At 43.6% G+C, this 144,179-nt stretch overlaps 1 protein-coding gene across 1 annotated transcript; it reads right to left on the bottom strand.

Moving 5' to 3' along the window:
* Window positions 1–33,271: 33,271 nt before the first annotated feature.
* GPR157 (G protein-coupled receptor 157) lies at window positions 33,272–112,378 on the bottom strand. The gene is made up of 5 exons (XM_077458054.1): window positions 112,202–112,378; window positions 86,305–86,705; window positions 45,086–45,299; window positions 42,633–42,824; window positions 33,272–35,048 (listed from the first exon to the last, which is right to left on the bottom strand). Exons 2-5 carry the CDS (start codon window positions 86,685–86,687, stop codon window positions 34,821–34,823), a joined length of 1,017 nt encoding a protein of 338 aa, XP_077314180.1. The 5' UTR covers window positions 86,688–86,705; window positions 112,202–112,378; the 3' UTR covers window positions 33,272–34,820.
* Between the last annotated feature and the right edge of the window lie 31,801 nt (window positions 112,379–144,179).

Here is a 144,179-nt window from a genome sequence, read left to right as displayed (position 1 = left end):
TCCCTAAATCATTTTTCTCCCGACTGCATAGCCTTTTTACCTCCTTTATCTGGGGGGGCCAGTCCCCCAGGTATGGATGGTCAACGCTTACACGTCCGTCCTCCCAGGGAGGACTGGCGTGCCCTGACCTGTACAAATATTTTTTAGCCACCCAGCTGGTTACTGCGGCTTGGTGGCTCACTCCTGATAGGACGAACCCTGCCACCTTGGTTGAGGCGGCGGTGGTGAAGTCACTGGAAGCGCTGAAATTTTTGCTGTATCGTGGCCCAAAAGCCCCATACCCGTTGACCCCCTCCATGCGCACCACGTTGCGTGCATGGGGGGCAGGACTTAAACTTGAAAAATACCCTGCCAATGCCCTTTCTCCAGCTGCCCCCTTGTGGTTGAACCCCACCCTGGAGCAGTTTTACAAACTACCTGAACCCCATGCTTGGACTAAGTTTAACGTTAAAACAGCAGACCAAATAATTTCCGACCAATCGCTGGCCCCATTCCCCAAGTTGATTTCTGACTTCAACATCCCGCAGAGCTATTTTTTTAGATATATTCAACTCTCCCATGCCTTCAGATGCCAGTTCTCCGGGTCTCCCCCCCAGGTTGTCCAGTCCGCACTAGAGGACCTCCTCACGTCCAGATGTGAAAATAAGCCCACCTCGAAACTTTACTCCCATTTGATAACGACCTCCCTCCCTACCTTGGGAAAGCTCAGAGACAAATGGGTGCGCGACATTCCCACCTTTGATAATGATGATTGGGATGACATGTGGGACTTCCCTTTCAGATCCCTGGTCTCCCTGAGAGACCGGCTAATACAGTTTAAGATGGTCCACCGAGCATATTTCACCCCATATAGATTGCACAAAATGAACCCCGTCTCCCCCCCGGGGTGTTGGCGTTGTGGGACAATACCGGGGGACTTCACTCATATTTTTTGGACCTGCCCGGCCATTGTCGACTATTGGAAGGAGATACTGAGGGTCATTACACAGGTCACCTCCATATCGCTCCAGCCCTCCATAGAAATTTGCATACTGGGCCTGATAGATCATATTATTCCCACTGTGGCGCGACGCACCCTGGTTGGGCTTCTCCTTTTCTACGCCCGCAAGGCCATAGCCCTCAGCTGGCGTAAGCCAACTCCCCCTCCTCTCTCCCTGTGGAAGAAATTGGTCAACGACAGCCTGCCTCTTTACAAAGACTGCTATGCTAATAGGGGCTGCCCGCAAAAATATGACAAGGTCTGGTCCAGCTGGCTGGCTGACACCTCCACAGCCTCTGACCCGTAGCCTACTTAACAAGTTACCCTTTGCTAGTAACCGGGAAACTGCACCAGTGGAAATGTCATATGTCTGAGTAGAGTGTTGTAACCCCAAGTTGTCCTGCTGCTCATGGAGTCAGCTATCTGTGGCCAATGAGGTGCCTTAGACTCTCCGTCATATTCTGTATGTACCAAACTATCTTGTATTACAAATCTGTATACATCACGCCTGTAACTGTAGTCGTGACCAATGTATGTGTTCTTTTTTGTTTGTTAGTTTGCTTGCTGTTGTTTACTGCATAAACTTTAATAAAAAGATTTGCAAAAAAAAAAAAAAAAAAAAGATATTTGTAAACTATCAGGAAAAAAACACTCCCTCTATTCTGTCCTTGGAAGAAAATCGTTATGTAATAATGACTCCATTACAATTAAACCATCAGATAAGGGGGCAATGTTGTCCTAATGGACAACGAAGAATATATCCTAATGTGCAAGAAAATTCTGGATAACGCCAGTTGGTATCGTACCATTTCTATTACACTTATAAATTAGTACAATCAAGACTTTTATGGGATGGTGGATCAAGCCTATGACAGTGGGACTATATGCAAAGATCTTTTTGAATTTCTAAGGACTAAGCACCCCTGGGTGCCTACCTTCTACAGTTTACCCAAAATTCATAAAAAATTCAACCTCACTTACAGGTAGACCGATTATCTCTGGCAACAGAGGTATCACAGAGAACTTGAGTAGAGTCATTGATTTCTATTTACAGCCCTATGTCTTTTCCCTGCCTTCCTTTGTTAAGGATACTATACACTTTTTACAATTAATTAACAAAATCATCATTCCAAAGGATTCTCTTCTCGTCACAATTCACGTTTAAGCTCTGTACAGCTCCATTCCCCATTCAGGTGGCCTGGCAGCTCTACAGAAAGTCCTATGACAGGGATCAAGACATGATGGGGCTCGAAATGAGTTCATTCTAACAGGACTGGACTATATTCTCAATCATAACTATTTTTTATTTGATTGCTCCCACTACCTCCAGGTGCAAGGAGTAGCAATTGGGATATGTTGTGCCCCATCCTACGCCAGTTTGTATTTGTACCTGGGGGAGTAGGAGCAATACCTCTCTCTCTACATGAGGATCTTGTTGATTACCTGGGCCACATATTTATGTGGCTCAGGTACATTGATGACGTCTTCATCATATAAGAGGGATCGGAGGATACCCTTAAAGAGTTCTTCCAGAAAATCGATACTAACAAGTTCAATTTAACATTCACAATGACATATGACAAACAGACCATCACCTTCTTGGATGTCCAAATAATCTGTGACTCAGAAGGAAGATGAAAGATTAGTCAGTACTTTGTATCGAAAAGGCACTGCTGGTAATATAGTATTGCATTTCATCCTATCCCTCTAAAAGACTTGATATCCTATGGACAGTATGTTTGGTTGCAAAGGAACTGTTCCAATAATGATTTGTTTAGACTAGAGGCGGGTAAACTTCAGGACAGATTATTAGCCCGGGAATATAGTCGTTCATGTCTACGGAGGGCTTATAATAAAACAATTGGTCAGTCACGTCAAAAACTCTTATTTCAATCGAACTTTAAAAAAGAACTCAAATTTTGACCCCATGAGGATCATTATGTGCTATTCAAGTCAACCTATAGAAATTAGAGGAATTATTAAAAAAAATTGGTCTATTCTGACAGATGACCAGAGAATTTATACCAATTAATCCTTTGGTCACTTATAAACGTGCTTCTTCAATTAAAGATAATTTGGTTCATAGCGAAGATAAGGTTAAATCCATTTAAAAATAAAAAACACTGTCCTTCCACATATGGTTCCTTCCCCTGTGGACATTGTTCACATTGTTACTAGGGATGAGCTTTATGTTCGGGTCGAACGTGAGTTCGACTCGAACATTGAGTGTTCGCCCGTTTGTCGAAAAACTAACATTATGGGGTGCTCACGCCAAATTCGAGCGTCGCGTAATGCCCCATAATTTACTTCGAGAGCACAGTGCATTAGTGTATGATGATTGGCTAAAGCATGCACCATGACCTGTGTGCTTTGGCCAATTCCAGCACCTTCAGCTAAGAGAGACATAATCGGCCAAAGGCAGGATGCCTTTGGCCAATTATGGCTCAGGGGGACTAAGTCCACACCCCACACTATATAAGGCTGCCTGCACGGCGGCCCTGTGTAGTGTGTTGTTGGCGAGAATTGGAGAGAGAGTGTGATTTAGATTGAGCAGGCAGGCAGGTTATTCAGTTAGCTGCAGTGTATTTAATATATATATATATATATATATATATATATATATATATATATATATATACAGTCAGTCTCGTGTGTGTATGTGTATACAGTGGTGTGAAAAAGTGTTTGCCCCCTTCCTCATTTCCTGTTCCTTTGCATGTTTGTCACACTTAAGTGTTTCGGAACATCAAACCAATTTAAACAATAGTCAAGGACAACACAAGTAAACACAAAATGCAATTTGTAAATGAAGGTGTTTATTATTAAAGGTGAAAAAAAATCCAAACCATCATGGCCCTGTGTGAAAAAGTGATTGCCCCCTAAACCTAATAACTGGTTGGGCCACCCTTAGCAGCAACAACTGCAACCAAGCATTTGCGATAACGTGCAATGAGGCTTTTACAGCGTCCCGGAGGAATTTTGGCCCACTCATCTTTGCAGAATTGTCCTAATTCAGTTACATTAGAGGGTTTTCGAGCATGAACGGCCTTTTTAAGGTCATACCACAACATCTCAATAGGATTCAGGTCAGAACTTTGGCTAGGCCACTCCAAAGTCTTCATTTTGTTTTTCTTCAGCCATTCGGTGGTGGACTTGCTGGTGTGTTTAGGATCATTGTCCTGCTGCAGAACCCAAGTTGGTTTCAGCTTGAGTACACGAACAGATGGTCGGACATTCTCCTTCAGGATCTCTTGGTAGACAGCAGAATTCATAGTTCCTTTTATCACGGCAAGTCTTCCAGGTCCTGAAGCAGCAAAACAGCCCCAGACCATCACACTACCACCACCATATTTTACTGTTGGTATAATGTTCTTTTTATGAAATGCAGTGTTCCTTCTACGCCAGATATACTTGGACACACACCTTCCAAAGAGTTCCACTTTTGTCTCATCGGTCCACAGAATGTTGTCCTAAAAGTCTTGGGGATCATCAAGATGTGTTGTGGAGAAATTGAGACGAGCTTTGATGTTCTTTTTGCTCAGCAGTGGTTTTCTCCTTGGAACTCTGCCATGCAGGCCATTTTTGCCCAGTCTTTTCCTGATGGTGGAGGCATGAACGCTGACCTTAACTGAGGCAAGTGAGGCCTGCAGTTCCTTGGACGTTGTTGTGGGGTCTTTTGTGACCTCTTGGATGAGTCGTCGCTGCGCTCTTGGGGTAATTTTGGGCGGCCGGACACTCCTGGGAAGGTTCACCACTGTTCCATGTCTTCGCCATTTGTGGATAATGGCTCTCACTGTGGTTCGCTGGATTCCCAAAGCTTTGGAAATGGCTTTATAACCCTTTCCAGACTGATAGATCTCAATTACTTTCTTTCTCAATTGTTCCTGAATTTCTCTGGGTCTCAGGATGATGTGTAGCTTTTAAGGATCTTCTGGTGGACCTTACTGTGTCAAGCAGCTCCTATTTAAGTGATGCCTTGATTGTGAACAGGTGTGGCAATAATCAGGCCTGGGTGTGGCTAGAGAAATTGAACTCAGGTGTGGACAACCACAGTTATAGTATGTTTTAACAAGGGGGGCAATCACTTTTTCACACAGGGCCATGATGGTTTGGATTTTTTTTCACCTTTAATAATAAACACCTTCATTTACAAATTGCATTTTGTGTTTACTTGTGTTGTCCTTGACTATTGTTTAAATTGGTTTGATGTTCCGAAAAAACTAAAGTGTGACAAACATGCAAAGGAACAGGAAATGAGGAAGGGGGCAAACACTTTTTCACACCACTGTATATATATATATATATATATATATATATATATATATATATATATATACACACACTGCATCCAGTGTAGCTATATCTGACTGCAGGCTATTCCTGGTGTACTTTTTCTAATATACTTCAGGCAGGCAGGTTATTCAGTTGCAGTATATTTAATATATATACAGTCAGTCTTGTGTATGTGTGTGTGTGTGTGTATGTGTATGTATATATATATATATATATATATATATATATATAATACACACACTGCTTCCAGTGTGGCCAAGCCTATATCTGACTGCAGGCCTTTCCTGGTGTACTTTGTCTAATATACTTCAGGCGGTGTACACAGTACCGTGCACCCATAGTGCAATTGCTACTACAGTACACCCATAGTTATTATTACATTTCTGTTGGTGTACACAGTACCGTGCACCCATAGTTGCATTCCCTGTTCTACATACCCTCTGCTGCTGTAACTCGTATGATGTGAAGGTTTTTTTTTTTGGTGGAAATAATAAAGGCACAACTTATTTTACCTGATCCGGAGTGCGGCTATCCAGAGTTTTTTAGGTTCCTCCACCCATAGTTGCTATTAGACTTCTGGTGGTTTACACAATACTGTGCACCCCTAGTGCAGTTGCTACTACTTTTCTGGTGGTGTACACAATACATACAGTGCACCCATAGTTTATATTAGACTTCTGGTGGTGTACACAATACTGTGCACCCCTAGTGCAGTTGCTACTACCTTTCTGGTGGTGTAAACAATACATACAATGCACCCATAGTTGTTGTTACACTTCTGTTGGTGTACACAATACCGTGCACCCCTAGTGCAGTTGCTACTACTTTTCTGGGGGTGTACATAGTAAACAATACAGTGCACCCATAGTTATTACACTTCTGGTGGTGTACACAGTACCGTGCACCCATAGGGCAGTTGCTACTACTTTTCTGGTGGTGTACACAATACATACAGTGCAGTCATAATTGCTATTACACTTCTGTTGGTGTACACAGTACCGTGCACCCATAGTGCAGTTTGCTTCTACTTTTCTAGTGGTGTACACCGTACACAATACATACAGTGCACCCATAGTTGCTATTAGACTTCTGGTGGTGTACACAATACCGTGCACCCCTATTGCAGTTGCAACTACTTTTCTGATGGTGTACACAGTACACAATACAGTGTAGTGTGGTTTTGCTATACAAAATTTTCAGCATGTCTGGAAGGCCACCAAGGAGAGGCAGACGCTCACAGGCCACTAAAAGAGGGCAAGCAGGCTCTGTGTCTTCAGTCAACAGTGCTGGTCATGGACATGGTGCATCCTCAGCATGTGGCCATGGGGCACGCTTGTCCTTTTTTTTCTGCAGCTGGCCGAGTTATTGAGCCACAACATGCAGAAGAGTTGGTGGAATGGATAACAAAGCCGTCCTCATCCTCCTAATCCTCTGTTACTCAGGCTCAGAGTAGTTTGCCTGCCAATGCAGCTGCCAAAGCGGCCTATTCCATCAGCTCCATGTCAACAGTCACTCCTTTCCTAGCCCCACCATCATGCACTGAGGAGTCTCCCGAACTATTTGACCACAGTGTCGGGTACATTCTTCAGGAGAATATGCAGTGATTTGAAGGCTCCGATGAAGGTACCCAGGTTGAGGAAGGGAGTAACGTTAGCCTAGAGAGGATGGTGCCCAAGAAGGACAAGAAACTGGCAGTCATGTTCCCCCAGCTGCACCATACTGCCACGTTTGCTCCAGTGACGAGGAGGGAGGGGACGATGAGGTCACTGACTCTACTTGGGTGCCTGATAGAAGAGAGGAGGAGGCGGCACATCTCCAATGAGGCAGGATGCCCTCCAGGGGGCAGCTTAAGGGCAGTCACCCTATTGCATCACACCGTAGAGCTACGCAGGGCGCTGCTGACTCCCCGCATATTTCGAAAAGTTCTTTGGTGTGGGCCTTTTTTGACACATGTGCAGCAGATCACACCGTTGCTGTTTGCAACATATGTCTGAAGTGTATCAAGCTTGGCCAAAACAGCAGCCACTTGGGCATCAGATGCTTGACCAGACATATGACGACCTCCCACGCAGTCCGTTGGTAACAGCACTTAAAAGACCCACATCAAAGAACAAAGTTGCTCCTCATCAGCTGGGATCTCCAACCCCACTATACCTCCAGTCCTCTCAGAAACCTGCACTAAGAGGAATGAAGGTATTGAAATTGATGTCCCAAGTACTTGCATTCAATCTACTAGCTGATTTTAGCAGGCAAATTTCCATACCCCGGTTGCTAAACCGTCGAAAGAAATTCCGTCCCAGCCATCCACATGCTCAGCGTCTGAATGCTAGCTTGGCCAAATTGCTAGCACTGCAGCTGCTGCCTTTTCAGCTGGTAGACTCTGCCCCCTTTCATGAATTTGTGTAATGTACACCTCAGTGGCAGGTTCCCAAATGCCATTTCTTTTCACGGAAGGCCATTCCAACTCTCTACCAGCATGTGGAAGGCAATGTCTTGGCCTCGATGGACAGCAGTAAGGTGCATATTACCGCTGACTCATGGTCCAGCAGGCATGGACAGGGACGTTACCTTTCTTTCATGGTGCACTGGGTAACTCTGCTGGCAGATGGGAAGGATGCAGGACAGGGTTCAGCATTGTTGGAGCTTGTTCCGCCACCACGCCTCCAAAATGCTAGTGGTGATTCTGCCACAGCTCTCTTCTCCACCCTTCCACTTCTTCTTCCTCTATGGCCTCTTCCTCTGCAGATTTCTCCTCTGAACCAGCAGTGCTCCGTAGGCGTTCAAGGGGTTATGCAAGCACTCAGGCTCCAGTTTAACAGGGGCAGGTAATTACAATTGTTGATCTAATATTTCACAGCAGGACCCGTTCCTGCGCTCAAGAGTATCTGTGAGGCTTTACAGTGTTGTGCCACCACCACCACCGCCTAAGGCCCAATTTTTCTGCCCCTGTTTAACAGGGGCATGTAATTTATGATTCTTGATATCATTTTTCACAGCAGGGCCCGTTCCAGCGCCCACCAAGAGTAACTGTGAGGGCTTATAGTGTTCTGGTACCACCAACAGCTAAGGACCAATTTTCCGCAGGGTTCCCCTTAATATCCATACCAGACCCAAAGGGCCTGGTAATGGGCTGGGGGGGGGGGCCCATGTCTTTTTTCTCAATGATTTTCATAGATATTGCCAGGACCCGACACTACATTACAGCCGCAAGCAGTTTTAAATGACCTTTATTCCTTTAGAAATGTCATTTTGTGCAAGGACTGTTCTAAACATGGGAAAAATGCGCCACTTTACAGGCATACTATAGTCACCTCCCCACCCCCCCAGGCACGATATTTAAAGAAATATTTCACTTTCATTGTTTTACTTTAAGCATTATTAAAATCAATGCTCCCGAAAAACGTCAGTTTTTAAAACTTTTTTTTGCATTGATACATGTCCCCTGGGGCAGGACCCAGGTCCCCAAACACTTTTAATAACAATAACTTGCATGTTAGCCTTTAAAATGAGCACTTTTGATATTTCATGTTTGGGTCCCATAGACGTTAACGTTGTTCGTGTTTTCACACAAGTTTTTTGCCTGCTCGCATGTTCTGCCGCAAACTGAACCGGGGGGAGGGGTTGGTGTTTGGCTCACCCCTAGAAGTTACCTTAATAGGATAAAGAAGTCTTTCCTACTTCCCAATGGCAACATTTTTGACCCCAAGCACTTTGGCAATTGTCTATCGTCTATTTGATGTCCTGCGAATGTGGGGCATATTATATAGGCAAGACAAAACAACAATTTTGCTGTTCAATCTCTCAACACATATACGGTATGGAAACTGTAAATAGACATCTACCAGCAGGTAGACATGTAGTCTTACACCATCATTATCAAATGCCAAAATTTACCTTTGCTGCCCTTGACAGAATACATATTTTTGATCGAGGTGGAGACTGGAACAAAGTGTTGCTTCAACATGAGCAATGCTGGATTTTTAAATGTACAGACCTCCACCTTTCCTTGCCTAAATGAATCCATAACTTTTGCCTGTTTCCTAAAAAGACTGGCAAAACCAATTAAATAGGATAATGTATTTCTTTTTTGAAGTATTTAATTATTATTTCATGGGAAAATGGAAAGAAACAGAAAATTAAGCCTGGTTTTGGGTATGCTTTAAAATAAATTAAATGAATGTAAAAATATGTTACACATTCCTCCATTTACATTGATGTAGATGACAAAATCTCTGCCAGAAAAAAGTATATGCCAAGCATAGGGATTACCGCCACCTGACCACTCCACTCTCCTAATGCTGGGAATACACTTTTTTTTAACTGCGGATGGAGAAATCTCCACTTGCAGCGCTGTAGGCACAGATGTATGTATTCTGAGAGCAGCACCCTGATGATTGGCGTTTCTGCAAAGCAAACAACAACAATTACCAATAGCACACAGTAACAATATGACATTAAAGTGGAGTTCCACCCAAAAGTGGAACTTCCGCTCATTTGTCTCCCCCCCCCCTCCGGTGCCACATTTGGCACCTTTTCAGAGGGAGGGGATAACTGTCTTTGACTTCGGCTCCCTCCTCTTTACTCCTCCCACCTCCTTCTCCTGCCTCCGGGCCAGTAGGAGAGCGCAGTAGTGCCTTGCACATGCGCAGTAGGGACCCAGCGTAAAAGTCATAATGCTTCACTATCAGGTTCCCCTACCGGAAATGGCGGCGGCAGCACCTGACAGCCGATGGAAACATCAGCTGCAGTGACGACATCGCTGGATTCCAGGCAGGTACCGTATATACTCGAATATAAGCCGAGATTTTCAGCCTCTTTTTTGAGGCTGAAAGTGCCCCCCTCGGCTTATACTCGAGTCATCGCTGTCTGCCTGCTCGATCAGCGTGTCGAGCAGACAGACAGCGGCCATTCTATAATTCAAAAGCCGCGCCTCCGGCTCCGCCTTCGCCTGTGATAGGCGGAACACTGAATTTCCCAGCAGCCTGTGTTCCGCCTATCACCGACATCGTCTCATCCTCGTACTACGGACGAGGATGAGACGATGTCCGTGATAGGCGGAACACAGGCTGCTGGGAAATTGTGTTCCGCCTATCACAGACAGGGAGGCGCGGCATTTGAACAGGGGAATGGGCGCCGACGAAGAGCGGTGATCCTGGGACGGGACCGGACGGAGGCTCGGCTCGGGACGGGACGGGACCGGACGGAGTCTCGGGACGGGACGGGACGGGACCGGACGGAGGCTCGGGACGGGACCGGACGGAGGCTCGGGACGGGACGGGACCGGACGGAGGCTCGGGACCGGACGGAGGCTCAGGACACAGGTAGGCTGGACACACAAGGCCACACACACACACACACACGGATGGACACACACACACACAGGGATGGATGGATGGATGGACACACACACAGGGATGGATGGATGGATGGACACACACACAGGGATGGATGGATGGATGGACACACACACACACACAGGGATGGATGGATGGATGGACACACACACACAGGGATGGATGGATGGATGGATGGACACACACACACAGGGATGGATGGACACACACACACACACAGGGATGGATGGATGGATGGACACACACACAGGGATGGACAGGCATATCTCACCCTCGGCTTATACACGAGTCAATAGGTTTCCCAGTTTTTTGGGGGTAAATTGGGGGCCTCGGCTTATACTCGGGTCGGCCTATACTCGAGTATATACGGTAAGTGTCCTATTATTAAAAGTCAGTAGCTGCAGTATGTGTAGTAATTTTTGTAGGGTGGGCGGACCTCCTATTTAACTTAATAAAACAATTTTTAACTTTTTTGTAACTTAACGTTTCAAAACAATAAAGTTTTCAGCCTTTGATTTTAGGGTCTCTCAAAATGTTATAGACATTTTCCTGACTACCTAACATCTTTAGAGACCCTTCTTGTGCAGAATTGTGTGGACCCCCATGCTGTACCCTAGACTAATAGTTCACTAGATTGAGGTAGCGATCAAAACAGTCCTTAATGTGGAGGCCAGGTTGGTCAAGACAGGAAGGACAAAAAGAACAGGAAAATGCCTCTCATCCAGCAGGCTAATTGCATCCAGATTTGGGCTTTGGGCCACAGTGCCTTCTGGATAAAAAAAAGGCTGAGACGATCACTTTCTGAAATTTTAGGAATGATCCAGTTCTTCCAGTAGCTTTGTAAATAACAAACAAATAGTATAGAGCCAAGTGAAATAACAGTGAGAGCAGTGTGAGCATCATGGGTAGGCAGTTTCATAACACATTACTGCACGTTGATTGGTTATGCGCAGAAAGTGCCATTTAATAACACAAGACTTTTAAAGGACTGTCACTATTATGCAACTTTTTATTATATGAACTGTATAAGCACCTTGAGGAGAATGTTATTAATACCCTTGGACTATTCATTATTTTACATAGGAAGATTGTATAAGTGCAAGTATTGGTTATCTATTTTTTTTTTTTTATGTATTGATTTATTTATTGCACCTGTTTGGTAGAAAATGTGTGATTGGTTCACTGTAATGCACAGATGAGTGCAGCACTAAAGATTAGCTTTTTGTTTCTCCACATAAATATATAGATACTTTTTGTACCAGTGTCCACCTCTGCAGGAGGCTAAATATGGCTTCATCATTTGGCCATTGAAGTCTACACCTCCCATATTTTCACAAAGAAAGATAAACGGAACACAATTAAGCGATTCAGCCCTATATGTTTATATGGGTCGATACTGACTGTGAGGGAGTATTTCACAAGGTGGAGCACTGAGTATTGTTGGGTGGCTCAGAGGAACATCAATTGAAAGGTATAACTCATGGACACTGGTTTTATATAACCATTTTTTTGCACAATATTGTCGCCATCTGGTTGGTAATAGCATTGATGAACTATCATTTGGACTATTGTATAATTACACATTATTATTGTTGGATGGCTATATAACTTATGTACTAATAGATTTTTTTGTTCACACATTTCACAATGATATTAGTTTTGGATGCTTAATATTTACACATGTTTAATAACGCACAGCAATATTTTTGATTTACTCAAATTTTGATTTGAGAAAGTCTGATGGAGAAACAGTCTGATGGAGCCCACATCCTCTTTTATATTTTAAACACATTAGATTATTTGTATCAAGGAGAAGGAGCAGTGCTCGAATATAGTTTATTGCATAACAAGTGTGGGAACACATTATCAGTGGTAGCAGCAGCTTCCAAAATAATTTTCATTAGGCGTGTGGCAGCACAGGAGTATATAATTATTTCTATTTCAGATAAATCAACCTCATTCTCTTACCCTGAAGAAGATTTTTTTTTTTTGATAATTGAAATGCGTCGGGGCTTGTTCGCAAAATATTGAGGCATCTATTGCTGCCTATTTTTCAATAAATACGGTGGCATGGATGTACTATTATGCCATCAACATATTGTTTTTATTGTAATTTGTACTGTGCTTTTAATCTGATACAATAAATATCTCAAATTATTATGATACATTTGAGTAAATATTTTAATGTAAAAAACTGGAAAAAAAACACGCTAAGCCCTTGCACACACGGTCGGACATTCCGACAACAAAATCCGTTGAATTTTGTCCGACGGATTTTGTCTGAAACTTGTGTTGCATACACACGGTCGGACAAAGTTGTCAGAAAATCCGAACGTACGTAACGTGATAACGTTATTTCGTTACGACGGGACTACGTTCAGGTTAGCAGCCAATAGCTTTGGTTTAGGAATTTGATCTGAGCATGCGTGGCACTTTGTCCAATCGGAATTCTCTACACACAATCGGACAAAGTCCGATCGGATCATGTTGTCGGAAAGTTTTATAGCCCAGCTCTAAAACTTTGTCCATCGGATATTCCGACGGAAACAGTCTGATGGAGCCCACACACAGTCGGATTGTCCGACAACACGATCCGATCGGACATTTTCCGTCGGAATGTCCGACCGTGTGTACAAGGGCTAAGAAATATTCTGAATGAAAAGTGTAAGCAGTAAACCTTCTGTGAGACATACACAGTGAGTAAATTCAATCATGTATATACAAATGTAAAAATTTGGTGATTAGAACAGACCACAAGTGATGTGAAAATAAATCCTGATGTTAATCTCCACCATCCACCACCATAGTGATCTTAAATATCAGTGCTTCCACCAACAGCTGAAAAGCATAACCAGCTCCTATTGGTCCCTCCATTACAAGGGATCGTTAGCGTGTGTGGCTTTAGCCCAGCCAAGGCTCCAGGTCCAGATGACCTCCCAACAAGATCACCCATTCGCACTGTATAAAATTTGAAGATTTCTCCAAAAAAACAAAGAGCTCACTCAGGTTCTAGTCATTGTGTTTCCTCCGGATGGAGATGCATCACCTGGAACCTGTGTTCAACCAAGGGGTGATCTTGTTGGTAGACCATCTGGACCTGGAGAAAGCGCTTGTGGCTTTAGCCCAGCCAAGGCCTAACGATCCCTTGTAATGAGGGATCAATAGGTGGATGGTGGAGATTGACATCAGGATTTATTTTCACATCACTTGTGGACTGTTCTAATCATCTCATATTTACATATGTATATACATGATTGAATAGCGTGACCTTTATCTATTTTAAATATTTGAATGTGCCTTAAAAATTCCAACCATCAAAAGAAAATCCTTTTAGAATGTTCTGAGGGATGTGGCATTTTCTTACCAAGCAGATTGGATTAGATTTTATATAGTAGGCATTCTGTAGTAGGCTATAGTTAAGATCTAGCAGTTGTATTAACCCTCACAGCACCAGAAGGTTACAGTTGCATGGGTAATGGGGAGGGGGCACGGGACTTTGGATTTTAAGGGACCATCCAGCAGCACAAGAAACACTTTGCATTGAATGTGGGTATCAATCATCCCTTTTCCTGATTTAAATTGAAAAAATAAAAATAAACTTGGGCTTTAAGAATCTGAAGTACAAATTATGGTTGTACCTTAATACACGCATGGAGCTACAGGATCCTGAATGAATGTTTCAGAATTAATTTTAACTGTAACTGTATGTTTGTAGAAATAGCCGTTAGACTGGAATGTCCAGGAAGTGGAAGCAGCTATAGATATACACAAGTATTATTTTGATTATGCAAGAGTTGCTAAAATTATTATTCAAATTATTTCTATTGCTTTCACAGTTTCTCCTTACTTCATGCAATCACAGCTTTTAATCTGTTTCAAATACTGGACTTTAAATAGCATAGAACGGATTGCCCTGCTGTACATTAATTCTAAACTCTGCGCTGTTAGTACAGTGCCAACAGGTTGCGTCATCCTGGTAAACAGATGGCAAGTGTATGGATGCATAAGAATCTACATAGAAAATTGACTTTACTGAATGCCCAGTACAATCTTACACAACTCTGCCAATTGTGTTCTGCATAAAAATACAGAATTACACATTAAGATCTTTATACTGAAAAATGCAAACATAAATTCCTCCCATTTGCTTGTATTCCTTGTCATTTGTGAGTCCTGTGGAGACTATAAGCAGCCCTGCCGATTAACTATTGCCCACTGACGTTCCACCATTATCACCAGGCATCAGGAAACCAGCCCTGAGAAATGACATGCAACCAACACTGGAGTACATACATGCATGTAGACAGGAAGTGCCTGCAGAGATTTTGGATAACAGCAGAACTGATAAACAATAAAAAATAGTTTAAAACAATATTTTGTAAAAAAAAAAAAACAAGCAAAAAAAAAAAGGTAATTGTTGTAAATGAAATACTGCACATAGCAATTTGATTCTGGAATTAAAGAGCTATAATTATAAAGTTTACTTTATAGTTCTGTCCCTTATGGGACAAAGTACATGTAGTACCTTGTTGCATGTTTATAAGTGCTTTCTAATCCTAGTTATGAGATCTGATATGCCCCTTAGTTATAGAGATTATTTTATAAAATTTAATTACTTGTCATCCATAATCTGTAGCCCTATTACACAATTTAAAAAAATGTGGAGATCTATAATGTCCTTCACAACTTAACTACACCCCTAGATTAAAACTACTAGCATCGTTTATCTTGAAAAATGTGATATCTGTGTCAGCCTCATACTAAATCCAAACAAAATATGTAAATAATGCACACATAGCCATCACCTCACGGACATTAAGATAAGGACAATCAAAGAGGTGTGCTAGACCTCTGCAGAGAGACCACGGCGTCCAAATTTTTGATGAGCCGTTGCCTATTTTAATAACCTTGAAATCTGATTATATTATTAGGTTTCAAAAATAAATTTTTACTGATATTAATGTCTAAAGCATTGTGAATTGCATACTTTGATATTTTTCCAACAAATATAATTTACATTTTTTAGCTTGAAAATTACAGATTGCATAAATTTGTTTACAAACAATGCAAAAAAAAAAAAAAGAAAAAAAAGCTAAACTTCTACTTTGTAGTGCACTGTTTATGATACAAAAATGTGTCTATAGGGAATTACAAACAAGACTAATTTGTATTATCTGCAGTAACTAGGCTGCTGACCTATTGTATATGAAAACAATCTAATGATTAGTGATGTGTTTTTTTCGTGCTAAACTCTAGGTAAAAAATGGGTCTCAAGCCTCAGCTGTCGATCGGACATTCCCAGACCTCATGCTCAGGTCCAAGACAGACCCTAATGGGATCCATATTCAAACAGCAGCCCTAAGGAAGGGGGAGTCCTTTGTCCCCCGAAACGCATTGACTACATTCTACCGTCTATACTCTAAATAAAGAGGTTTATTTCACAACTACTGTATTTTGGGTGCTCCTTTACATTCACCTGCTTTGTTTGTTTTACAGACGGTACACAGGTATCATATCCTGACTTCCCAATGTCTTAAACTCCTTAAAGTGATATTAGAAGACAGGATTTGTTTACCATGCTCATAACTGAAATCACTGATAGATTAAATACGGCTCTCTTATTGTCAACTATACGTATGGCCAAAACTTTGGGAAAAAAAATATGCAACAGACAGAAGCTCTAGTCTTCTAATACTTTACAAATGATATCTGTGTTACTGTTTGAGATTTTTTTCTTAATTCATGTCTAGCAAAACTGTTGTCACCAGGACAGGAAGTGAGGGGAAATCTCTATAGCGTTGCCTTGGAAAGCAGTAAAAATCTATCAGAGGCCCTAACCTTTCCTTAATTAACTAAAAATAATATATACATATATATATATATATATATATATATATATATATGACATACCCTTTGAGCTGTTGTGAATACTGGAAGAATAAGTTGTTTGTTGATCATACCATTGTATCTGCATGTACTCACCTATAGGATGATCATGAGCCACGTTATCTGCTGTGTTCTCATAACACACTCTAAATAGAGTAAATGTATCCTCATCATTATGCCAGCTCACGCACACACCCTGTTGGCTTAACTGCTGGAAATGGGTTGCATGCCAACATTACCATTTAAATTGGTATTTTTCCAAGCTCACATTTAGTAGTAAACTACATGTATGAATGACTGTACTGCAGTAAATATATGAATACTAGCCACGGCCAATTTTGAACCTCAAGAGCCTTATTTAGGCACAGAACCTTGAGTGCCGTAAAACTCAAATGAACCTTCAGTTTATATCAGCTAAACGCATTCCAGTTGCACATAAATAGTTGTACAAATCTTAAAATTCATCTGCTTAACCTCTTGTCACCCACGTATCATATCTATGCGGTGGCAAAGAGGGTGGTCTTTAATGTCCACATGCTGCACACATGCATTCATGGGCAGCAGAGGTTTCTGTGCTGAGAGCATGCTCACAGCTCAGTGACTGAGCTGTTGACTGAGCTTTTTATTGTACAAAAATAAAAGTATATAATACAAACATACAAGCATAGACACCATGTGTAGGTAATGGTTAGTCAAAGGTATGTTTTCTCCTGGTCTCTAGTAATGATCATGTGACCAGTGTGGCAGACAATCACAGTGGTCATGTGATCAGGCAGACCTTCCTGCCCCCTGGATATAAAAGCCCACTTTAAGGGAAGCCAGTGCTCAGTGGGAATGGGTTAAGAAAGCGGCCACATTCAAAATAGAAAAGTCTTTCTGCTTCCAGCATGCTTCAGAATAAGACCCTTCAGCCGACCATAGATAGCTCAAACCATACATAGGCAGGTTGATTGTACCCAAGTTGATCGATCAACTTGGGTACAACCAGCCTTTGTCATATTCTTCTTGCAATTATTGCCAGCAGCTATAGCAGATAGCCATACTCACTGTGTGTCCTCTCGGCTGGGACGTCTCCCCATGTCTCCCTGCTGGGAGAACACAATTACTCTGCAGAAGGGTTTGCCCCATAAACACTGACTGTGTTGATGATGGAATAAAGCGATTTTTTTTTCTGCAACCCGTGGTTGCAGGAAAGAAAATTGCACCATCTATGGCCGCCTTTTATTTCCATATAGAAGTATTATTCTCTCGGCAGAGGTCTGAGAAACCCTGTGCTAATAATTAGAGCTATATCTCGCCCATTAGTAGGGAGCATGAGCTTTACTGGACAGCTATAGGTCTGGTTTAGGAAGGGTTATGCCGCACCTCGGCAGGAAAACCAGTACTTGTACACAAAGTAGGGTTCCCAGAACAACTTGTATTTTGTAAATGGGTTCACAGAATACAAGGCACTCTGTAAATGAACTAGAAGAGAGGAGGGGAGGACAGTGCAGTTCGTGTGTAGGGGAAGAGCATGTTTCCTGTTGGATCACTTGGGAGTACAGAGAAAGTTATATTTACTGGCTAATAAAAATGTAGATTGCAAAGCACAGCCAGTGATCACGGAGGTGGCAAATACTTTAATTACACATAACTAATTATTTATCTTTAAATTTTTCTCGGTATTGTTCTAAAACCATATTATGCCCTTGTACACACGGTCGGACTTTCCGACAAAATTCGTCAGATTTTTTCCAACGGATTTTGGCCCAAACTTGTCTTGCATACACACGGTCGCACAAAGTTGTCGGAAAATCCGATCGTTCTGAACGCAGTGACGTAGAACACGTACGATGGGACTATAAACGGGCCAGTAGCCAATAGCTTTCGTCTCATAATTTATTCTGAGCATGCATGGCACTTTGTCCGTCGGAACTGTCTACACACGATCGGAATTTAAACTATCAGATTTTGCTGTCAGAAAATTTTAGATCCAGCTCTCAAACTTTGTGTTTCGGAAATTCCGACGGAAAAAGTCAGATGGAGCCCAAACACGATCAGATTTTCCAACAACCCGATCCGATCGCACACTTTCCGCCGGAAAGTCCGACCGTGTGTACGAGGCATAAGGGCTCATATAGACCGGCCTGAAGACAGCTCTAAATCAGTATTTACAATGCACTTTTTTCTAAAAGACAGGTACAGTGTGCTATGCCAGGCTCTAATAGAGGGGCTGGCGTTCTGTGTGTTATATAAGTTAACAAACCCTTTAAGCTTTCTTATAGCAAAAGGCTAAGGTAGGTTTTGTTCACTTTTAGAATTTTTTGTAGAAAAGCTTTATTGTAGAAGCGGCTATTGACTATGGTTCCATGTTTATTCGCTTTTTTGTACACTGACTCTTATATCAAAAGAAATCTGTACAAAGCTCTTCTTTTTTTTTTAAACCTGTTGAGGAGTGGCAATTGGTGACATCTTTTTACAGCAACCAGAAACTCACCATAGCGAGAGCCTGGAACTCCCAAACCCTTATGCCGCATACACATGACTGGACTTTTCGACGGACTAGGTCAGACGGTCTTCCCGACGGACTTTCGGCGGAGTTCCGTCAGACTTTCCGAATGAACGGACTTGGACACGCCCAATCACACCAGTCTGATGGATTCGAACGTGATGACGTACAACCGGACTAGAATAAGGAAGTTCATAGCCAGTAGTCAATAGATGCCCTAGCATAGGGTTTTGTCCGTCAGACTAGCATACACACGAACGGATTTCTCTATAGGAACTGGGTCTGGCGGAGTTCTGGCCGAAAAATTTGACACGTGTTCTATTTCTAAAGTCTGTCAGATTTTTGGACAGCAAAGACCAGATGGAGCCCACACACGATTGAATTGTCCGATGGATTCGTTCCGTCGGATCTTTGCTGTCTAAAAGTCCAGTCGTGTGTATGCGACATTCGTTTCGAGGTAGTAAAACACTGAATGAACATTATGATTAATGGGAAATTAACGGCCATTTTCCATGATAGTCACAAAAAATTTCTCAGAGTTTGACAGCCTAGGACAGTGATGGCGAACCTTGGCACCCCAGATGTTTTGGAACTACATTTCCCATGATGCTCAGCTACACTGCAGAGTGCAGGAGCATCATGGGAAATGTAGTTCCAAAACATCTGGGGTGCCAAGGTTCGCCATCACTGGCCTAGGATTTCCCAAGCCTAGCCCTTGCAATTTGACAATCTCCTTTTGTCGATTTGATGACCCCTAATCCACTGATCCCTGAGGCGCTTTTATCTTCTTTTTTTTTTCTCCTTTCCTCAATTTTCTCTTCTAGCTTTTTTTTTTTTTTGCTTTCAGCTTTCCACTTTTTTTCCCCCTATCTTTTTCTCTGTTTCTCCTTTTAATTAGTGTGCAAGCTTATTAGGCCATTAGAATAATGCCTGGTTATGACAGGGTTTGGATTCCTTGTTGTATTTTCACTGCGGAATTGCCACTTCTCTCACTTGACACTTGAGACAATAATAATATGATGGGCTGTAGTTTTGCTTTTCTTGTGATTATTGTGAAGTTCTGGACTCACTTATTGTTCTTATTGTATGAAACTAGGACTATGTTATATGTGCAATTCCCATACATACTTACATTTTGTATGTTGTGCAATTGTCTACTTGCCAGCTCTGTTTCTTGCATTTTAATGACAAAGCTTTTGTAAAAAAACAAAACAAAGTGATTTACATATATAAATGACATGTCAGTTTCCTGCTTACTACACTGTGCCGAAGTCAAGGTGCATAGCCATTTAGATATAACATTTTACAGTGGTGCCCTCTAGTGAAGGAAAAATGTAATGCAACTAAATGCCAGGACAAAGCTGGTATGCATACAGGAGGCAGATAAATGCAGTCTGGTGTCACGGAATGTACATTACAAAGGTTGTTACGTGTAAAGCCTGCAGTATAGATGTAAACCATACCTGAATAGCATTTGTTTGCAATTTGTATTATATATAATTGGTATTTTTGGGCAATAATACTTATGTAGCCATTCCCAGCCAGGCAACCATCCCTGCAGTCACACAGAGACATAGAACAGTCCATAAGCTTTATTTTTTTTTTATTGAAGGGATTGAACTTGGGTGGGAAATTATGGGATGTCTGGGAAAATTCATTGCAACTTGCTTGGGACTTCTATATGCACTCCAGTCTTCTCTCCAGCACAAACTCCATCCATTTAAAAGTCAGCAGCTACAAAAAGTGCATCTGCTGACTTTTAATAAACACTCACCTGTTCCATGGTCCATCGATGTGGGTGCACAAAGCCTCATTACTCTCCCCCTCCTCTCCGCGGTGCTGGCATTGTAACTGTGGGCGCCCAGCTGGGGCTTCACAACAGGGCGTGCACTGCGCATGTGTGAGCCACGCTGCACGTTGTGAATGGCCGGGCAATCTTCTGGGTCCTGTGATGTGTCCCAAAAGATTTCAAGGAGGGAGGGGGGCAAGAGGTGAACTTTCTTGCACTGCCAGGGGAGGAAATGGGAGCTGGATGACTGTCAAAACTGGGTACCTTCTCCCCCCCGAAAAAAGCTGACATGCCAAAGCGGAAGTTTCATTTTTGGGTAGAACTCTGCTTTAAGACCTCTTATTCTTCACTCCTCCAGCACTTCGCTGCATTACATTACTCCTCCAGCACATCCCTTGCTGCAGACTGTTACTCCTCCAGACTAGAAAGCACTGCATGGTTAGGCCTAACACTAACTCAGCCAGGCCTCAGGCCCCTGTGGTGTAGAAATAGTTCAGGCGCCAACTGTCTTCTATTAAGCTACCAATCACAGACAGCTCTCTTCAGGCCCTGCCAGCCAGCCTGGGTACAATGACCTCTTTCCACTGCCCTTCCCACAGTCCTTTCATCTGGTTCTGCACCCATTTTAAACTGCAATCTCCCAGTTCTCTCAGGCATGCCTCCCCAGTCCTCCCGACTGTGCTTCACTCACCAGCCCTCCAGGCTGCGACCAGTTGCCCTCCCTGGAGTCTCATAGCAGTGTTCTGTCACGCTGTCCTCTCTCTCTCTCTCATGTGCCTCTTCACTCCTTCTGGATGCACCTGAACCCCCGGCCCAGGATCACCCCCCACACTAGGGAGCTCCCCATGGGCCCCAACAGCCTCCACACTCTCTCACTCCAGCTCTTTCACCCAACGACTCCTTACCAGCTGGGCTGACCCTGGATATTTAAGAAGGCCTACCCCCTTCCAATCCAAGGTGGGGATTAGTCAAGGCTCCTTGGAATACCCCAGGTAGCTCCACCTCTCCTCCTCTCTAGCGCCTTCTAGAAAGAGGGAGGTGACAGTGATGCTACCAATGAGGCACCCAGCCCTTCCCTGAGCCACTCCCAGACCAAAGCAAAAAACAAGAAATCCTACCCACCAGCTAGGCCTGCCTAAATTTTCCTGCTCTCCATAAAAATCCTTGCTATAGCATCTACTTAACTAGAGGGTGCTACACTAAAGCCTCGTACAATTGGATTTTCCGCAGACAAAGCACCACACTTTTGTCCAAAGGGTGTGAGCCGTGAACTAGTCTTGCATACAAACAGTACACAATTGTTGGCCAACAAACATGAACGTAGTGCCGTACTAGATGTACTACAAGCCGATAAAGAAGAAGTTCAATTGTCAGGCACCAGCCTTTGGGCTTCTTCTGCTAATTTCGTGTTAGTAGAAGTTTGGTGAGTGTTGATTCGTGCTTTTCAGTTTGTTTCTGAATGGCCGTTCGTCAACCAGCCATGTTGTGGAATTGGAGGAGATAACATGTTATTTATTATTGGCCTTAGAGTTATTGCTTTGACCCAAGTCCAGTCCAGGAACTAGACATGTGCAATTCGTTTCGTACAAATCAAAAATTTGCTTCCAAATTTTGTACAAAATACGAAATTTAATTTACGAATTTCGGATCCAAATTCCGTTACAACGGAAACGTGACTGGTGTTTTGTTGACCAGAGGTTTTCTTCTGCTGCTGAGTGAGGGTTGGGAAAATGATCTTTCCTGACAGACTCCATGGCAGCCTACGTATGGGTTAATCCCGCCCCCTCATACCTCATAGGACCCCACTCCCATAAATCTTTGCTCTGGCCCAGAGGCCGTGTTCCTTTTTTGTCCTCCTCCTAGGACCAAGATGAAGTCTTACCTTTTCATGACGTTTTCTGTAATCCAGGCCTGGCGGTGTGCACGGCGATACGTTGGTGGTTAGCGGTGATCCTCTTTGGAGTCCAGCAATCCTAGCTATTAGCAGGTGGACATGGGCGATATGATGCAATACCATGAAGAGCTTACTAACCTGGCCATTGGCAGGCAAGCAGTAATATGGTCAAACGTCCCAGCTACTAGCGGGAGGCCTTGTAAATGCCCGATCGTGCGGTGGGTCGAGCGAACAGCTCCCCAGTCCCAGGTTCTGGTCCAGATCATGCCGTGGTGGTGGTAATGTACAAAGATATTCGTTTTATGGCAGCCGTATCTCTGTGTTTTGTGTGTCTCCTTATTTTTCTATCAAGCTCCAGTGAGTGGCCATGGCAACTGGAGCGCAGCTGCGTTCCAGTTCGCCGTTTCAGGAAGTCGCAGGACCTGTCTGCGCATCCGCAAGCCGCAAACAAAGATTCTGTGCTTGGTTTATGCAGGCATGGTTTCACCAAAATGGCAGCGGCGGTCGTGTAAGCGATTGGTCGGCAGCAGGTGGCGACGTTTTTCCGGCGCAGGCGCGCTGTGGGGCGGTGACATCATTGATGGCGGCAGATTTAAATAGTTGTCAAAGCAGCTATTCCTTGGGATGACTTGCAGGCTTATATGGCGGTTTCCCCAGACACTGGTCTCTGGTTTACAAGGTAAATTGTTTGCTGCATGCTCCCTAGGTACTGGCTACATTTGTTATGTGCTCTCATGTCTGTTGTTACTCCTGTTTCTCATAAGGCTTTAATGGTTCATTTTAGTTTCAAACTGCCTTGCCATGGCTCTGTCACTGCCCTCCTGTGGCCAACCCAGCACTGCAGGTAGAAGTTAGTTATTTTCTGCCTGTGAGGCTTGGGTTCACTCATTCAGGAGCTCTTAACCCTTTCTTTTTCACTCAGCCCTTCTAGGTCTGAACACCAAACCATGGCAAAGACCATTCTAGGTCTCAGTCGTCACTCCTCTTCAAGCTCCAGATGTCATAGATCTCCCTTTAGATCTAGGTACCACAGAGAGGAATCTAAAACCACCTCTGCCCTTCCAAAGCGACACGGAGGGGTGGCGTTACCAGACGTTCGACAGTATTATAGTGCCTCCCATCTGAGTAGAGTGCTTGACTGGACCCGCAACCTTCCCACTAAATTGTGGGCCCAGATAGAACAACAACAGTGTCCGGTCCCGCTGAGGTCTGCCCTATGGTGCAGGGCGGCGCTGCCGAGGGAAGTGAAGACCCATCCGCTGATAGGCAACACCCTGTATCAGAGTGAGAGGGCGGCGCTTCAACGCTCCCTAACGACCACGTCGTCCCCCCAGACACCGATTCTAGGTAATCCTAGATTCCCGCCGGGCCTACCATCGACGCAGTTTCGTCGTTTACGTGACTCCGACCTTACTAAGGCATCTCAGTTTGTAACACGAGACGGCTGGGTTTCTATTGGTGCCCTTATGGACCGCAGGGGTCCCTACGGTTTAGATTTTTGGGATGCCGTGCGTCTGCATCACTTCCTCCAATCTATCCCGAACCCCTTGGCTCACTCTAGATCGCTGACGGTATTTGAGGAGTACTTCTCTGGCACAGAACCTATCCCCCGACTTCTTTCTCAAATGTATGGGCTCTTAAACACGCCGCCGCCAACGCACCAGATCTCCAGTCTTGCGAAATGGGAGAGGGACTTGGGCTACACCTTTACGCCCGCACAGATTACGCGGGTTTTACGGTTTACCCTAAAGTCCTCCATATGCACCAAAACACAGGAGTTGAATTATAAAATCCTCACAAGATGGTACCTGACCCCTAGCCGCCTCCACCTTGTTTTCCCGGACACGCCCGCACATTGCTGGCGCTGCGGGGAAGACCGGGGTACGCTCCTACATGTTTTTTGGTCCTGTCCCAAGCTCTTGGACTTTTGGACTGCAGTCCGCAATATTGTCCAGAAGTTCACGGAATGGCAGGTCCCAAATGATCCAGCCTTTTTCCTTTTACACTTATCGGACTTGCCCCCTAAGAGATACGCGCGGTCAATCTTGCGCCATCTTACCAACGCGGCCAAATCTTGTATTCCTCTGCTATGGAAACAGCAAACTCCCCCTTCCGTAGCCATGTGGTTGAGGAAGGTGGAAGAAATTAACAAAATGGAAGATTTGATACTGACTGCTCAAGATAGGCAGGAAGTATACCGGAAAACGTGGTCACTCTGGAATGTGTTTGTGTACTCGACAGAAGGTAGAGCCCTTTTGGGACACTAAGGGGAGTCGGAGGGACTGACAAACATTCAGGCGGGGGACTCCGAGTTTCCTCCGTTTCCCTTTCCCAATCCTTTCCTTCCCCCTCCTTCCCCCATCCTCCCTTTCCTAAATTCTTCACCCCATCCGCTTATTAGCTCTTTCTTCTACACCATTCCCCCCCCATCCTCTTCTGCTTTTCTCATCTCCCCCCCCTCTTTTCTTTTTCTTATGTTTTTACAACGTTGCAAACTGTTCCCTTATGCATGCGACCTACTGATTACCTACAGTGGCTGCGAGTTCGGCCGCTAGATCTAGACCTTGAGTTACTCACTGTACTTGGTATATTTGTGGACCCCCTTGCCGGTTTTGGCAGAGGGGGGACTTCTACTGAGGTCGATCACATATGAAGGTGTATTAAGTAGTTGATAGTCGCATTTCCTGTTAATGTGCTGCACACTATGGAGGCTGCGACCTTCACTGTCTTTATTGTCACTTTTTGTCCCTCTTTTTTTTTCCCCTGGGGGATCTACCCCATGTATGTGAAAACCTTGAATAAACTTATATTTGCAAAAAAAAAAAAACCACCTCTGGGTGACACTCTCACCATCACTCCAGCCGCTCCTGTGAGGAAAGCCTGCTAGGTATGCGGGGCCCAGGTTCCTGAATGCAAATCCCTCTGCGAGCGATGCTTTTCTAAAGCCGCAAGAGAAAGAGAGAGGGTGGAGACCATCAAGTGGAAACACTGGTCAGAAAGGTGGTCCGTGAGACACTGAGTAAAGCAGATTCTGGTCATACCCATAACCCTGCTGGTGACACTATGTCAATCCCTATTAGGGATGATTTAGAGGCTCCAGGCCCCTCATAGCCGAGCCATCCCTCAATTGAAGCCTCAGACCGTGAGGTGGAGGTAGGTGACCCTGGTGCAGGTTTTGAATTTGCCCTAGTACCACAGCTGGTCAAAGCTGCCAAAGAAACTTTGAGATGGGAAGAGCCAGTGGAGGCACCCTCCAAACAGAGGAAATATTTTAAACACCGCAAAAAAAGACGCCCCAATTTCCCCTTTTTGGGTGTACTTGGCACAATAATTACTGATGAATGGGGTGGTGTTGAAAGGAAGAATTGCCTATTAACGAAGGTATCAAAAATATATCCATTTAAAAGCAAGGATTTAAAACACCTGAAGTCGGCTCCTCTCATTGATGCAGCCCTATTGAGCTTGGTGAGGCACGTCACACTTCCATTGGAGGATACTATTTCCTTTAGGGTTGGCCTGGAGAGAAAAATTGATAAGGATCTACATTACAGCAGGTATGACCTACAAACAAGCTCTAGCTCGTGCAGCTCTTTCTAAAGCGTTGGAAGTCTGGACGGACAACGTAGATGCTTCTCTGAAGAGCATGTCGGAAGAAGTGGCCAGGAGTTCACCTATTCATGAGCTAAGGTTGGCAGCGGCTTTTCTGGGTGAGGCTTCCCTAGACATAATTTGCCTGGTGGCTTGGATCATGCTGCCATCTGTCATGGCTATACGTGCCTTGTGGCCAGAAGAGAACACAGCTCAGGCAAGGTTCAGATAGAGCAAGGGATGCTCACCGCTATAGGCCTGGCCAGGAGTTCAGGAAGACCTGAAAAAAAAAAAAACAGCCTTCAGGCCAAACGTTTTTAAAGGTGCATCTTCCGGTGGACAAGTAGCCCCTAAGTCTTTACGATATTGTGCCTGCCCAGACAGAGCGAGTCGGCATGCTTGCCTCTAAAGCTCATTCTCCTGTCCTATGCAGACTCCCTTGTGGCTCAAGGCACTGCAATTCCAGTTCCAGCCGAGTAAAGGTTTTAAGGGGTCTACTCGCCCCTCTTCATGCTGTAAAATTAAAAAAAAAAAAAAACAGCTCCTGGAGGCCAGTTATAGACGGAATCCACTTGAAATCTTTTATCAAGAAGGAGAAGTTCAAGATGGAGACACTACTCACGATCAGTCAAGCAATCCAGCCAAGCAATTGGCTTGTGTCTATAGACCTGAAGGATGCCTACTTCTATGTTCTGATAGCATCAGCATTCCAGAAATACCTTCGCTTTACTATCAATAAAATCCATCTGCAGTTCACCTGTGTCCCCTTCGGGCCTATGACATCGCCTTGTGTGTTTTCAAAACTATTGTTGGCTGTCGTGGCTCTGATCAGCTCCAGAGGTATCTGTCAGTATCACTATCTAGACGACCTGTTGTTATCTCGGAACAGGGAGCAGTTGCTGATCCCAGGTCATCTCCACTCTACTCGAGTTCAGTTGGCTTCTGAATTTAAAAAAGAGCCATCTGGATCCTACGCAGTCCCTGGTGTTCCTCGGGGCACACTTAAACACTATCAAGAGCACCATCTCGTTACCCCTGGAAAAATTCCAGGAACCTAGGACGGAGTTTGGCTTGCAATGTCATCCTCTCATCTCTGAGCCTCTCAATGCCTATAGATCGTCGGCACCATGGTGGCAACAACACCCATGGTAAAGTGGGCTCGGTGGAAAATGTGGCCCTTTTAAGAAGGGCTTCCTCCAGCAGTGGGATCCAGGGCTTCGGGATCACGCTATCCGAATAACCTCATCCATGCGGGAGAGCCTTCCTTGGTGGCTACAACAGAGGAACCTTCCTCAATTGTCACTCCATCGCACCTTTGTCTTGGGTCACCATCACTATAGATGCCAGCAACAGGGGCTGGGGCACTCTCTGCCTGACAGAAGTAGCCCAAGACATATGGAACTTTCCCTCTTACAGCATAGTCTCCAATGTTCTGGAACTCCGGGCAGCGTTCTGCCTGACAGAAGTAGCCCAAGACATATGGAATTTTCCCTCTCACAGCATAGTCTCCAATGTTCTGGAACTCCGGGCAGCGTTCTGCACTCTGAAGTCCTTTTACCACATAACAGCCAGAGCCTCAGTCCTCCTAAGACTAGACAACACGACGGCAGTCGCATACATCAAGAGACAGGGGTAGTCGAAGTCTTTCCCTGTCAAAGGGAGCAGAGCCCATCATGATTTGGGCCCAGAAAAACCTGGCCGACCTGACAGCTATCCATCTCCCTGGAGTCCAGAACGTTTAGGCAGATTTTCTGTCAAGAGTTTTTTTCTCTGGACAACGAATGGACTATCCCCTCCGAAGTCTTCAGATGGGTCCGGGACTTCTCTCGTTGGGAGTCATTCTGGAAGTAGACTTGTTTGTCTCCCCGTGCAACTTCAGACTAAAGAGATACTACATGAGGTCTCGGTGTCCCCAGGCTTTCAGATAGATGCTCTGACAGACCATTGGCGGTTCCACAGGGCCTATGCCTTTCCCCCGGTTCCTGTCATTCTCTGGTTTCTGTCAAGGCTCAGGATGGAAGAAGTGGAGATAGTCCTGTACTTTGCAGACAGGCCATGGTTTCCACTGCTGATGCAACTCCAACCAAGGTCCTCTACCCTCCAAAACATATCTCCTATCACAAGAGGCAATTCTACATCTATGCCCGGACCATCTACATCTGATCTAGTTCTTGAGAGGGGAAGGTTGGAGGCCCTAGGCTGTCCAAGTAGGGCCATCTCCACATTATTAAATGCCAGAAGAGCAGGCACCAACAGGGTCTACCAGAGGATTTGGAAAAAGTATGTACACTACACCTCTTCTACTGCAGGTTCTTGCAATAACCCAAAGATACATGATATCCTGGGCTTTCTACAATCGGGCTTGGATCTCTCATTGTCAGTCAGCTCGCTGCAAGTCCAAGTGTCTGCAATTTTTGCCTTTTTTATAGGTGTTTCCTGGGTTAGACACCCTCTTACTCAGTAGTTTTTAAGGGGAGCAATAAGGCTCAGACCTCAGAAAAAGCCAAGATTCTCTAATTGGGATCTTGTCCTGGTTTTCTTTTCTCAGGTAGAGAGTTGGAACATGAAGATCAATCCTCTATCAAATGAATCTCTCTAACAGTTGCTTTCTTGGTGGCTATAACATCGGCCAAGAGGATCTCTGATATCAGCTCTCTGGGATTTCTTTTCTTTCTTTTTCCTGATTGGGTAGTTTTAATTCCTATGTTGGGTTCAAACCCTAAAGTGGCATCTGTGTTTCATGACAATTAAGAGATTGCTCTTCCATCATTCAGATCTACCAAGGATTCCAGTGTTTATCGCTTAGTTGTTGGAAGAGCTCTGAGTCAGTATCTTGAGCCTACAGCTTCTTTCTGTCAGACTGACCACCTGTTTGTTCTTTTTATGGGAAGAATAAGGGAATGCGTGCCTCTTCCAGATCTATCGCAGCATGGATTGTTCAGGCCATTCAGTGGGCTTACAAAGCCAAGGGCTTGGCGCCTCCAGAAGCGGTGACTGCTCACTCAACTAGAAGTGTGTCTTCTTCAGGGGCGGCATCACATCACGTGGCTCCAGAAGTTATTTGCAAGGCGGCCTTGTGGTCTTCAATTAACACGTTCATAGCACACTATTGCATAGAGCCAGCCTTGTTATCGTTTCTTGAGTTTGGTTTATGTATCTTGTCTGATGGTGCCTATTAAACCTTTTTCTTTTGTCCAGCACTCTGCCCACCCGGGTGTGTATGGTTAGTTATTTTGCATACGTAGGCTGCCATGGAGTCTGTCAGGAAAACGGAAAATTTATATCAAATACTTACCGTAATTTTCCTTTCCTGATGGACTCCATGGCAGCAGGAGTTCCCTCCCAGTGGCTGGAGTAGGCTAAATTATGGAACACGGCCTCTGGGCCAGAGCAAAGATTTATGGGAGTGGGGTCCTATGAGGTATGAGGGGGCGGGATTAACCCATACGTAGGCTGCCATGGAGTCCATCAGGAAAGGAAAATTACGGTAAGTATTTGATATAAATTTTCAGTTTTTTTAATATGGGAGAGGGAGACTGGTACTGGTAGTCGATGGGAGATTCAGAATGGGACAAAATAAGAATTTTCGTTAATTACGATTATTCGTTATGTTGAAGTTAAAAACCCAGGAAGGAAGACAGAACAGGGATGGTGGGAGCCTCTCATAATGATAAATTCATCATAACGAATGTTCGTAATTGTTACAAAAAGTTAACGAACCCAACGAAAAATTTGTATTTCGGACACAAAATCTGAATTAACGGCCAATACGAAACGGAACGAAACAAAATGAAACACATTTATTGATGGCACACATGTCTACCAGGAACAGGAGGATTTCTTGGACCAAAAATTGGTTGCTTTATTAATTGTGACCAATTATGTCATATGCCTTTGCTGCAGGAGCTCCAGGAGAATAATGCGGATGATGGACCCCTGCTTTCACCAACTCTTGTTGACCCCCTATATTAAGAATCAGGATTTTTTTGGTTGAATAATGATTTGAGTATAGTTTTGGATGCATAGAATGCACTTTTTGGTTAAGTTCTATTGGCAGATGTGTCTAATTTTATTTGTTTTTTGTTTTTGAATGCGCAATAAAAAAAATTGTGGAGAATACTTGGCTATGTGTTTTACTTCAAATGACAGTTTGTATTTTTTTAAATGTAGCTGCCTACTCCCAATGTAAAATTAACAAGGGGCACCAATATAGTTGTATCTTTGATCTTAAAAACTAAGAGATAAATGGTGTTGTAGTAACCTGCACCAAAAATAAATAACAAGCATAATAATATTACTTTTGATATCACTAGAAAAAAAAAAAAGCCTTTGAAAATGTGTTTGCAATAACTCCATCAGTATCACCAGCAAAGCAGCTTCATTATCATCCCATTAAAGAAGAGAATGTGCACTGCATTCCGAGATTTCAGAATTTGCCACGTCACGAATGTTAATTCTCCATTATGAACGCTAGTTTACAAGACCGACCGCTTCTGGCTTGTCCTTGCTTCGAAGCATGCGTGTTTGTACTTTGGACTTGTGTGACAGACTTGTGTACAGACGATAGGAAAATCTGACAACAGAGCATTGTCCACTGAAAATTTACTAGCCTGCCATCCAACATTTGTTGGCGGAAAGTTGGCCAACAATTGTCTGATGGAGCGTACCAACGGTCAGATTTTATACAGTCTGTCATGATACAATTCCCGGATGAAAATCCAATCGTGTGTACGAGGCTTTACTTTCTGCTTGTTTGCATAATTTAAGCATTTAAGTGCAGATCTCTTAAAGCTATTTTCTGCATCCATACATTCAGTCCAGCGATGGCTATATGGCATTTCTTAGGGCAGGTTTTCTGATAATGACAATATTGGAACATACCCATGTAAGGTGTGTTAAAGCATCCACTTGTAATCATTGAAAGCCCGTCACATGACAACCAAGCATCAACAGAATTTATAGATGGGGATAGAACTTTGTAACCCTATAAACAGGAAGAAGTGACTGAACAATAACCTTTATTTATTATTATACAGCATTTATATAGCGCCGACAGTTTACGCAGCGCTTTACAACATTATGACAGGATCACCAAGTGTAATTTTAATGAGATTTGCAGATTTAAAAAGATTGATTGTATTACACCCCCACCTCTTGTTGAAACAGCGAGTAAAATGTAAAAAAAAAAAAAAAAAAAAAAAAAATCTGTAGAGGAAAAAGTTAGCTAAAATACTTAACCTTCCCCCAGATTCTGCCCATGGTGCGTAGGCAACTGTGATGCCATCCTTCTTCCAGAGAGATTTGGTAAATGCAAAGTAGCCTAAATCTAGTGAAAAGATGCTCTCAACACGGCCCCAGCATCTTCTTATGCGACGGAGTGCTCACCATTCCCAGTCACCTCCTGCACTACAGAAGCCAAGGGAAAGGTAAGTAAAATTTGTAGGTTGTTTTTTTTCTCCCTGTTACAAAAATAGAGTGGAGACATTTAAAAAGTGGACCATGAAGTGCAAGGTCCACTTTAACAGATTAAAGCTTGTATGAACTTTGAATGATGGAGTTTATCTCTATGTTACTTAGATCAGACAACATCCTCTGAAGCTGACCATATATGATTAGTCCCCCCATTTAGAAAAAAAAAAAAAAACGGATTCCTCCATCCACATGAATGAGATGGATGGAGGAATTTCCCACATGAGGACATTGTATTCCGACAGGAGGACCCACTGATTACCTGCAGCCACTGATAGGAAAAAAGATTTCCAACATCTCATTTTGACAGAGGTTGATTATTTGATTGATAGCCACATATTGATTAAAATTTGATGAGTCCCTGCTAAAAACGGGCAAATTTAAAGTGTACTGTATTGTCAGCTTTTGGCCTCTTTCACAGGAACAATCCATTCAGGGCCGCCTGTCAGTTTTTTAGGCAGACCTGAACGCATTCTCTATGGAGCGTCGGATGTCAGCGGTGACATGTCCGCTGACATACAACCTGCTCCAATCTGAAAAAGTGTGACGGAGGAAAAATCTACTTTTTCCTCCGTCTGTGGATCGGATGACGACGGACTCTGCGGTCCGTCATCATCCAATCTCCCATAGGGGAGAGCGGTGTTCTGACAGGTCTGTCCCTGCACAGTGTGCAGAGACAGACCTGTCATCTTCCTGCATAGCGGGGATTGACGGAGCGATCCCCACTGAGCAAGCAGATGTTCACTGGGTGGATCATCACAGATCCATCCTTTGTGAAAGAGGCCTTAGTCTTATGCCTATGGGAAGTGTATCATGTAAACGCTAAATACAAAAAAAAAAAAAAAAGAAAGGTGCAGCGCCATGCAACAGAAATACTGTAAATGAAAACAGAAATGTCCATAAGGCATAATAAGCCCCATAAAACTCAAATGTGTGTGCAGGGATCTGCGAGCCACCAAGAGGAAAGCTGACCTAGTAAAAACAAAAAAGGCAAGATTCAGCTTGCGGGTCTCGTGTTTGACAGGTGCTCTAGAGGATAGTTTTCATCAGTCATGGGCGGTTTTGCTGTTGTAATGACAGTCTATGCTTCTGGAGAGTGTTAAATTCACAAGGAGTCGGTGGTCAGTCTTCTGAACACATTGGATCTGCGATCAGTTGTGGTGGATGGATGTTTTTTCATCATCTTTTTTCACCATTTATTGAGTTTTATGGGATTTTAATCCGCCTTATAGACTTTTCTGTTTTCACTTCATGTTGAATAGCACTGCTCATTTAGTATTGTTTGGGATTTGATATACGGTCCTCTTGATAGCGGCCTTTACACACTTATGTTTCAGAGCACAAATGTTCACATATTTATTATGTAAATGCTGTTCAGGTGGCAGGTACTTCAGGTGGCAGGTATTTACCTGACTGACATGGGGCATCTAAGTATCATTAGAAATAGATGGAAGCCATGATCCATTTACTAATTGCAGAACATACAACAGATCACAAAGATCCCAGTCTGTACTCAGCAGGAAAACACAAGTTCAATATGTAGAAATACGTTTATTATAGCTCACATCAGTTTGTAGAAAAATCACATGGTCTCTAGGTTCTATAAAGAAGGCACTTTCTCCATCTAAAAACACCAGCATGAATCGAGCAAAAACAAGTGAATATATGCATTTGGAATAATTATACAGATAGTGGCAGAACATGGGAGGTGCATCAATCTATTATAACAGGGAACAGAGCTGCTATGTACCCTCCTAGTGAAAACTCAATCATGAAAGGGGTCACTCTGTGTGTGGTATAATGGATCACTGAATAGATCTACAGAGCATTATTTTTTAAGGCTACACATCTCTATCTCACGGGAGTACAGCTCTTCTTCACTGGCCTCTATGATTAAGGAGACTACACACCATATTTGAATGCAAAAGTGAACGGAAGATGTTATTTAGGTAGTCAGGTTTCTATTGCTGTCTGTGTCCCTATTAGGATATTGTCCCCTCAGTTCCTGTAACTGCAGTTTTGGGATGTTACAAGTTTGCTAAATCAACCAGTTTTCTGAATCTTCTTTTTGGTTACAAAGGCAAGATCTTTGCATAGGAGTTCTCTGCCCTGTCCACCTGCCTAAAATTACTTGGAGGCAACATTCTGACTGCCATCCATTTCACATCGTAGAAAACAAGGATCAGGAATAAGAAAGATTAATTTCTGCTATTCCTACAGGAGGCCACAGCTAACACCAACCTCTAGGTCTTACCAACTAAAGATGTAAAAGATGTACAAAGGCACACAATGATTCATCCTAACAAAACAGGAGGCTTAAACCTTAATACTACTAATATCTCAACTTCAAAACATCTACAATACCATTGTTGTAGGCAAAACCCCAAGACCTTTTACCACCAGTTTGAGAAAAATTGCACAGATAAGTATTTGTAGTCTAGGAATAAATCCTAGCATGATCACATGTAAATTAAAATTTTATAAATTTGGTGATCAGCTGTTATGCAACTGGACCAGTAAAATAATACATAACAGAGTTATGGCCAAGTCCGTCCAAGGGTTACAAAGTTTCTGATGATCAAAAATTTTATTAGAAACATGTAAAAAACAGTTTTAGCCTCAATGGCAGATTAATAAAGTTTGCATGATCAAGAAGACGCCTGCACAGGTTCTGAAAAAGTTATAACCCATAGAAGCCACTCAGACTTAGACTTCAAAAGACTGAATAGATGCTTTGGGTTACACATGACATTAATACGCTTCTTGGAATTGCTTTCATAAATAAGCACCAAGCAAACATTGAAAATGTATACATTTCATACAGCCAGCTCAAGGTTCTAATGAATTGTAAACAGTGGTTTTCAAAAGTGCACAATGTTCAATAATTCTGTACAATAAATATTGCATAGAAAATAACATCATGGAAAGTGCGTAGAACAGACTCTCTCAATCCTGTACAACAACTTTGTTACACAGGGCACACTAAAGCTCCATTTAGGTAGCTTATCATTGTAACTACACTTGTCAAAGCCAGTGAAAGCGATATGGTCTGCCTGTCTATCAGGAAGATAAAGACACAATCAAGTACTAGGCTGATGTGGTGTCCACGTCTGGCTGTCAAGCAATCCCGATGTGGAACCATAGCCTGACGGATATCCCTCAGACACAGCACTCTCCCTGACATCACCAGAGCCAGGCGATCCATAACAACACCAACAGAGTGATTTCAGCAGACGGTTTCTGATGACACGAGTACATAAAACGAACATAATGCAGTTTGCGCCACCCTGGAAGCTATTTCCAATACCCTGCAAATGAGGAAAAATAAAATTGATCAGGACATAGAAAACTCATAACATTTTACATTGATACATTCACACATTGGGTGGTTTCTTCTCAACTAAAACGCAGCTAAAATTGCAACACTTTACTTGAACACTGAAATACCAAGTGTAGGGATATTGAGTATTGCATCATAATACATTTGAACATTTTATTTTGATTTTATTTTTATGTTGAAATTATTTTATATTGAAACCGTACTCAAATAAAGTGTTTCTCAACCTTTTTTCCAGTCAAGGCACCCTTTAAAATTCTGCATAATCTTGAGGCACCTCATTCTAAAATGTAAAAAACTAAACTAATAGTTAACACAACAACATCCACACACAATAGACACTCAACATTAGGGCCAATTTATTCTTACACAGCAAACAGACCTTTGCACATTGGTATTAATATTACTAATTACTATTACTAATAATCCAATTTTTCTCTTCTCCCTCACTCCGCTAATGTGACTCCAGTGCTGATGGAGTGGAGAGGATGCTGTACAGGCGCTCAATATCCTCCCCGTCAACCAATGCCGTCATTGGTTGTTAGAACACCAGTGGCTAGGCTGTAATGGTGCAGAATGGAAACTTGTTTGTTTGTGTAACTAAAAGGAAAGCTTGATCCACAAACTGACTTGTATACAATTTTTGGGCAATTGTTAGGCATTTTGCCAAGGCACCCCTGAAGAAACCTGAAAGCACCCTGGTTGAAAAAGATTTCTCTAGTGTACTTGTCAACCTGAACATTGCTACATGACTTTCCACTCACGGTGACTCGAGCAATGGTGCTGAACGCCTTGCTCTACATCTAGTGCCTATGTAGTCTATATTTGATGACATTATGCTGGAGTTGAAATAGAAGTACTAATGCGCTCAACCAAACTTATACTTCCTAAGAAAATTAATACAGGGAGTTGTCAGGAAGCTGCCAACACAGACAAGTGAATAATGATAAATAATATGTGGCGCTACCTCACCTCTATTAATTCCATAAATACAATATTAAATAAAAAGAAATTATAATGCATGGCATATATAATAAAGTGCAAGTAGTGATAAAAAGTGCAAACGTGCAAAACAGCTTAAGAAAATGTGCATATGTACCAAAAAATATTGTGCAAAATTATATACCAATAAAGTGTAATATGCTAATGAGGTAGCAAATCAAAAAGCGTCACACAGATTAAACGATTAAAAGATCAATAATGTGAACATCAAATAAATATTTGATAATACAATATAAGCAGTCCCAAAAATCAAAATAAAATGTGAGTTCAATCAGCTTATAGTGCAGTCCACTTCAAAACCACAGATGCTTGTGCTCACAAGTGATCCGGGGTGCGCCCCTTATTTCCCCCAGCCTCTCACCTCAAAAAGCGGCCACTGAGGGCCATATACCGCTGTATACAATAAGCTGGCTGTTAACTCCCTGGTCCACTCCTCCAAAGGTGGCTACTGAAGACCATATATCGCTAAATGTATTGCTGGCTATTGCTCTCTTATCCACTGCTCCTGAGTCAGCTCGTCACACATCAGCACAGATCATAGATATCCATCTCAGCCCCCAAAAAACCTGCACATACTAACCAATTGGCTTCTTCCTCATGAGGTAAAAGTTTATCCTGCCCCTTTTTATCTGCTCATTAACAGGCAGCTTTAGTGGCCAATAGGTTGAACAGCCTTTGACGCTATCTGGAATTGTTGAAGCAAACCGATTGGGAACTGCACCAAATCCGGGCAAACAATTATCCCTTGCAGTGGAGCTGTGCCCACACCACAAGGGTTAATTCCTCGTTCATATTTAGGGGAACAATAAAAAGGAATTATTATACAATTGTGCAAAAAAGACACTAAAGATCATGTCGGCATTAGCAGCGCTCGTGTGCTAGAAAAGTTCAGTAATATCACTCATTAAATGTTCATAGAGCTGGATAATGTAGCATGCATCCAATCTAAAGTGCCGCGCTATACTCTGCAATCAAACTAAATCCTGTGAATTAGTGCATAATTACATATCCAGTGTTCAGGATCCTAATCCATATATACACATAAGTGCTCATTAAATCAACATGTGCAATACAAATATTTCTATCATATACAAACAAAATTGTTAAATTGTGCTTTCCATTCAGTGCACTAAAGTGCTCAAATGTGTCCATTAATAGATATCCTCAAAGTATCTTAATTGAAGTAAATCCTTGTGAAAGTGCTCCAAACTTATCCGAAGTGTCAACACTCTCGTGCCGCCCTCCCCCCATGTATTTTTCCTCACCTCAGGGCAAGTGACAGCACAGTTAAGTTTGGTCAGACAGTGCTGTTAAACCACCCCTGGGCTCTATGATGTCTGGACTCTGCAGGTTCCTGAGCCATTCTATGGGTATATCCTTGGTGCCTCCATAATGTTCAGTGAGAACTCTCTTGTGCACTCTTATGGGTCAGGATCCATTTTGGTTGTGTCAAAATTATGTAATTATGCACCAATTCAGAGGATTTCGTTTGATTGCAGAGTACAATGTGGCACATTGATTTTATTAGTATTTATTTAGCACGATTACATGGGAATGTGAACAGTGTCAGCAACTGAAAATACTGTATATATTCATTTATCACATGATATGGTATGCTAACTGTATTTGAATGATCCATGGTTGGAAGATGCTTACTTTATGAACATACCTGTATGTACGCTCAATTTCGTACGTTTATATCTACATGGCTTTGTATTATCGAAAGTTGAAATGTTTTTTCTTTACACTGTATTGTACCTTTTTCTTTTTTTTGGAAAAAAAAACTTTAGAAATAAAAAAAAAAAAAAAAAAAAAAAGAAAATACTGTATATATAATTTAAGTGAAAAAAAATCTTGGGAGCTACCAGAATTTATCTATATTTATCCACTATAAAGTGTTTAAAGTACAGACGGGATCTTTAACCACTACAGATCCGCGCTATTGCCAAATGACGGCATCAGCGCGGACCTACATTTCCGGGACTACGTCTATTGACGTCGTCCCGGATACGAGCGGCGCGCTCTGTGATCGGCGAGTCCGTGAGACTCGCCTGATCACCGATCCGTGCAAGGGGTCGATCCCGACCCCTTATCACGTGATCAGCTGTCAGCCAATGACAGCTGATCATGTGATAGAACGGAGCCGGTAATCGGCTATTATTCCTCCTCGCTCTGACAGCGCGAGGAGAGAAAAAAAAAGCCGATCACCGGCGGCCGTGATCGGGACATCAGTCCCGATCACGGCCAGCAATACAGCTGACCACCTGCCCCCTGCCAGTGCCCACCTGCCCACCGCCGTGCCATCCTGAATAAAAGTAAGTGCCCCCCATCAGTGCCCCCCATCAGTGCCCATAGTGCCCACAGTGCCACCTACAGTGCCACCCACAATGCCACCCACAGTGCCATCCAGCAGTGCCACCAACAGTGCCACCCACAGTGCCCACAATCTGCCTCAAAGGTGCTGCGACCCAGTGCCGCCCATCAGTGCCCAGCAGTGCCGCCCATCAGTGCCCAGCAGTGCCGCCCATCAGTGCCCAGCAGTGCCACCTATCAGAGCCACCTATCAGTGCCCATCAGTCCCATCTATCAGTGGTACCTATCAGTGCCCATCCGTGCCACCCATCCGTGCCACTTATCCGTGCCACCCATCCATGCCATCTTATCTGTGCCCATCTTTGCCCATCAGTGCCGCCTTATCTGTGCCCATCGGTGCCGCCTTATCTGTGCCTATTAGTGCCGCCTTAACTATGCCTATCAGTGCCCACCAGTGCAGCCCATCAGTGCCCACCAGTGCAGCCCATCAGTGCCCACCAATGCAGCCCATCAGTGCCCACCAATGCAGCCCATCAGTGCCCACCAATGCAGCCCATCAGTGCCCACCAATGCAGCCATCAGTGCCGCCTAATCAGCGCACTTCAATGAAGGAGAAAAATGACCCGTTTGCAAAATTTTATAACAAACTATTAAAACATGATTTATTTTTTTTTATTTTTTTGCATCTTTTTTTGTTTGTTTAGCAAAAAATAAAACTCCGAGCTGTAACTAAATACCACCAAAAGAAAGCTCTATTTGTGGGAAAAAAATGATAAAAATTTCATTTGGGTACAGTGTTGTATGCCCGCGCAATTGTCATTCAAAGTGCATCAGCGCTGAAAGCTGAAAATTGGTCTGGGACTGAGGGGGGTTTAAGTGCCCAGTAAGCAAGTGGTTAAATTCCATCCCCACTACACCACATGAGCTCCTCTCCCCTATGGAAATGAACTCGCCAAAAATGCGAAGTAAGCCTTGTATCTCCAAATCTTTGATTGGAAAGTGATCACTCAGAATTGAAGAATCCTCCTCAAATCACAATAATCCATAGGACATGAAAAAAAATTGGAACAAACTAAATAGCGTAATCCTGTTTATAACTTTATTTAAATTACTTTAATTTTAAATGGAGAAAGGCGACATGGTCATGTCCTAACGTGTTTCGTCATATACCGACAACTGACCTTCACACGTGCGATGAAAAGCACAAATGTCGTCAGCGTCGATCACCATGTATTTGGTTCCAGTGGAACTCCAATTTAATACTGTTAGTATTGGTGTTCAACTCTTGTGAAAACTCAATCAGGGAAGTTCCCATATCAGACCAAAAAAGAATAGGTCGTCTATAAAGCATTTGTAAAATAAAAGCTCACATCTCCTTTTTCCGAAAATAAATTTATCCTCATGAAGAGGTTAGCGAGACCAGGCGCAAACTTCACACCCATCGCAAAACACCTCTCGAGTGTAGAATTTTCCATAATAGCAAAAATATTTGTGCTATAGGCAAAATTCTAATGCCATCCTCAAAAACTTTGCATCATGATGCTGTATTACAGTGTACAGTGATGAGACATCAGCTGTTACCAAAAAGGTGTCATTATGTTGGCATGTTGTCGGCATTTGTAAAAAGTTTTAAGTGTCTTTCAGATAAGCTTTTGTATGTACGACACTCATCTACAAGACATTATCCAAATATTGGCCAAATGGATATACCTTAGTAATAAATTAGAATTAAATCCTAATGGAATGAATGTAGAACTGGATTTGAACTGCTTCATAAGCGATTTTAAATTTACTCATGTGTATTAATTTTATTGTATTATACATCTGGATTGGAATTTATTTTTTAATTTAGGAATTACATGCTGATGGTCCGTTTAACAATTATTTATTGTCTATGATGTTACATTTAAAAGGATCAAGCTTTTGATATATATTATTTTAATTTAATCTGTATGTGATGTCAGTATTAATTATTTTAGAATTAATTGTTCTAAGTATGTTGTCCATTGGGTATGAATGGGCTGGAACACATGCAGTGAGATTTAATGTAACCTTGTTTTATTTAGGTTATTTTCCCTAGTACGAGTAGTAATATTAATGCTACCACTGTGCAGATAAAACGCTGAATGTTAAGACATGTATTTTGGGAAGGGGGAGCATAGAAATCTGTTTTCAGGGTGTTTAAACCTAACACAGCATGATTGACGCAGATGAGATCGGTGCTTTTCACTGCATATGTGAGGGCCAGATCACTGGTGATGTCGGATTTGAGTGGTTTTGTTACGACCATCCAGGGTTAATGGGCTTGGAGGTTCTCTTATAAATGGAATGAACTGTGCTGCGTGGCCACGTCCTCTGATGAAGACGTGATGATGAAATACGTTAGGGCATGACCAGGCTGCCTTTCTTCGCGGTTGACAGCTTGTGACTTGTCCCAGGCATCACCGCAAGCAGGTTATACAGGAAGCGGTGAGAGTACTCAGGCAGGCTGGCTGTACAGCCACACTTAAACGCAAGTTTGGAATTTTATTCTTGTAAGCATATTTTATGGGGGAAATTTGAATAAAGTTTTAAACAGGATTACGCTATGTAGTTTGTTCCCATTCTTTACATGTCATATGTATTATTGCGATTTGAGGAGGATTCTTCAATTTTGAGCGATAACTTGCCAACCAAAGATTGGAGATACAAGGCTTACTTTATTTGCATTTATGGGGAGTTCATTACCATAGGGGAGAGGAGCTCACGTGATGTAGTGGTGATGGAACTTAAAGATTCCATCTGTCCTCTAAACACTTTATAATGGATACATGCTACATTATCCAGCTCTGTGAACTCTTAATGAGTGATATTACTGAACTTTTCTAGCACACAGTGCACGCAGCACTAGGAGAGGGCTGTTAATTCCGAAATGATCTTTAGTGTCTTTTTTGCATAAGTGTATATGATTTTTTTGGATTTATAGCAGCAGCCTATTGTGCAAAATCAATTATAGTGCTTTTATACATGAGCATTGGGATCAGTAACATTTTGTGACTGATATTTTGTTTTGAATAAAAGGAAATATACTTACCTGATCCTCCACTCTTCCCTGCAGCAAGCCCTGTTCTGGATGGGAGGATACGGAGGGACAGCCCACCTACGGAGGGCTGGAGAGCCCTGTCTGTCAGGAAGCAGAGGATCAGATAAGTAAAACTGTTTCTCCTCTCCCCCAGACAAAACAAGCCTTTGTTTGCCATTATTTTTACTTTGCCTGGAGTTGGGCTTTTAGTAATTATTTTATTTTTTAGCTTTTTTTTTTATGTTGTGCTTTACAGCTACATTGCAGAGAATAATTAAAAGGGGTTGTAAGGTAGAAGGTTTTTATTTTATTTTAATGCATTCTATGCATTAAAATAAAAAGCCTTCTGTGTGCAGCAGCCTCCCAAGCACCCCCTAATACTTACCTAAGGTCCATCTCTGTTGTGCATAGAGATGAAGCTGATGAGACTGACAAATGCAAACATTAGACAGTCGGCACAAGTAAATACTATGAAATAAAAAAAGTCAGTTATGAACAGTGAAGCAGTGTTGCCATAGAAACGTTGGATTGAGAAGGAGGCTTGGTTAACAGTACAGGAAGTGCTCAATGTAAGGGCAGAAATACACTCCAATGTGGACTCAAAAAAACAATACTTAAGATGGTGCTGCCTAACCCCTGGAAACACGTTTAACGTTTCTTTAAACAGTAAGTAATATGTGATTTGGGCTGGATTACAGTGGCTATAGTTTGATAATTACTTATTATATTAGACTAAATGAAAATAAGCATCAGAGTGGGAGATTTGACTTCCTCTTTAACCTTCTTCAGACAGGCAGCCTACCTGTTAAGGTGATGTCGTTTTTTCTCTTGCATTCATTTGTTCTTTACTATTTAAATGCAAATAGTTGACAGTAGGCTTAACCAATCAATGGTCCTATATAGAAATCTTCACCTATTTGGCTTTCTGGTAGTTTGGAACACCTTGACTGTAGCTTTAGAAGGAGGAGAAGATTGCACAGCACAGCATCATATCAGAGGCTGCCTAGAAGCATTGTGAGAAACTTGATGGGAATTTATAAAACTCGGATTACAAGTAAACGGATTGGACTTTCTCACATTAAACAGCTGCAATGTTCTCTGGATGTTATTAGTCCAATGATTAATTATCCTCGTCACTTAGAGTTGCAGTTTACGCTGGAATAATAAAACAATACTTACGTGTAATACGACAAGGATGGGGTTGTGCACTGCTGGAGACTCACAAAGAGTCAGGATGAATCGAATGGTGCTCCAGATACGGAGAAAGATGAATATAACAGGGATGAAGATCAGCTTCTTGTCAGCTATCGTTCTGGGCTGGTAAACAGGCGCAGCGGACAGGATTGGACGATATTCTGATAAGGCCCTATGCTGGAGAGAGAAGGTCGCATCATAAATTATACACACACATGAACATTAAGAACAATGATCTGTATATGGACATTAGGAAGACTTCAGTCTGTAAATGAGGTAAGTGTAACTACTTAAAAAGACTAAATTTTTTTCTGACATTTGTTGCTTACAAGTTAAAATCAGTATTTTTTGCTAGAAAATTACTTAGAACCGCCAAACACACACACACATTATATTATATTAATATATATGTATTTTTTAGCAGAGACCCTAGAGAATAAAATTGCAGTTGTTACAATATTTTATGTCACACTGTATTTGTGGAGCGGTCTTTTAAAAATGCAATTTTTGGGGAAAAAATACACTTCAATGAATAATAAAAAAATAAAAAAACGAAACAGGAAAGTTAGCCCAATTTTTTTTGTATAATGTGAAATATGACGTTACGCTGTGGGATTACTGAACTTTATTCTAAGCAAAATAATTGTGATTCTCATTTTGGCCAGAATCGTGCAGCTCTACCAGTAACATAGGTTATCACATACTGTGGTTCCTATTGATGACCCCTCTGTCACTACTGTGTCCTGTAGTAATGTAGCAGCAAGGAGGAGAAACCATAGCACCTGCCGGGAGTCCTTGCTATCCAACACATCTGGACACCTGGAGGGTGGATATCAGTAGTGCTCATGATTCTTTCAGAGAACTAAGATTTAAAGGGGTTGTAAAGGTAAATGTTTTTTCACCTTAATGCATTCTATGCATTAAGGTGAAAAAACATCTGACACTGCCTGCGCCCCCAGCCCCCCCATTTCACTTCACCCCTTGAAAATCCCGCGCTCGCCCCCGCCGTCCTTTTCACCGTTCAGCCTGGCCGCTGATTGGCTGGAGTGGATGGATGGAAAGCAGCGCAGCCATTGGCTCGTGCTGCTGTCAATCACATCCACTGACGCGGAGCGCCGGGGGGAGGAGCCGTGTTATACAGTCAGCGGCTATAGCCGCTGGCTGTATCATGGGAGCGCGCCCACAGGTGCTTCTCGCCATGCAAGGGAGCTCGCATGAATGTGAGAAGTACCTGCGGGAGGAAGCCGAGACAGCAGCCGAGGGACCCCAGAAGAGCAGGTTCGGGGCCACTCTGTGGAAAACGAGCTGCACAGAGGAGGTAAGCATAACATGTTTTTTTTTTTTTTTTTTTTCAAAATAACAGTGTCACTTTACAATCCCTTTAACACAACAGTTAAAAAAAAGAAATACATTTATTAATTCAAATTTTAAAGGATGCATGTGGTTTAATATTTTTAGAATAGAAACAGGGTCCCTTTATATTGAAAAGAAAAACTATGGCCCAAACAGAACTAATGGCAGAGCAGAATGCCGTAGTTCCATCCTCTGACCCTTACATCACTATAGGATTCAACAGTGACGCAGACATCAGAAAAGCTACAGACACAGATTATAGGATCTCTCCTCTTGCAGTGGCCTGACAGTTTGAATTCTTCAGAAACATGACAGGGTCCCTTTAAACATGTAGGCTTAGTGAGTAAAAAGAAGTGTTGCCAACCATCAGTATTTTTACTGGCAGCCAGTAAAAAACAGGCAACTTTCTCCTGCCAGTAAAGGCCAGTACAAAGAAAAGGTTGCCAGTAAAAACTATGGCTGTGATGCTCGGCCTGGAGCCAGCCAAGACCATACAAGTCCCCGCTACAGTGTGTTTTGGCGGCTCTGGTGGAGGCGGTGCCTGAGCATGTCCTGTGATGTCATGGTGCAAGGGAGCCAAGCACTGCAGCCAGAGCCTTGTGTGCGAGTCTGCGGGGTGGGAGCAAGGCAGGCCGGGAGCGGGACCATCAGTGCTGTTTGAACTGGAGGGACCACCTGGCTTGAAGAGAGACTGTCTCCAACCAAGACAGGCTGGGTGTTCACACCATGCGATCCGATTCCTGTCCGAGTTTGCAGATCGCACTGCGATATGCAAACAGATCTGGGGGGTATCATTAACATTTCACTGACACTCCCAGCAGTCCGCATAGGGCAGTGTGAACTGCTGGCGGGGAGGCATGCGATGCGGGAAAACGCTGCGGATTTGCGGCGTTCCCGCATCGCTCCGGTGTGAACCCAGCCTAAAACTGTAATTTTATAATTTTTGGAAATAAATGCCAGTAAAAACTTGCCTGTGCCAGTAAATTTTGGGTGTTGCGTCAGTAAATTTCAATGTGTTAGGTTGGCAACACTGCTAAAAATGTACACAAAGAGACATTAAGAGCGATGAACGAAGAGTACTATACCGCTCTGCCAATGTGCTTCTTTATATGGATGTAGAGAAAAGGCAAGACAAGGTAAGCCAGGATCTCCCACACTTTTCCAGCCAACAGCATCCATGTGAGCCTGTCCTCCGCATCTATATTGATCCAGCACCACCCCACTGAAACATAGGATGCGTCATAGCCAATCTTCTGTAAGCATACCGCAGCGATGGTTATTACCAGCGGAACACCCCAGCTGTGGGAGAGAAATAAAAGTGCCTGTGAAGTACAATCAGCACATCACTATGCTACTATATGCATGCACATGCTACATCACTGAGGAAAAAAAAAAGTCTTCTAAATACCCCAAATTTCTATTTTATTTGGATGTGGTGCAAGATGGCCACAGCCAGAAATGCTGGGTAGGGGGGTTTACAGTGATTTCTCAGCTCAATAAAACATGGAGACATTGATGGATGGGAGAGTTTGCTTTGAATAATAAAAATTAAAGGATGAGTTCACCTTTTGTAACATATTCAGGGTGCAATGCGTACTGGTTCCCCCAGCCCCTGGTTTTGACATTTTGCAGGGGATCTTCCCTTCCTCACTAGCTGTCACCACCTAAAAACAAATGGGTTTTGCTATTCACAAACACTCATTCACAGTGTTTTGTGAATAGGAAAACTACAAGTCCAGAAATCCTTTTGCGGCAGTTGGCTTGCAGTTCTCAATGCACTAGCAGGGCGTTGTTGATTGCTCCTGGTAGTTCACTAAGCTTCCTGTTAGAGTAACTGCCTGCCCATATCAGACGTATGGGCAGACAGATACAAAGACAGCCTGCAGGACCATGGTATTACACCCATAAACTGCTGATTGTTGTACAATGCTTTTCAGGTACTTCTCAAAAAAAGAAAAGAAAAATGATATATAGCGCGTGCGTGTTATACGCCAACACTTCAATTTTAGCTGCCTCTGAGGGGACAGGGAGGGGACGGGATGAGCGCCGTCAGATTACATTCAGTGAGAATCTCCTGTTTACTTGGTGCCTCTGTAATAGGAAGTCCCGTCTCCTGGGCCGCCATTGGACCACTGTTCTGTCTACGATAGGAGATTCTCACTGTATGTTATCTGCCAGCGCTCATCCCACCCCCCTCCCTGTCCCCTCTAGGCTGCAGATGGGCATCGATCAGGCTGCACTGAGGTCAATGGCGAGGCTGCTGCACTGATGGCAATGATGAGGCTGCAGATGGGCATCGATCAGGCTGCATTGATGGCAATGGTGAGGCTGCAGATGGGCACTGACCCTTATTTTGGTTCAAAGTTCCTTATTTAATTTTTTTTTTTTCCTGAAACTTCTCTTAAAATGAATGTGCGTGTTATATGCCAATAAATATGGTGTGTGTGTGTATAATATATATTATATATATATATATATATATAATTATTTATTTTACCTGCAAAAAAAAAAAAAAAGTGCGTTTGTAAGAGTGAACTTATCTTTTAAATAGTGTTTTTGGTTTGTAGTAGTGTAGTGTAGTGTAGTTCCCTTTAATCACACTAGGGGGTGTGTCAACCTGTTATTTCACCGGCTGACTATGGAACTGTCCTGTTGTTCCCAGTACTGGCAAGGAGTGTACATGTCTTGATTAGCATTGAAAGAAAAACAGGAAAAAACTGCAAGATCACAAGATATTTTGGATGTTTTAAACAGTATAAAAGAAAAAAAAAAAAAACACAATCAGTGACCATTAACGTTATGAGGACCTGCCCAGCGATTCGGTGCTGTCCTCACTTGGGCCAGTACTTCACTGGTCTTCGGTCCATGGCACGGGCCCTATTTACTGAGGGAAGCTGGCTCTGACTCCTTGCAACTACACACCTACGCATGCGCATGTGTCATGCTTTGTGAATGGATCAGCAGCCTCCTGGAACAGATGATGTGGTCCAAGATATTGCATGCAGGGGTGGGGGGTGAACTTCTGCTGGGAACGTTTAGGTGATTCCAGTAGAAGTGGGAGCGGGTATCTGTCAAAACTAGGTATATTCATTAAGGAAAGGAAACATAAGTTGGAACTTCCCTTTTTAGATGAAGTTCTGCTTTAAAAGAAGAAGTGCAATTGTTATTTTACGCTAACATGAATCTGAGTTTACATGTACTTATATTTTCATTTGCAAACATTTCAAATGGAATTCCAGAATTTTTTTTTTATTGGTTTTGAATGTGTTGCATAGGAAGTAGAGCCTCTGCTTTTTTTTATCCCTATTTGGGGGATTTCTCCTCACTTCCTGTCCTGGTAAAAAGTGGTGACTAGAACAGGAAATGAGAAATCTCTCTGACTTTATTATGAGTATTCTCTCAGAAATAGACACAGATAGCATTAATAACATTATGTGGAGTAAAGGTCAGTTAAGCTGGCCATACACTAAGTTTTTATTTTTTGATCAGCCTGCAGGCTAACAACAAATTCTCATATTTTTGACAGCCAGTTCCTCCAGCTATCAGAATACCCAAACAGCGACTGCATCCAACCAGGGCCGTCTTTAATATTGATTGGGCCCTGGGCAAAAATTTTCTTAGGGCCCCCCTCCCCCCATGCAATTTCACTCTCCACCTTCTCTGAGACATAAAATAAATAGCAGCTAGACTTAAAATCAGTTTACTGCATCAGAACAGGCAGCGATTGCGATTGGTTGCCAGATGTTACAGCATATCATTACCGCTCACTGGCTGGTGGCTAGAGGTTACAGCACTCCTTAAGGCTCACCGATTAGTTGCTAGAGGTTACAGCACATGATTTCTGCTTTTTGATTGGCTGCTAGAGATTACTGTACAGTAATACTGCTCACTGGTTGCTATAGGTTACAACACATCTCCTCACTGCAGCGGGGCAGGATATGCATATGAATACTGCCTTTATTTACATATCAATTCCGTTGGCCTCAGCTATTTACATATGCATGGCAATGCAATTTACATATGAATGTCGCTTATTTACACGTAAACACAGGGTCTGCAGGTGAGTCATCTGTACACAATAGGGCAGAGCATTAGTACCAGCACTTCACACAGATATTGGGACACAGCACAGGACTAAAACTTCAAAGGACAAAGGAATGTAAACTGGGATAGTTGGCAAGTATGAGACAGCTGCTTTGGGCCCCACAACAATGACAGGGCCCAGGGCAGCTGCCCCTTTTGTCCTGCCTTAAAGACGGCCCTGCATCCAACTAGAAGCAGTCTCTTTTCAGACGACAATTTTCTGCAGGGTTCCCTCAATTTTTCAATCAAAAAATGTGGGAGAGGAGGCAGCCAACATTGCCACCCACTGAGCAAAGTTTATATATAGTGTATGGCCAGTTTTAGAACCTTTGCCGAGTTACAGCATTGATAAAAGAAGGCTGAAACAGTCGCTCTTGAATTCTAGCCTGAACTTAAAACGTGACCATTCAGAATTTGCTTTCTAATTATTATTATACAGGATTTATGTAGCGCCAACAGTTTACGCAGCTCTTTACAATATTAAAAGGGAGACAATACAGTTATAATACAATAAAATACAAGAGGATTAAGAGGGCCCTGCTGAGAAGAGCTTACAATCTAATAGGTTGGGGCAGGTGGTACAAAAGGTTGCAACTGTGGGGAATGAGCAGATGGAAGTGGTAAAAGATTAGTTAGAGACGTGATGGGCTTTCCTGAAGAGATGAGTTTTCAGGGATCGCCTGAAGGTAGCGAGTTCCAGAGGATGGGAGAGGCTCTGGAGAATTTATTATTATTTTTTTTTTCTAAATAGAGATGTGAAGGATGAAATAGAAACACACAGAAGAGAACAAGCAGCAGGATTTAGGATCCTCAATGTTTTCCAATCAGATATAAATAGCCTCATCTCATCAGCCGGAGCATCTCAGATTGCATCTGGTGACACTATTAACCTTGTGTCTGCTCCTAAAGCACCTGATGTCAGGACCCAGTGCCAGAGCTTCTGAACAGAATGGACAGGGGTCTCCTAACTCTGCAACTCTGCAACTCTGACCCCAATCTCAAAGACAAAAGACAAGTGTGGAATAAAATCTTAAAGCGAATTTGACGTTAAGCTTTTTTGCTGTTCTAGCTGGCAAAATATTTGCAATTCTGTTCAGTCGCTTTTGTGATTCATACAGCTCTGTCCCAACCAGAGGTTGCAACCACTTTTTCCGTTAGCGTTAAAGTGCATCTAAAACACAAAAGAAAACATGTAATGTATTGCAGTTTATCAGTCCTTCGTTGTGATGGCTGTGTTTGTTTTCATTTGTGAACATATTTAGCAGAAACAGAAATAAATACTTGTTGCTCTTGCTAGAAATAGTGTAATTTTCAACTCTTGTGGTCTGTCAAAGCGATCTCTCTTTTGTAAACTTCTAGTCCCATCAATCCACCATGTAATGGAGATAAAGATAAACATTTGAAGTCTAGCCTTTGTAAAAGCCATGGCTCCTTACATAGATACGAAGGAGATGCAAGCGTGGACGTAAAAGGGATATAAAGTGTGCCGTTTGCATACCAGGTAAAAATAAGGAGGAAAGGCCTAAAAAAGAAAAAAACAAATGCTGCCACTACATATGAGGTCTGATAAGCTGCAATCTATTACATTTTGTTTTTAGGATATAGATACACCAAGTCTGCATTCACACTTTGTAAACACACATGAAATTGCGGCACACAAATGAGTGTTTTTGGCACCACACCCATAGGGCAGCCTATTCATTTGAATGGGCTGTTCTATGCGTGGTGGCCAAGTAGCACATATACACACACCCCTCTGACAATACTAAGCTAAGCAGGGCAATAACTTCTCCGCAGGATGTGGAAACCTTGCAAAAAGATCTGAACAAATTAATGGGGTGGGCAACTACATGGCAAATGAGGTTTAATGTAGAAAAATGTAAAAAAAATGCATTTGGGTGTCAAAGATATGAATGCAAGCTATACACGGGGGGGGGGGGGGGGGGGAGAGACCTCTGGGGGGGGGGGGGGTCTAGGATGGAAAAAGGACCTGGGGGTCCTAGTAGATGATAGCAGCAGCAGCTTGGCATGCCATTGCTGAGCCTAACAAAGCAAACAGAATATTGGCATGCATTAAAAAGGGAATCAACTCCAGAGATACGATAATTTTCCTGCTCTATAAGACTCTGGTCCAGCCGCACCTGGAGTACGCCGTCTAGTTCTGGGCACCAGTCCTCAGGAAGGATGTAATGGAAATGGAGCGAGTACAAAGAAGGGCAACTAAGCTAATAAAAGGGTCTGGAGGATATTCAAAAAAGAAAGAACTGCGCTAACCACGAATACCCAAATGTGAGTAGGGTATGTATATGTGCCAGACCCACGATATGGGTCTTAGTATCTTAATGTCTCCAAGACCACCTCCAAAGTATAATGCAAACCATATACAAATAAGTGCAATTTAAATGCAAAAACAAACCATAAATACGTGTCAAGAGTGTGAGTTCCCCAAACACAATATGAGTAAATCAAACTCAGTGCATATACCTCTAAAAATAAAGAGTTAAAAAATGGAATAGAATATGAAAAAAATATTTGCAATTTTTTTACATAAATGAAATATCAAGAAAAAAGATTATATTTAGAGACACCCTATATAATGTCCATATAGTCATATGTCAAAAAATAGTAAAATGTCCATATAGTAAACAAACACCAGTGAAGTAAAGCTTCACTGGTGTTTGTTTACTATATGGACATTTTACTATTTTTTGACATATGACTATATGGACATTATATAGGGTGTCTCTAAATATAATCTTTTTTCTTGATATTTCATTTATGTAAAAAAATTGCAAATATTTTTTTCATATTCTATTCCATTTTTTAACTCTTTATTTTTAGAGGTATATGCACTGAGTTTGATTTACTCATATTGTGTTTGGGGAACTCACACTCTTGACACGTATTTATGGTTTGTTTTTGCATTTAAATTGCACTTATTTGTATATGGTTTGCATTATACTTTGGAGGTGGTCTTGGAGACATTAAGATACTAAGACCCATATCGTGGGTCTGGCACATATACATACCCTACTCACATTTGGGTATTCGTGGTTAGCGCAGTCCTTTCTTTTTTCTATTTCTGTTTGGTGTATTCTTGGTGTACATTTTGAATTGCAGCTTCCGTTCAATACCATTTGTATTCCGTAGCGCAGTTTTTTCCCATTTTTTCGCTTCTGGAGGATATTCGTTATGAGGAAAGGTTGCGAGCACTGAACTTATTCTCTCTGCAGAAGAGACGCTTAAGAGGGGATATGATTTCAATTTATAACTACCGTACTGGTGACCCCACAATAGGGATAAAACTTTCTCGCGGAAGGGAGTTTAACAAGACACATGGCCACTCATTAAAATTAGAAGAAAAGAGGTTTAACCTTAAACTACGTAGAGGGTTTTTTACTGTAAGGGTGGCAAGGATGTGGAATTCCCTTCCACAGGCAGTGGTCTCAGCGGGGGGCATTGATCGTTTCAAAAAACGATTAGATAAGCACCTGAATGACCGTAACATACAGGGATATACAATGTAATACTGACATAACACACATAGGTTGGACTTGTGTCTTTTTTTAACCTCACCTACTATGTAACAAAGACTAGGTTGACCACCAGCCACGGGAAAACACAATGTGGCAAAATCGATTTTGCAGTGTTTTGCAGCCATCGGTCAAAACTTTCCTATCCTTGATCCATCCCTAACCAAAGCAGCTCCTAAACTCTGGTAAAAGCCTGTGTGTGCATGGACAAATAAGCTTTTATGGAATTGAGATTAAAGGAGCTTTGGAAAATCAAAACGCCAAAAGCCCCTAAACTCAAGTGTAACATGAGCCCTATCCTGAGGACAGATTTGTGACACATACGCTAACTGTATTTAGAAAAATTGTTACATTATTTCACAAATATATAAGCAGATTGTTTTAGTTTTGAATTTAAATGTAATTTATGAGGCACCCAACAATCATGCTATGCTGTAGGCTCAATTCACACTGGCAGTCAGGGGCGGTAAAAATAGGTGGCTGATCGCCGTTTTTACGGCAGCCCTCCACCCTTATACAAGTGGACTTTGTGCTGCTCAAGAAGCGGCACATTTCCGCAGTCACAATGCTTTGTATTACTGTGTTGCGATTTTAACTTGACAGCTGACCTGCCAAATTCTCCCAGCAAGTCAAGTGTTCGACTCTCCGTTCAGTGAAAGAAAATGAAAATAAAAATGGCATCGGGAGGCAGCAGTTTCACCTTCTGAATGCCCACAAACCTCCCTTCATCATCCTCAGAAAAGCAATCTACTGTGGATTGCTTGTATTTAGTGTTCCCATCCTGCCCCAAAAGATGCTGCTTGCAGCACTTTTCAGAACATCCCGCAAGTGCACCGGCCCAGCTTGAAAAGCCACACTGGAATAATGTGAAGCGGTTTTCAGGCACTTAGCAAAGGCCATTTCCAGTGCTAAAGTGTCTGAAAACTGCCCCAGTGTGAAAGGGGTCTTGGGCTCCTTTCACACTGGGGCATTGCGGGTGGCAGTGGTAAAATGGCGCTATTTTTAGCGCTGCTTTACCTTCCTTTTAGCAGCGGTATTCGGCCGATAACAGGGCAGGTTTACCCCTCTGCTAGTGTCCAAGGGTTAAATCTACCGCAAAGAGCTGCTGCAGCGACAGTTTGCCGGCGGTATAGCTGCGCTGCCCTATTCATTTCAATAGGCACGCCGCTCCTTCACTGCTCCAAAGATGCTGCTAGCGGGACTTTTTTTTACCTTCCTGCCAGCGCACCGCTCCAGTGGGAAAGCCCTTGGGGCTTTCACACTGGAGACACAGCTGCGGCTCTTTCAGGGTGCTTTGCATGTGCTATTTTTAGCTCTATAGCGCCTGCAAAGTGCTTGTGTGAAAGGGGTCTTGGAGTACAAAGACAATTCAGATAACTCTGTTCCTGAAGGAGCTTGGGGTATATTGTCCCCATCATAGCCCTGGAAGCTATACATGCATGGGCTGTGGATTAACTGGCATGCCAAGAGAGAAGTCACAAAAGCACAGGGGAAACAAATTCCACACAGTGCATCATTGGGTATTTAACCTTGGTCCTCAATATTAGAAGGCAAGAATGCAATTCATGCCATCACGCAGGTCATCCAGAAATAAACAATTTACATTTTTTTTCCAATAGAAAACTAAATGCATTGCTCCAAAGAACCAGAGCTCTCCGATCAGCAGATGAGCATTGCTGATTGCACAGTTAGGCTGCTTTCACACTAGGGCAGCAAGCCATTAGCGATAAAGCACCACTAGTGGGGCGATTTTAACCCCTGCTAGCAGGCGAAGTGCTGCCCATTCATTCCAATGAGCTTGGGTGGTGTAGATGCACTGTATACAGCGCACCGCCCCCGGTGTGAAAGCACTGGGGTTTTCACAGTGGGGAGGCATGAGAGGCAATTTTTAGATGCTTTACAGGCGCTATTTTTAGTGTGAAATTCTTATAGGATATATGACTTCACAAGGGGTGTGTGTCTCAAACATCTGCAAAGAGACTACTGACTACACACAGAAAGCAAATGTCCTGCTTTGCAGCATGCTGGCAGGGCATAGGCTTTTCTACTCAGATTGTGGCTGCTTTATTAAGAAAAAGAACTGTAAGCCTTTGCACACTTTTTGTTGTGATGCATTTAGTGGATTTTAGACATGTGCATTCGTTTTCGTCCGAATGCATTTTCGTCCGAATTTCAGCTATTTTCGTTTTCGTTTTGACAAACGATAACGAAAGCACAGAATCCGAAAAACGAAAAAAGATCCTACATAAATAAATGCTTTATTTTCGTTTTCATTGTTACAACAGTTCGATATAGAATAGGAGATTCGACATGACTCTGACAATAACAATCTGTCTATAGAACCTGTGGTCGAATGTGCCTAACCTTACCTCTATTAGTCCAAGATTATATAGAGAAAATATTCGACAGAGAAAAAAGATTTGACAGAGAGAAAAGATTCTGCAAGTTACTGTCCTAAAAAGTGTTTGGGGACCCGGGTGCTGCCCCAGGGGACATGGATCAATGCAAAAAAAGTTTTAAAAACGGAAGTTTTTTCGGGAGCAGTGATTTTAATAATGATTAAAGCGAAACAATAAAAGAGTAAAATTCCTTTAAATTTCGTAGGGGGGGGGGGGGGGGGGTTGCCTATAGTATGCCTGTGAAGGGGCGGATGTTTCTGGTGCTTAGAACTGTCCCTGCACAAAGTGTCATTTATGCAGGAAAAAAGTCCTTTAAAATCACTCGCAGCTATTATGAATTGTCGGCTCCGTAATACAGAGAACACTCATTGAAAGTCATTGATAAAAAATTAAAAAAAAAAAAAAAAAAAAAAAAAAAGGCCCTTCAGGTCTGGTATGGATATTAAGGGGAACCCTGCCTCAAATTTTAAAAAAAATTGACGTGGGGGTCTCCCTAAAAATCCATACCAGACCCTTTATCCGAGCACGCAACCTGGCAGGCCGCAGGAAAAGAGGGGGGGGACGAGAGAGCGGCCCCCCTCCCTCCTGAACCAGGCCACATGCCCTCAACATTGGGAGGATGCTTTGGGGGTCTGTGACCCCTCAAAGCACCTTGTCCCTATGTTGATGAGGACAAGGGCCTCATCCCCACAACCATGGCCGGTGGTTGTGGGGGTCTGCGGGCAGGGGGCTTATCAGAATCTGGAAGCACCAGAAACATGCGCCCCTTCACAGGCATACTATAGACAACCCCCCCCCCCCCCTTACGAAATTTAAAGGAATATTACACTTTTATTGTTTCACTTTAATCATTATTAAAATCACTGCTCCCAAAACAACGGCCGTTTTTAAAACTTTTTTTTGCATTGATCCATGTCCCCTGGGGCAGGACCCGGGTCCCCAAACACTTTTTAGGACAGTAACTTGCAAATTAGTCTTTAAAATTAGCACTTTAGATTTTGAACGTTGGAGTCCCATAGACTTTAATAGGGTTTCTAAAGTATGCTATATACTAGCTCCGTCGAATCTTCTTTATACATTCGACAGACACCATAAGCCTTCAAAGACCGATTCGACCGTAATTCATGTGGATTTTCGGACGAATGGAATTTTTGAACGAAAAACGTAATAAATAAAAACGAATTTTGGGAGTAACTAAATAAATTAAGTTTTCGGACGAAAACGAAATTCCGAAATGAAATATTTTACTCTGCACATGTCTAGTGGATTTACACTTAAAGTTCACTTGGGCTTTAAAATGGTTACTCAAAAACAACTCAGCTTTCAACAATTCAGGGTAGCAGTTCAGGGTAGCCCAGTAGAACAATAAGACATTATTTCTCATTTAGCACTAAAGAATGAATTACCATTAATAGGCCTGTAATCAGCTCCTTTCATGGGATAAATGGGCACAGAGTTTTATTCAATCCTGAGCTGGCTAATCTGGTCAAACTATAAACCTGGCAAACAAATTATTGAAACTATAAGATCCAATAACAAAGACATCCAAATTCCCTCAGAATAATCCCCCACAGTCTTCCACTTAATGCCATTCTAAGCTATAAAGCAACAGCTACACTTTAAAGATCAGTCATCTGAAAATATAAGAACATTATTTCATGTGAAATATAATAAAATTTACAATAAGTAATAGACCTGCCAAAAAGCCAGTGCGTAAACACAGCTCTTCATAGATGTATGGTTATGTACACCCCATGTGAACAAGATAGAAAAAAAAACAAATTAGTTCCTGCTGTATAATCCGGTGTCAGGGCCAGATTAATTCTCTTTGCTCTCTAAAATCACTTATTTTGTACCATCTTTTTCTACCCCAGTATACTGGCTTGCCTTATTATTTATCACATACATGATCACAGCTACTTTTTATCCCCCCCATTCCCCATATCACATCCTCAGGGCCCATTTACACAGTCGGCAGGTTCTACTGCCCCTCTGAAAAGCAAAAACACAGTGGGAAACTTTCAGAGCCAGTTAAAAGTTGGTTTATAGCAGTGATGGCGAACCTTGGCACCCCAGATGTTTTGGAACTACATTTTCCATGATGCTCATGCACTCTGCAGTGTAGTGGAGCATCATGGGAAATGTAGTTCCAACACATCTGGAGTGCCAAGGTTCACCATCACTGGTTTATAGGCATATAGAAAGCAATACTACCGTCTCCTAAATTAGTTTTTTGTACATTGAAATACTATGCAGCAATTGCATGGCAATCATTTGGCACTACTTGCCAAAATCAACTAGTTTGTTGCACCACAAAATGAAGCATTGTGGTCAGGGCAATGGAGACCAACCTGAGCGGAGGCCATGTCCCACCGTAAGTGGGGGGCTGGAGGGCACCAAAGAGTTGATCAACCCTATGCTCGATCACCTGTGTGAACTTAACCTTAAAAATCTTTTCAAAAGCTCCCCTCCACTAACAGCTTTTATCTAATGATATTTCAGGCTATCCTGTATGAAATCCAGGGCTCCGTATTCATTCCTGCTTGCAGAGCATGCTGTATACAAGGGAACAGCTAGAAGATAGCGTTAGGGACAATAAAAGATGTGGAGAAGAGGAGTGGTGATGTCAAACTCTACTAAGTCCAATCAGAAAATGCCTTGTATTCATTGAAAAAAAGAAGGTGTTCTATGAATAGCATCTGTGCCAACTGAGTGACCCCCCGCTAAAGGTCAGTGTGCGGAGAGGAAACCGTTCTCTGTGAATCCAAGCAGGACATCACAGGACATCACAGCCAACTCTATAGTAGTGCTGACTACTTCAATGATTTCTAGTTTCCCCAGCAGTCCATCAGTTATGAGATATGAATACTTAAAGGGATTGTAAAGTGATTTTTTTTTTTTTTTAAATAACAAACATGTTATACTTACCTCCACTGTGCAGCTCGTTTTGCACAGAGTGGCCCCGAACCTGCTCTTCTGGGGTCCCTCGGCAGCTGTCTCTGCTTCCTCCCACAAGTACTTCTCACGTTCATGCGAGCTCCCTCGCATGGTGAGAAGCATCTGCGGGCGCGCTCCCGTGATACAGCCAGCGGCTATAGCCCCGCCCCCCCGGCGCTCCACGTCAGTGGATGTGATTGACAGCAGCACGAGCCAATGGCTGCGCTGCTTTCCATCCATCCACTCCAGCCAATCAGCGGCCAGGCTGAACGGTGGAAAGGAAGTCGGGGGACTTTCGAGGGGTGAGGCAAGTACAACGGGGGGGGGCTGGGGGCGCAGGCACTGTCAGATGTTTTTTCACCTTAATGCATAGAATGCATTAAGGTGAAAAAACATTTACCTTTACAACCCCTTTAAGCCTCGTACACACGATCGTTTTTTCAGCAAGGAATTGTGTGATGACAGACTGTTTGCCTAAAATCCGACCATTAGTACACTCCATCAGACAATTGTTGTCCAACTTTCGGGCAACAAACGTTGGATGGCAGGCTAGTAAATTTTCGGTGGACAATGGTCTGTTGTCAGATTTTCATATAGTGTGTACATAAGTCCGTCACACAAAAGTCCAAAGTACAAGCACGCATGCTCGGAATCAATGCTCAACAAACACGACATTAGAAGGTGCCCAAAAGGTGGTGCTCAAGGGATGAAATTCCACGTAGTATGTCACTATGTTTGCGTTTGTTGGCTGACAATTGTGTACTGTTTGTATGCAAGACACGTTCCTGGCACACACCCTTCGGACAAAAGTCTGATGCTCGGTTGGCCAAAAATCCAATCGTGTGTACGAGGCTTTACATTGTGCAAAGCTGGAAAGTATATAGGCTTAGGACACACCCCCTGCCATGCCCCAATTAAAGGAGAATTATACAAAAAATAATAAAAATAATAATATGATTGGTTAAACCCACAAGCGCCTTTTTACCAATACTATTCCTTTTATGTTGGCTTTTGGAATTTACAAATGCAGCAATTTAGAAACTTCATGAAAGATTCATCACCGGAAACACTTTTTGATAGATAATTAGTGCATTTTATAGAGAGTTATATAGATCAGGCCAGAATGAGGGACAAATTAGGAGGAAAGTACCAGCTCTCCTAACTAGGACGGCACGGTACGTCCCTGTGGATCAGCGCTTATGTACATTATACTTGTGTTATAAATTCTCAGCATACGGTTGCATATCTCTACTGTTTGTACATGGAAATGAAGTGTACGACCGAAAATTTCATAAGATTGTATTGCTTACTGTGTATGTCTTGCACTGAAAACTTAATAAAAGAATAAAAAAAAAAAAAAATATGAGGAGGAAAGAGGGGCTTTGTTCCGAATTAGGGACACTCCGTTAAAATCGGGTATTATAAAAAGGTTCCCCTTATTTTATGCTTTAAAAACCACTTCGTGTACAAAAAAAAAATGCTGAGCTGCCATAAATCCAGTGTGCGCCTAACTTCCTGTTTGGGATGACAACACAGTACCTTTTTCTGCATGAAAATCTAAACCAGTGTTGCCAGCCCTGCTAGCTAGACTACAGGACTCCACAGAGTCTACACACTACATGCAGGGAAGGGCTCATGGGAAATCTAGCTCTGGGGGCATTGCCTACGTCAAGAGAAATGGACCGCTGCCTCTGCTAGAAATTTACAAGTATGTGGATAACAGCAGGTAATAAAAGCAATTTTGTATACAAAGACTGGTGTTACTCAAACTGTAGCGTATATAAGTGCATCTAGAGTTTGCGCAACACCAGTCTTTTGTATACAAAATTGTTTATACTTGTAGGAACAGAGTGGTTGGCTGCAGAAACTCATTTTCAATACTTGTACTATCCTTGGTTTAGTTTCAACACACAAAAAAAAAGCTCCCCCCGACCTGTCGTCCTGATTCCTGGCTACCGCACAAATACAGTCCCGGTGGCCGGCTTGCTGTGCGGAACTCACATTATGGGCAGTATGGGGCTGGGGGTTGGGAGCGACTGGTGCCCCCATAAAAAGGCCGGTGAGTGACTGGCCAGACCGGGTGCACGGGGGAACTGATGATGGTGGAGCATTAAGCTCCACCTACCCTCAGTGTGGCTTTTTTCGATTGCATCCTCTCCTCAGCCGCAGGGCCTCTCTGTAACAATAGGAGGAGAGAGAAGATGATGACGGGAACGCCCAGGCAGCAGCGGCCAGGACAGCAGGTAAATTGCTATTGCTTTTGTGCATGTGTCAAGCAGAATACAGTGCTTAACGTGGATTTAATATATACAGATCACATTGCAATATAGTGCTCCATGCGTGCTACAATCCCATTAAACAGTGCACATTCAGTGAAAGTTTAGCATGCATGGAGCCCTTTGCAGTACATGAAATCAAGGCAAACTTTGCAGTATATGAACTTTCACTGAATATGCAGTTTAAGGAGTTTTCATTGATTTCAGCATGTGCACCTCATGTACAAAAAAAAAAATGCTGAGCTGCCATAAATCCAGTGTGCGCCTAACTGTGCGCCTCCCTGCTGAAATCAAAACATAACTCATATACACTAATAAGCTGCAATATTATGAAACCGATAGGATGCACTGGTGGCCACCGATGAGGCTGCACTATCGTTGCAATCCTTGTAATGTATTGAGCTCTCTGTAAGGGAACTGATTTTCCTTCTTCGCATAACAAAGCTGTAAATTAACTAGACACTGTCACAATGCCCAATCATGGCAGTAGCAGTCTAGTGTCAGACGTTAGTAGGAGAAGTGACACTATTCTTGGCCACATGCTTGGGCTTAGTGGTTGATGACCAGAACTGAGCACTGTTACATGCTTCTCTTTACCTACAAGTACTGTGTTTTTGCAGGCTGACCAGTGGAAGAAGGTGCTGGGGACCACTGGGTTGGACAAGTCCCTTTGCATGCACAATCTGTCACTTTACCCTGAATGGGCAAAGTGACAGTGTCTCTTAAACCCCCTTCTGCCAGTGGGATCTGGCCCTTAAGGCCAGGGCTTCCAAGTCATGTCTCTGTTATTTGGCTATCACAGTAGTCACATGTTCCATTCTACCATTACACGATCATAAACCGTGACCGGCAGCTGTTGCAATAAACCGTATGTCCAGAAGAAAGCAGTAGCTTTTTTTTTTTTTTTTCTTTATTATACAATTATGACAGAGGGAGGGGGTGGGAGCCAGATGGTCCACTTTATTATTACTGTATGACAGAAATAAAACAAAAGCGTGTAAATTGTTTCTGAAAACTTTATATTACAACAGTCTAGACCATTAAATTAAAATAAAATTAAAATTTTACTAAACCCACAATAGTAAAACCAGTTTGTATATGCAGCAGGGCCGCTGATAAGGCAGTACAACTGGACCCAGGCCCAATCAGCTCAACAGGGGGGACCGGGGCAGCTTGGTTTATTTCTGCCTAAATGAATAAACGTATTTCACTAGAAAACACTCCCATTCCTACAAAGCAGGGTTTTTTTTTTTTTTACGACAGCTGCTAACATTCCAATATAATATTGCTAATATCCTGGAGTTGGACTTTAAATGCAAAATGTTCATATTTGACCAGAGTGTAACTTTAATAACTAACTCAATAGTGGACTGTACTATTCTCCACATTTTCCTTATGTATGAAACATCTTGGCAATTAGAATATTGCCAATATATAATGTAACGCAGGTTTACGTTACATCAGAGGGGGGCGGGGTCACCCATACGTCATTGGGGAACCCCGGCTTCCCTCACTAGCATCAGAGGGGGGTGGGGTCAGGTGACAGGTGGCCCTGCCCTCCTCATAAGAAATGTCAGGCGACGGCATCCAGCAGTGTCTCCGACAGTGGAGAAAGAAGATGGATGCATGGATGGACTGCGCTGGAGGGAGAAATCACCCGTCGCTTGATCAGATCAGTCATCGCTGGACCCCGGAGAGATGATCATCCGTCGCTGGATAGCAAGAGTGGATTACCACCGCTGGAATCTTTTTTTTTTTTTTTTTTTTAATAAAGGAATTTTTCAAAAGTGTGTTTGTCTTATTTAACTATTTTTTACACTTTATGAAATGGGTTACCATTTTAAACAGGGGGGGCGGGATCTGGGGGTCCCCTTGTTAAAGGGAGCTTCCAGATTCTGATAAGCCCCCTGCCCGCAGACCCCCACAACCACTGGCCAGGGTTGTGGGGATGAGGCCCTTGTCCCCATCAACATGGGGACGTGGTGCTTTGAGGGGTCACAGACCCCCAAAGCATCCTCCCAATGTTGAGGGCATGTGGCCTGGTACGGTTCAGGAGGGGGGGGGGCTCTCTCGTCCCCCCCTCTTTTCCTGCGGCCTGCCCGGTTGCGTGCTCAGATAAAGGGTCTGGTATGGATTTTTGGGGGACCCAACGTCAATTTTTTTTTAATTTGACGCGGGGTCAATATCCATAGCAGCCCTGAAGGGCCTGGAAATTGAATTTGGGGGAACCCCATGCTTTTTTTTTATCAATGACTTTCAATGAGTGTTCTCTGTATTATAGGAGCCGACAATTCATTATAGCCACGAGTGATTTTAAAGGACTTTTTTTTTCTGCAGAAATTACACTTTGTGCAGGGACAGTTCTAATCACAGGAAACATGCGCCCCTTCACAGGCATTTTAAAGACACCCAAACATGCGCCCCTTCACAGGCATTTTAAAGACACCCCCCATTACCAAATTTAAAGGAATATTACACTTATTGTTTCACTTTAATCATTATTAAAATCAGTGCTCCCGAATTTAAAAAAAAAATTTGCATTGATCCATGTCCCCTGGGGCAGGACCCAGGTCCCCAAACACTTTTTAGGACAATAACTATAAAATTAGCACTTTAGATTTTGAATGTTCGAGTCCCACTGACTTTAATAGGGTTCTAAAGTTCACAAGAAATTTAGGTCTGTTCGTAGGTTCTGGTGCGAACCGAACAGGGGGGTGTTTGGCTCATCCTTAATGAGCAGCGCTCAACTTGACTCGATTTTGTGCCGGGAGTGGGACACAAAATCCCTGTCCCGCTGCTGGAACACAGCATTGTATATTGTATGTACCTGATGCTACATACAGTTGGAAAATCTGTTAGTGAAGCAAATAGTTTGTTTGGACCAGTTTGGTCCAAGCAAACTATTTAAACTCACAAGAAACATGGAGTTAGGCTTTAAAGTGGATGTAAACCAGATTTATGTAATTTAAGTTAGGCACATATCTGTAGTGTTTTCTTCTCTCTCTTGAAAGCACTAAGTCAAGTGGCTTTCTGAGGTTCCCTTCAGCATGACAACTCAAGTTCTCTGTCACAGGAGATAAAACCAGCCTGAAATTTGTGTATGGGAGGTTACTATAAATAGATTAGCAGAAAGCTAAACTATTCACAGAAGAGCTCTGAGAGTCTCTGCCTATGGGGGGGGGGGGGGGGGGGGTGCCTTTCCTCCAATCAGCTGTCTTGGCTGTGTGCCCAGACTTCAAACTGAGAGTTGAACAGGAAGAGAAAATCTCTAACACCTGAACTTTCTAAACAGTATATAAAACAGAAGACAGCAGATATACATGTAAAAAACTTATGTAGGGAGATGTGTTTCATCTCTGTGTATCATCTGAGGCTGTTCACCACACTGGGTGTATGTGAGAGCTTACATCCACTTTAAGAGAAGAATCTTGGACAGTCTCAAAAGGTTGTTTCATCAGTCCATTAAGGACTTTAGACACATCAGAAAGAAAGGCTGTACCTGCATCGAAAGAAAGGTCAGCCGTTTTAGAAATCTAGGATAGGGCAGCATCCAGTTTAACCGCTTCCCGACCAGCGCACGCCGATATACGTCGGCAGAATGGCACGGGCAGGCAAATGGGTGTACCTGTACGTCCCTTTAAATTTGCCGCCCTGCCCGTGCTGGTCAGGATCCCCATGAGTCCGGTCGCGGGTCCTGCGGACTCGATTGCCGCGGGCATGCCCGCGATCGTCTCACGGGGTGGCTGAACGAGGAAATGCCGTTGTAAACAGCATCTCCCCATTCTGCCTAGCAACAAGTGACGCTGATCTCTGCTCCATGTGATTGGAGAAGAGATCAGTGTTCACTAAAGTAAAGCCCAGCCCCCAACAGTTAGTAACACACCCCTAGGAACACTTAACCCCTACACTGCCACCCACTGGTTAACCCCTTCACTCCAGTGTCATTTACACAGGAATCACTGCATTTATATAGCAGTGATTGCTGTATAAATGACAATGGTCCCAAAAATGTGTCAAAAATGTCCGATGTGTCCCCTATAATGTCACAGTCACAATAAAAATAATTGATCGCCACCATTACTAGTAAAAAAAAAAATAATATTAATAAAAATGCCATAAAACTATCTCCTATTTTGTAAACGCTATAACTTTTGCGCAAACTAATCGTTTATTGCGGTTTTTTTTTAGCAAAAATATGTAGAAGAATATGTATCGGCCTAAACTGAGCGAAAAAAATGTTTTTTATAACTTTTTGGGAGATATTTATTATAACAAGAAGTAAAAAATAAATAATGCGTTTTTTCAAAATTGTCGCTCTATTTTTGTTTATAGCACAAAAAATAAAAACCGCAGGGGTGATCAAATGCCACCAAAAGAAATCTCTATTTGTGGGAAAAAAATGACGGCAATTTTGTTTGGGAGCCACGTCGCATGACCGCGCAATTGTCAGTTAAAGCATCGCAGTGCCGAATCGCAAAAAGTGGTCTGGTCTTTGACCAGCAAAATGGTCCGGGGCTTAAGTGGTTAAGAAAAATTTTAAATTTTCTCTTCTCATTACCAATACATCAATATTGAAGGCTAACCTCTTCCAGGACCTGAGAATTATCTTCCTTTCTGGATCCATGTATTCCTTAAGGATTAAATAATTAGAACACTGGTAAAAAAGATATACCCTGCAATCCTCTGTACGGCTTTTCCTGCATCAAGAGGATTTTCAAGAGATCAGAAATTTGTTCTTTGCAACAAATCTATTTTCTTTAAGGAAAGCGAATGTCTGGAAGGGTCTACCATGGCCTCATCCAAAGCTTCCCTCCCGTTTCTCTGAGCTACCAGAAGAATTAAGCTGTTAAACATGATTTTTTATTTTTATTTTTTTTGCATCTTTTTTTGTTTGTTTAGCAAAAAATAAAACTCCCAGCTGTGATTAAATACCACCAAAAGAAAGCTATTTGTGGGAAAAAAATTATAAAAATTTAATTTGGGTACAGTGTTGTATGCCCGTGCAATTTTCATTCAAAGTGCATCAGCGCTGAAAGCTGAAAATTGGTCTGGGACTGAGGGGGGTTTAAGTGCCCAGTAAGCAAGTGGTTAAAGTTAAATATTTTTGTGCTGAATGCTTGATACACTTTTTACAGAAAGGCCTAATATACAATCTACAATAATAGTAGCCGGCCCATACTGCGTAGAATGGTTAGAGGCTGTCACTAAGGTTGAGGTAGCAGGTGCATTCGATGGACTCCATGTGGCCAGTCTTTCAGGTGTAGAGGCTTCTGGAAAAAAGGACAGAAGGTCACAGCGGCACTTAGCACCTTAACACAAACAGGGAGGGTGCAGGGATAAACCACCACCTCCCCTAGTAGACAGCAACACTGGTGTATCAAAGCCTCTCCCTGAATCCCCCCAGATGTCCCCACCACAGGTACTTCACACAGGACTCACCCTTCAGAGGTCTCAGCTTCAACTCTGTATTTATATATGCCTGGAGTTTAGTTTGAAGATTACATTTTCTACATAGTTTATATAGTACTTGCGTTAAAAATGGATCAATGGAATAGAAGTTGTGACATGTTCCGAGTGGTTGTTTATCATCTACTTGCGTGTTTACCCATGGCATTCAAAGTCTATATTTGTTGCTCTATAGTTTTACTGTCAAAGAGCTCTTTTATGAATCTCCAGTTTCAAAACACTGTAGAGTGGCTGTGTGTGCAGAGTACACTGTGTAATCACTGTCATGCGTGGGGTACACGCACTTCACACAACACGGCAGTCAAGAGTCATCTTCAGATGGGACGATACAGAGCTACATTTCATTGCAGCACAGCGACTTAGTGCATACCTCACACCTCATATCTTTGTAACTTAAAGGATAAGTTCACCTTTTGGGAAAAAAAAAAAAAAGTGCATTATTTATTGGAGCCTGTAAAGCAGGGGTCGGCAGCCTACAGCCTGCGGGCCGCACCCGGCCTGCCGCCTCTAAATGTCCAGCCCGTTAGTGGACATGATGAATTCACGTACACCCGGCCTACGGACATTTAAACCCCTTTACAACGACCGTATGCAAATATGTGGCCTCGGCTTGAAGAGGTTGCACCGGGGTGATGCCTGTACCGTTTTTTACACAGTTGGCTTTCTTGGGATGACAACCGATGAGGCTAAAAAGCTGTTATCCTGTCCCCCCGGGAGGCCCGAGCGACCAGCCTGCACACCCGCTGGCTGGCTAGGGACCTGAACGAAGCTGGAATTGGCTTCGATCAGGTCTCGGATATAGTAACCCAGATAGTGAAGTCTGGATGGCCACACTCCCATAAAATCATCTTTATTGATCCATGATAAAAAAACAACAATTCATACAGCAATGGGGGTAAAAATATAGCACAGCTAACACGTTTCACACCTTCCCTGGTGCTGTGCTGTATTTGTACCCCCATTACTGTATGGATTGTCGTTTTTCTATCATGGCTCAATAAAAAGGTGATTTTATGGGAGTGCGGACATCCAGACTTTTCACTATATGCTTCCTGATGCATGCAGTGCCAGCACCCTTTCCATGTAAAGAGGCAGTGGAGTAGAGGGATTTTGTTACATGGATCGGTGTATTTCTTCTTCAAAAGTAACCCAGAAGTGATGTCATGACATCACTTCCGGTTTACAGAAGAGTAAAGGAGGGATTTGGGGCCTTATAGACCCTAGATGCCTCCATAAAGAGTACCTGTCACTGACTATTACTGTCACAAGGGATGTTTACATTCCTTGTGAAATCAATAAAAGTGATAAAGAATAAAATTAAAAAAGGGACAGTGTAAAAATAAACAAAATTTATAAAAAAGGGAAACTTTTTTAAATTTTAAAGCGCCCCATCCCTCCGTGCTTACACAGCTGGGGGGCTGTGTAATATGCAAGGGGGGGCTGTGTGAGGTAAAGGGGTCAAGAGGTATGGGGGCTGTGTAATGTAAAGTGGTGCAGAGGTGCAGGAGCTGTGTAGAGTAAAGGGGGCCAGAGGTACGGGGGCTGTGTAATGTAAAGGAGCCCAGAGGTGCAGGGGGCTGTGTAATGTAAAGGGAGCTGGAGGTGCGGGGGCTGTGTAAAGTTATCTTCATTTATTAGCAGGTGAATCTGGCCCTCCATGCATTCACATACATTGAATCCGGCCCTTAAGTGAAAAAAGGTTGCTGACCCCTGCTGTAAAACAATGCACCAGCGATCAGCAGTTTGCCAGCAGATCTGCAAGTGTATCTGCTTTCCCTACATCCCATACGGGCAAGCAGATACAATCTGACAGGAAGCATGAAGGAACTATCACGGTGCTCCACAGTGGTAATTAATTGAAAACTACAAGCCAACAGCCGCAAAAGCTGCCTGGCCTTGTAGTTTTCCATGCACAAAGCCCTGTCAATCAATGACGTCATTCCATAAGCTGGGTTGTAGCTCAGATATGCTGGCCGTTTTTTTTAAATACACGCTAAGAATTTGCACTAAGTGCATTTTTATATTTTTAATAGATTTGTTTTGGTAAAATCAACACACTATGTGGTACATTTAGCTGTTAGGCAGCAAGGCGATGTTGTATCTCATTGCAAGATCATATCATCTGGTAAGAAGCCCTATTAACGGTTTTTTGGTGACGAGGCACTGGGAGCATTTTCCTATGGTGGTGTATTCCGATTTATTCCACACTAAAGAGAATACCAAGGACTAAGTCTTTAGTACTATTGTTTGCACTTTATTTGAACTTTTTGTGGCACTCTATATGGACTTTTTTTTGCACTTTATGGCACCTTTTTGCTTATTTATGAATTTCATCAAGTTTATTATATATCTGTTTATATGTATAATCTTATTATAAAAAATGCTTTGAGGACAGCGCACTTATGTTTTTTGTAAAGAAAACACATGCTGTCATGCAGTTTTCAGATGCTTCTGTTGAGGTCTATTGGGGCCAAAACACATCACTCTGCCCCAAAATAAACTCATTCACTACTTTGATGCAATGAGCTCCAAGATTCAAGCAACTCCACGCTCAGGCACCATTGAATATACTAGAAATCTTTAGGTTTAGCATTGGAGAACTTATGGTGCAGCTTCAAAATCGCTGTGTGAACTCTCCACCACAAATTTGGTCTTTCAATGCAAAATATATTATAGCAGTCTTTCTGAACTTTACCCAATAGGAATCTATGAAATTTCAAGCCTCAAGGGACCCCTGCTTAAACCAGTTCATCTGGGTTCCTAGTATCGTGCAGCTGGCTCTACTAAGTGGCATCATAGCCACTGCTCAAGGAAGTCTTAGCAATCTCTGGAGGAACCCTAAGGTTCCATACAACCCTTGCTGAGAATGGCTGGTATAGTGCTTGGATCCGGTACTTCCAAACAATAATGCTTCTGTGTTCCCATTAGTCCTCTTGCACGCAGGAGCAACAAAACAACTATTTTTTACCAATTTTAAATGAGATGCAGAGAGTTCTCTATGCAAAGCACACAGCTATAATACAGTAATAAAGCGTGCAGTACAGATCCATAAAACAAAAATAGAAAAAGTATAAATGAGTATATTACAACACTGTCAACGAAGAAGAATTTTTCTCATCTATACACTTACACACCTTTACACGTATTTACTCAACATTACTCTCTACTCAGGTCTTTATACACTGTTTTTTTACTCAAGGATTTTCTGTCAACAAGTTTCTGAGTACACCTCAGTAAATGATGATACATGTGCAAAGTGCAAGGGGAGAGCCACCATTCCCTCTTTGGTCACAAGCAGGAAATGTCCAAGGATCCTGTCAAACATCTGCAACCAATCCTATGTTTTTAGTGGATGTTTTGTGTCCCCTATACAATGTAATAACCAGTGATGATTAAAGGGGTTGTAAAGCTAAAAATGTTTTAATCCATTACCACTCTGTTACATATTGATTTCTAATAAATTGATGATTTCCTCCCAAAAGCCCATTCCCATTCCGCCTAGCAACAAGTGACACTGATCTCTGCTCCCTGTGATTGGAGCAGAGATCAGTGATGTGCACAACACAGCCACACCCCCCATAGTTAGCAACACTTAACACCTACACTGCCAACTCCTGGTTAACCTCTTCACTGCCAGTGTCATTTACACAGGAATCAGTGCATTTGTATAGCACTGATTGCTGTATAAATGACAATGGTGTCAAAAATGTTCGATGTGTTGCAGTCACGATTAAAATTGCTGATCGCCGCCATTTAAAAAATAAAAATGCCATAAAACTAACCCCTATTTTGTAAACGCTATAACTTTTGCGCAAACCAATCAATCGCTTATTGCATTTTTTTTTTACCAAAAATATGAAGAATAAATATCGGCCTAAACTGAGGGGGGGAAATTGTTTTGTTTTATATATTTTTGGGGGATATTTATTATAGCAAAAAGTAAAAAATAATGCGTTTTCTTGTTTTTTTTTGTTTATAGCGCAAAAAATAAAAACCGCAGAGGTGATCAAATACTACCAAAAGAAAGCTCTATTTGTGGGAAAAAAGGACATCAATTTTGTTTGGGAGCCACGTCGCACGACCACGCAATTGTCAGTTAAAGCGACACAGTGCCAAATCACAAAAAGTGCTCTGGTCAGGAACGGGGTAAATTCTTCCAGGGCTGAAGTGGTTAAAAAAAAAAAAAAGTACGGAAGGGGGCGCTGCAGCATCGTAGACACACCCACTAACCCCCAGCCCGTGTCTCTGTGATACGTAGAGATAGTCTCCACGCAGGGCTGTAGTCTTAGGGAGGGGCGAGCACGATCATTCACCGCCAGGCAAAACAGCTCGACTGACGGTGACAAGCTCCATGAAGACTAAAAGGAAGTGAGGAATTCAAATAAGGATTAGTGACATTTAGAAAAGAAATCGAAAGAACAGGTAAGTGAACTAGCACTGCATTAGCTTAAAGGAAGCTAGTTAGCAAATAAAAAAAAAAAATTTACCTTTACAACCCCTTAAGTCAGTTGGATTTCTAATGAAATTTGTCTCAAACATAAGTTTTAGCGTCTTACTTTGTCCAAAAATATTTCAAATGGAAATGTAAGCTATATGCAGTAAATGTTAATTCAATGTTGACTATCCATTCCATCCACCTCCATATTTGTGTTCAATATTAGCAGCCCTTATGAGACTATATATACACTACATTACCAAAAGTATTGGGACACCTGCCTTTACGCGCACATGAACTTTTATGCGTTCCTAGTCTTAGTCCGTAAGGTTAAATATTGAGTTGACCCACCCTTTGCAGCTATGATCGCTTCAAGTCTTCTGCTCGGAAGGCTGTCCACAAGGTTTAGCAGTGTGTCTATGGGAATGTTTGACCAGTCTTCCAGGAGCGCATTTGTGAGGTCAAGCACTGATGTGGACGAGAAGGCCTGGCTCACAATCTTCGCACTAGTTGACCCCAAAGGTGTTCTATTGGATTGAGGTCAGGACAGGCCAGTCAGGTTCCTCCACTGCAAACTCGCTGATCCATGTCTTTAGGGACTTTGCTTTGTGCACTGGTCCAAATCATCTGGTGGAGGGAGGATTATGGTCTCAGGTTGTTTTTAAGGGAGTTGGACTTGGCTCCTTAGTTCCATTGAAAGGAACTCTTAAAGTGTCAGCATACGAGGCATTTTTGGACAATTTCATGCTCCCAACATTGTGGGAACAGTTTGGGGATGGCCCCTTCCTGTGCCAACATGACTGCTCACCAGTGCAAAAACAAGGTCCATAAAGACATGGATGAGCGAGTTTGGGGTGGAGGAACTTGGCTGACATCCACAGTCCAATCCATAGAGTCCTGATCTCACAAATGCTCTTCTGGAAGAATGGTCAAACACTCCCATAGACACACTCCTAAACCTTGTGGACAGCCTTCCTAGAAGAGTTGAAGCTGTTATAGCTGCAAAGGATGGGCCAACTCAATATTGAACCCTACAGACTAAGACACAATTAAAGTTCAGGTGCGTGGCGTCCCAATACTTGGTTATATTGTATGTGTGTATATAAAATTTTAATATTATATACACACACACACATATATACATACACACATATATATATATATATATCAATCACACACACGTGTGTGTGTGTGTGTGTGTGTGTGTGTGTATGTACACACACACACATATATATACATGCATACTTTTTTTTTTTTTAAAGCGGTGTCATGTTTAGTGCCCATTTAAAACTACCGGTCACATACTGCAACATATTTTTAAACAGTACTCCCAACCTTAATGTGTTTACTTTTTTTAAGTGAACTTTTAAACTATTCGCTTCAATTAAATAATTGTTTCTCATGAGTAGATGACTGCATTCTTCCCTGCGGCTACAGCACCAACAATCAACCAGTCACATGAAGCGCTTCAGATTTACTGTAAGCGATAATCTGACTGCTCAAAAAATAAAAGTAAATCTAATAAAACTGTAGCTAATGCGTGAAATTACAAACACCAACAAATTTAAAATGTACACAAATTACACAACAAAGGTCTGTTTACAGAATGTATACAAAAGTGACATTGTTCCACTTGTTTTTGGAACACACAATGCACAGCTCAAACACTTCAGTCCCGAGTGGAGCTCAATCACCTACTGACATTCATATTTTCTGGAAAAAAACAGATAATATCAAGTACTCGCCAATACCAATTACGGATACTTTGTTTTAAAATATCATTCGACAGTGGCACTAATATGTAGCACTGATGGGGTGGCACCAATATGCATCACTGATGGGCACTGAACTGATAGGTGGCACTGATGGGAACTGAAATGCAATTGCTAGCATAATAATGAATGATGAGGTCAATGAGACAATACCGAGTCAAAAGGAAGGATTTTGCAATGCTAGCAAATACAAATGCTGTGATGCCCATCTTGGTACACCCTGCAGTCAGAAGGCAGCAGTGGACAAATCTTGCTACACCCTGCCATATAGTTAGTGAACTATATGGGCTGGGTGTAACAAGATGTCTGCAGCAGCCTTGTGACTGCAGCCAAGTGCAGAGTGTACCAAGATGGGTGTTGCAGTGTTCAACTGCTGACGGAGTCACAGAACGTTACTTTCTTTAACAGGATGTGATGGCCCGGGTCGCCGATTGACAAAACATGCGACTGCCCCCCTGCCAGCTTACCTGCCGCCGCTGGTGTAAGCCTGTTGAGGACTTGCTCTCCACCCCCTGACTTCCAGGAGTGAGCGAGACCGCTTCTTCTTTGTTCCCAGGTATTGGATTAGGCATGGGAGCATTTGCACAAGTACTTGTGCAAATGTTCAGTATCGGTGCATTCCTACAAAATACAATTCTATTTGTCTGTACAAACAAGGCTCACTCACATTTTGAGGGGATCGGGTACGTGTTTTGATAGGTACCCACTCCCACTTCCAGTCAGATGCATTGTCAGGTCGCAGAAGACTACAGGAACATTTACAAACCGCATGACTCATGCGTGCACAGTGAAAAACAGGCTATGAAGCTCCAAGGCTTTACTGCCAGTTTCCCTTACTTATGATGCTGGTGCCTGCACCCAAAGCCGATTGAAGGATTGGTGGATACCTGGACAGGTAAGTGTCCTTGTATTAAAAGTCAGCAGCTACAGTATTTGTAGCTACTGACTTTACATTTTTTTTTCGGGGGGGGGGGGGGGGGAAGCCTGGAGTTCCTCTTTAAAGTTTGTTTTCTTTAGAAAGCGCAACATCCTGACCCATCCCCTACCATCATCCTGACATGAAGGACCTTTGATCTTGGCGTGGAAACAAGTTTTCTCCATGCTGAGCCACAGCTAGAGCCTCCAATGTCCTGGCAGAAAATGTCCTGGCATCGATAAACGCCCCATCATTGGGGTCAGTGAGAGGAATAGTGGCCTATTATTGGTGTCAGTGGGGAGGAAGAGTGCCCCATCACTGGTATCAGTGAAAGGAAGAGTGCCCCATTGTCAACGTCAGTGGGAGGAATAGTGCCCCAAGGGCCAGATAAAGGCAAGCAAAAGGCCTTATCTGGCCCCCAGGCCACAGTTTGGAGACCACTGCTTTAGGCTGGGTTCACACTATTGTGAATTGGATGTGGTTTTCACCACATCCAATTTGCATGTCAAGGAGATTGTTACTCTCTATGCAGCCGATTCACGCATCTCCGCAGTGGGTCTGGTGCGAATTGCACAAGAGCCCTGTGCATCTTTTGGTCTGTTTTATATCCAAATTTCGGGCTGAAATCGGACATGAAACGGTGAATGGAGACACATTGGACCCCTTCTGTGAACCACTGCGTTTTATAGTGTGAACCCAAACAAACAGCAGGATGCAAGGCTTCTTTGTTCCAGGACAGTGTCCCATAACATTGTCATAACAATAACAATGTTTCTCTCTGGTCTCTGCAGTCACATGATCATCACTGACCAATGAGTGCTCGCCATTGCTCACATTATGCAGTACATGGTACATGCAGCAGGAACCGTAGGGGCGTGGAAGATGTTGGGAATTTATTCACTTTTTATTTTTTGTGAAAAGTTTAACAATTTAAAGGGTTTCATTTGGCTTTAAATATGCCTCAATGACCCACAATGTATTGTTCCTTCTCTGACTTAAAAACCTCAGACAACAATGAACAGCTGCAAGCTGGGCAGGCACCACGGTTCACTAACCCTTCCTGCAGACTTTTGAAATAACGAACCTGCACAAAAGGTTAAATACTATTGTGCTATTATTCTTGCTGATACTTAATAGTAAAGCATGCTCAGTCAGGAACTCGTGGCAAATCTTTCAACAGATTTAGTGAGCTCACATACTGTAATTGGGTCACAAAGCCTCCAAGAGAACCTGTTCCCTTAAGAAGGCAGTTATTTGTATTCACAAACATTCAGAACTACATTTTAATCTCTTGGAGTCTGCTTCTTCTAAGCTTGTTTGAGGCCTTGAGTTAAAAAAAAAAAAAAATTTAATTAAATTTTTTTTTAAAACAAACGCCAAAATGATCGGACTCTTTAAAGATCCCATTTTCCTTGGTGGGTACATGCTGTACAACTTATGCTGCTCACATTTACCATCCAACCAACTCTAGGTAGTTAGCACTAGTTTTAGCTTTCACTGATTGAAACGCTTCCAAAGATATGCATATGCAACTGTATGACCGTGTGATGTATTTTAAGAGTGACACTGCCGGTGTGGTAGTACAGTGACCTAGGCAAAGTATCCAGGAAATAAACGGTGTCCCACATAGAACTACAGATGGTACCCTGATGTTTTTTCTTGATACTAAACTTCGAATTTCACAGAGGAAGGATTAGCACACTTGCCTATCTGCTATGTAATCCTCATATATTTTGCCTTTGAATGCGCCAATTTCCTCCCCAAATCCCCCCCCCAAAAAAAAGGGGAAAGTAAATGAACATCTTTCCTAAAATGTTTTTTCACAGGGGGCAGTAGACTGAAAGCTGTCCTGGGACCTGAAGAGTTGCTAATAGCTCAAGCTTTTATAAAGAACTATGTAATACATCAGGATTATTTTTATCAAAGTTTAATTCCAATGTATGTTTTGTGTTATTAAAATAAATTGACCACTTGTTCTAAAAATGTAAAAGCAACTCTGACTACAATATTCCTACTCTCAAACGTCCTCCTCATACCACTGCATAGTCCAGGACTGGTCCTCTTATGCCCGTACTCCAGTGGTATCCAACCTGCAGCCCTTTACTTGCCTTCATCTGGCCCTTGGGGCACTTTTCCTTCCACTGACACCAACAATGGGGCAACATTCCTGCTACGGACATCAACAATGGGAAACAATTTCTCCCATTGACACAAACTATCAAGGCACTGTTCTTCCACCTAATACCAAAGATGCACAGTTTACTCCCACTGACGCCAGGCCAATATGAACTCCCAATAGCCACAGTCAGGCCCTCCAAAAGTCTGAAGGACAGTAAACTGGCCCTTTGTTTAGAAAGTTTGGAGACCTTTGCTGTAGTCATTCATCCCACTTCCCGAGCTGCAGGCTGTCATGGACCTGCCCTCTATGGGGAAGCAATATTAGGACACCCTGTACTCAGTATAAGAGTGCAGACAATGGCGCCATCATCGCAGAGCCTCACCCAAAAAGGGGAAATTCCGCCTGTTTGCACCCTCCACTGCCACAATTGGCACTTTTTGGAGGGAAGCGGGTACCTGGTTTTGACAGGTACTTGCTCCCACTTCCAGTTAAGATCGCTGTAGAGATCTAAGAGCATGTTGGCCCTCCCTCCCCAGCCTTCTGGGACACACACAGGTCTCTGAAGACTGCAGGACCATTCACAAAGTGCAGCATGACTTGCGCAGGCGCAGTAGAAAGTTGTCAGTGAAGTCAGAATACCTCTGACTTCAGCCCCTGAAGCTGACTGACAACTCGGCTTGGCTGTCGACATTAGCTGCAGACCTGTCCAGGGAACCAGTACAGTATTTATAGCTGTTGACTTCATTTTTTTGGGGAAGACTGGAGCTCCTAAACACCAACCTTGGAAAGGATGGGTAAGGGGGAAATGATTCTGCCTGGTGTGTAATTGGTTGAAGATGTAACAAAAAAAAATAAAATAATAATAAAAAAATAAATAAAAAAAAATAAAATAAAAAACACACCACGTTTGGTATAAAAGAAAAAGAAAAAAAATACAATTACACATGGGACTGAACTGTAAAAAAATATCAGTTTGTCTTTTTTCATTTCTAATGAAGGCTGCAAATTAGGCCTCATTTGCACATAAGGAGTTTTCGTCAGCATATAGAAAAAAAAAATAATTGGACTTTAGTTTTATGCATGTTTAAAATTCAGATGATATACTTTTACATGAAATAACATGAGTTGACATCAATTTAGACAGTTTTACATCAGTTAATGTCAATTCAGCAAGTATGCAACTTGCTTCCATGCGCAGTGCAGGCAAATGTGTAGGGATGAGCCGAACACCCCCCTGTTCGGTTCGCACCAGAACCTGCGAACAGACCTAAACTTCGTGTGAACTTTAGAACCCTATTAAAGTCTATGGGACTCGAACTTTCACAATCTAAAGTGCTCATTTTAAAGGGTAATATGCAAGTTACTGTCCTAAAAAGTGTTTGGGGACCTGGGTCCTGCCCCAGGGGACATGGATCAATGCAAAAAAAAGTTTTAAAAAACGGCAGTTTTTTCAGGAGCAGTGATTTTAATAATGATTAAAGTGAAACAATAAAAGTGTAATATTCCTTTAAATTTCGTAGCTGGGGGGTATCTATAGTATGCCTGTGAAGGGGCGCATGTTTCTGGTGCTTAGAACTGTCCCTGCACAAAGTGTCATTTGTGCAGGAAAAAAAGTCTTTTAAAATCACTTGCGGCTAAATTGTCGGCTCCCGTAATACAGGGAACACTCAATGAGTGTTCTCTGTATTAGCCGACAATTCATTCATTCATTGATAAAAAAAAAAAAAAAAAAAAAAAAAGCGTGGGGGTTCCCCTAAATTCAATTACCAGGCCCTTCAGGTCTGACATGGATATTAAGGGGAACCCCGTGTCAAATTAAAAAAAAAAATTGACGTGGGGGTCCCCCTAAATATCCATACCAGACCCTTCAGGTCTGATATGGATATTAAGGGGAACCCCGCATCAAATTTAAAAAAAAATTGACGTGGGGTCCCCCTAAAAATCCATACCAGACCCTTTATCTGAGCACGCAACCTGGCAGGCCACAGGAAAAGAGGGGGGGACGAGAGCGCGGCCCCCCCTCCCTCCTGAACCGTACCAGGCCACATACCCTCAATATTGGGAGGATGCTTTGGGGGTCTGTGACCCCTCAAAGCACCTTGTCCCCATGTTGATGAGGACAAGGGCCTCATCCTCACAACCCTGGCCGGTGGTTGTGAGGGTCAGAATCTGGAAGCCCCCTTTAACAAGGGGACCCCCAGATCCCACCCCCCCCTGTTTGAAATAAGGGGGTACAAAAGTACCCCTACCATTTCACAAAGAAAGTGTCAAAATGGTTAAAACACACTTTTGAAAAATTCCTTTATTAAAAATAAAAAAATAAAAAGATTCCAGCGGTGCTAATCCACTCTTGCTATCCAGCGTTGGATGATCATATCCAGCGACGGGGGATCTCTCAGTCCAGCGCTGTTACATCAGAGGGGGCGGGGTCACCCACACGTCACTGGGGAACCCCTGGCTTCCCTCTCCAGCGTAAGAGGGGGCGGGGTGAGGTGACGGTTGGCCTCGCCCTCCTAATATAAGAAACGTCAGTGCTGGGATCTCCGCAGTCTCTGCAGTGGAGACAGAAGAAGGATGTATGGACAGCGCTGGACTGAGATCCCCCGTCGCTGGATATGATCATCCATCGCTGGACCCCGGAGATCCGTCGCTGGATAGCAAGAGTGGATTAGCACCGCTGGAATCTTTTTTTTATTTTTTTTATTTTTAATAAAGGAATTTTTCAAAAGTGTGTTTGTCTTATTTAACCATTTTGATACTTTCTTTGTGAAATGGTAGGGGTACTTTTGTACCCCCTTAGCATTTCAAACAGGGGGGGGGGCAGGATCTGGGGGTCCCCTTGTTAAAGGGGGCTTCCAGATTCTGATAAGCCCCCCACCCGCAGACCCTCACAACCACCGGCCAGGGTTGTGAGGATGAGGCCCTTGTCCTCATCAACATGGGGACAAGGTGCTTGGAGGGGTCACAGACCCCCAAAGCATCCTCCCAATGTTGAGGGTATGTGGCCTGGTATGGTTCAGGAGGGAGGGGGGCCGCTCTCTCGTCCCCCCCTCTTTTCCTGCGGCCTGCCAGGTTGCGTGCTCGGATAAAGGGTCTGGTATGGATATTTAGGGGGACCCCCACATCAATTTTTTTTTTAATTTGACACGGGGTTCCCCTTAATATCCATGTCAGACCTGAAGGGCCTGGTAATTGAATTTAGGGGAACCCCCACGCTTTTTTTTTTTTTTTTTTAATCAATGAATGAATGAATTGTCGGCTAATACAGAGAACACTCATTGAGTGTTCTCTGTATTACGGGGAGCCGACAATTTAGCCGCAAGTGATTTTAAAAGACTTTTTTTCCTGCACAAATGACACTTTGTGCAGGGACAGTTCTAAGCACCAGAAACATGCGCCCCTTCACAGGCATACTATAGATACCCCCCAGCTACGAAATTTAAAGGAATATTACACTTTTATTGTTTCACTTTAATCATTATTAAAATCACTTCTCCTGAAAAAAACGGCCGTTTTTAAAACTTTTTTTTGCATTGATCCATGTCCCCTGGGGCAGGACCCGGGTCCCCAAACACTTTTTTTTAGGACAGTAACCTGCATATTACCCTTTAAAATGAGCACTTTAGATTTCTCCCATAGACTTGTATAGGGTGTTCCGGCTTTTCGAATTTGCGGCGAATAGCCCAAATTGTTCACTGTTCGCTGAACAGGCAATGTTCGAGTCGAACTCGAAGCTCATCCCTACAAATGTGTTACAGTTGTGCCAATACGTTTGCATACCCTGGTAGAATTTTTGATTTCTTGGCCATTTTTCAGATAATATGACTGATAAACACAAAAACTTTTTTCACTCATGGTTAGTGTTTGGCTGAAAACATTATAAATCAACTGTGTTTACTCTTTAAATCATAATGACAACAAAAACTACCTAGATGACCCTGTTTAAAAGTTTACATACCCCCCGTTCTTAATTCCGCGTTTTGCCCCCTTTAGCATCAATGACAGCTTGAAGTCTTTTGTGGTATTTGTGGCTGAGGCTCTTTATCTTCTCAGATGGTAAAGCTGCCAGTTCCTCTTGGCAAAAAGCCTCTAGTTCTTGTAAATTCTTGGGCTGCGATGCATGAACTGCACATTTGAAATAACCCCAGAGTGGCTCAATGATATTGAGGTCAGGAGACTGAGATGGCCACTCCAGAACCTTCACTTTATTCTGCTGTAGCCAATGACAGGTCCACTTCGACTTGTGTTTTGGATCATTGTCATGTTGGAATGTCCAAATACATCCCATGCGCAGCTTCCTGGGTGATGAATGTAAATGTTCCTCCAGTAATTTGATAACATACTGCATTCACCTTGCCATCAATTTTGACCAAATTTCCGGTGTCTTTGTAGCTCACACATTCCCAAAACATCAGCGATCCACCTCTGTTTCACAGTAGGAATGGTGTACATATGCCTTGACGATTCCAAATGTAGTATTTATGGTTGTGGCCAAAACGCTCAATTTTGGTCTCATCACACCACATGACTTTGTGCCAGAAGGTTTGAGGCTATATGCTGTTTGGAGTATTGTAAGCAGGATATTTTGTGGCATTTGCATAGTAAGGGCCATCTTCTGGCAACTCGACCATGCTGCCCATCTTTCTTCAAGTGCTTCATTATTGTGAATCTTGAAACGGCCACACAACATGTTTTCAGAGAGTCCTGTATTTCACCTAAAGTTATTTGTGGGATTTTCTTTGCATCCCGAACAATTTGCCTGGCAGTTAACGCTGAAATTTTAGTTGGGCTACCTGACCGTGGTTTGGTTTCAACAGAACCCCTCATTTTCCACTTCTTGATTAGAGTTTGAACACTGCCGATTGGCATTCTCAATTCCTTGGATATCTTTTTATATCCCTTTACTGCTTTATACAGTTTACTACCTTTTCCTGCAGATCCTTTGACAATTCTTTTGCATTCCCCATGACTCAGAATTCAGAAATGTCAGTGCAGCACTTGATAAAAGCTACACGGGTCTGTCAGGAGTCCAGAAACTCATTGACCTTTTGTACACACACACACACACACACACACACACACACACACACTAATTACAAGCAAACAGATCACAGGTGAGGATGGTTAACTGTCAACTTGTGTGCATGTTATCAGGCCAAAATCACCAGGGTATGTAAACTTTAAAAAAAAAAAAAAAAGCGTAAACACAGTTAAATAATAAATGGTTTCAGCCAAACACTAACAATGAGTGAAAGAAAAGTTTTTGTGTCATCATTCAGATTCTCTGAAAAATGGCCAAGAAATCATAAATTCTACCAGGGTATGTAAACTTATGAGCACAACTGTATACAAGTATGGCACAGTTAACAATATAAACCAAACCCATTTGTTTACAATATAGTTATTTTATTACAGCAGATATATAAATTCTTGTTTGAATGAGACCTGTGACATACTTTGACATATCACATTGGTTTCAGAACAGCATTTGTATAAAGAAAAGGGAAGAACTAAAATTAGCTATTTATAAAATGGAATAATAAAAAAAATATATAAAGTACAATACAAAAATTGTTAACCAGAAAATCGACGAGCATAGCCAATAGCATTACTCGTATAAGGCATAACGAATATGTCAGCCGGTCATCTCATGTATATAGACAAAGAAACAACAATGTGAAACCGATCAGTATAACTGAAAAATAATAGTTTACAATAAAAACAGCACATAACTAAAGCAACAAAATTTACACAACCAAATTTCGGCTTTGGCTGATCAGCCTGTGATTTTGCAACAAAGGCAGACCCAGTATACTGAAAACCCATACTTAATCTTGCCAAGATAAGGAGGTTAATCTAGACTTGTTTTAGAGTGTGTACTTAAAAGATTTGGAAAGTATGGTAATGGCAAACTCACCATCTTCTGGTTCCAGTTCAAGAACTGGGAGGACAGTTCTTGACCAATTTGTGGATCAGAGAAATCCACAGTAAAAGTCCAGAAGAAAAAGCAGGCTACGGAAAACAGGAGTGAGGAGAGAAACAGACAAAAATAATAGAAGGAAGGGCTAAGGAGGGGGAAGCATAGGGAGTCAGGGGAAGGGAGGGGATTGCCCTCCAGTGAGCAGGCACCTCTAGCCACCCCCTAGCCAAGAACCAACTGGTAGCTTGACCATCCACCGATATAGGTTGGGCTATAGTTTGTAGTTATTCGTCGGTACAAGTGAAGTATCTCCATAACCTCCAATGCTCCCTGAAGGTCTCCTCATGCTTATTCAGGGTGGCAGTTCATTCCTCCATAGGTAGGATATCAATAACCTTAGTCAGGGCCTCCGGCCTATTGTCGCACCGACTTTTGTTTTTCATAAACTGTATGTTATTTATTTTAACTGAAACAGGTATGCAGTTCACTTTTGTGCCTGCATCTATGGACATTAATTATCTGACTTCTATGGTTAACGTTTACGTTATAATCTATGTTTATTTCTGCTTACTGATCATTTCATTGCTTGATTATTTTGTACTTGCTTTGAAATTTAATAAAAAATACAATTAAAAAAAAAAAATAAAAAAATAACCTTAGTCAGGGGCTGTGACTGCCTCCAGAGTGCAGGAATGGAAGCTCTGGCTGCATTCACCAAATGGATAGTGAGAGATTTTTTTGTATTTCCGGAAGGGTATCCCCATCAAGTGCAAGAGACACGCCTTAGTTGCCGCTTAAATCAACTGATGTCAGATGTTACACGGTACCTGTCACATTCGCCCAGAATGAACCCAGGATGGGGCACTGCCAAAATATATGAGCCATCGTACCTACCACTTGATTGCAATGCCAGAGACAGATCTTCCCGATTGCCTAAATTACGCAGGCATATATTGGTGAACCCCAATGTGAAGTCAGGGTTACAAAGGATTGGCGTCAAAAGGTGAGGGCAGTGGGGAAAGATCCATTGTACTGAAAACTGATTTCACTATCCATAGAGAGGCACCAATGAAAGGGTGATTCCGCAAATCCTCAAGAAATTGAGATATCAGCCAAGTAGAAGATCGGAGAGGAATGGAGGCATCCTTCTCCATGGAAACCCACTGCTTTGAGCCCTCACTGCAATGCCATTCCACCACCCACGAGATGTACTGCTCTGTAGTTGTCAGGAAGGCCTATACCCCCACTCCATTTAGAGAGGGAGAGTATTGAGAAACTCAATCTCGTGGTTTGTGGAACCAGATAAACTCCCTGAATAGGGAACATACTTGTTTGAAAAAGGGACCCACAAATCGGCAAGGCCTGCAACACGTACAAGATCTGCAGGAGGACCGTCATTTTCAGTGTTGCAGCACTCGAACCACGTCAGGGACAGGAAATGCTATTTGAGATCCAGCTTGAGTCTGCTGAGTAATGGGGCAAAGTTCATGGAGTAAATGTCCCCAATGTCAGAGGTAACATGTATCCCCAGATACTTGTCTGCTAATCGATTTGTCTGCTCATTGAAAAGGGGAAATGGGTACATATAGATTGCAATTTCGAGTAAGAAAGCATAATGTTAAAAGCCGCCGATTTTGATATATTAATTTTATAATTGGATAGGGCACCGTACAAGCGAAGGGCCTGAAGAACATTTGGCAGGGATATACGGGGATTAGATACGAAGAATATTAAATTGTCTGCAAAAGCTGCATTTTTATGATGACCCAAAGGCTTCTCCAGACCAGAAATATTTGGGTCAGTCCACACAGTACAGAGAAAAAGCTCCAGCGTTAATATAAAAATCAGGGGAGAAAGAGGGCAGCCAAGTCTCGTCCCGCTCGAGATGGAAAAGTACTCAGAGCGCAATTCATTTAACCACCAAGGGCATACCATCCCTCAAATCAAAGTTTGCATTAAAAGGTATGCAAGAAGTTAAGATGATCCGAATTGGGAAAGTAGACATTGACTAAAGTCACTGTGGTAGACCAAATTCTGCCTTTCAACAAAATTTAACGGCCCTGAGGATCCATACAAATATCCAAATATGTCCACTGAACCATTTTGGAGACCAGGATGCTCACAACTTTAGACTTTGAGGACTTTGAGAGGGGGGAAGGGGAGTGGTAGACCCATTATAAGTCTTGATTAGTGAGTTTGGGCACACTGTCCTGTTTAAACTGTCTCTTGTAGGAAAGCCATCTGAGTACGTTGCTTCTTGAGGACTGAGAGGAGTCTAGAACACTTCTCGGGGGTAGCAAGACCTGTGACATTGAAGGAGGTAAGTTTATAGCCCTTCACAGAGCCTTGGCTGACTGAGCGCATGTGGGGCACTATCAGCGCCATCTAATGTAGGGCAATCCCCTGAAAAAAAAAGAAGAAAAAGAAAATAAAATGGGGGGAGGGGGTGAAAATAGGGAACCGGATGGGTGAGGGGAAGAAGGGGGCAAAAGGGTGAGAAGGAAAAAGAAAGAAAAGGGGTCAAAGTGACTGGATTGAGAAGAGAGGGAAAAGGGGAAATAAATGAGGGCCCAAATAATGACAAACCTAAAAGTGACTACAACAAAGCCTAATGCTCCAGTAGAGCAGCCTATGGGGGGTAAGGGCTAGGAAGGGTCTAAAGCAGCACTGGGAGATGTGCGTCTGAGCACCATAAGAACTTTGGCATCATAAACTGGGATTACAGCAAAATGTGAAAATAAAATAACCTTTGGGGGGGGGGGGGAAGGCTAGCGCCAGAGCTCTTCAGAAATAACACCTTGCTCCACAACCACCGCAGGCAGAGCTCCAAGAATGAAACCCATAGCCCACCAATTAGTCCAGGGTCAACTGAGCCATGGCATGCACCCAACTATATGGATGCCGACCCTGAGAAAGACCTGGAAATAATTTGACTGAAGCTCCGTCAAAGTCAACGGGACCCCTGGACCATGCACAGCGCATGATCTCCTGTTTGGTTGTATAAAAGTACACTCTAGCCAAAACGTCTCTGGGGAATGGGGCGTCCCCTCCTCGGGGGCCCTACACTCCATACACCCGGCCTAACTCCAGTTCTTCCTCAGGTGGCTTATCCAATATGTCTTGAGGGTGGCCTTGACTGTGATTCTAAGGTCCCCCCCCAGGTGGCCTCTGGAATGCCTCGTAGGCAGATGTTATTCTCCTGATTTTCCCCATCATCAATGAGCAGGTGTATCACAGTAAGCATCTAATAGGTTCTCCCCTGCTCCTCTTCCAGTGCTGCCACGCGGGTCTCAAGAGCATTAGTGGCAACTTCCACTGCCGAGACCTGAGTATCAATCGCATTAATTTGTTCTTTCAAGTCATGTATTTCCCTTGACAGGGTATTCACTATTGATGCCGCCATCTCTGAGATGTCCTACATGGTGGGGAGGAGAGCGAGCAAGTCTCTCCATCCTCCCTCCGTTGGCAGGTCCTAGGAGTGAGCCGCCTGGGAGCCTGAGGGAGATTTTGCCCTCGGAATCTCTGGAAAAGGAATCAGTGAAGCTGGGTGGCCGGAAGACACTGAGCTAGCAGGAGTAGGCTGTGAATTCATCACTTTCTTCTGGATGGCCTAACCCGTAGCTGAGGTGCGCAGCAGCGTCGTGTTTGATTTCTGTTCCGGGTGTAAAGTGGCCAAGTTGCAGAGAAAATAGAATGCAATGGCCAAATCCCTGTAGACATGATGAGTGCCGGAGGGTTTCCCCATCGCAGACATTGGGTTTCGCTGCAATCTGAACTGTAGCTAGTTCCAAGCACCTGGGCTGCATGGAGCTCCCTGAACAAACAGCCTCACAGCGCCATCACTAAGCCACTCATCCGAAGAACTAAATTAGACTGTTATTCTGGTTAACAGTAAAAAGTTGATCTGTGCAGAGGATCCCGGCATAGCAAAGTATGCAAAGAGGTAAGCGAATGAAAATCCAAAACGAGAGATTTATTGCAGCTCACTAGTCCTTAGATATGGTGGCTACATTTGTTTTCTTCCATTTTTACCAGGTGATCTTGCCAGCAACACATTTTCTGTCCTAGGGTGACCACACTATTCCTTTATAAATACAGAGGGTAAGAGTTGTCACCCTAGGAAAATTGGAAGGATTAGCAGGTTAAGACATTTAAAAAAAAAAAGTGAAAACCATTGTAGCCAATCTAGGGACTAGGCTACAATATATTACAGTTTTATTTTTGGGTTTAGATATGTTTTAACCTCTTGGTGCCGAACACACACAAATACACGGCTTCTTGTGGGTGGCCTTGGTGCCAAGCGGCCGCATATTTGCATAATAGTGCACATACAGGTTACCAGTGGCTAGCGCAAAGCTCCTGATTGCCGCTTGCAAATCTGGAGCAGTCCCCTGCCTTGCACTGCTCTACAGACAATAAAACTTAATTAGATGTCACTGTGACATTTCATGTTAAAAAAGGTATTTAACCCTTGGGGTATATCACCAAAACTGAAATTCCTACTGCAGACGTCTGGGAATATGAGTAAGTTGATCACACATGCAGCCATCTACAGCCCTCTATCCTCTACAAAAAGTACATAGATCAAAGGATTTTTCTCAGCAGTAGAAATCAGGGGGAAGGGACCTGACATAACACACAATGCATAGCTAAAGCACAGAGCTCAGCAGTGGCGGCCCATCCATTAGGAGCGCTGCACCCCCCCCCCCCCCCCCCCCCCCCGATCCATGTACCCGACCCCTAATCTCAACGCAGGGCGCCAGACGCATGGATTTCAATGGGGTTTTTTTGAAGCATGATGTCTTCAAAAAGGATGTGACATCAGCAAATATTGGCTGTCTTCCTTCTCCTCCTGGCCAATCAGGAAGCAGCTCCTGAGACCCGATTGACCGGGAGTCTCAGGACCTACCACCTGTTCAGCGAGGAGACGCAATGCCCTAGCAGCAGCAGTCTCTTCTCCCTACTCCAGATAGATACAGCAGAGTATCGCCACCTCATCCTCCCCCCCCCCCCCACACCTCTACCATAGTAAGGTATAGCCATCGATCACAGGGGGGAGGGCACTAGTGAGGGAGGATTGTGGCCGATTGGGGGGGGGGGGGGGGGGGGTTGTGTAGTGCCAGTGGATCGCCCTTTTTGATCGATCAGGACGCTGTGAGTGAGAGGTCCAGGTCTGCAACCCCCCCAAAATAAAAAATAAAAAGGAGTGGAGGGAAGGGACACACCCCCACGTAGAAATACTAAAAAAAATAAAATAAAATAAAAGATACACAGCTGAAGCTACAAGTCACCGGCTGTGAGCTGGAGGAGGGTGGGACCGTCACCTAGGTTTCTGTTGTGTCAATTTAACCAATTAGGAGTGACTCATGCAGATAGCAGACTGAACAGACAGCAGAGAAAATTACACTCTGTGCTTTGAATATAGGCAAGTAAACTTTAAAGAAGGATATGCTTTGTTCATTTTCCATGTCAGAGGTTTATAACCACTTGAAACTGACAAAACCTCTGCTATGTTTTTGAAAATACAAGTGCTGGGGCTTTTTGGCTTCAAAGTTCTTTACCTGGAACAAGAATACAGTCAGTGATGCGTCAGAGACAGTGGTTTGTATCCACTTGATAGTTCAAATGATGAAGGAGCATACTCGAGTGGAGACACAGCTGCCATGGAGGCACAGGGGAATGCACTTGGAGTCACAAGGTGAGTCTAGGACTGGGAGCACACTTGGGAGTCACTGGAGTACCTAGATTATCAGGGAACTGGAGAGCACTAGATGACACTGGGCACACTGGTGACACGTGGAAATATGGCGGTGTTTACAGGGCACACTAAATAACACTGGAGTGCATGTAGAGTAACCAGAAGACACAGGGGTGCAAGTACAGCACCGGGGGGAGGGGCTTGAATAAGCCACTGCGATGCATCGCTCAAATGCCAAGCCTTAATTTGCCAATTACAAGAGTTGTCTCCTGATTGACCATGGTCCTGGGAAGTGCTAGCAGCTGCCATTTTGCCATGTTAAGATCTTGGTTTGGGAGCTTTTTCTATTGCTATCAACAAAAACCAAGGTTTGACTTTAATATGGAAAATATTCCCAAAGTGGACTTAGACTAACGTATACATACTGGTAGGTGAATTGGATCCTGTCTAAATTGGCCCTAGTATCTTGTGTATGTATGAGGGACCTTAGATTGTAAGCTCCTTGAGGGCAAGGAATGATGTGAATTTACAATATATGTGTAAAACGCTGTGTAAAATTGATGGTGCTATACAAGTACTTGAAATAAATAAACAAACAATCTGTCTACCACAAGTCCTTATATATATATATACACACACACACTAGCTCTAGGTAAGGGTAAGTATGACAGCCAGAATTAGAAGACAACAACAATGGCAGTTTCCGTGGTTCTCCCCTTTAAGGGCAGATATATTATGGCTTCTACTAACCTGAGTAGATGGAACCAGTAGATCATATGTTCAGCAAGGCTCTGTTGAGAGTACACAATAGTGATGTATAGGTAGAGGGCAACTGCCATAGTCCAGAAGAAAGAGCTGGTGTTGGAGAAAGTAGACAGGGCACCCTGGGCCACGCAGTCCCATGACGAGGTCGTAAAGTTACGCAGGACTCCATAGAAGTAGGAGGCAGCTGATAACAGGTCAGCAACTGACAGGAACAGAAGCAGTTGACGTGGGCGACTCCGGAGCTCTGGCCAGCGGATGTGGGTAAAGATGATGAGAGCAGAACCCAAGAAGGACAGGGCACAAGACAGCAGAACAATTACCTGCTCAGATAAGTAAATTTTCTCTTGTGGGATCCCCAGCCAATCCATAGAAACTTATTACAAACCCTAGAAAGAGACACAAAAAAGTATTAATCATACAGGCATCAGCCTTGATGGCAAAATACAATAGTCTTCTAGTCCTACAAATATGGTACTTGCTTGTTTCTATTGATAATTAAAGGCCTCATGCTCACAAGTATATGAATTTATGCTACAAATAATAGAATTTTTTGTACTCACCGAGAAATCCTTTTCTCTGTAGTTCACCGACTAACAGCTCCCTTCTTAGACCACCGGTTGTTCAGGAGAGGACTAGGCAGAACATGTTATAACAAAACTAGAACTTTATTAAGGGGCAGTCCCTTAGGCAACAACCCCTCAGCCTGCCTCCTGCAGCTTCAGTATGTCAACAAGCAGTATAACGTAAAAAATAGGAGGGGAGGGGGTTGTGTTAGTCGGTGAACTACAGAGAAAAGGATTTTACGGCGAGTACAAAAAAAAAAAAAAATCCCATTTGCTCTTACGTTCACCGACCGACACAGCTCCTTATTTAGACCATCGGGACGTCCCCAAGCAGTGCCAAAACGAGGGGTGGGAACCAGTATAAAACTTCAGCCACAAAAAAAAAAAAAAAAAAAAAAAAAAAAAAAGTGCTCCTCAATCTGGGAGTTACTACCTTACAAACTGCCTCAAAACTTGCAGTAATAAATGCAACAGTGTATTAATTAAAAAGGTACTGTGTTTTTCCCCAAAAACCCAGAATATTTTTTTTGTGCAATTGCAAATTACACGGCCGCCTGCAAAACTCTTTGCGGCCCAAACAGGCATCAGCCGATGCACCGACATCCACATCACCTTCAGAGCCCGGACCACATCCAGGGAATGGAGGGCCACCTCTTTAGGATGTGTCGGTTTAGGACACAGAGATGGTAAACACAACGTCTTCATTGATGTGGAACGCCAAAACCACCTTTGGCAGAAAAGAAGGTTGCGGACGCAACACCACTTTATCCTTGTGGATAACCAGATAGTGCGACTTGCAAGACAAGGCCGCCAGTTCCAAAACCCTCCTGGCTGATGTAAAGGCCACTAGAAAGACCACAGAGGGATATCTCTGATATTTTCAAATGGCGGTTTCTGAAGCACCGATAATACCAGGTTCAGATCCCGCAGGGGTAACGGTGGACACACCGGAGGAACTAAATGTCGGACCCCTTGAACAAAAGTGCTCACTAGAGAGTGAGACACCAGGGGTCACTGAAAAATAGACAGCCAAAGCTGATTTGTCCCTTAACCACTTGCTTACTGGGCACTTAAACCCCCCTCAGTCCCAGACCAATTTTCAGCTTTCAGCGCTGATGCACTTTGAATGACAATTGCGCGGGCATACAACACTGTACCCAAATTAAATTTTTATCATTTTTTTTCCCACAAAATAGAGCTTTCTTTTGGTGGTATTTAATTACAGCTCGGAGTTTTATTTTTTGCTAAACAAACAAAAAAAGATGCAAAAAAAATAATCATGTTTAATAGTTTGTTATAAAATTTTGCAAACAGGTCATTTTTCTCCTTCATTGAAGTGCGCTGATGAGGCGGCACTGATAGGCTGCACTGGTGGGCAGATACATTATCACATGATAAGGGGTTGGGATCGACCCCTTGCTTGGATCAGTGATCAGGCGAGTCTCATAGACTCGTCGATCACAGAGCGCGCAGGCCGCTCGTGCACGGGACGACGTCAATAGACGTCGTCCCGGCAAAGGAGGTCCGCGCTGTAGCCGTTATTCGGCTATAGCGCGGATCTCAAGTGGTTAATGGTGCTTAAAGCCAATTTCTGGTCTACTTCTTGCTGTAGAAACAGCAGGGTCCTGGATATAGAAAAAGAGCGCGGATGCCATCCTTTCTCCTCACATGTGGAGATGTAGGCCTTCCAGGTATGATGATATATCTTCTGAGAAGAAAATTTCCACACTCCCAGCATAGTTGGAATCACCAAGTCCGAAACACCCCGGTTCCTCAACACCTGGCTCTCAATAGCCATGCCGTTAAAACCAGCGATGGTAAAGCAGGATGGAGCGTCGGACCTTGAGACAGCAGGTCCTCTCATAACAGCAGTTGCCCGAGGAGGCGTCCGAAACCAGGCGCACTAGATCTGCGTACCAGGGATGCTGGGGCCAATATGGAGCAATCTGAATTACTGGAATCCCCTCGGCCGCCACTCTGCAGAGCAGACGTGGTAAAAGTTTCAGTGGAGGAAAGGCATAGATGACCTGGAACTGATCTCACTGAGCCACCAGCGCATCTGACGCATCTGCCCAAGGTCCTGGACACGAATCTTGGCACCGATTGAGACGTGAGGCCAGAAGATCCACATCTGGTGTGCCCCATCGCAGGCATAGTAGCCGGAACACTTCCGGATGCAACGACCATTCTCCTGGGTCCAGCATCTGGCGACTTTTTCCACTCCTGGGATGTAAATGGCCAATAGGGACGGTACATGTCGCTCTGGCCACTGAAGGATGGGGCCTCCCGTGTGGCAGCCGAGCTTCTTGTTCCTCTTTGGTGATTGACATATGCCACCGCCGTTGCGTTGTCTGACTGGATCCTGATCGGACACCCTCAAAGTCTTATCGACCACGTGGAGAGGCATAGCCTGATCACTCACAGCTCAAGCACATTAATCGGCAACTTTGATCCCTCCTCCAACCAGAGGCCCTGGGTAGACTGAACTCCCATTATTCCACCCCAGCCAGTTAGGCTGGCATCCATTGTGATCACTGTCCAAAGTAGCGGTAGAAATAACTTCCCATATCGAAGTGCCGGGGACCTCAGCCACCAGAGCAGGGAGTCCCTGACTAACTGGCTCACCTGAATCTGCCAATACAGGGATAATGGAGATTTGTCCCATTTCATCAAGGTCTCCTTTTGCAAGACTCTGGTGTAAAACTGGGCATATGGTACTGCCTTGAAGGAGGCCACCATGAGCCCCAGGACTCGCATGCAGAAGCATAGCGACAACCACCTGTGGTTTATCATCAGTTTTACCGCAGCTCAGAGTCTGCAGCTTGTCTGAAGGGAGAAAAACTCTCACTTCCATGGAGTCCAGTAGCAAACCTATGTACTCCAAGTGCTGAGTCGGTACAATCACCAACTTTTTTAGGTTCAACAGCCACCCAAATTCCTGCAGAGTCTGCATGGTGATCGCCACATCCTCCTCTAATTCTGAGGCGGAAGATGCTCTCAGGAGGAGATCATCTAGGTAACCTACGGTCGCGATCCCGCATTGTCACAGCAATGCCAAAACAGGAGCCAATACCTTGGTAAAGACTTGGGGGGCTGGTGCCAAGCCAAAGGGGAGAGCCACAAACTGATAGTGAGCTTCCCCAACTGCAAATCACAGAAATTTCTGATGCTGAAGGCATATGGGTATGTACAGGTATGCATCCTGGACGTCCAAAGACGCCAGGGAGTCCCCTTGATGGAGTACAGCGACTACTGAGCGAACTGATTCCATTCTGAACCTCTACTTTTACAAAGCAATTGAGGGCTTTTAGGTCCAAGATTGTAGTCCCCAAAAGGGAAGGGGTACGTCCAAACAGATTGGAATAGAACCCCTGAAATCTTTCTGGAACAGGTACTATCATCCCGTGACTCAGCAAGTCCCTTACTGTTCCCATCAGGGCCTCCCAGCAAGCCGGAAGCACGGGTATGCTGGAGGGGAATCTGTTTGGCGGCCAAGAGAGGAACTCGACCCTGTAGCCGGAGGAAATCAGATCGCAGACCCATTGGTAGGACAGCAGAGAGGACCACTGGGCTGCAAACTCCCAAAGGCAACCCCCCACCTGTGTTGCGGGCGGGGGCAAACCTTCATGCGGTAGCATTTTTGCTCACAGACTTGTTAGGCTTGCGGTTCCAGGGACGTTTTTTGTCCTTCAGAGGTCGGGCTGGGGACGTTTAGCCAAAGCCCCCGGCAGACGAAATAGCCGCTTGTGATTGGAAAATGAGGGCCCTTGCCTATGGCATGGCTCCTTATGCCGCGTACACACGAGCGGACTTTTCAACATCCAAAGTCAGACTATTCGATCATGTGTGGGCTGCAACGGACTTTTGATTCGCAAAAGTCTGACGGACTTTAGAAAATGGAACATGCTTCAAATTTTTCCGACGGAACTCCGCCGGACCCGGTCCCTCCGAAAAATTTGCTCGTGTGTATGCTATTCCGACGGACTAAAACAGACGCTAGGGCAGCTATTGGCTACTGGCTATGAACTTCCTTATTCGAGTCCAGTCGTACGTCATCACGTTCGAATCCATCGGAGTTTGGTGTGATTGTGTGTGGCAAAGTCCGCCCAGTCGAAAAGTCCGGCAGAACTCCGGCAGAACTCCTTCGGGAGTCTTTCGTACATAAGTCCTCTCGTGTGTACGGGGCTTTAGCCTTCCTGGCCTGTGGGAGTAGAGTACTCTTATCACCTGTGGCATTTTTAATAATGTCATTCAACGAGGCTCCAAGAGCCTCTCGCCAAGGAGGGGAAAATCCATCAGGGCTTTTTTTTTTTTATTTATTTTTTTTTTTTAGATGCCTGGTCAGCCGACCAGCATTTTTGCAAAATCAGGCACCTCAGCACCACAGCTGACACTGAAGCCATGGATGGCAGGGGAAGCGTATCCAGGGCCGCGTCACAAACGTACTTAAGGCCTTGCACTAACTGGTGTGCTAGTTCCACGCAGACAGGAGAAGCCTGTTGCTCCCCCAATTCGCAGTGCAAAAGGTGTTGCCCATTCAGTAAGTGTCTACAACACAAGTGCGGATGTCAGTACTGGTCGCATTGCTGACCCCACAACCATAAACGAGGAACGAGCCACTGCTTCAGCCTTCCTGTTCATGGGATCCTTAAAGCCAGGAGTCCCCTCTACCGGGAGCGTGGTTACTTTGTTTAACCTGGATACTGGGGGGTCCATGACTGGAGGAGCCGACCATTTTTTGAGAAGGCTCTCCTCAAAGGGGTATTGCACCACCATGTATTTGTGGACAGAGAAGGTCCGTTGCGGTCGACCCCATTCCTTGTATATGAACTTATCAAAATAAGTCACATACGGAAACACCTTAGGTGTACGGGCTGGCTTATGGGACCCAAAAGGGGCCACTACATCAGCAGAGGGATCTGCGGTATCCTGAATTTTCAGGGTATCACGCACAGCTGTGATAAGTGCTCCAACAAGCGATTTATCGCTCAGGGGAGAGACCTACAGACATCCGGGGCACAGCTACCCAGCGCAGTCCCCACCTCAGGCGAGAGCCCCCCTGGGGAGCCCGTCTATGGCACACACACCACTCAGCAGCCCATGCAGCATCCCCCACAGGTAAGGGGGGGGAGGGAAGATAGGGACAGGGAGAGAAGAGAGGGAGGCAAGGGACCCCTGAATCGACCTCCCAGGGAATGCCCAGCCCCACAGAGGCAGGGAGAGCTGTACTTACCAGTCCTGACGAGCTGGGGGACATTCCATCACAGACCCACTGTCCGATCAGTATGGGGTGGCTGCTGGGCTGGCACACTGTGACGGAGACATCAGTAGACCGGTTATATGTGTGCCCTGGGGCATTACGGCCACCCCTGCACCCCTGGAGCTGGGGGGCATGTCGTAGCCAACCCAGCGTGGAGCTCTGGTCTGCACACGCTCGCCGCCCAGGCTGAGGAGACTACAAGGATAAGGGTATCCAGCCTGTCATCCAGCCGGCTGTTGATAGCAAATCACAGGATCTTTAATCTTGTGCAAAAGGCAACTTCTGCAGAAAAAATAAAAATCCAAGGACCGTTGGGCCTGCAGGGTTCCTAGGTCCTTCTTCACTAGGCAGAAAAAAACTGAAGCTGCAGGAGGCAGGCTGAGGGGTTGTTACCTAGGGGACCGCCCCTTGGGTGGAACTGGAAAGTTCTAGTTTTGTTATATGTTCTGCTTAGTCCTCTCCTGAAGGTGGCGTAACAACCCGATGGTCTAAGAAAGGAGCAGTGTCAGTCGGTGAATGTAAGAAAAATCCAGATTATTTCGTGCTGCCCCACCCTTAATACACTAACTCCTAACCACTACAATACTTGGCCCAGGCCAGTTTTTGCACTTTGAATGTCAATTGCGCAGTCATGCAACACTGTACCCATATTACATTTTTATGCCTTTTTTCACACAAATAGAGCTTTCTTTTAGTGGTAATCACCGAAAGACTGAAAAGTTAGGGAAAAAAAAACAAACGTGTTTTTCTTCATTTCTGTTATAAAACTTAGCAAAATCTGTGTTTATTATTTAGTCTGTAGGAAAATTATAGACTCAAACTATGGTAGATATCTGAAAATTGATCAATACTGATGGCCTCTCAGAAATCTCATTTCTTGGAGGTGCAAAAAAGGCCAGGACTGTACAAATATCCCCCAAATTACCCCTTTTTGGAAAGTAGGCAGTCCAAGGTATTTAGTAAGACATGGCAGGTTTTCTTGAAGTTGTAACTTTGTCACAATTTTTTTTAACATTAAAGGAAAAATAATAATTGTATTATTATTATTATTATTATTAAGAAACAGGATTTATATAGCGCCAACAGTATGTGCAGCCTTTTACCTCATGGGGCAGACAGTACAGTTACAATACAAATCAATACAGGAGGGATCAGAGGGCTCTGCTCATTAGAAGGGAGGTTCAAGTGGAACAAAGGGTAATAACTGTGGGGGATGAGCTGATGAAGAAAATTAAAATACAGTTGTTAGGTGTGGGTAGGATAGGCTTCTCTGAAGAGAAGGGTTTCTCAGGGATCGTCTAAAAGCTAAGAGTAGGAGATAAGCAGACAGATTGGGGTAAGGAGTTCCATAGGATTGGAGAGGCTCTGGAAAAGTCCCAGGAGGTGAGCATGGGAGGAGGTAACAAAGGAAGCCAGAGAGCAGGAGGTCTTGAGAGAAACGAAGAGAACGAATATGTTGGTATTTAGAGACTAGGCTAGTGATGTAGCTGGGGGCCAAGTTGTGGATGCCTTGGTAAATAGTTGTTAGTATTTTGAATTTATTTAGTTGGGTGAGCAGAAGCCAGTGGAGGGATTGACAGAGAGGAGTAGCAGTCACAAAGCGAATGGTAAGGTGGATGAGTCTGGCAGCAGCATTCATATGATGGATTGAAGGGGGGATAGACGATGTAGAGGTAAGGCAATGAGAAGGGAGATGCAGTAATCAAAGCGAAAGATGACCAGGGAGTGAATTAAGAGCTTTGCTGTGTCATTGGTTAGAAATGGGCATATTTTGGAAATGTTTAGGCGGCAAGATTTGTACAAGGATTAAATGTGGGGCTTAAAAGGAGGAGTTCGGAGTCCAGGACTACACCTAGAACCTTGGCACGTGAGGATGGGCTAAAAGTTGTGCCATCGATTTTGACAGAAAGATCAGGGGAAGGGGCACACGGGGAGGAAGAATTAGAAGTTCAGTTTTTGATAGATTGAGTTTGAGGAAGTGGTGTGACATTCAGACCGATATATCCGTTAGTAAATTATTGATACATGAAGAGACTGTGGGAGTGAGCTAAGGGGTAGAGAAATAGATTTGGGTGTGGTCAGCGTAGAAGTGGAATTAGAATCCATTTTTTTTTTCTTTACATACTGTCACCAGTGCAGTACAGAGTCATCATAACTGGTGTGGCAGCAATCAGGGACACTGACTGCTGACAGTATATTAAAAACAAATATACATTTTTTTTTTTTCACGATTATTTTAAGCACACTGTGACCAGAGCAATACAGTTACTATTTGTACTACTCTGGGGAAGTGATCAGGATTTTTTTTTTTTTAACACGATTTCACAGTTGAAAGCAAACATTTTTACTGTAAAGAGTTTTTTTTGGAGGGGAGAGGCTATAGTGGACTAAAATAGTAAATCAAATTAAAATAAATAAACTTTTATTACAAAAAAAAAACATATGTATTCATATTTGATAATAGAGTATTAATTCAATGATGATCAACAAACATTCTTGGTTGTGAAGTCACATCGAAGTGTGACAGCTGAATCATTTATATCTCTATATTGAATGCTCAACATGTTTTGCGGATCTTATTCGCCGCTTCTTCAGGAGATTTATTGCATATATACATTGTTTAGAGGGTCACCCTTACTATTAAATAATAAAATGATTGCTCTCACCTTGAATATTAAGATAGGGTTTACATAAACACACATATATATGGGGGCACATGGGGAGGGAAAGCAAACAGATATCCACTGATGTTGATATGGTTGGTAACTTCTTCAAAACAGAGCAAGCAAACAGATCACACTGGAGTGTCTCCACAGTGTTAAACAAGGACCAGTACAGTATTAGGGGAAAGAGATGAAAACCCACCTGTGAGGCCGGAACGGCAGCACAGCCCCAGTGTAAGCAGGGGGGGAGGACTTGTCTTCCTCTCTACTTATGTGCCTGTGCACTGGTTAGCTCCTCTCCGGTGACGTCCACAAAGCCACAGGGCGTATGACGCCACCAGACCCGAAGTGCGCATGCCCGCCGAACTGGAGCATGCGCAGTATCCAAAAATGCCAATGTGCAAACACAGGAACATGAGAGCAAGGCCATAAAGACACCGGAGTCTAGACGGCGCAAAGCGCCATCACAGGCCCCCCACCAGGGCCACACACCCGCCGAGGAGAGTCAGGAACACCGGGCCACCATGCAATAGGTCACGCCCCAAAGCAGTGAGTCAGGGACAGCAATTATGGAAAAGGGCAATTTCCTGACAACAGTGATGGAGGGGCCCCCTAGTGGGTCAAAAAGAATAGACGCTTGAAAAGCATCATAAAATTATTCAAAGAGGCACATTACATAGGTAACAATCAGTTTATAACAACATTAAAAACATAAACTTTAATAAACATATATAATACATCAATGAGTACATCTACTATGGGAACCACTAAAAACTCCCAAATCACAATCGTGAAAAAAAAGAGAAAAAAAAAAAGAAAAAAAAAAAGGAGAGGAGAGATGAGGGGGAAAAAATAAAAAAATAAAGGAGTGTTTGATGAACAGCAAAGTGATGCAGAAAACAGTAACAAGTTAGGGCATCCATATTAGAAAAAAAGTTTTTATGAGTTGGCCTCGTTTAAACCAGGCGGGGGTCATAGCATTGAGGCACTCTATCGAGAGGGTCTCACATTGGAGCACGAGTTTGTCCCGAAGAACAAAAAAGGAAACCATTTCAGTATGGTATTATGCGTCTAGTCACTTGTGTTAAGATCATTCCTCCACCTGAGTAATACATATGATCGCCAATTCTTTGTCTGAATTTACATTTTTCGTCTTGCCGATGTAGAATAAACCACATCGGCAATACATTATATAAAATGACTCCTCTGGTAGAGCAATCAGCAAAAGTTTTACATCTATGCCATTGGCCATTAGGTAATCTAATGCCCTGACCCAAGGAAAACAAGGACAGCTGCCACAGCGATAAGTACCCCGTAATGAGGAGTTGTCGTCTGTGTGTGGCACATAATGGCTAGAAACGAGTTGCTCCGTTAGAGTTGGCGCTCATCTAAAGATCAACTCAGGACTATATCTTACGTATTTCAAGATTGTATAGCCCTCGTGAGGAAATGCCAGTTCTTTGCAATCAAGGTTCACAATTGAGGTTCATGAGTGGAAAACCTTATAACTCACAGTTTGGGAACTGCTTTTAGATGGAGTGTCGTATAGTAGGGGCCCTCTTGTTTTTGTCCATGCCTTGTTGTACGCAGATCTCAAAAGTGTGTGTGAGTAGCCTCTCTTGTAACATATTGGCCTGTCTTCTGAAATCTGTACGCAAAGCGCAGTTCCTCCATAAGCGGAGGTACTGAGCATAAGGCTGTGATGGCGAACCTTGGCACCCCAGATGTTTTGGAACTACATTTCCCATGATGCTCATGCACTCTGCAGAATAGTTGAGCATCATGGAAAATGTAGTTCCAAAACATCTGGGGTGCCAAGGTTCGCCATCACTGGCATAAGGTATAATCCTACTCAGCAAGCTCAAGTGCAAGCTGTTGGCGTGGAGAAGGCTATTACCAGCACTCGGCTTGCGGTAGAGAACAGATTGTATGTATCCCTCTGGGTCACTTGGGATGTTGAGATCGAAGAACGGTATTTCTTACAATCTAAAATTTACTTACACGATGAGTAACAATTGGAATTCAATTGTTCCATGAACATCTGTAGGTCCCTCTCTGTGCCAGTCCAGATGACCAGAAGGTCATCAATGTACCTAAACCAACACAGGATGCAAGGGAGCCAAGGCACATGTATATCGCTGGTGAAAACCTCTCCCCCCCATCCCCTCAGATAGAAGTTTGCATAGGATGGAGCGCAACATGTGCCCATGGCTACTCCCTACACCTGTAGGTACAATTGATCCATAAAGACTAAATTATTTTTTGTCAAAATGAAAAAGTCAATTCAAAACAAAATGATTGAGTGGCCAGGAATGTCTGTCTTCCTCCATGAGGAAGGACTCTGCCATTCAGATGCCTTGCTTGTGCGGGATAGTCAAATACAAAGATTCAATATCAACGAGCAGGGCACCCGGAGGGACATAAGTACCCTCCACATGTCTAAGTAAATCAGGAGTATCTTTGTTAAAAGATGGTAGACTAGTGACATGTGGAAGAATAAATGAATCCACATATCTACTTGCACAGTCTGCACCAGAAATGATAGGTCTCCCTGGTGGACAATTCAGGTTTTTATGGACCTTGGGTAGAGTGTAGAACGTGGGGGTCCACAGATAAGGATTAGATCGTCAAGTGCCTCTTTATCAATTAGTCCTGCCATGTGGGCCTGGGTACAAAGGTCTCGAAACTCACTCTCAAATGATAGGACCATATGTGGATCAATAGTAGAATACCATTCCCTATTTTCTAGTATGTCATAACACATACGTTGGTATTGTGGGTGGGAACACAGACTTTTTGTGGTATGATTCGTGAATAATCGCATTAATGTGTGTATATGGATACATATCATATGCATGTAGTTCTCCATCTACATGGGCTTTTTAGAGTATGTTTGGGCAAAGTTACCCACTTTTGTCCTTTACCTTATAGATCTCAACTATTCCACAGGGATTCTTTTGGGGTTTTCTGAAACCTTTCTGACCGAGCCTAGCCCAGCTGGTATGATTACTATTTACACCGCTATCAACCCTTTGTTAATCTCTTTGACTACATATGCCATATTGGCTTGTTGCCAAGTCATTATTTTAAAATACACTTAATTTTTTGATAGACTGTAGCCTGGTTTGGGGGCTCCCACGCCCTCCTCTCTTGGGCCTCCGGCAGTTACGCTTCTAGAGTGAGATGACTTTATGGGGGGGGGGGGGGGGGGTACGCACAGCAGATGCTGTTCCCTATGTTGAAGTATGTAATGTCATCACAAGTTATGTTATTTTGTTTAAATAATGTAGGTCTCCTTTATCCTGTAGTTAAATGATAATCATCTTTTAATCTTCATGTATATATGCAATAAAGCTCCTGAAGAAGCGACGAATATGATCTGCGAAACATGTCGAGCACTCAATATACACATCATATAAATGATTCATCGGTCACACTTCGATGTGACTTCATAACCAAGAGCGTTTGTTGATCATTGAATGTTTAAGACTCAATTATCAAATGTGTATACATATGTGTATACATATGTATTTTTTGTATTAAAAGTTATTATTTTATTTACAACTGTTTACTACAGTTGGTATACGGTACCATTAAAGTCCACTATAGCCTCTCCCCTCCAAAAAACTCTTTACATTTCTGGAATGAAGGTACTATAAAACACATTTTACTGATTAGGCATTCCTTGTCAACCATTTTCACTGAATGAAATTGATTAATGACAGATCGCAGCACAGCCCGTGGGATGCACACGTTGGGATGCGTTGTGGGAGAATGTTCATATGACTTCCACCTGTAACAACGAATGTCCTGCCCAGCTGTCATTTGTCTATAGACTTAGTGGAAACTGGCTAATGTGGTTCTAAAGTCAAAGGGTTGTTTACCTTAATGCATTACCTTCCACTTGCTTTTCCACCCCCCCCCCCCCCCCCAAGTACTTACCCGAGACCTCTTTCAACCCAGCATTATGCCCATCTGCAGCAGCACCACTCTCTCTCTGCTCTCACAGAGCCATTGCCTCCTGCTGCTGTCAGTCAAATGCAGTGAGGAGGGAGTGGGGGGGGGGTGCCCAAGCCACACTGTGGGAGTCTATGGATGCACATGGCCCGGCTCAAGAGTGCACCTTCACATAACTGGCTATGGGGGCACATTAAAAAGGAGGGAGGAGCAGACAGTGACAGCAAGGGATCTCAGAAGAGGAGGGAAGGGTCTGCTCTGTGTAATATCCCTGTGCACAAAACAAGCATAATTTTTTGTTTTGTTTTTTTAAACAAAAAAAAAAAAAAAACCCACACAGGAGCTTTAATATTACTTTAAGCCACCAGCTCACAATCTAATGTGTTCCCACACAACTTCAACATATTAAAATTCAAACAGTGCAGTGCTTCATTTGCTCTCTTACATCTAATACATAATTTGCTTCCTCCACCTATATATGCACATTGTTGCCCCACCCCAACTTTTTTGAGACATGTTGCTGCCATCAATTTCAAAATTACCTTTTTTCCTAAAACAGTACATTTTCTCACATTTGTCGTGTTTTCGTGCAAATAATATATACTGTTATGGGATTTGCAAATCATTGCATTGTGACCAGTGTAAGCTCCTATCCACACACAGTTTTGGTTCATTTTTTTACGCCCCTAAATACTGCTCTTAAAAAACGAATTTAAATGCCTGATGTTCATGGGCACATAGGCTAACACAGAACTGTGTATAGAGGCATAAACAAATATATGCTGAATGCCTGTAAAAGCAATGTCTTTTATGCCCGTGTGCATGAGGCTTAAAGAATACCTGTCATTGCAGAAACACGTGGGCTGCCGTGGCTGAGCTTTGCCATATGCCTGGCTGTCATATTGAGCCTCTGGCTTCAATATTTTCAGTAATTGAGTCTGAATAAATATATAGATCTGACCTTTGACATCTCATTGACTTTTAAGGTCTGCGTGCTTGTTGAGCCCCAATTCACACGAGTGCTTTTTTTGCTTGTTTCCATACACCACATGCAGTATCCCATTCATTGTAACTGTCGCTGTGCACACTTGTACACCTGTGTGTATTCAGGCAATTTTGGCCCCTATAAATTTCAATAGGATAGAGGCGCCTATAAATGCGCAATACATGCCTTTTTACAAGTGTTTTTATGTCTGAAGAGCTCTTCTCTGCCTACAGAATTACTCCTCTCTCTTTGCCCAGCTCAGGAGACAAATACATGAGGCTTGATACATGTACAAAAATGTAAAACGTCTGTAAATACGACTGGGGAAAAAAAAAAAGGCTTCATAGTAGTCTTCTTCTATATATTTGCTATAGAAATGTGCCTTCATTTGATTTACCAGAATCTAAAAAGACACAAAGCAACAGGGGGTGCCAGCTAAGTGCAGCATTAATATACTTTATTGGATAAAAGCAGTAGGCAACGCACATGGTAACAGACAGAGTGCACAGCTGATGGCCACGGGACTCTATTGCCTCTCTAGTCCCCACCAGATTGAGACTTTTGCTTCATATATACACACACACACACACACACACACACACACCTTTTCTGATGGACACATTCTGTTACCATTTCAGTTACCTATTGCTTTTATCCAGTAAAGTATATTAATGCTGCATTTAGCTGATGCCTCCCCTGCTTTGTGTCTATATTTCAGAGCTCCTTCCTGTCTTATGGTGGTGCAGCCATCTATGCAGCAAATCCATTTACATTTACGGACTCTTAACATTGACTCTTGATATATGTTTTTTTGGTTAATTTACTATTTGTATTGCCATGTATACTACTGTGGGAATATTGGAGTATAGCTTGTGTCTTTATTTGTGCCATAGTTTCAGAATCTAAAAATAAACTGCAATAAGGGTAAAAGTCCAAAATGGTTTTTGCTTAGTTGTATTTTTAAAGGGAAAATTTGGAGGAAAATTCTTTCAATGGGGGAGGCTTGTTCCAGAGAAAAAAAATAATAATGTGGGGTACACGCTATAAGAAAATAAGACAAACATTCGTCCGATTTTTTTCGATGTTTCACAGCAAATCGGAACCGATAAAAGAAAATTCGGAAAGAAAATTCTTACGAATATTCTCATACGACAAAGGCTTTTTGTTGTTTACCGTTTCTGATCATGAGCAGGCTTTCTTTTCAGATTCTTCTTGAGCGAAAACGGTACACATTAACCATTTCCCGACCGGCGCACGACAATGTACATCGGCAAAATGGCATGGGAAGGCATATTGATGTACAGGTACGTCCAGTTTTAAATACCGCCCTGCCATCGCGAGCCGGTCGGGACCCCCGGGAGTCCTGCCACGGGTCCCGCGGACTCGATCGCCGCGGGCATACCCGCGATCGTCTCACGGGGCGGCTGAACGAGGAGATGAACAGCATCTCCCCATTCTGCCTAGCAACAAGTGACACTGATCTCTGCTCCATGTGATTGGAGCAAAGATCATGTTCACTAAAACAAAGCCCAGCCCCCCCACAGTTAGTAACATGCCCCTAGGAACACTTAACCCCTACACTGCCACCCACTGGTTAACCCCTTCACTGCCAGTGTCATTTACACAGGAATCACTGCATTTGTATAGCACTGATTGCTGTATAAATGACAATGGTCCCAAAAATGTGTCAAAAATGTCTGATGTGTCCGCCATAATGTCGCAGTCACAATATTAAAAAAAAAAAAAAAAAAAATGTAAAATTTAAAATGCCATAAAACTATCCCCTATTTTGTAAACGCTATAACTTTTGTGCAAACCAGTCAATCACTTATTACGATTTTTTACCAAAAATATGTAGAAGAATACGTATCGGCCTAAACTGAAGGAAAAAATTTTTTTTTATATATTTTTGGGGTATATTATAACAAAAAGTAAAAAAAATTTGTTTTTTTCAAAATTGTCGCTCTATTTTTGTTTATAGTGCAAAAAATAAAAACTGCAGGGGTGATCAAATACCACCAAAAGAAAGCTCTATTTGTAGGGAAAAAAAAAGGACGTCAATTTTGTTCGGGAGCCACGTCGCATGACTGCGCAATTGTCAGTTAAAGCGACGCAGTGCAGAATTCGCAAAAAATGGTCTGGTCTTAAGCCAGAAAAATGTTCCGGTCTGAAAGTGGTTAAAAACTAAAATCGTTCATTCTTTTCCCGTACGAGAAAATTTTGAGTTTGTCCCTTTGGGAATTTGTCCGCAAATTAGGAATCAGCTGTCGAAAGTTGTGTTCACACTATACGAAAATTCTTCGGATGAAAATGTTCCCCCAATTTTCTTAGAGAGTGTGTACGAGGCTTAAAGAGGAAGTAAACCCTGATGAGTTTACTTCCTCTTTTTTTCCCTGCAAAGGTAAAGCATAATGGACTACTATGCATCGCATAGTAGCCCATTATGTGTCACTTACCTGACACAGGAGCCAGCGAAGTCGCCGCTGTCCCCTGTAGTCCGCCGCATCCATCTTGCTGGTGGCGTCTCGCAGCTCCGCCGCTGTCATTCGGCGAAGCCGCGATGACGTCACTCCCGCGCATGCGCACGGGAGTCAACAAAGGCGTCAGCTCCATTCTTGGAACTGCCGCGCTCAGTGCGCCTGCGCGCCGCTGTCTACGGCGCATGCGCCGTAGACAGCGGTGCCCGTTTTCGGGCAAATATCTCCTAAACCATATAGGTTTAGGAGATATTGCTTGGACCTACAGGTAAGCCTTAATCTAGGCTTACCTGTAGGTCAAAGTGGTTTGTAAGGGTTTACAACCACTTTAAGGCAGGCCATAGAAAGTGCCAATTTCTTTCCTGCAACCACAGGTTGTGCGAAAAATAAATTTGCGTGATTCCCTCATCAACAGACAGTGCTGACAGGGAAATCCCTCCTGCCAAGCAATTGTCTGCTCCCAACCGGGGAAGCTGTCCTCGATGGGTGGGAAGAGACAGTGATTATTGCTAGTGGCTATAGAAGCTGCTAGCAATAATCAAAAGTGAATCCGGTAGGCTGGTTGTACCCAAATTGATTGAGCAATCGACTTGGTACATTCAGCCTGCCCACACATGGTTTGAGAGATTGAAACCATCTATAGCTGGAGATGGAATATCCAAATTTTCTCCCATTTCTTGTCTGTCCCCAAAAGAGTAATGCCTCATACACACGATCAGACTTTCCGCTAACAAAACTGTGGAATTTTGTCTGAAGGGTGTTGGCTCAAACTTGTCTTGCATACACACGGTCACACAACTGTTGGCCAACAATTCTGATCATAGCGACGTACTACGTGGTTTTTCAGCTCTTTAGCGCCACCCTTTGGGCTCCTTCTGTTAATTTTGTGTTAGTAGAAGTTTGGCGAGTGTTGATTCATGCTTTATCTCTTCGTGGTTTTCAATTATCGCTTTTCAGTTTGTTTCTGAACGGCTGTTCATCAACCAGACATGTTGCGGAATCGGAGGAGATAACGTGTTATTATTGGCTTTGGAGTTATTGCTTTGACATTTTTTTGTTTGAATAATGATTTGGTATATTTTCTATATTTTTGGATGCATAGAATGCACTTTTTGGTTAAGTTCTATTGGCAGATAGCATGTCTTTTTTTTTTCCTTTTAATGCACAAAAAAAAAAAAAAAATTGTGGAGAATAATACTTATGTGTTATGTGTTTTACTTCAAATGACAGTTGGGGAGTAGGCAGTTTTAAAAAATACAATGTTTGTTCTTAAAAACTAGGGGATAATGGTGTTGAGGTAAATTGCACAAATAAAAAAAAAAGAAATGAAAAGAAAAAAAAATACGTAATATTATTCTTGATATCACTAGAAAAAAAAAAAAAAGCTTTTGAAAATGTGTTTGCAATAACTCCATCAGTATCACCATCAAAACGGCTTCATTATTATCCCATTAAAGAAGAAGAGAATTGTGCGCTGCATTTGGAGATTTCATAATTTGCCACGTCACAAATGTCAATTCTCCATTACAAACGCTAGTTTACAAGACCGACCGCTTTTGCTTCTGAGGATGCGCGTTTGTACTTCGGACTTTTGTACACATGATCGGAAAGTCCAACAACAGACATTTGTTGGCGGAAAATTTGAAGACATGCTAGCCAACATTTGCATATATACACACGGTCGGATTTTCCGCCAACAGCCTGACATCCAACATTTCCAGTCGGAAAATCCAATCGTGTGTACAGGCCTTAAGAGAAAAAAAAAAGACATTTCACCCCCATGGCACAGACAAAAAAAAATAAAACCCAAGCAAAAAAAAAATAATAAAATAAGCTTTGGCTTTATATATACTTAAAATGAAATTAAACATGCATTGGTGGGGTAAGCTTACCATAAGCATGCACAGAGCACTTGCAGATTATGTTCCCTCCTGCAGTGGGGGTTATTTACTAAAGACAAATCCACTGTGCACTTGCAGTCCTGTAGATCTGAGGGGAAGCTCTGCTGATTTTGATCATCCAATCACGTGCAAGCTAAAATGCTGTTTTTTTTTCATTTTCCTTGCATGTCTCTCACAGATCTACAGCTACTGCACTCAAAATGCACTTGTAGTACACAATGGATTTGCCTTTAGTAAATCAACCTGTGTTGTCCTCCAACATTGATCCTGTCAGCGCACCCTCCCTGCTATCTAAATCAATGCTTCTTCCAGGCCCTACAGCACTCCTCTTCAGCCACTGACGATGTAGCTCCTGCACATGCACACAGGAATAACATTGTCCCCAGCACCTGGCATGCCATGAATGAGCTGGGCCATGCAGTGTACAGGGAATACAAAAATAAAAAAACACCAGGATAAAGGGGTTTTTGGGCAAAGGAGACTTTTGTATGGCTCTGCTGACAGAAAACGCTACCCCAGATTTTACTTTTTTTTTTTGTTTGATGGAGTTTATCTACAGCAGCCTCTCTCAACTTTTAAAACCCAGGAGGAACCCTTAAAAAAAGTTTTCAGATCTTAGGGAACCCAGTGGTGGCCGACGGGTTCCCTGGTCGGGTTCACCTGTGGATCACCTGCACCAAGATCACCCTGGGCTGTTGGTCAGTATTCCAGCCTCCCCACTTACCCCACCCGCTTCCTGATTGCCCGGTAGTAGAATCAGTGTGGCAATAGCGAATACTCATTCAGTATGGTCACACAAGTGGGCCTGCTTGGGGGGCTGTTCTCTGCCCCCCCCCCCCCCCCCAAAGCTCACCCTTTTTTGAAGCCTATTAAAGCCTCAGGCTCTAAATCACGTGCTAAAAAACAACCAAATTGGAATCCATGCATCTGCATGTAGATTGGGGGGCTGGACGCATGGATCAAGGCTCAGTTTACACTGCCGCAGCTTGGGATGCGACTTGAGACCCCAAGTTGCATAACATGTTACAAATCCCATGTTCGTCAGTAGGTGAAGGTGACTGCTATCAAACTTGTGCCCATAGACTTTAACGGGGAGGACCTCATCTATGGTGATGTGATTTGGATCTGACATTTCAAGATTACCCGGCCATTCCCTGAAAGTTGCTACAAAGTTGTTCCAAACTTGCTTCCAAGTCGTTTCAAAGTTGCATCAAGTTGTACTCCAGTCGCCAGCAAATCGCCATGCAAAGTTGAGGCAGTGTGAACCAAGCCTAAGGGGTCGATTTACTAAAACCAGACAACAAAATCTTGTGCAGCTCTGTATGGTGGCCAAACAGCTTTTAACTTCAGTTTGTTAAATTAAGCTTTGACCAAAATAAATAAAAACCTAGAAGGACGATTGTTTTCTATGCAGAGGTGCACCTGATTTTGCACTCTCCAGTTTTAGCAAATCAGCTCCTAAGGGTCAGGAGAGAAGCCCCTCCCTACATTAGGTCAGCAGAAACGTTGATGGAGAAGGTCCTCTTATATTCATGGTCAGTGGGGCAAGGGACCACTTACATCTTGGAGAAAGTATGACATTTATGGTTAGTCAATGAACCCTTTGCAACCTCTAGAATAACTCTGGTTGAGAAAAGCTGATCTATCGTTAGCTTGGGTTCACACTAGATGGCGGTGTGTGAAACCCACGATCTTTGTGCGTTTCCTGTAGCACATTCAAATCGCACTGCCTTTGCAAACTGCAATGGGTGTCAGTGCAATCTTAACGACATCCCAAATGCAGTTCGTTTGCCTGCACCAAATCGAATGATACAAAACGACCATGTAATATGGTTGCAGTGCAGTTCCAAAATTGGTGCATTCATGACTTTGGTGAGATGCAGTGCGATTTGAGTCCATTCAAAAATGCGCAGGAATTCGGTATGCTTCCTGTGCGATTCATATAGTGTGAACTGGGGCTAATGGCGGGGAGTATTACACACAATCTGGTGGCTGCAGCCACCACGATTGTGTGTGAAACTGGCAGGCAGACTGCGGTCCCTCTCACACACCCCTGGTACTGTCTCCCTCCCCCCCCCCCCCCCCCACCGCACCCCGCCATGCTTACCAGGTCTCAAAGAGAGCCTGTCATCTAAAAGTCATCACGTGGGGGACTGTTTTTCCCCTATGTGATGAGAAAAAAAATATATAAAAAAAAAAAAAAAAAAAGTTTTTTTTCTGTAAAAAATTAAAATAAAGTTACACCCAAGCACATAAATTTTTTTGGAGGCCCCCCGCATATACATACACATGAATGTAAACGCATGCGTCTGGGGGACCTACGTGTGAAAACGGTGATTGCGATACACATCGATGTGTACGCCAAAGTGAGAGCAATAATTCTAACACCAGTCCTCCTCCATAACCTTAGACTGATACCTATAGGGGGCTTTTGAAGCATCACCTATAGAAAATATAGGGTACTGAAATGTGTCCCCATTTCACGGGTGCAAATCAATTTAAGGTTTGGCATGTTGGGTATCTATTTACTCAGTGCAACCTCATGTTAATGTGTTTTTTAACAGAAATTTTGCATTTCCTAGACCTTTGCGGTGATATCATGTGACATAAAAAAATTGCAACTACAACTATTTTATTCTCTAGGGTGTCTGCTTTGAGAAAATATATTTGTGGGTTTTGTGTAATCTTCAGGTGTAAGTTTTTTTTTTTAAACATGTGCAAAAAAATGCAAAAATGGCAGCGAAAGGGTTAACGTAAGGTATTGTAGCTCATCACGTGACATGCAGGGCCTGACCGATGAGGTACCAATCCTAAATCATTAAAACGGGGCACCTGAACTTTGTTTTTTTTTGTTTATTTTTTAAATCCTCACATTCAAAATTTATAGAAGGAGTTTGAAATTCACACTGTGCCCAGCATAGAAACCATTAAAGACAGTACAAGGGTACCAATGGCGGAGTATACTCTGGGAACAGGGTAAACGATAAGGAGATGAGAGATACATCATACAGGGCACAGGGATGACATAATGTCTGGATTCGTCAAGGATTAATATAATAGATTCATTCTTTATGCATACAGAGATCTAAATATAAATCAGTAAAAAGATTTCAACATTTAGAGCGTGCCTAAGGAGAAGTATCTACAGAAGAAGCCTTTTACAGTTCCAGTAAGCTGGTTCTTCTGCAATCCATAGTAGCGTGTGCCGTCATATGCTGAGCCAGCAGAAGGGACAAAGGAAGGAGCAGTGAGCACGCAGTAGGGGATAAGTGGTTAATATTCTGAGTAGGGTATAATACACAAGATGGGGCGTCCAGCACGCTAAACACGTCACCTTTTTTTATTAGCTCCTTCCTCCATGGTAATCCTAGGAACAATGACAGATGACACCGGATGAAAGCTTTGTGTGCGTCTGGGCCATTTCTACACATCAAATTATACCGCTGATTATTACAGGCATTTATATAGTGCTGACAACTCACTTAGCATTTACATACTGTACATTCATATCAGTTCTGCCCTTAGGAGCTTACACTCTAAGGTCCATTTCTCACAACTATACACACACACACACATACCAGGGCATGATTTGATAAGAACCAATTTACCTACTAGTAATTCTTTGAAGCGCTGCAAGCTCTATGCCAATTGTGTCCTAGACAGGATTTGAACCAAGCACTTCAGTGCTGCAAGGCAGAAGTGCTAACTACTATGCCTTATGCCGCATACACACGATCAGAATTCAACGGAAAAAGCTCTGATGGCTTTCCCGACGGAATTCGGCTCAAGCTGTCTTGCCTACACACGGTCACATCAGATTCCGATCGTTTATAAACGCGGTGATGTACAACACGTACGACGTGACTAGAAAAAGGAAGTTCAATAGCCAGTAGCCAATAGCTTCTGTCTCGTAGTTGAATCGGAGCATGTGTGATTTTTGGCATGTCGGAATTGCATACACACGATCGGCATTACCGATAGAAAGTTTTTCCGTCAGGAAAACTGAGAACATGCTATCAAATTTTGGCTGGCGGAAATTTGGACAGCTAAATTCCGATGGAGCATACACATGGTCGCATTTTCCGATGAAAAGCTCTCATCGGTCTTTTTTCTGGCCGGAATTCCGATCGTGTGTACGCGGCATTAGTCATGTACAAAGATCTGATGTTTACAAGAACTGATGTTTAATATGCTGCATGCCAGGAATCCCAGTGTCACCAGATCATAATTCAATACGCTCCACGTTCTTCCATAGCAAAAATGTAATTGTTGGATAATATTGTAGGAACCCCATAGCAAATATAGGCTAACATTAATGAGTTCCTTCAGAAAATGCTAGTGGTCTGGCTTTAGAGCTTTCTGAGTCACAGACCCAGAGCAAGCATGTAGCAAGTGAAGTCAGGCATACCCGACAGACACTCAAAATCAAATGCAAATTCATATAGAGAGGCAGCAATGGAAGCCAAAAGGCCTCATTCACACTACACCAAAATGCTAGAACATCTAGAACTTGTACTTGAATTTGGCACATGCTGCCCCACTTTTAGAATGCACTTTTTTTGCAAAAACTGTCTCCCTATGCCAAAAGTTGGTCTTAATTAGCTCCAAGAACAAAAATATAACCAGTGCACTGAAAACGAGCGATCGTTAGTAGCCAATGAAGTAGGAAAATCTTGTCCAAGAAGTGGTTAAAAAAACATGTAATGCGGTCCTATATTGAAGAAAAAAAAAGTCTCTAATAGTTACAAAAGTGTGTAACAATATATAATATACACACAGTCATTGAATAACAGCAGCCGGCGTCCCATCATATAAGGTCCCCCATCAGATAGTGTCCGCTGTGTACTGCGCATGCGCAGTACACAGCAACACAGATTCCAAAAATAGCCGAGGATGAACGGCGCCTGCACCGTGAGTCCAGGTTCTATCCCCACCATCCAAGTGGACATAGAGTAGGAATAAAAAAGAGCCAAGCGCAGCGAGGCCGAGCGACGCTCGCGAGGGGCCCCTCTAATTTTCCGAACCCTATGTCCGCTTGGATGGTGGGGCTACCACCTCCACTCAGGGCGCAGGCCCCGTTCAGCTTCGGAGATTTTCCGAAGCTTCTTCTGCCCCAGGGGCGGACTGACAACTCATGGGGCCCCCGGGCAATAGGAGATTATGGGGCCCCCGGCAATCAGAGATTATGGGGCCACACAGTAGACACAAACACACACACACAGTATACAATCACACAGTATACACAGACATGTTTCTATTGGCTGAGAAGGTACTGGAGAGGTGGGGCAGCTATAATCTCAGGATTTATAGACCAAAAGGATGTCGGTAAGGGACATTTCAGAGACAGATGTAAAAAAAAAAAAAAAAAAAAAAAAAAAAAAAACACAAATTTTTACATACTGTCCCTGGTTTACTGAGGCTGGCAACCCTGATAGGGCCCCCTAGTGGCATGGGGCCCTCGGGCAGTGCCTGAGTGGCCCAATGGTCAGTCCGCCCCTGTTCTGCCCCGTACTGCGCATGCACAGTACGGGGCGGACACTATATGATGGCAGGACACTATCTGTCAGAACACCGGCAACTCTATACCATCAAGCGTATTTATTTTCAAGCCTAGATAGTGAGTACAATCAGCAGCAGACTAGTTTCGGCGATAAGCCTTGTTCACAGTTCTCAGTGCTGTGAAGGCTTGAAAAGAAATACTCCTGATAGTAAGGAGTTTCCGGCTGCTCTTATTTGATGACCGTTTGTCTATTGGTGTAAGGGAGGACACCTCAGCTTGGACACCCTGACTGCAAACTTCCAAAGTAAGACTTTGTATGGCTCAGAGCAGTGGGAAACAATCTTTGATCAAATCATATAATATACACACTTTTGTAACTATTAGGTTGGGTTCACACTGACGTGGTGTGAAAACCACAACCATTCCCGAGTGGGTTCCCACACCGCATCAGAATTGCACTGCCCTCTGTGAACTGCTGCGGGTGGCAATAAATAGTTAATGACACCCCCAAATCAGTTTGCAGAACGCAGTGCGTACCGAGGAATCAAATTGCATGCGATTCGAATCAAGTGCAGAAAAAAAAAAAAGTGTCCTGCACCATTTTTTTTTTTGCGAATGTGATGCGACTAAAGCCATACAAATTGTATGGCTGAATTTGAATCAGGTTGGTTGGTCGGGTTCACCCACCCTACCCCAGCACCTACCCCTTTGGTTGCAGACAGCGGGCTCCTATGGGCGGCAGGCAGCAGCTGGGGGGTTGTGGCTCCCGTGTCCTCTCTGCATCATGGTGGCTTCTACCTCTTTCTCCTAGGCGATCAATAGGATTGCCTGTCCTTTCAGTCACTCGGGTGACCGGTGTCAAAACCCGCTTCCTGATTGGCCAGGAGGAGGATCAGTGTTACAACAGCGAATATTGATTCGCTGTTGTAACACACCTGGGTGGGCTCAGAGTACACTCTCTGCGACCTAGCCCACACTATATTGAAGCCCATTCGAAAAATAAATAAAAACAGCCCCTCCCCATTGGAATCCATGTGCCGGTTCCTGAAGGGGGCCGAACGCATGGATAGGGAAGGCGGAGCCCTTAATGGACGGGCTGCCCCGGGTGCAACACACATGCAATGCCTGCAGTTGCATCACTGCAAACTCAGCCTTAAAATTACTTTTTATTCTATAATATTGGACAGCATTGCATCGTTTTTTTCTTTTAACCTCTTCTTGGACAAAATTGTCCTGCATCATTGGCTACTACTATTGCTCAATTTCAGTGCGCAGTTTTCATCTGTATTACTTTGCTTCCACTCCCAGGTTGTTCATACAGCTACGTCTGATACTCGTTAGTCCACCCACCTTCTTAGCGCTTAGCCTACTCTGTTTTATTATTATTCAGGATTTCTATAGCGCCAACAATACAACGCAGCGCTTTACAATATAAAAGGAGACAATTATTGCTGAAACTACTAATTGATTAATTGACAACTAATCAATTATGAAATTAATCATTTCGTATTTTCGTAATCGATTAATCGGCAAGTAACAAAATGGGGTTAAAGTTAACGAGTCTGATGATATTTACCAGATTGACCATTTAATAGTATCTCTCTCCTCTAATAGTGTATATAGCCTCTAATAGTATATACAGTATCTCTTCTAATAGTATATACAGTATCTCTTCTAATAGTATATACAGTATATCTCTTCTGTCTGTTGTTCTCAGAGCTGATTAGATATTTTGCTCCTAAACCATATAGTTGGTTATTTATATTTACCACTGCATATAGAGATATTTAAGAATAAATTGCCTTTTTTTAAACTTTACATATTAACTAAAGTATACACCACACCTTTTTTACGGTTATTAACTAATTAATCAAAATAATCAGCCAACTAAATCGATTATGAAAATCATCGTTAGTTGCAGCACTAGAGACAATACAGTTACAATATAATAAAATGAGCTCCACTTTCATAAGATACGAAGCGTCAGAATTCGATTTTGAACTTGGCGCAGGCGTTGTGCCACAATATAAAAAAACGGTTGCATTTTAGAACTACCGGAATTAGCGCAGGAGTCGCTGTCAGAAACCTAAACAGTTGCTGAATTAGGCTCAATTCCTAACAAGAGCAAAAAAAAGTGGTGCAGTTGCTTTATTCAATCCCCCTCCCCCCCCCCCAATGTGTGTCTCCTGGATAATTTGTAGATTTGATCGGATCGCCGGATCCCAAGATCAGATTGTTAGGTGTATGATCACTTTATGTAGATTATTATCACAACACATCCAACCCCAACTTCTTCTACAGTGTTACATGTTGTTATTCTACAGGAGCATTGTTACATATTATTATTTCACAGGAGCATTGTTTATAAATATCAGAAGGGAAGATAGAAGCAGAATCTAATCCTACAACAAAATAATATTTCTAGAGATAAACAAACAACAAAGTGACAACAGCAACAACTTGAGACGTTGTAGGCACATAAAGTGAGTTGTGTACTCCATGGAGGAAGAGACAAGCAGTGATTGATACAATGTATAATAGTGAGGGAGAGGTGGGAGGGAGGGAACAGCACTGACCTGGTCGGCTCTCCCTCCAGCTCGGTGTCGGCGGTCTCTCCTCTCAGTCCTGTAGGGGGAGGGGCTCTCAGTCGGGACATCCGGAAGGGGAAGGAGAGAACTTCTATCTGGATGGGAGAAATCTTCACCCGGACCGAGAGACCGGAGAGGCGCGCACTGCCCTCCACATACCGCCCCACTGCGCCCTCTACTGAGCGCTCTGTGTACACACCCTGCCTATGGATGGCTCTAATGTCGGGGGGGTTAGATCAATAAGATTTTCTTCATTTTCATTAAAAAATAAATGAATAAAAAGTAAGTAAACTCAATGATTAGAGGAAATCAAGAGATGATGTTGCGCATGCGCTCCAAATACAATAATAACAGTGTAGTGCTAAAATAATATACATAAAACGTAGGTTATGCAATCAAAAAATTGAAACAGTGATAAATGGTGTGCAAATATGCAAATATGTGACTAAATATAGACTCCACTGCAGCCAGAAATAACCATTTCATTCAAACTCAATGATTAACTACTTAAGGACCGAGCCGCTTTTTGAGATTTGTTTTACAAGTTAAAAACAGTTGTTTTTTTTGCTAGAAAATTACTTATAACCCCCAAACATACTTTTTTTTTTCTAACACCCTAGAGAATAAAATGGCGGTCGTTGCGATACTTTCTGTCACAATGTATTTGCGCAGCGGTCTTAAAAGCGCACTTTTTATGGAAAATAAGACAGCAGCAAAGTTAGCCCAATTTTTTTAATATTGTGAATAGGGATGAGCTCAGATGTGTTCGCACGTGCAGAGCCCTCTAGGAAGCGAGCGCAGCGCTGCGCTAATCACAGGCATTGCCCGATCTTTGCAGCCGCACATCGAGGCAATGTCTCACTGCCTGTGATTAGCGCAGAGCTGCGCTCACTTCCTGGCGGGCTCTGCACGTGTTCCATGCGGACACGCCTGAGCTCATCCCTAATTGTGAAATTGATACCCAACATGTCACGCTTCAAAATTGCGCTCGTTCGTGGAATGGCAACAAACTTTTACCCTTAAAAATCTCCATAGGCGACGTTTAAAAAAGTCTACAGGTTGCATGTTTTCAGTTATAGAGGAGGTCTAGGGATAGAATTATTGCTCTTGCTCTACCAATCGCAGCGATACCTCACATGTGTGGTTTGAACACTGTTTTCCTATGTGGGCGCTACTCACATATGCGTTCGCTTCTGCAATCAAGTTCGGTGGGACGGGGCATGTTAAAAAAAATAAAAATCTTATTTATTTTACCTTTAATTTTTTTTTTTTACACTGTTCTTTTATTCCTATTACAAGGAATGTAAACATCCCTTGTAATAGGAAAAAAGCATGGCAGAACCTGGGGTCAAAAAGACTTCAGATCTCATATTTACACAAAAATGCAATAAAAAAACAAAAAAAAATGTTGTCATTAAAAAAAATATAATAAAAAAAGTGGCCCTTTAAGAGCTATGGGCGGAAATGACATTTTGACGTTGATTCTGCCCTGCAATGTTATGGGGACGGGTGGGAGCATCTTCCCCTCACTCGTGTTCATACCCAGCAAGGGGAAACATCTGTTCGCCTCAGCCGCAGCTGATGGATCCGGTAAGCGGCGGAGGGCACCGGAGTGCGGCAGGAGGTGGGGCCCTCTCCTGCCACCGATAAAAGTGATCTCGCAGCGAAAGCCTTACAGAATGCTGCTCGAAGCTTGCCAAAAGCTTGCTGAAATGTTCATAAAAGCTTGCTGTTCACACATGTTTCTGGAACATGTATTGTAAAGGGTCCACAGCACCACAGAGGAGCCAAATTTGTGTTAAGGCCCATACACACGATCTGACTTTTTGACAACAAACATGCAAATGAGCTGTTTTGGAGCAACATCCGACCGTGTGTATGCGCCATCGGACAACATTTTTTGGTTTTCATCTGACTTTTGTTGGCTGTGCGAACGGACAAACTTTCTGGCAACAAAAGTCCGATGGAGCAAAGTTTCGATCGTGTGTACAGAAAACCATAGGACTTTTGTACAAAGTACAAACACGCATGCTCAGAACCAATGCAAAAGATCAGACAATACAGAAGTTGACCAAAGGTGGCGGTAAAGAGCAGAAAAAAACATGTGATTTGGTGAAAGTTGGCTGAAAAAGTCCTGCCGTGTGTATGCAATACAAGTTCTCGGCCGACACCCAGTGTACAAAATTCCACAGGAAAGTTTGTACAAAATCCGATCGTGTGTATGAGGCTTTAGACTGCTGTTTTCCCCCTGCATTGAGACACGTTGCGTTGGATTGACATGTGTTACCATGCGCTGTGTCACATTGCATTGAAAAAAGCATTCTGTAAGACTTTCCTTAGCTCCTGTTTGGAAATGTTAGGCTGTTTAATATGGGCTTCAGCTTGTATAAGAGCGGTGCGAACAGTGAGCTTTGACAAAGCATTTGCAGAGCTTTCAGCGAGCTTTGATGAAGCTTTTAAAGTACCATTCAGCTCCAGTTTGTAAATGTTAAACACAGATCCTAATGGAAGGGCTGATTTCCACTTTAAACAAGGTGCTGGCAGGATTCAGCACTTTCTGGGGCTGGGTTCACACTTTTGTGAATTAGATGCGGCGTTTTCTGCCTCCAATTCGCATAGCAGGAGATTGTGATCAGCTCTTTATGGAGCTGGTTCACACATCTCTGGAGCAGGTCCAAATTCAGCCAAAAAGTCAGGCTGAAATGGGACCTGAACCGGTGAATGGAGACGCACCAAACTCCCTGCTGTGAGCTGCTCCGTGCTCTAGTGTGAACCCAGCCTGAAGCTTGTTGAAAGCCTGCTAGCAGCTTGCTTAAAGAAGCAATCAATACTCCCATTAGGATCTGTGTTCAACATTTACAAACTAGAGTTGAATCAGCTATTTTAAACGCTTCAATGAAGCTTGCAGAAAGCTCTGTGAACACCTTGTCAAAGCTTGCTGTTCACACTGCTCTTATACAAGCCCATGTGAAACAGGCCTTATACACAGATCTTACTGGGAGTGCTGATTTCAACAAGCTTCAAGTATTGATGAAGCCTGCTAGAAGCTTATTTAAAGTGGCTATCAGCACTTGCATTAGGATCTGTGTTCAGCAATTACAAACTGGAGGTGAAGGCCACTTTAAAAGATTCAGCAAAGCTTCCTGAAAGCTCTGCAGATGTCTTGTAAAAGCTTGCTGTTCGTATACAAGCTGAAGCCTGTGTGACAGTGGCTGGAGTGAAGAGAAAAGTGCATTTTGAAAGATGCAGTGCACTGACCCCATTCGCATTTTTACTGCTCCCAAATGAACTGCTTTCATTCACATAACTTATTTCTTTAAAGTCCTTGCTATGGCATGCATTGAAAAAAACATGCCAATGCATCTAGTGTGAATCGGGGGCGGATCCAGAGTCTAATCTCGGGAGGGGCCCTGCCAAAATTTCCACTGGCAATTTGTCAGGGAAATGGCTGATGTTGGCGCACCAATCATCACAGCACCATGGTTGATTATGATACTGGCAGTGGCGTCAGGAAGGGGGGGCTGAGGGGGGCTGAAGCCCTGAGGGAGTCCCCCAAAAAGCCCCGGGTCTCGGGCATTTACAATTCTATTATTAGCGGGGACCGATCTGACCCCGAGCGTGGCCAAGTGACATAGCAGGTCCCGCCTTCTGGAGCCGTAGCGCCTATGATGGACATCCCACTGGTCCAATGCTGGGACCACAGGATGTGTGATGTCCATCATAGGCGCTGCAGGCTCCAGAAGGCAAGAATTACAATGCAGCCTTTGTGCCGTGTCATGGTGAGAAGATCCCCGTTCAGAGCTCGGGCAAGCGGCTCTCCTCTCCTGTCATGGCTCTGGATCTTCCTGCCTGGAGTGCCTGCTGCTGTCTACTCTACTGTGATGGGTGCACCGCACACTGCGGCTGAGCTGCAGGAGGAGGTCACATCACCTGAATTCTGGTCAGGTAGGTCAGTGTGTGTAAGTGTATGTCAGATAGGTAGGTCAGTGTGTGTCAGGTAGGTCAGTGTATGTCAGATAGGTAGGTCAGTGTGTGTCAGGTAGGCCAGTGTATGTCAGCCAGGTAGGTCAGTGTGTGTCAGCCAGGTAGGTCAGTGTGTGTCAGGTAGGTCAGTGTATGTTAGCCAGGTAGGTCAGTGCGTGTCAGGTAGGTAACACCCCCCTCCACACAACTACACCACCCACTGACCGCCACGCCCCACACTCATCTCACCATCATGCAGAATCAGTGGAAGCCCTGAGCGTGTCACTTGCCACTATTGTCTGCCACCATATGCAGAATGTCACTTGCTACGCCACCTGTCTTCAGATGCAGCTTGTCACTTGCCACTGTTGCCTGCCACCAGATGCAGCTTGTCACTTGCCACGTCGCCTGCCACCAAATGCAGCTTGTCACTTGCCACCGTCGCCTGTCACCAGATGCAGATTGTCACTTGCCACAGTCAACTGTCATCAGATGCAGCGTATCACTTGCCACAGTTGCCTGCCACCAGATGTGAATTGTCACTTGCCACGTCGCCTGCCACTGGATGCAGATTGTCACTTGCCATGTTGCCTGTCATCAGATGCGGATTGTCACTTGCCATGTCGCCTGTCATTAGATGCGGATTGCCAATTGCCTTTTCGCCTGTCGTCAGATACAGCTTGTCCTTGGCCACCATCACCTGCCACCAGATGCGGATTGTCACTGCCAGTGGCCAGTGACAGTGTCCATGTTGTCCCAGAGTGAGGACGGGCAGTGAGAGATGATATAATCTCTCTGCTGCCTGCGCCTGCACAGTAATGGCAGTCTGTTTTTAGATGCACTGCGGTGATGCAGGGGGGGGGGGGGGGCCGTGAGAGATGATGTAATCTCTCTGCTCGTGTCCATCAATGCAGCCTCACCTGTGTTCATCAATGCAGCATGACCAATGCCCACCAATGCAGAATAACCTGTGCCCATCATTGTAGCGTGACATGTTGCCATCATTGCAGCGTGACCAGTTCCAACCAATGCAGCCTCACCTGTGCCCATCATTGCAGCGTGACCAGTGCCTACCAATGCAGCCTCGCTTGTGCTCATCACTGCAGTGTGACCTGTGCCCATCATTGCAACGTGAGCTGTGCCCATTATTGCAGTGTGACCTCTGTCCATCATTGCAGCGTGACCTGTGTCCATCATTGCAACGTGAGCTGTGCCCATTATTGCAGTGTGACCTCTGTCCATCATTGCAGCGTGACCTGTGTCCATCATTGCAACGTGAGCTGTGCCCATTATTGCAGTGTGACCTCTGTCCATCATTGCAGCGTGACCCGTGTCCATCATTGCAGTGTGATCTGTGCCCACCAATGCAGCCTCACCAGTGACCATCATTGCAGCGTGACCAGTGCCCATCATTGCGGCCTCACCTGTGCCCATCATTGCAGTGTGTCCTGTGCAGAGGAAGGGAGAGGGTGGCCGGATCATCCCAGAGCGGGGATTGCCTGCAGTAACAGCTTACATTAGAATTGCCTCTTGACCCGGCACCTGTGACAGACAGAACACGTTCCAGCATTGCACCAATGTTCTGTCTGTCACAGGTGCCAGGTAAGGAGGCGGGGCTGTGTGTAATCACGAGCAGATGGTAATTCTAATGTAAGCTGTTACAGTGGGAAATCCCCACTCTGTGATCCAGCCAGCTCTCCTCTTTCTCCACTCTCTCTTCCCCCGGGGGTGATCGCTGGGAGAACAGCTCCCATTCAACCCTGCCTGCCGGCAGTGCTTGTCTCCCCCGCCCCCCACCGCTCAGAGGCAGCCCACACTCAACCATTTGCCACTTGCAAAATGAGAGTAGGTGAGTGAAAATTTTTAGGGATGTATATATATATATATATATATATATATATATATTTATTTCCTTTTTATCTTTTAACCACTCAGTGGTTTTAAACATCAGTTTAGGTCAATATATATTCTTCTACATACTTTTGGTAAAAAAAATCGCAATAGGAGTAAATTGATTGGTTTTCGTAAAAGTTATCGCGTCTACAATCTACAGGATAGATTTAGGAACTTTTATTTTTTTTATTGTTTTTACTGGTAATGGTGATCTACGATTTTTAGCAGGACTACGACATTACAGTGGACAAATCTGACCCCAAATTACACTTTTGGGGGACCAGTGACATTATTACATTGATCAGTGCTATAAAGATGCATTGATCAATGTAAAAATGACACTGGCAGGGAAGGGGTTAACACTAGGAGGCGATCAAGGGGTTATGTGTGTTCCCTCAGCGTGTTCTAACTGTAGGGGGATGGGCTTACTGAAAGATGACAGAGATCACTGGGAGCAGTAGATCCCTTTCATTCTTTGTTTACATTGGCAGTTCCCCGTTCTGCCTCTCCTCGCCGCGATCACGGGCCGCCACCGGACATACGTATAAGTACGCCCGTTCACGCAGGAGAGCTGACCTGCCGCAGTATATCTGTGTGAGCGGGTTGACAAGTGGTTAAGATGATTAAGTAACAAATGAACATAAAAGCCCGAAATATAAGTGTATAATCCACAATAAGAAGGTATTTTATGGTGTGGGCCTTTCAGGAATATTACGCCATAAATGCAAACCAAGGTAATAAAATATGATCACTCAAACAGAACTGATCTGAATTATTTATTATTCTATTAGGCTTTATGTGAGATCCACACAGGATCATGAGGCTTCCTTGATTATATTAGCTCCAACCCTGCCCAGCCCTGGAATTCTTAACAATTATACAGCATTTAGTTTTATCTGATACCTGGGATACGTCACAGGATTAAGATATTAATCTCTATTATTAAATGGGGTAAACAAGTCTATACTTAACCCCCTTAATGACCAAGAGATGCAGAGCTACACCCTAATTTGTAGTGAACTCCCACACTGGGCTGTAGATCTATGTTTCCCAATGTTTATAGTATAGTTACTTATTTGCAAGTGTGCACATGTATCTGCAGGGGTGTACATGTGTAGTAGATGTTGAAGTGCCCTGTATAGGCAATGCACAGTTTCACTTTACCCTCCCTGGCGGTATGATTACCGTATTTCTGATTTTAGGCGCTGAAAGAGGTACAATTATTTTGCATGGAAATTTGGCATTTTATATTGTAGGCCTGCAATGTTTAGGAATAACTCACTTAAATCTGTTCAAACCAGAGTCTAGTAGACATCCCGGGTATGATAAAGTTTATAATATAATAAATAACTATAAATAATGATAAATAATAATAAAAATTATTCAATAATGTAATCAAATCCAAAAACACTGAAATTTGTTCATTTGCAAAATTGTCGCTGTCATTAGATTTAGTGTTTGATGGCGGATCTCCCCACAAAACGCTATCGCTCAATTCTGCAAGTGATTATAATTTATTATCGCTGTTTTCTAGCTGTCTAAAATCACTTTTGACATAAAGGGACATTTTTTGGTTGCTATGGACAATCTCCAAATTCCAGGCAGAAAAAAAACAGTATTTATAATATAAAAGTGCATGCAGGACACTGGGCAGACCACTAGGGACACAGGGAATGTGTATTTTTTTATACAGTACTATTAATACTATTACTATTAATATAAAAAATCACAAGGCACTATAGTTCATTCTAAACGAATGCACATAGGGTTAAGTACCTACTGTGTATGAAGCCTAAAGACAAATTTCGCTTTAGCTTAGTGAATGTGGTAAAATTTCACTTTGCAAAGAATACCCAATCGCAAGCAAGAGAAATACAAAAATGCATTTTGCTTGAACGTGATTGTTGGGAGTTGCCTCCAAGAGGGTTCTGCTGGGTTAAATGTTTTTTCGCTCTGTGTTCCTGTTCTCAAGTGAGTCCCCAGTCGCACCCTATTGTCTGCAATGGAAGCGGTCAAATCCGACTCTATTTGATTTTGAAAGTAGTTCTTGCGCTACTTTTTGAAAGTTCAGGTACGACTTGCATAGACATCTGTGCAAGAAGTCACAGATGTCCTTCAAGTAGTAGTTGCCACTTCATCCCTTTAAACCCAAACACATGTTAATTACACAGGTTCTGAGGCTCATTTAATGTGGATCAGTGAGTTTAATTACCACCTTAATCTGCCTCAGAACCTGTATAATTAATGTGTTTGGTATTAAAGGGATAAGGTGGCAACTCTACCTTCCAGTAGCACCTGAAGTAGTACTACTTTGAAATCGTGCTACTTCAAGTGAAGTAGCACGATTTCAGTGTCAAGATCAGTGTGTCTAATCAGGTTAGGCAGGTGCAAATAGTTGTCTTGGTGTTGCACTATGTCCTCAGGTTGACCTGCTGAGTTGGTGGTGACTGAGGAGCAGGGCTGGACTTACCATTGGGCTTGACTGGGCTCAAGCCCATGGGCCCCGCCCAATAGGGGGCCCCGCCGTGATACATAGCCAAGTATACTCAGCTTGGCTCCGCTCACTGTCACGCCCAGTCCCGCCCTGTGATGGACATAACACAGGGACTGGGCGTGACTGTGAACCGAGCCGAGTACACGCAGCTACCCTCAGCTCCGCTCGGGACTGCAAGATGGACCCAAGAGCCGCCGAGAGGACTCGAGAGCTGCCGAGGTACACATGACTCTGTATCTCGAAGGCGCCATTTTTAAAGTTCAAGACTGCAATGACAATGCTGAAAACGACACTGGGGCAAGGCTGAAAATGACAAAGCTACACTGACAAGACTGCAGTTGCACTGGACAAGGCTGCAGATGGATGGGCAAGGCTGCAGATGGACACTGAAAAGGCTGCATTGATGAGCATTTAAATGTAATTTTTTTTCCTTAAAATTGCCTCCTAAATTTGGGGCGCGTGTTATACGCAGATGAATACGGTAATGTATAGAAGGTAGGGTCCAAAAGTGACTCAAGCCCAGGGGCCCCCACCACCCTAAGTCCTGCCCTGCTGAGGAGGAAGGGTTAACATTTTTGTGGCACTTTTCAGCAATGTTATCGCTCCCTGCAGGTCAGACCATATAACTAGGGCTCACTACATACCCTAGGGCAGTGATGGCAAACCTTGGCACCCCAGATGTTTTGGAACTACATTTCCCATGATGCTCATGCACTCTGCAGTGTAGTGGAGCAGCAAATGTAGTTCCAAAACATCTGGGGTGCCAAGGTTCGCCATCACTGCCCTAGGGTTCTATGATTCGAGAAAGACTGCAAAATGAAGCTGTCACCCTGTCACCCTGTCTGAGTAGATCAACCCCTTGGGTGGATAATGGGAGGGAGCTCAGTTGGGATTCCCAGGGATGGTGTGGAGCCTTTAGACCCTCATAGACAAATGACAGTTATTGCTTTTACTGTGGATTAGCACCAGATCATGGACTTTAAGGGACTGTTGTTGCCTCTTATAAATGTATTGTCTGAATGGACTTGCTTAATGGACTTTGCCATCTGCCTACAGTACAGTCACCTTATGGGGCACTAGAGAGCTCTGTGTAGGAAACCTTGTGAAAATGCCTTTGAGAACTGATACTGTTATTTGCAACTACCTCAGTAAGTCTAGGTTCACATCCATCTGGTTGCGGTTGATGTGGTTTTGCGGTGCATTATTAAACCTGCGTTTTTGATGCATTTTTGCATGCAGTTTTCATGCATTTTGCTATTTGCATTTTTTTTCTCTTTAAACACACTGTATATAGCTGGTTGCTAAGGAGCGGGCCAGGAAGCCGGCTGCCAGGTTCTTAACAACCGATGAGTCATCAGCTGTCAGTGGGGTTTTCTGCTAACAGCTCAATGTAAAAAAATAAAATAAATTGGTAGGAATAAAAATCAGGAAAAAAACGACCCCCCGCCCCCAAATCCATACCAGGGTCTTTGGGTCTGTTAAGAATTTGGAAGGGAACCCCACGACAAAATAAAAAAATGGAGTGGGGCCCCCCAAAATCCATACCAGACCCTTATCCAAGTATGCAGTCTGGCAGGTCAGGAAAGGGACCCTGGATGGTGGTTTTGAGGGTCTGTGGGTGGGAGGCTTATCGGAATCTGGAAGCCCCCTATAAGAAGGGGGCCCCCAGATGCCGGCCCCCCATGTGAAGGAGTATCTGGTACATTGAACTCATTCACCAAAAAATGTGTCAATAAGGAAAAAAAAAACACAGTTTTTGACAATTCCTTTATTAAAAATAAAAAACATGGTCCATCAATGTAGATCCATTGCCAATCATGAAGCCCGCCGCACTGCCGGACCCGAATAAAAAAAAAAAAGCTCTGCCAAGGCTATCTGCCGACAGCCCGCTCCTCCGTATGACAGTAGTCTTAAATAGGTAAGAGGTGGGGCCACCAGGTGACGTCACCTGGTAGCCCCACCCCTTTGTGTCATCAGCTGAACTCGCATAATTTCAAACCCACTTTTAGTGTGAACCAAGGCTCCGGTTCCATTCACACCTGAGTGATTTGGATCGCAGGCGGAATTGCTGCGATTCTGCCCACGATTCCAGAATCATGGCAAAACCCAGAACACTTTTGTGATGACATTATTTCTTATTGGCACCCCAAATGCGACAAAATATGCTATAATCGTGGTGAAACGTTTTTGGAGCAGAGGCAGGCCCATTCAATGGAATGGTGCTGCTTCAAAAACACTCACTAAAAAAACCATAAAAAAGCTAAAAAAAAAAAAAAAACATGCTGCAGCAGCGGTTACTGCACTACACTGTGAATGGAGCCTTATGCCGGAATTCTCGTCGGAAAAAGCTCTGATGGTTTTCCCGACGGAATTCGGCTCAAGCTGTCTTGCCTACACATGGTCACACCAAATTCCGATAGTTTAAAATGCAGTGACGTACAACACATATGACTAGAAACTATAAAAAGGAAGTTCAATAGCCAGTAGCCAATAGGTTCTGTCTTGTAGTTGAATCTGAGCATGCGTGAGTTTTGGCGTGTTGGAATTGCATACACACGATCGGAATTTCCGATAGAAAGTTTTTCCGTTGAGAAAATTGAGAACATGCTATCAATTTTTGGCTGGCGGAAATTTGGACAGCTAAATTCCGATGAAGCATACACACGGTCGCATTTTCAGATGAAAAGCTCTCATCAGTCTTTTTCTGGCTGGAATTCCGACCGTGTGTATGCAGCATTAGTCTGAAGTCTTGTAAATCATCTTATCAATTCTAATGTTTGTTCAGGAACAGCTGAACTTCTTTCCCATCTCTGTGTGTTTTACAGAAGATGTTTCAGACACTTGATTGCCTGTTTTTTATTTGTGTTATTCAGAAGGTATATCTAATAAAGAGGAAACATAGGAGAGCATTTAGAAAAAAAAAATTGCATAGCAATTCGCCCAGTGAAAGTGCATGTACATTTGTTCAGGGCACAAAAATTAGACCTTTTCTTTGATGCTCAATTTGTGTTTCATTAAAGCCATAAAAAAAAACCTTTTAACTGGGACTTTTAACCACTTAAGCCCTGAACCATTTGGCTGGGCAAAGACCAGACCACTTTGTGCGATTCGGCACTGCTTCGCTTTAACTGACAATTGCGCAATCGTGCGACATGGCTCCTAAACAAAATTTGCATCCTTTTTTTTCCCACAAATAGAGCTTTCTTTTGGTGGTATTTAATCACCTCAGCGGTTTTTATTTTTTGCACTATAAACAAAAAAAGAGCAACAATTTAAAAAAAAAAAAGCATTATTTTTTACTTTTTGCTATAATAAATATCCCCAAGAAATATATAAGAAATATTGTTTTCCTCAGTTTAGGCCGATACGTATTCTTCTACATATTTTTGGCAAAAAAAATCACAATAATTGTTTATTGATTGGTTTGCGCAAAAGTTTTAGCGTCTACAAAATAGGGGATAGTTTTATGGCATTTTTATTAATATTTTTTTTTTACTAGTAATGGCGGTGATCAGCGTCAGCATTTTTATCGTGACTTTGACATTATATCGGACAATTTTGACACATTTTTGGGACCATTGGCATTAATACAGCGATCAGTGCGATTAAAATTGCATTGGTTACTGTAAAAATGTCACTGACAGTAAGGGGTTAACACTAGGGGGCAGTGAAGGGGTTAATGTGTGTCCTAGGAAGTGTTCTAACTGAAGAGGGATGGGGACTGTAGGGAAACTAACAGATCGATGTTCATACTCTGTATGAACAGACGATCTGTCCGTTCACTCCTCAGAGAACCGGAAACTGTGTGTTTACACACACAGCTCCCGGTTCTCCGCGTGCCCCAATCAATAGCGAGAGCCTGGTAGTGATCGAGACAGCCGGGCACTCGCATCGGCCGTGGAGCGAGCGGGGGGAGCGCGCCTCCAGCGATTCGCACAGCCGAGCCATGTTGCCGCAGTATAACTGCAGCGGCTGGTCAGCTAACGGTTAAAGCGGCATTTCCGCTGTTTTTTGTTTTTAAAAGTCAGCAGCTACAAATATTGCAGCTGCTGACTTTTAAAATAAGGACACTTACCCGCCCAGCGCGCCCGCTATGTCGGCACCCAAAGCCGATCTCTCGATCGGCTCTCGGGTGCTGCCGCCGCCATCTTCGGTAAGGGAATCAGGAAGTGAAGCCTTGCGGCTTCACTTCCCGGTTCCCTACTGCGCTGCGAGTCGCGCTGCGCAATAAGGATGGTCCCCGCTGTCTCTGGGATCCTTGTGTTTCCCAGCAGACAGCGGGGGACCCCCAGGAAGTGGCATAAATACCCGCAGAATCTGCAGCTATCTATGCCGAAAGTGGGTGCAAATACCTGTACTATACAGGTATCTGCACCCCCCTGAAAGGTGCCAATTGTGGCACTGGAGGGCGGGAGGGTTCCAGTGAGCGTAAGTTCCACTTTAGGGTGGAGCTCCGCTTTAAGACAGATATGACAATCATGTATATTTCAATAAAAGGCTAGTATGTCAATTTTATTACAAAAGATCTACAGAGTATACAAATACATACACAAAATACTGTTTCAATGTTGTTAAACATGGCTAAAAGTATTAAAACTCCATGGGGGTTATTTACTAAAGGAAAATCCACTTTGCACTGCAAGTGCACTTGAAAGTAAAGTCATTGTAGAGCCGAGGGGGACATGCAAGTAAAATAAAAAACAGCATTTTAGCTTGCACATGATTGGATGATAAAATCAGCAGAGCTTCCACTCATTTCAGATCTACGCCATAGATTGAGAGCGACTGTATTTCCAAGTGCACTTTCAGTGCAAAGTGGATTTGCCTTTCATAAATAACCCCCCCATGTGCCCATAATAAATAAAAGATTATAGTATGCTTGTCATGGCTTACATTTTTGTGGAGACATCAGGACAAAACAACGCGTTTTGGAAAAACTCCTTCTTCAGGGGTGAAGCAGGGTCTAGGAAGCAATTACATTATTAAGTATATCAATCACATTATACAGATAGTACCAATATAATATCAACATGTATTACATTGTCCATGCTATACTTACATAGCAGATCAACAACAATACAGATACAGATGGTTGCAGGAATAGGGTTGCCAACGCACTGCTTGTCCACCCCAGATCTGGATGAGGATACATCCCAGGGACCAATACACATCCACTGGGGGTACCCGCCATAGGCAGAGAGGGTGAGGTAACAGGGGTCCACATCAATCACATGTATGAAACACGACATGAAATTACTTTAGGTGAAAAAGATGATGTAAAAGATCTATTTACCCAGAACAAATAAATCCAATGAGCCATACCAATGAAAAATACATGGCAAAAATAAATTCTAAATATAAAGCATTGGTAAAAAGGGACAAGTAAGTGGCTGCCATGATTCTAAGGCCTCATGTACACTATAGATGGTAAATTGAAGTTTAGGAGAAGTTGCAAAATTTTTTTCAGCAGCCCCTAAACTTTCCTCTATGTTATCTTATGTGTACATGTACACTCAGTAGTTTATAGTAGTTTAGAGGCAGTTGGGGTTACAGGCATATTTTTAAATGCAGAAAAATCACGTTTCAAAAGCCAAATGCTTGTAACCGCATTTAACTGCAGTAAACTGTGTTTATGCGTGTTTGCGTTTATAAGCATTTTTGAAGGGGAAAAAATTTCTGATACTTTTTGAACATATAAAAATGTTGATAAAACACAAATTTCGCCACATGCTGTTGGCTGCATCAATGGATGAGTTGAGTAGCGATGAACTCCGGTCCTCTCACGCAATTCCCTACGTCTTCGGAGCCTCAACAACAGCAAAATCAGGAGTATTTCCTCACACATGCTCATGATGGGATCCAGTGGCGTAACTAGAACATTCTGGGCCCCGATGCAAGAAACCATGAAGGGCCCCCCTGAACCCCAGCCAGGGCCCTTCCCTCCGAGTCCGGCGGTGGAACTCCAGGGCGTGGTCACAGGTATGACCTTTGTGAGCCCTGTAGTTCCACCACTGGCTGGGGAGAACAGACATCGGACTGAGCAGCAATGCATGGAGCAGGAGAGGGGTACTCTGAGGAGCCGGCCAAGGACACAGGTCGTGCAGGGAATGCACAACTAAAGAGCAGCCAGTGCGATAGTCAAGCATGGAGCTCTGCTAGTCACCCTCCACCTCCAGCCATCCGTGTGCATGGTGCACTGGTACCCCTAGCTGCTTATGCTGCTGCCAGCCATATGTAGAGGGGGTTGCATGGGCCCCCTGCAGCACAGGGCCCAGTTGCGGTCGCGACTGCTGCACCCCCTATAGTTACGCCCCTGATGGGATCCATAGTGAAAACACAAAAAAATAAGACCGCTATATACAAGTACACTGATCTCTCTGCTGCTGCTCTGTCTTCTCTCACAACAGAATGGCTGAGAGTTAATTATTTACTTGTTTTCAAATACTCATAACCAGTGGTGGCCAAGCTATTTTCTCATAATAAAATAAAATAATGGCCCTTTAAGGCCCCTTTCACACATGCGGACAGTATGTCCGTATTTCATCCATCCGTTTGCGGATGAAATACGGACATACATGCATCCCTATGGGATAGCGGGTGTCTGTGGATGAACATCCGCAGACACCCGCTATTATCTGCCTCCGCTATTGTCCGATTCTGCAGACGGAGGAAAATCCTATTTTTCTATCCATCTGCAGAGAGGATCGGATGAACACGGACAGACGGGCCGTGCTCATCCAATGCCCATAGAGGAGAGCGGAGACCGCCCTGTCCACCGCCGGCTCAGCGGGGACAACGGAGCGATCCCCGCTGAGCGAGCGGATCATCACGGGGTGGATCATTACTGATCCGCCCTGTGTGAAAGGGGCCTAAGTGTGTGCAGGGCGTTAGACACACAGGTGTATGGAAAGCATGGTGTGCTGCAATCACGTGATTGCAAACAAGAAGCTCTATTGGCTTCCTTTAAAAAGTCCTCAGGTTGCTGAGCTCTGCGCCCAGAAGATTCCAACTATAGAATTATTCCCTGCTGTTGTTAGTTATTGGTGGGTCCTGCACTGACACTTCTGGTTTCTCTGACTCATCCCAGCCAAAGGTGGATGGAATGCGACTTTCTGTGAGAGCTGTGAGTACGAGGGAGAGGGGGGACATCTGATGTAAAGGGGGACTCTGATGGGGACATCTGATGTAAAGGGGGACTCTGATGGGGATATCTGATGTAAAGGGGAACTCTGATGGGGACACTTGATTCAAAGGGGGACTCTGATGGTGACATCTGCTGTAAAGGGGGAATCTCATGGTGACACCGGATGTAAAGGGGGACTCTGATGGTGACACCTGATGTAAAGGGGGACTCTGATGGGAACACCTCATGTAAAGGGCAACTGTAATGGTGACATCTGCTGTAGAGGGGGACGCTGATGGTGACACCTGATGTAAAGGAGCACTCTGATGGTGACACCTGATGTAAAGGAGCACTCTGATGGTGACACCTGATGTGAAGGGGGACTTTGATAGTCACATCTGATGTAAAGGGGGATTCTGATGGTGACACCTAATGTGAAGGGGCACAATGAGGCTGCATTTGATGGGCACAGTTTTATCTAGCAGTAATGATACCCAATTACCTGATAAATTGCTATTTACAGTCCTGCATTACTAACAGTTAAATTTTTCCGATGGTTTGCACCCTCCCAAAAAATTTTGAGCACCAACCCCCACTGCTCATAACTGCTGCTAAATGCTCAAAACCGCTGCTAAACTTGCATAAACTCAGTATGTAAAAGCTGTAAAACAGACATTTTTCACCATCGGTTTCCAGCATTTAGAAAAGGTTTTCAGGTGAGTACACCCCTCACATTTTTGTAAATAATTTATTATATCTGTTTGTGACAACACTGAGGAAATGCCACTTTGCTACAATATAAAGTAGTGAGTGTACAGCTTGTATAACAGTGTAAATTTGCTGTCCCCTCAAAATAACTTAACACACAGCCATTAATGTCTAAACCGCTGGCAACAAAAGTGAGTACACCCCTAAGTGAAAATGTCCAAATTTGGCCCAATTAACCATTTTCCCTCCCTGGTGTCATGTGACACATTATTACAAGGTCTCAGGTGTGAATGGGGAGCAGGTGTGTTAAATTTGGTATTATCGCGCTCACTCTCTCATACTGGTCACTGAAAGGTCAACATATAATGGCAAAGAATTCTCTGAGGATCTGAAAAAAAAGAGTTGTTGCTCTACATAAAGATGGCCTAGGCCAGTGATGGCGAACCTTGGCACCCCAGATGTTTTGGAACTACATTTCCCATGATGCTCATGCACTCTGCAGTGTAGTTGAGCATCATGGAAAATGTAGTTCCAAAACATCTGGAGTGCCAAGGTTTGCCATCACTGGCCTAGGCTATAAGATTTCCAAGATCCTGAAACTGAGTTGCAGCACGGTGGCCAAGACCATACAGCAGTTTAACAAGACTGGTTCCACTCAGAACAGCCTGGCCATGGTCGACCAAAGAAGTTGAGTGCACATCCTCAGCATCATATACAGAGGTTGTCTTTGGGGAATAGATGTATGAGTGCTGCCAGCATTGCTGCAGAGGTTGAAGGGGTGGAGGGTCAGCCTGTCAGTGCTCAGATCATACGCCGCACACTGCATCAAATTGGTCTGCATGGCTGTCATCCCAGAAGGAAGCTTCTACTAAAGATAATGTACAGGAAAATATGCAAACAGATTGCTGAAGACAAGCAGACTAAGGACATGGATTACTGGAACCGTGTCCTGTGGTCTGATGAGACCAGCATAAACGTATTTGGTTCAGAAGCGTGTGTGGCGGCAACCAGGTGAGGAGTACAAAGACAAGTGTGTCTTGCCTACAGTCAAGCATGGTGGTGGAAGAGTTATGGTCTGAGGCTGCATGAGTGCTGCTGGCACTGGGGTGCTGCAGTTCATTAAGGGAACCATGAATGCCAACATGTACTGTGACATACTGAAGCAGAGCATGGTCCCCTCCCTTTGGAGATTGGGCCGCAGGGCAGTATTCTAACATGATAACGACCCCAAACACACCTCCAAGATGACCACTGTCTTGCTAAAGAAGCTGAGGATAAAGGTGTATGACTAGCCAAGCATGTCTCCAGACTTAAACCCTATTGAGCGTCTGTGGGGCATCCTCAAACGGAAGGTGGAGGAGCACAAGGTCTCTAACATCCACCAGCTCCTTGATGTCGTCATGGAGGAGTGGACGAGGACACCAATGACAACCTGTGAAGCTCTGGTGAATTCCATGCCCAAGAGGGTTAAGTCAGTGCTGGAAAATAATGGTGGTCACACAAAATATTGACACTTTGGGCCCAATCTGGACATTTTCACTTAGGGGTGTACTCACTTTTGTTGCCAGCGGTTTAGACATTAATGGCTGTGTGTTGAGTTATTTTGAGGGGACAGCAAATTTACACTGTTATACAAGCTGTACACTCACTACTTTACATTGTAGCAAAGTGTCATTTCTTCAGTGTTGTCACATGAAAAGATATAATAAAATATTTACAAAAATGTGAGGGGTGTACTCATTTTTGTGAGATACTGTACATGAACCCTAAATGTGAATGTCAGCAGAAAAAGAAAGAGTGATGTAAGGTAAGGACTGATGTAAAATTCCCTACAAAGGATAGAGTATCCTATAAAAACAGTGACAGTAAGAAATAACACCCCCACCCCCCATTTTTTATATTGGTTTTTCATTGATTTAAAAAGGAAAGATCATATTTGGCTATTTGATGGTGCTAAGTATTGTAGGAGTTTCCTATGATACTAAGCTTCATCTAATGGCCAAATTCAGTATTTTACAGTTTAGAGAAAAACATGCAACCAGCAATGGAAATAGCCTAATAACATTCAGTTACTCGAAGAAGAATGAATGTACATGTACCTTCACTGGGGAAATTGCTATGCATTTTTTTTTTATAAATACAGCCACTGGTGTGTATATATATATATATATATATATTATAGATCCATCATTTTTTGTCATCACTGATTGACAGGTTGGATTCATTCTCTCCATAACCATACATTATTTTATAAATAAACTGTAGGGCAAATGCCAGCACACCTAAGCCCCTCAAAAGTGCCTGGATTTGCCTGCCTTTTAAAAATGTGTCTGAAATGGGGGTATTAGCACTATGCTGGCTCCATTACAAAGTTGGCTTGTGATTGTTGCTGTTCTACTTTGAGAGCTGCTCCACCTAGTGGTAAGATGTAATTATAACAAAAACTTGCCATAGTAAAATATATATAAAAATATATATAAAAAAATCACCAGTAAACTTAAAGCGGGAGTCCACCGGGACTCCGCGTTTTTTTTTTTTTTTTTAAAAGCCAGCAGCTACAAATACTGCAGCTGCTGACTTTTAAATAGTGACACTTACCTGTCCAGCGCGCCCGCGATGTCGGCACCCGAAGCCGATCGCTCGCTCGGCTGCCGGGTCCCGCCGCCATCTTGGGTATGGGAATCAGGAAATGGAGCCTTTCGGCTTCATTTCCCGGTTCCCTACTGCGCATGCGCGAGCCGCGCGGCGCAATCCGGACGGTCCCCGCTGCCTCTGGGAGCTGTGTGTTTCCCAGCAGGCAGCGGGGCACTTGCTGAAGGGGGCGGGGCATTGCGGAACGGGGGCGTAACCTACGCTCGTTCCGCAGACAGCTAGCCCGGAAGTGGGTGCAGTTACCTGGATTATCCAGGTAACTGCACCCCCCTCCCCCCTGAAAGGTGCCGATTGTGGCGCCGGAGGGGGGGAGGGATCAGATGAGCGGAGGTCCATTTTAGGGTGGACCTCCGCTTTAAAGGTGATGTTTATTCTGGTTATTTTTTTTGCCTCTCCTGTTTCTTCCCTCCTCCCTCATCTACATGCTAATGATGTTTTTATGACATACCTTTTTTTGGACCCAGTGACATCATCACTATGGGGGTTATTTACGAAAGGCAAATCCACTTTGTACTGAAAGTGCACTTGGAAGTGAAGTCGCTCTAAATCTAAGGGGTAGATCTGAAATGAGTGAAAGCTCTGCTGTTTTTATCATCCAATCATGTGCAAGCTAAAATGCTGTTTTTTAAATTTTCCTTGCATGTCCCCCTCGGATCTACAGCGACTTTACTCAGGGCCGGATTAACATAGGGGCGTCAATCACCACGGCCCGGCCGTCGGGCGCTATATGCCTTTGTTATTGCCAGGCAGCTGCATTATAGGCCCACATATTGCGGCATGGATAATGTTGCAGACAATGCCCTGCAATGCGGGCGGTATGTATCAGCGCGCCGCTGAGTGTGCTTGGCTGCTCGCATCCTTCCTGTAGGCGGAGCTTGACGTCTGGGCTGGCGAGATGTCATCCGGAGGCCTTCCCCAGTGTCCCGAGGCTTGACTAGGAAAGGACTGGATGTACTGAGTGCGAGTGGCGACCTGAGAGATATATCTGCCTGGAGTGGACACAGCACAGTTAAGTTTAAGTAAGCCACAGGCGCTAGCCGCTAGGGAAGTCAATAGCAGACTCAGACATTTTTTAAATTGGCTAGTAGTTAACTTACATTGGGGGGGGGGGTCGGTAATATATGTGTGCAACTCGATAGTGACTGTGCAGGAAACCCATCAGTGCCCATTTAGTGCATCTCATCAGTGCCACTGTGCCTGTGCCCTCTATCAGTGCCACCTATCAATACCAGTGTCCTCTATCAGTGCCTCCTATCAGTGCCAGTGCCCTCTATCAGTGCCAGTGCCCTCTATCAGTGCCTCCTATCAGTGCCAGTGCCCTCTATCAGTGCCAGTGCCCTCTATCAGTGCCACCTATCAGTACAGCTCATCAGTGCCATCCAATCAATGCCAGTGCCCCCTATCAGTGCAGCTCATCAGTGCCACCTATTAGTGCTGCCTATCAATGAAGCTCATCAGTGCCATCCAATCAATGTTAGTACCACCTATCAGTGTAGCTCATCAATGCCACCTATCAGTGCCCATTATTGCAGCTCAGCAGTGCCAGTGCCACCTATCAGTGCTGCCTAACAGTGCAGCCGATCAGCGCCGCCTATCAGTGCCACCTTGTCAGTGCCCATAAGTCCTGCCTGTCAGTGCCGCCTATCAGAGCCCATCAGTGCTGCCCATCAGTGCCCATTAGTGCAGCTCATCAGTGCCACCTATCATTGACCATCAGTGCTGCCTGTCAGTGCCGCCTATCAGAGCCCTATCAGTGCCTATAGGTGCATTTAATCAGTGCCCATTACTGCAGTTCATCAGTGCCACCTATCATTGACCATCAGTGCTACCTATCAGTGCAGCTAATCAGTGCCACCTATCATTGACCATCAGTGCTGCCTATCACTGCAGATCATCAGTGCCACCTATCAGTGTCAGTGTCACACATCAGTGCTGCCTATAAGTGCCCACCAGTGCCGCATAATAGTGCTGTCTCTGTCAGTGCCGCCTATCAGAGCCCATTAGTCCAGCTCATCAGTGCCACCTATCATTGACCATCAGTGCTGCCTGTCAGTGCCACCTATCAGAGCCCTATCAGTGCTGCCCATCAGTGCCCATTAGTGCAGCTCATCAGTGCCACCTATCATTGACCATCAGTGCTGCCTGTCAGTGCAGATCATCAGTGCCACCTATCATTGACCATCAGTGCTGCCTATCAGTGCAGATTATCAGTGCCACCTATCAGTGTCAGTGCCACCCATCATTGCCACATAATAGTGCTGCCTCACCAGTGCCACCTTATCAGTGCCCATAAGTGATGTCTGTCAGTGACCCCTATCAGAGCACATTAGTGCAGCTCATCGGTGCCCACCAGTGCTACCTATCAGTGCAGATTATCAGTGCCACCTATCAGTGTCAGTGACACCCATAAGTGCCCATCATTGCCACATAATAGTGCTGCCTCACCAGTGCCACCTTATCAGTGCCCATAAGTGCTGTCTGTCAGTGACCCCTATCAGAGCCCATCGGTGCTGCTCTTCAGTGCCCATTAGTGCAGCTCATCAGTGCTGCTCATCAGTGCAAGTTTTCATTGCCCATCAGTGCTGCCTATCAGTGCAGCTCATCATAGCCCATCGCTGATGATCTGCATATCAGTGCAGATTATCAGTGCGCCATATCAGTACAGCCTCATCCCCATGAAGAAGTCACGTGGTATGACGTAACGCGTAGGGAGTGGCCGTAGGACACACCGGAAGTACAGTAGGACTGGCGGAAGACGCCATGCCACCATTTTAACTTCTCTTGCTGTGTTGTTTTTTTCTATATAATGTGTCCAATTTGACCAAAGGTGGCGGTAAAGAGCAGAAAAACCACGTGATTTGGTGAAAGTTGGCTGAAAAAGTCCTGCTGTGTGTATGCAATACAAGTTCAGGGCCGACGCCCTTTGTACAAAAATCCAAGGGAAAGTTTGTACAAAGTCCTATAGTGTGTATGAGGCTTTACTCTATCCAAAAATGGAAAAAAACATTTTGTGTTTAGTTCTACTGTAACACTTCGATGGGACAGGTGCTTGATTCTGCAAATGTCTCTCACTGATCCTAAATAATGTGTTTTTTTTATATTCAGGACTAAAAATTAAAAACAGTTTTAAATAGTTTTTTTAATCTTATTTACAACATTTCATAGTGTAATCTGCCTTGTTTTCTGAAGTTTCTTATGTCTATACTGCAAACATAATGTCATAAGTCATTAGTGCCTCTATCCAAAACACACAGGTGATGCTTCTATCTGCTAAACACACACCTGAACGAGTCAGCAGAGGGACAACCCTAATCCTGTCTGTAGTTCATACAGATCTTTATGGGGTATCAATTACCGAGAGAAAGCCTGCACATAACAGCAAGACTGGGCTGTCTTATTAGAAAGCTTAGCATCTACATTAAACACAGTGGTGACAAAAATGTTCAGTTTATAAGCAAACTAAAACAACTGACCCTACCAAAAAATGTAATTTTCTTTTATGGCTCATTTACTTTGTTGACATGTGTTAACCACTTAAGCCCTGGACCAATTTGCAGCCAAAGGACCAGGCCCATTTTTGCGATTCGGCACTGCGTCGCTTTTACTGACAATTGCGCGGTCGTGCGACGTGGCTCCCAAACAAAATTGGTGTCCTTTTCTTCCCACAAATATAGCTTTCTTTTGGTGGTATTTGATCACCTCTGCGGTTTTTATTTTTTGCGCTATAAACAAAAATAGAGCGACAATTTTGAAAAAAATTCAATATTTTTTACTTTGCTATAATAAATAGCCCCCAAAAATATATAAAAAAAACGTTTTTTTCCCTCAGTTTAGGCCGATACGTATTCTTCTACATATTTTTGGTAAAAAAAATCGCAATTAGCGATTATTGATTGGTTTGCGCAAAAGTTATAGCGTTTACAAAATAGGGGATAGTTTTATAGCATTTTTATTAATGTTTTTATTTTACTAGTAATGGCGGCAATCAGCGATTTTTATTGTGACTGCGACATTATGGCGGACACATCTGACAGTTTTGACATATTTTTGGGACCATTGTCATTTATACAGAAATCCGTGCTATTTAAATGCACTGATTCCTGTGTAAATGACACTGGCAGTGAAGGAGTTAACCTCTAGGGGGCGGGGAGGTGTGTGTGTGTGTGTGTGTGTGTGTGTGTGTGTGTGTGTGTGTGTGTGTGTGTGTGTTAACTGTATGGGGGCATGGATTGACATCTGATGTCACTGATCGTCTTTCCCTATAACAGACCTCTCCTCGTTCTTCAGCTCTGTGACCTGATCGCGGGACACCAGCGGCGATCGGGTCCGCTGGTCACGGAGCTCAGGACCGGGTCGGTAGTGCCACCGGCGGCGTGCTCCCGACCCACGGCTTGGCACTTAAAGAGAGAGAAAGTGGAACTTTACCTTACCAGAAACAAGAAGAACACCAGCCAAAGGTGGCAGTAGTTGGCGAAGGAACTCCTGGACATGCATGCATTTGTGCATGCTTTTGCACCATATGCATAGGGCAGCCCATCGTTTTCAATAGAGTGCCCTGCAAGGGAAAATTGTGGCAAAGCAGTTCATGTACCTTTTTTAGCATTGAGCTTTGTGCGTTTTGCTGCATTTGACATGTGTCTTTTTGGTGCACTTAGGGTGCCTTATTTCTTTTTTTTAAATATCTTTTTATTCGTTTTTTTTGCATATCCATTATACATTTCACCATTTTCATTCATCGCTCTCTTATAAGCTTCCATAAAATCCATTCATAATAATTTCTTCAAATACTACAAAATTATACATATACATTTATAAATTCATATCCCTCTTACCCCCTTTTTTTTTTTTCCTTTTGATGTGGCTTGCCCTATCTGCATGCCTTTTTATCCTGATTCCATTATGGAATTTTCTATCCAACTTGCCCATACTCTCGTATTTCTCTCCATGTCCTCTATTCCAATATGTCTCCCTATATAATGGTAGATTACTATTTACTAAATTTTTCCAATGTGTTAACGTTGGGGCTTCCACCTTCTTCCCACTCAGCATTATTGTCTTTCTAGCATAAAAAAAGCAACAGGCCCAACAGTATTCTCCTTCCTATAGGGATCATATTGCCTCTTGATTTAAAGAGACTGATGTTACTATAGTAATTACTCTCAGATTTAGGGAGCCTTTAAAAATAATGCCATTGCAAGCACAACAGACTGTTTTCACGCCTTTCATTTACAAAATGCTACAGTGCAGCCTAAAGCCCCATACACACTATCAGATTTTCTGCTGATTTTGTTCTTCAGATTTACCAAAACCATGTAGTAGAAGGGCCTGCCTGATTACATACCAATTAAAACTCTTAAGGTTTGACCTCATATTATATGGTTTTGGTAAATCTGATGGAAGAAATTAGCAGACAATCTGATAGTGTGTATGGGGCTTAAGGCAAAATAAATGTGCTTCCAGTGTGCCCTAACATGTCTAAAATTGCACATGACCCTTTGATACAATAAACCACAATGCACTAGCTTGCAGAGGCATTGCCTTAGTGCGTTGGGGTGCATTATCATATTGTAGAAATGTGTATCAGGAAAATCTACCCACAGACATGAGGTTTCATTTACCTAGTTGAGCTGACAATCTTACTTTTTGGGACACTCACCCAGTGGTTGCACATCTGATCTTGGGAGGAACAATCTATTAGGCAATATACACAAACATAGATCTATGGTGTCCACTTCATCCTTGGACACCGTCTGTCTTTATGTATATGAAACTAGCAGTTTAGCAAAGCTGAGGAATCCACTTGTAGGAAGTAGAGAGGGTGCAAACAATTTCCCAAGTAGCAGTAATATTCATTTGTTCAGTCAATCAGGCAGGTTGAAGAACCACTCCCCATCACGATTGCTTGCCTTGAAATAGAACTCACATTGTCTTAAGCCTCGTACACACGGTACAATTGTTGGCCAACAGAGTGTCTGATTTTTGTTAAAAGTGCATATGCCAGGATCTTGTCTTGCATACTAACGGTACACAATTGTCGCGCCACAAACACAAACGTAGTGACGTACTACGAGGAATTTCAGCTCTTGAGCGCCACCCTTTGGGCCCCTTCTGCTAATTTCGTGTTTAGTGAGCATTGATTCCAAGCACTTTTGTGTACTGACCATACGAAAATCTGACGTCAAACCGTTGTCTGCCGAAAATGTACTAGCCTGTCATTAAACATCTGTTGGCGGAAAATTGGACTACAGTTGTCAAAAGGAGCGTACTAACGGTAAGATTTTAGGACCGCAGTCGATCAACAGACAATCCCCTGCCAACAATCTTACCGTGTGTACGAGGCTTCTGGGTCTGACCATAAGCAAATCACTTTAATTGTAATAATGATCAGTAATCAAAACTTGAGAATCTAATAATATCTTCAACCTTAAAAAAACAGGAAAAGATTATGCACTGCAAGGAAGTGAGGTCCAGTGGTAACACCACAAAACTCTGGATCATTCTATTAAATTCAATTAGTAAGTTATGTTTTCCGTTTAGGATTTAGTAATTGTGTGTGATTATTCATAGCATAGCTATCTATAAGCTGGTGACATCACAGTAAAGCCATTCCTTTACTGCAGAGTTTCTAAACGTTTAGGTATGTGTGTCCTTTTTTTTTTTTTTTAAAGCCATGTTCACCTTTTAGTACACCTAGTGGGTTCCCCTATTTTCTAGTATCTGCTGACATAACTATAATTATTTTCAGTGACCTATAACTTTGCATAAATGTTTCTCAAGCAATTTTAAAGAGGAACTTCAGTCCCCCCACCCCTCCAGGGTCACCATATTTGTTATTCTGGCACACATGTAGATATGCCAAAGAGCTCTGCCCAGCCTTCGGGTCCCAGCAGAGCCCTGTGGCCCATCTGCGCACACATGGGTGATGTCCTGTTCATGTGAAGAAATAAAAACTCTGTTAAGTTAAAAAAGAAAGTTATTATACTCATATGAGTGGGATGAGGGAGAAAAAAGGGGAACGCACTGAGGTCAGAGTGTCCATATTGCAGATCTCAGTGCATGTTCAGCCCCCAGGCTTCACTTGTTGCTAGGATGCTGTCAGCAACCTATCACTGGTTGCTAGGACACTGTTGTCTACACAGCATCACTGGTTGCAAGGCTGCTGTTCGTAACACAGAATCCCTGGTTGATAGGATGCCCCCAATGGTGCACGCAAGGATGTATAAACACTGCAGCCCCACCCTGAGCACTCTAGCCTTTTTTTTTTGCCGGAATTGACTTAAATCGGGAGTAAACCCGCTGACGTTTTTCTTTTTTCCTGACCTGCAAGGGAGAAGTCATAATGAGCTTGTATGCACCGCATACTAGCTCATTATGAAATACTTACCTTAGAATGAGGCCCCGACATCTCGCCCAAACCATGCCGGGGAAGCTGACATGTTCCCTCAGCGTGTCTTCTGGGTATCGCGGCTCTGGCGCTGTGAGTGGATGGAGCCGCAATATCGTCACTCCTGCACATGCGCGCAGGGGGGGGGGGCAAGAAAAGTTTAGCCCAGGGTCCAATCAATATTAAATCAATATTAAAGATGGCCCTAGGGTGATTTGTCATGTGATTTGAGAGTTCAAGTCCCACCCCATTGTTGACAATGGAACCTTTCAAATAACTGCAACTCATGTTGCAGTGACTTTGAAAAAGGTTCCTGCACTACTTTTTGCTGTTTTTATTAAATTGTGCTGAAAATGGTTGTAAAGTCAGAAGGCTTTTTATCTTAATGCATTCTATGGATTAGGATAAAAAGCCTTCTGTATGCATCAGCCCCCTCAACCCCCCATACTTACCTGAGCCCCATCTCTGTCCACGAGTGTCTCGGTCATCTTCCTCCTGATTGGCTGAGACACGGCAGCAGTGCCATTGGCTCGCACTTCTGTCAATCACAGTCAGTTGGTCAATAAGGAGAGAGAGGGGGCAGGGCCGGCCGCAGCTGCGTGTCTATATGAACACAGGGAGCAGGGTTGCCAACCTTCCACAGCATTTTTTACTGACAAAACATGGAAAATTTACTGGTAACCTGAGAATAAATTACAGAACTCCTACTGAAAACTAACACAGTGAATATTTAACCACTTGCTTACTGGGCACTTAAACCCCCTTCCTGTCCAGATCAATTTTCAGCTTTCAGCGCTGATGCATTTTGAATGACAATTGCGCGGTCATACAACACTGTACACAAATTAAATAAAACTAAAAAAGACCGAATTTAAAAAAAAATTAAAAAAATAATTTTTTATATTTTATTATAAAATTTTGCAAACAGGTAATTTTTCTCCTTCATTGATGTATGCAAATGAGGTGGCACTGGTGGGCACTGATAGGTGGCAGTGATGGGCACTGATGGGTGGCAATAATGGGCACTGATTGGCACTGGTTGGTTACACTGATAAGCAGCACTGCTAGGTGGCACCACAGGTGGGCATTGATAGGTGGCACTTGTGGGCAATGATGGGTGGCACTCATGGGCATTGATAGGTGGCACTGTGGGCACTGGCAGGGGGTACTGGTCGACACAGATGAAGCAGTATTGCCTCTTCCTCTTCAGGACCGATATCCCTTGTACATAAGCCGGTGATCGTCTTTTTTTCTCATCACACTGTCAGCGTGAAGAGAAAAAAAGTGATTACCGTGCTTCTGTTTACATCATGTGATCAGCTGTCATTGGCTGACAGCTGATCACGTGGTTAGGGGCCGGGATCGGCCCCTTACTCGGATCTGTGATCACCCAAGTCCCAGTGACTCGGTGATCACAGCGCGCGTGCAGGAAGCATGCAAAGGGGAGGCCGCGGAAATTCGGGTCTGCGCTGTGGCCATCGTTCGTATATAGCGCAGACACCAAGTGGTTAAACAGTATAAACATGATATGAAAACACCGACAATACCTATAACAAAGTAATTTGCTTGATTTACACTTTGTAAGACAACACGGCATGAAATGATCACCCCCTGATATTTACTGGCAGTTGTAAAAAAAACACAGATTTTTACAAACTTTCAGTAAATTTACTGGCGGTTGGCAACCCTGACAGGGAGCTGCAGCTTGGCTTGGGTGCCCCCATAGCAAGCTGCTTGTTGTGGGGGCACTCAACAGGAGGGAGAGGCCAAGAGCACAGAAGAGGCACAAGAAGAGGAGTATCTGGGCTGCTCTGTGCACATCCACTGCAACAGAGCAGGTAAGTATATGTTTGTTATTTGTATAGGAAAAAAAAAAGACTTTACAATCACTTGAGTGCAATTTCAAAGCCGCACTGGTGTGAACCAGGGCTTATTGGCTTGCTCTTATTCTAGTATGGCGAAACTCAACTGGCCTGCACAAAGCGCTGACCCCAACCCTGTTAAACACCTTTGGGAGTAATAGGAATGCACCAAAATACTCCACAATCTTGGAAATGGGTTCCTAGAAAAACTGAAGGCAAACAGTGTGTGTGTAATCTAATATAAATCCCCAAAGTTTGCAACAAGCTCACATAGGTGTGATGATATAATGTATATGAATAATGATTTGCTAAAACTCGAAACTGTTATGATGACCTTACCATAAGATACAGAAGAACACCAGAGCCCAACTGTGCCACTGAGGTCTCCTAGAGATCTGCACGTCCTCATAAATATCACTTAGTAAAATTATCTTTCTCATCCCTCACTTAAAATATTACACCTCCCACCACAAATGTAAATTCCCCCTGCTCTTTTCTCTGAGTCCACAAGGGACAGTAAATCACTCTTGATGTGACAGCAAGTGGCTGGACCTGGGAACAATTGGCAAGTTGTGTAGGTAATGAGAAGAGTATGAAACCAGTGAGCGATTTAATCCGCTGTTGCTCACCTAAAGTAGAATTTCCAGTTTCTGCTTTAGAAAAATGTAAAGTGTAGAATATGAATGTTTATAAAGTGTAGTGCATTTGGGCATTGTAGAAGGTGAAGAGTTAAAGCTGAACTCCTAGTAAAAACATTTATCTAAATATATTCTTTAACAGCCTTAAAGGCTATAAATATACTTTGTGTGCGCCACATACTGCAACTTTACAAACCCAAAAACAGGGCTGTCTTAATGCATGGACACCGCTGGGCAGTGCCTAGGGGCCCCAGGTGCATTAGGGCCCCATGGTTATCTTGCATTAAATCATACTTGCCAACTGTCCCAGATTTTCCAGGGACAGTGAAGTTTTTTACTAAGCTATCACTGGATGGCTGTGTCTTGGGCAGCGTCCCAAAACCTGTACTGTTCCCACTCTCCAGTATTGTGACCTTTGTGTTAAAGGGGTTGTAAAGTAAAATTTTTTATTTTTTTAAAATAACAAACATGTCATACTTACCTCCACTGTGCAGCTCGTTTTGCACAGAGTGGCCCCGAACCTGCTCTTCTGGGGTCCCTCGGCGGCTGTCTCTGCTTCCTCCCGCAGGTGCTTCTCACGTTAATGCGAGCTCCCTCGCATTGGTGAGAAGCACTGCGGGCGCGCTCCCGTGATACAGCCGGCGGCTATAGCCGCTCGCTGTATCACAAGGCCCCGCCCCCCGGCGCGCTGCATCATTGGATGTGATTGACAGCAGCGCGAGCCAATGGCTGCGCTGCTTTCAATCCATCCACTCCAGCCAATCAGCGGCCAGGCTGAGCGGCGAAGAGGACGGCGGGGGCGAGCGCGGGATTTTCGAGGGGTCAGGTAAGTAAAACGGGGGGACTGGGGGCGCCGGCAGTGTGAGATGTTTTTTCACCTTAATGCATAGAATGCATTAAGGTGAAAAAACATTTACCTTTACAACCCCTTTAATTAGTCTTTGATTTATGGCATGTTTTCTGATTGTTTTAAATCAATTTTATTAAAAGTACTAATACATATGTTTAATTCTATCAACTATTTATGTTTTAATTCTTGAGAGCAGGTGCATAAATTGGGGCAGGCTGGTAGGGGCCCCAGTGCCTTACTTTGTCCAGGGACCCCTGATGCTATTAAGACAGCCCTGCCCAGATTTTACCTAGCAAAAGTAGCAGTGACATCATCACTTTGCCATACATAGACTGTGCAGAGAGCAGAGCTGTGGGAGGGGCCCAGCAGGCTCCACCCACTACATGCTGCCTACAGAAATTGGTAGGTGGGGGTAGAGGCAAGACCAGTCACCTTGCATATTGAGAGAGAGCAGCAGTGACCGGTCTTTATTACAGGAAGCTCCTGCACAGATGATTCACACTCAGGGGCGTAACTATAGGGGGTGCAGCAGTCACGACTGCAACCGGGCCCTGTGATGCAGGGGGCCCCTGCAGCCCCCTCTACATATGGCCGGCAGCAGCATAGGCAGCTAGGGGTACCAGTGCACCATGCACATGGGTGGCTGGAGGTGGAGGGTGACTAGCAGAGCTCCATGCTCAACTATCGCACTGGCTGCTCTTTAGTTGTGCATTCCCGCATGACCTGTGTCCTCGGCCGGCTCCTCAGAGTACCCCTCTCCTGCTCCATGCTTTGCCGCTCAGTCCGATGTCTGTTCTCCTCAGCCAGAGTCCTGCCCCCCGCCCGAGTCTTAAGCAGACTTTAAGCACACAGATGCAGTGCAGCCCTATGAGAGCCGGCTTGCCGGAGGACACTGCCGGCTTGGCTGCCAGCCCTCCTCCTCCCCGTCATACACAGTTGATGAAAGGTCTTTCTGGGAGATATGCTGATCGCACACTGGATGGAGCCCAGGCCAACATGGATGAGTGCGCCATTACACACCCCCTCCATCTCTCCCTGGGGACAGGGACCCCTTCTCACGTGGGGACAGGGACCCCCCACCTCCCCTGGGGACAGAGACCCCTTCTCACCTGGGGGGCAGTAACTTCATCTGCCCTGGAGAAAAGGACCTCATCTCTTCTGGGGACGGGGACCCCATCCTGCCTAGGGACAGTCCCCCAATGGGGCACCTAAAAATAAAATAATAAAAAAAACTACTGATACCAGTGGTGGAACTACAGGGCTCACAAAGGTCATACCTGTGACCACGCCCTGGAGTTCCACCACCAGACTCGGAGGTAAGGGCCCTGGCTGGGGTTCAGGGGGGCCCTTCATGGTTCTTGCATCGGGGCCCTGAAGGTTTTAGTTACGCCACTGTTCACACTGGATTATTGCACAGATCTGGGAGGAATGTACAAATCACACCATGGTTCAATTGAAAATACACCTGCCTCTTGTATGTAGACAATATTTGTTTACTTCCGGAGTTCAGCTTTAAAGGGGTTGTAAAGGTACGTGTTTTTTCACCTTAATGCATTCTCTGCATTAAAGTGAAAAAACATCCGACAATACCGGCCCCCCCAGCCCCCGCGTTTTACTTACCTGACCCCTTGAAAGTCCCGCGCTCACCCCCTACATCCTCTTAGCCGCTCAGCCTGGCTATTGATTTGTTACCGTGGATGGAATGAAAGCAGCGCAGCCATTAGCTCGCGCTGTTGTCAATCACATCCAATGACGCAGCGCAACAGGGAAAGAGGCCGAGTAATACAGTGAGCGGCTATAGCCGCCGGCTGTATCACAGGAGCGTGCCCGCAAGCACTCCACACCATGCGAGGGAGCGCGCATGAAGGTGTTGAGTCCTTGTGGGGGGGGGGAGCCGAGACAGCCACTGAGGGACACCAGAAGACTAGGTTCGGGGCCACTGTGCAAAACGAGCTGCCCAGTGGAGGTAAGTATAAGATGTTTGTTATTTAAAAAAAAATAAGTATCTTTAGTGATCCTTTAACAAATTAAAGGGGTGTTCCAGCCGTAAATTATTATTATTTTTTTTTAAAGTTAGCAGCTACAAACACTGTAGCTGCTGACTTTTAATAAGGACACTTGCCTGTCCAGTTCGCCCTTGTGACTTCACTGCCAGTTTCCTACTGCGCATGCGTGAGTCCCCTGGTGATTTCTGAATGGGCGGTTTTCTTCTGTGACACACACAGGTCCCAGAAGACACCGCGCCCAAATTTCCCAGAAATCAACGCGAGGAGGAGAAGACTAAAGATCACCGCGGATTAGGAAGTGGCAGATTAGGAGGATCTGCCTAGCAACAGGCATTTCTGGTAAGTAAAAAAAAATTTTCAAATGTTTTTTAATATATTTAAATGAGCGTTTTT

Source organism: Lithobates pipiens, unplaced genomic scaffold (assembly GCF_037356315.1).
Source record: "Lithobates pipiens isolate NorthernLeopardFrog02 unplaced genomic scaffold, aLitPip1_a1.2 Scaffold_27, whole genome shotgun sequence".
Taxonomy (NCBI): Eukaryota; Metazoa; Chordata; class Amphibia; order Anura; family Ranidae; genus Lithobates; species Lithobates pipiens.
The sequence above is the reverse complement of the archived record's forward strand: the minus strand, read 5'-3'. Positions and strand labels throughout refer to the sequence as shown.

Bases quoted from the DNA above. Each gene is read 5' to 3' on its own strand.
- GPR157 (XM_077458054.1), bottom strand. From the start codon at position 86,687: ATGGATTGGCTGGGGATCCCACAAGAGAAAATTTACTTATCTGAGCAG. The intron at 45,300-86,304 runs GTTAGTAGAAGC...TCTCTCCCACAG, and splicing joins TACTGGTTCCATCTACTCAG to CTGGGGTGTTCCGCTGGTAA. The intron at 35,049-42,632 runs GTAAGTATTGTT...CCTCATTTGCAG, and splicing joins CCATCCTTGTCGTATTACAC to GGTATTGGAAATAGCTTCCA.